Genomic DNA, 144,179 nt, shown 5'->3' with positions numbered 1-144,179 from the left:
TACAGCTTGGCATGTGCGCTGATCTCAGGTCAGAGAGACAGCAGCCATTCAGCCATTCAACCCTCCAGGATCAGGACCTTTGTTGTTGTTGTAAGGCAGCTGCTCCGACTTATTGATCTTCCAATTGATCTCCTTTGTAACGACCACCTTTCTTTTGGATTTGTACGCCGGTTGAACCCCCCCCACACCCCCCCCCCCCCCCCCCCCCCCCACATTATATAGCATAATATATCCACAATTTTCCCCGGGGGTTTACTGGAGACTATCAGGACCAAACTTCCGGGTTTAACAGCAGACATACAAGCTCACGTCGCGTCGCAGATGCAACCCGTTGTGAGCTTGTAAATCGGCGGCGGAAGATCGGTGCAAACGTCTGCGCAATGCACTATGGGGCGTAGGAAAATCGTGGATAAACGAGAGAGAGAGAGATTTAGGCCTGAACACAAATCTGTGTCGCTTTAGATTTGAGCCACTTTAACCATTATTTTATGCATTAACTATTAAAAAATTGCAGATATACAGACTTTAGATCTGCTATTTTTGAAAAAGTTGTGTAAGTCTTTGAATATTATTGACCCAATTCTATGTGTCTTCTAAATCGGTGGTTCTCAAACCTTTTCATATCAAGGACCCCCAAAAATTACGTGTATTTGGCCGCGGACCCCCATCTCAAAATATGTTGTTCCAGGGACCACCCAGAAGCAAATATTTGAGATACAAATGTTCGCTTTTAAAAAGATATATTCAAAGAAATCACGATTTCTCAAAAATAGCAGATCTACAAGCTTGCAGCGCGGCACTCGGTGCCGCGCTGTGAGCTTGTATATCTGGTATTTTTCAGTAGTTAAAGCATTCGATAATTCTAGGCCTAAATGGGTTAAAGCAAAATGAGCTTTAGAAAAAGAAAACCGCACAGCCTTGGTATAGCTCATTAGCAAGTTTCCAGAACGTTCCCCTTAACGTTTCCTAAGTGAGCCGCGGCCGACCCAGTTCTGTCCTTGGGTCTAATCTATTCATTAGCATTCGAACAGCAGCATCTTTATCAGCAATTAAGCCATCTGATAAATGGGGCTTGAAGACCTCCAGTCTTCACATCAATTCACCACTAAATAGTCTCGTACAATACCGAGCACTAATAACTAGATTACTCCGCACACGCTGCATGAGCGAGTTTTGTCACACAAAACCTCAAACCTTTGGCTGATCAATTAGTTGAATTAAGGATCAGTACTCATAGACAGGGGAGCCACGGGCCCCAGAAAACTGTGAAAGGTGATGACTCATCAAAGAAAGTGATGACTCATCACTTTTCACAGTTTTCTAGGGCCATTTTTAGCCCAAGGAATATTTTTTATGCAAAACAAATGCTTCCTACTGAGCACGCCGTCTAAAAGTGGTCTAATAGACGTATAGATTTGAAAGTTTTTTAGTTGTCTAAACTTAGACTAGACGACTAATAGACTTCTAATAGTCGTCTAAATATAGACGGTCTACATTTAGACGACTATTAGAAGTCTATTAGTCGTCTAGTCTAAGTTTAGACAACTAAAAAACTTTCAAATCTATACGTCTATTAGACCACTTTTAGACGGCGTGCTCAGTGGGTTGTAATGGATTCAGAATCATGAAGACCCCCTAGTTTGACCCCTCACATGCTACTTAAAGCAAATGTATTCTTTTTTTATAAATATTTTTCTTTTCCTGTATAGTGAAGTCGATGGGACAGTGAATATACAAATGGCCATAACTTTTTTTCGTAATGTTTCCGGCAGAGCAGGCCTCTCATTCTGTAATGACCAAATGAATAGAAAAAAAAAAAGAAAAAAAAAGTATGTCATGACGTCACAGGTTAAACCCTTTTCTTTGAGCTTTTTGGGCCTGTGGCTCCCTGACTATCAGTACTGCTGATGACATAGGCTGGTGTCTTACCATTGTTGTCTCCTGGATGGAGCCAAAGCTGTTGATAAAAATGTTCACTCTGTCTTCTACTGGAATTCCTGGAAAGAAGAAAGTAGTGTTAGAGGTTGTCTTCAAGCAGTGATCCTGAATCTGTGGGTCAACAGACCGAAACGTTGGTCATGACAGGTCCTTCTCCTGACTATGGATGGAGCTCGTTAATTTTGTATTGATAATGAGCACCTTATCGATCCTGCTTATTGAGCCGGCCTTTTATCGAGCCCACTATTGAGCGTTTTCCAATAGTTTGTGAGAAAACATGAAGATGATTTTCAGTTTTTTTTTATTGGCCAGTTATTATTGCCAGACCCATGAAATGGGTAGGCCTACATAAGCAAATGTCGGTCTGTCCGGGTTTTCTATATAAAGGGTATATATGATGATGACATGATGATGACATGCCTACAAAAGGCATGATGTCATAAATGATGATGACAGACAGGGGGTCTGGCACAACCAGGTTGACCTGGTCTAGTTTATTTATTTATTGGCTGAGTTTGTGGCTGACCACCGTCTATGAAGACGACATTTGACAAAAGTAAAAAATATTATCATTAATTATCACTGAAACAACACATTGTTAAATGGATTTATGAATGAATAGTACTGTAATGATCTTTTCTTGATCAGCTCTTGTCTGGATTGTTTAAACATGACGTCATGGGCCGCTATATGCTCGATAACAGGCTTGATAAGCCCAAAGCTTATTGATACAGGGTAGGCGAGTACTCAATACATTTGTTATCAAGTTTGTAGCAGGCTCAGGTTTCGAGCTCCATCCCTACTCCTGACAGGGTTGAACAACCTTAATGGAGCAGTTTTGTGAATTATTTAAAGAGTTAAGATTGTCATATTAAATTATATCTATATTTGATACACAGAAAAAGTATGACATTTAATTCAAATTCAGTTATTGTATTCATGAGAAAGAGGACTAAACAATACGCTACCAACGGATTATCTTCAAAATAATAAATAATAACTAGAAGTACTGTTCCTACGAAACAGTGTGGGCTCGCTCGTAAATAAATAATAATAAAAAAAATTGCCAACGTGACTATATTCTGCAGCGTGCTAACTGTCATGTGAAGCTCAACCAAAAATTGCATTCAAATGAATAAGGGCTTTGGATAATGAGCTTAGTTTGTGTATGCCACTTAAAAAGATCACATACAATCTGAAAGGTACCCCTCAATTATTTTGGAAACTTTGACAGCCATGGGTTGAATACAAGATAAATAGGAATAAGACATGCAGGATCTTTTTAAAGTGTATATGATTTTTGAGCGGTGCAAACCGCTCCTATAAGTGGCTGTGCGTGTGTCCGTAGCCTTTCTCCTCAGCGTTTTGCCATAGTAAAATGTGTGTGCGTAGCATCATGTTTGTCTAGTGACGTCATATGTCGTATGTCTGTAGCCTTTTTCCTCAGCGTTTTGCCATAGCAAAATGTGTGTGTGTCCGTAGCTGTGCGTGTGTCCGTAGCCTTTTTCCTCAGCGTTTTGCCATAGTAAAATGTGTGTGCATAGCATCATGTTTGTCTAGTGATGTCATATGTCGTATGTCTGTAGCCTTTTTCCTCAGCGTTTTGCCATAGCAAAATGTGTGTGTGTAGCATAGCCTGTACATCCTAGACTTAAATCCTAGTCTGAAGATGTTATGCAAGCACGACCACCGCTCACTTCACATTGGGTGTGATTTTTTAAAATGCATGGAAGGCATTTAGGTGCACCACATCTGTATCCCTCATCTGTATTTATCATAATGTATAAATATAAATATAACTAATACTTGCTTGTTTTGCTGTCATTACTTTGTATTTCTTGTTATTTTGATGTTTCTTGTATTTTGTGCTCTTGCCTGTCTTTTGCCATTTGTGCCATTATCCAAGGTGCTTTACAATGATTACCCATTTGCACATTCACACATACATTCATACTGTACACCGATCGCGGAGGAAACCATGCAAGGCAACCTGCTCATCGGGAGCAACTAGGGCTTCAGCGTCTTGCTCAAGGACACTTCGACAGTAACAACCCCATTGTTTCTCTTCGTTTTCTGTATCTCACATTGGCCACTCAGATATATAATGTTTCAATCATTAGTTATCTTGGACTGTAGACACTACTGAATGTAAATCATCAACCCTAAGTTCCAACAGAAATACAGTGTGTGTATATATATATATATGTACAGTATTGTGTCCCGGCCTAAACCTAAAGTGGGTTGAGTCGGAACCCAATTAAAGTGATGAGAACCATACAACGAACAAAGAACATCAGAAAATGACTGATTCCTGATAACCCATAAGTTACAAAGCACAATCACCATCCATGCAGCACCCCTGGTGTTGCTTTAAAACATTATCCTGTAAAAGCAGCTCATGGTTTAATGGGCCCTGGGCTCGAGTGATGTCCAAGGAACATCTTTGGATGTAATTTGGGAGATTATAACTGTGATGTTAATGCATGGTAGTGGCTTTCATCTCACCCTGATATGAATAGCAGATGTCTGGCTGCTGGTACCTAGCAGGGCAGTCAGCCACACGGCTGGTTCTACACAAACCACATCAAACACCGAATCTTGGACTGGAACCCAGTTTGCTTCCAGAGGATGGAGAAAGTCACAGGGTCTACCTTGTGCTGCTATGACCATCAGACAGGCTTAGTGCCCTGTGTGAAGGTCTGTTTTAGCTGTCGTCTCGCTGTGCTAAACAGATCCATGTGTGGAAACACTGTCACAGCTAACTACCACTGTTAGGATACTGGAATGTTTAACTTTCTGTTTATTTACTTGAAAGTTATTATATTGCAATAACATATACAGTATTATCTTAAATCAATTCCTGGTTATATAGATAATATGATATACAATTCTACATAATGTTTGCCTTTTACCTGTGCTAGGTAACCATTTTCAACCTGGCATCCCTATTGGTTGAATTAAAGGACAACTTTGTTTTATTACAACAAGGGTTCATATTTTAGATTGTAATTAGAGAAAAGAAAAAGTGAGTGTTAAAATGTTTTCATTTGCTTCGTTCTATTGTTTTGCCGCATTTACTGTGCTAAAATGTGGGGCATGCGTACGCATGGGGGCATGCGTACAAGTGGCTAAATATGTCTTTTTAGACACAATAAGCCAGCAGTTTCATTATTGCTATTTACAGTAACACTTCTAGCCCCCATAAGTCACATCCAACCATGAAAGGTTGCGTTGGGGGGAATGGGCTTATTCTGGGTAAAATAACATATTTAGCCACTTGTACGCATGCCCCAACCACTGAAATAAGAATCTCTAAAACCATAGAAAGAAGTAAATGAAATAATTTTTAACACTCATCTTTTATATTCTTTAATTACAATGTAAAATATGAACCCTTGTTGTAAAAAACTAAAGTTGTCCTTTAATATCTCTTTCATATCTACAATGTAGATCTAAAATGTGCGCAATTTGCTGATCCATTAATTAACGTCTTGCACTTATTCTGGGATGCTTTTTGTTCTCAATTGTAGCAGTTAATAACTGTATCCAACTTTGAAACTAGGGTGGTCCAAATAAAGTCCATAATTCCTTTCAAGGTAACTATGGGCTGCCAAGGCACAACCGTGTTAGGCACACCAGTGTGCACAGCCTCCCCACATTATAAGTAATAACTTGCTCAGGTAGGCAAAAGACAGCGGAACCTGTAACGCGCCGGTGAGGCATGTCGTTCATGAATAGTTCTATTTCCAGACAGCCCAATTTCATAGCCTCTGCATAACAAGAGGCTGCATAACCAATTGGCCTACCAGGCAGGTAAAATAAAAGAAGAGCGTCAAAAAGTAATTTATGTCCAATAATATGTCTCCCCTGACTGGCAAAGTAGTACCATTTACTGCTGATTTCATGAACCATAAACATTGCATAATATTTGTGGATGGAAACTCGCGTAAATTCGCATTTAGTTTTTGCGACTTTCTGAAACTTTTCATCTGATTCCTTTTAATGGCAAACCTATTTGGTGGAATATTTATGATATGAACTAAATTGAATTGATATGGCGACAGAAACCAGAAGCACAGACAGAGGCAGACGAACAGAGAGACTTGCCTTTGAAGTTGGGTCTGATTCTGGGGTCATAGGTGACCAGTAACTTGTTCAATATGTTACTGGTTGTATTGGCAGGAACCTTAGCCAGATCCTCTTCTGACATCTGTCTGCAGAGAAAAGAGAGAGAGAGAGAGAGAGAGAGAACATGAGAAAGGGAGATGGAGAGAAAGAAATATACACAGACAGGGAGGAGAGAAAGGGAAAGAGAGTCGAGAAAGAAAGAAAGAAAGAAAGAAACAGAAGACATCATTACATTGGCCAGTAACATTCCTGGCAGGTCCCAGAGAAACAGATGTACAGAACCTCCACTTCTCCTCTGTATACTGTGATTAAACTCTTAACCTGAGAGCTGATTGAGTTAGCTCTTGAGTTAAGACCACCCAGCCAGTGTTAGCATGCGAAACATTCACAGATGACACTTAGATATGTTCACAATATCATCATTGAGCTTAGCCACTTAAAAGCCTCTATTCTTAGTGTTACAACTGCAGTCAGACCGCTTTCTTTCTTGTACACCAACATTCTTTGCCTAAAATAGCCCAACTACAAGCTCACAACGAGTCGCAACGCAACGAATGTTCCCCCAAGACTATGGATGCTGGGATTCAAGTGGTTAAGGAATTCCCATAATAGGATAGAAAGAGAAACTCTGAGAGATCTGCTCGGACAGTTTACCCTGAAGTTCATTCAGATCTCCTATGTGAATGATCAACAGAAACACACACACACACACACACACACACACACACACACACACACACACACACACACACACACACACACACACACACACACACACACACACTACATAAACCAGTAAGACTCCCTAATCGGGAGATAAGTTGGTCGCTTATCTCCTGTCACACTGCTGACATCAGTATGACATCACACCGTACACAAATGACCCTTATATAAGACCGGCATTATCTACCGACAGATTAGTAACAAGATGTCAAAATCATTGAAGGTTTACCCTACTAACCAACTGTTTACCATAGCAACCATGTTTTTTACCTTAGCAACCAACTGTTTACCCTAGCAACCAACTGTTTACCACAGCAACCATGTTTTTTTTACCCTAGCAACCAACTGTTTACCCTAGCAACCAATTGTTTACCATAGCAACCATGTTTTCTTACCCTAGCAACCAACTGTTTGCCCTAGCAACCAACTGTTTACCATAGCAACCATGTTTTTTACAGGGCCTGGGATTGATGACATCAGAAATCTCCATATATGGGCATGAAAGGGATTTTGTTTCTGGAAATATGTCTGTGGGGTGCCACATTTGGAATATAACACTTACATCACACATCTGGATATCCATACAGCCCATCTAGTTTGCCTGTGTCCATTTATGCCCATATATCTGATGACATTGGGACAATGATCTCTGGGAATAGCAAATATAGTTATCCTAGAAAGTGAAAATCTTACATCAAAGGCCATAACTACCTACCTACCACCATACTGCATTCCTCATTAAACTACCTACCAGTAAGATGCCTAAGGGAGAAAAGCAAAGGGCGAGGTTGCACCATTTCTTGGTCTTCTGGCCAGTGATGTATATCGGACCATTTAACCATATATGGAGACATCTGGTACCCATAGATATTCACAGATATGGGCTTAATATTGATGACATAAGGGATCTCCATATATGGGCGTAAAAGGGATTTGGTTCCCCTGGCATCACAGGGATCTCCATATATGGGCATAAAATGGATTTGGTTACCCTGGCAACACGGGGATCTCCATATCTCCATATATGGGCATAAAAGGGATTTGGTTCCCCTGGCATCACAGGGATCTCCATATATGGGCATAAAAGGGATTTGGTTCCCCTGACATTACAGTGATGTCAGTGGCTGGTTCTACAGAGGGGATCTCCATTTATGGGCATAAAAGGGAATGTATGTATGATGATGTCAGATATAGACGTCATAGGACTTTCACACAACGAATAACTGAGTAAGCATGTAAACCCGTAAAATCTATATTTGGGCATGGCTGATTTATGACCTCATCATGATGACACGAGCAAACACAGCTGAATTGTATAAATGATCAGTGCAGAAACCAACAGAAGTATTTGACCAAGACTCTTGATCTTCAAGAACCCTGAGAACCTGTATTGTTTGGTATTTTACCATTTTTGGTGTTTGAAATGTTGAACTGGACTTTACATCGTGAAAGTGGATTCAATATATTGAGACTAGGGTAAAAAAACATGGTTGCTATGGTAAACAGTTGGTTGCTAGGGTAAACAGTTGGTTGCTAGGGTAAAACCATGGTTGCTAAGGTGGTTGCTAACGTACACAAACAGACCAGCAACAACAGACTGTTGCCACAGCAACGTACACAAAGGTTTGTGTACACATGTGGTGTGATGTCATACTGATGCGGAGATATGAGCAGGGCAAAGGTGTGGCGTGTGACGTGTGACCGACCGACCGACCGACCGACCGACGGACGGCCGGTGGAGGTTTTGATACTAAACTGCGACCTACGGCCGCAATAAAAGAGGATGTCTAATCTCCAATCAAAAAGCACTCACGAAACCTGATTAAATCCAACATGAAACAAACAAACCAACCATTCCTCCAGTCAGAACCACTACACAACACTCCTACTGAACCAGATATATAAAATAAAACATTAAACAGCAAAGACTTTCCACGGAACACTAAAGCAACAGCTTCTGTTTTGTGACAGGCTGACTGGTGAAATAATAACAGCATACAGAAAAGAGATAAAGAGAGAGAGAACAAGAGAGGGGAGGGGGGATGGGGGGGCACAGGATTTGGCAGGGAAGACAGGAAAATGAAGGGCTCTATGTGGGTGGCAGTGAATTCCCCCTCCCAGAGCACTTTTACATTACATACTGTAAACCTACCATGCACCCAGGATGACTTAAGTGCCCAGCAGGAACTGTGTGTACGTGCGTGTGCGCGCGTATGTGGAGTATGCGTATGTTTTGCGGTTTCCCTGATCAAAGTGAAAGCCATAACGTTCAGCTAAACCTATTTTTCTTCCTCTTTCAACTGAACATTCTGACAAGCCCTGTAGCTAAACTGGAACCAACTGGTTTTAGTGAATCCTCTCAGACACAGTTTAGTGCCCGATATAGACTGTCCATGCGAGTTTGCCTTTGCCAGTACTACATGAAAAGGCCTCCCCTGCAGATTGGAAAAGCCTCATTGTCAGGACATTTGTTGCTTTTTAAGATGTTTGGGTTGCGGGAAGTTAAAAAAACAGCATGTCTAATCAGGTTGAGGTGAGAGGGAGGATTACAAATGTTATTGGCGGACCTGATGAACGACTTCAATGTGACCAGCTCTTATCAAATAAGTCACACGCAGTATCACAAACTAAAACTAGAACTGCACTCTGTCGAGGTGCCAACTTGCGTCTTGTGCACAAGTAGGCCATATGGCGTGCCATGAGGTGTGCTCTGCTGGCCTCATTGGCTGTTAATGATGACATTACCAGGAATGCTCTTATATACGGTACCAAACTCTGCTGACATCACCAGTGGCATCACCAGGAATGCTGGTCCCTCATTGGCTGTTAATGATGACGTTGCCAGATTGGGCTACGGGCTTAAACACAGGCTTAAACACGGGCAGACACCGACATACGTACATACGTTGTACATATGTACATGCGCAGCCGAACACAGTACCTGCACGCTCTGTTGCCGCAAGTAATAATATGAAAGCTTAAACGTGTTTCTGTAAAATACAGTGGTAGCTCAAAATGTGTTTCATGAAATGCCTTCTGTATACAGTACTTTATGTTATGTCCTGATATGTCCTGTTAAATTATGTCCTGCTACGTCCTGTTATTTATGTCCAACCGTGTCCTGTTACGTTATGTCCTGTCCTGTCCTGTCCTGTCGTGTCGTGTACCGTTATATCCTGTTAGGTCCTGTTATTTCCTGTTAAGTCATGCTACAATATGTCCCGTTACATCCTGCTATGTCATGTTACGCACTCACTGCTATTTCTTGTTACGTACTGCTATAGTATGTTGTGTTGTGTTGTGTTATGTACTGTACTGCACTGCACTGCTATGGTCTGTTATGTCCTGCTATGTCCAGTTATGTTCTGTCTTAGGGACAGGGCGGTCAGAAGTCCAATACTTACGAGGGACAGAAAACCTGCAATTTGCCTTTCTTCCCCTTCCCTCTCCCTTTCTCTTTGGCAGTGCCTCCCTCTAAGCAGACCAACAAGATCAGGAGAAGGATGGATAGATTCCTGACAGTCATCTTCACACACGTTGAGACGTTTTCCTGAGGAAGAAGAGGACAAAATAAAATGAATAGCAATATTCCTTTCGTTTGAATAATCATAAATTAGCCTGTATAAGAGCATCAGCTAATATTACATAATAAATCTACTGTATAATTGACCTTGGGGTAACTGCAGCCCAGCAGGACATTAGATGGATGGATGACTGGATGCATGGACAGACAGACAGACTGACGGACGGATGGGTGGATGGATGGACAGAAGGATGGTGGATTGATGGATGGATGACTGGATGCATTGACAGATAGATTGATTGATGGATGGATGGATGGTAAATGTAGATGCCACCGTTGCTGTTCAGGTCAGCAATCAATCATATAGGCCAGGGGTTCTCAAACTTTTTGATGACAACTTATTATTAACAAACTTTTTTTGGACCAAAAATTAGACCAGAAAATAGACCTCAAAGTGTGCCTCTGGAACCAGGTGTCTCTGCTGGAACAGCCAAGAGACTTTCTTTAGAGCACTGGTTCCCAAACACTGGGTCGGGACCCATTTGTGGGTCGCGGACAGATTTGTATGGGTCCCTTAATTTTTTGTTTCCTACATTCTGTTTATTAGTTATTATTATTCAAAACATTCCCAAAAAAGACAAAACAAAATTATATGTTTTTTTTTTCCAGTAATTTCAAAGAGAAATCAAAGAAATTACATAAATTAGAACATAAATGTTTAAGAAGTAGTGAAAATAGCAGATCTACAAGCTTGATGCGTTGTGAGCTTGTAGATCTGCTGTTTTCACTAGTTTGGGTCCCTGGCAAACGTTTCTGTTTTGGGTCACGAGCTAAAAGGTTTGGGAACCACTGCTTTAGAGGTACTGTATGTGTAAATCCATATATTTGTGCATCATTTGGCTGAGGCAAAAATAGTTGTGGTGCTGGGAAATTCATCTGTGCCCGAACCACCAAGTACTGTAAAACAGTACTTAATACAGACCTACGAATGTGTGTTTACCATAAATCTCTCTGTTAGCAGATTCAAGGCTGGACTAATGGTAACACAGCCATAAGTGCGGTATACACACTTTCTACTCACAGGCTGTGTGTTTGCAGGGTTCCTTGATAGCGGCCATTAATCAGACAGCAATAGTAGTCGTGTAGTATCTGCCGTGATTCATTTCTCTGAGGTAAGAGGTGCCCTTTACCTCCCCTGGGATGAGGAGACCTACAGGCTGGTGGCTCTGCTGGCAGATATTAACTCCAGCCGTTTACTGTCTAGACAGTCTCTCTCTCTCTCTGTCTCTCTCTATCTGTCTGTCTCTATCTGTCTCCCTCTCAATTCAATTCATCCATTCATCCATCCATCTTCAACAGCTTATCCGGAATCGGGTCACGGGGCTAACAGTTCCAACTGAGATCTCCAGAGTTCCTTATCTAGAGCAACTTTCTCCACTCCCTCCGGGAGTATACAGAGGCGTTCCCAGGACAGTGTGGAGATATAATCCTTCCATCTGGTCTTTGGTCTGCCACAGGGTCTCCTCCCATCCGTACTAGATGCCCAAACCACCTAAGCGGACTCCTTTTCAAGTGTAGGAGCAGCAGTTCTACTCCAAGTCTCTCTTGGGTGACTGAACTTCTCACCCTATCTCTAAGGGAGATGCCAGTCACCCATCTGAGGAAACTAATTTCGGCCGCTTGTACCATTTGCGACATCCTTTTCCCCAGGATAGCCGGCGGAAGAGCCGGCCTGTGATTGGCTGAGACGGGGGAGGGAGCGCTCGTTTTGCTTCACTGGTTACTCAGACAGTGCACTTGGCCATTGGCTTCCAGCCATGGGCACTCGCTCACCTAATGAATCGCTCTGGGGCGTCTCAGGAATCTCAAGGCCACACTGTCGGCACAGCTGCCTTGTTAAGTATACTATCAAGTATTTATGGACGTTGAAGTAGCAAAAACAAGTGCTCCTCTTCCCCAGCCCTCCTGGAGAAAACAACACGGCTGCCTGTTGGAGGCTGATAGGAAGCGATTATCTTATCCGATGATCCTGTACTGAGGTTTAGATCAAAATCTTAAATGTCCAAATCTGTCTGCAGATGATCAGGCCGCCTTGATCATTTTCAAACATGTTTGACTTGAATCTAGATCAATAGTTCTCAACCTGTGGGTCGGGACCCCCAGGGGGTTCCCCAAATTATTTTGGGGGGTCCCCAGATGGTTAACTTAATGTGCAACATTGTTTTCTCACTCAACAGTAAACAAACCAACATACAGTTTAAGTATATAGACAGGGTATCTGCACATTTCTAAAGTGACATTTTAAGGACTTTTTAATTGTCAAATATTAGAGGCAGAAATTGTGAAAATATCCGGTCTACATGCTCACAACGCGTGTTTGCAGATCTGATATTTTCACAATAGAATCGTGTTATACAAAATGTAATGCCTCAACTCTTATAGTGCTCGTAGGGTGGGGGGTCCCCAGTTAAAATATATTATTTTGAGGGTCACAGCCTGAAAAGGTTGAGAACCACTGATCTAGATGATTATGTAACTACTGTCTAAGCGAGCCGGGCAGGCGGTGGTGAGCGAGTCACGGCTCCGAAGAGACAAGCCTACACAGAAGTGACTGAGAGGACTTTTGACATGGTGACCAGTCGAAGCAGCCTGTGGTTGTACGGCTACAGCTTGGAAAGAACACGCCTGTCTTCCCAGACATATCACAACCATTCATCGGTTGAGATTAAATCATCTGAGGTGCTGCTCTACTCCAGTCCAGAAGGCACTTAAACACTACAACCCCAGCATCCATATTTGGTGGCGGAATGGCAGATCTGCAAGTTCTACAACACATCACAATGCGATGTGAGCTTGTAGATCTACTATTTTTGGACAGAGTACAAGCCGAGGTCCAGTTTACTAAGTCTAAAGGGCTCAAGTGTTTAATAAAATCCTGTAATGTGTGATGCATTAAGAGAATCTGATAAGAATATCTTTGTAGTGTCTCTCTCTCTCTCTCTCTCCGTTTTCCCTTTCATTCTTTCTCTCTCTGTCCAGTAATAGTGTATCTTATCCTCTGTCTCATTGATTCCACAGATTAGGTTGTTGACCCACTATTCTACCCCTGGTCAACATTACTCCCATCTCTTCAGTCTTCAAACATTCTTCATTATTACTGTATGCTCTCATTGTAAACAATACACACACACACGCGCACGCACGCACGCACGCACGCACGCACGCACGCACGCACGCACGCACGCACGCACGCACACACACACACACACACACACACACACACACACACACACACACACACACACACACACACACACACACACACACACACACACAGATCAGATAGCCAGCCCCACAGCTGGAGTACAAGTGAAATATCTAACTTGGCATGCGACCAACTGTCTTCACAAACCGCTTCTTATCTGACCTACAATACTCCTGGGCCCCCAGCCCCCCACCACCGCACACACAACACACACACACACACACACACACACACACACACACCACACGCACGCACGCACGCACGCACGCACGCACGCACGCACGCACGCACGCACGCACGCACGCACGCACGCACGCACGCACGCACGCACGCACACACACACACACACACACACACACACACACACACACACACACACACACACACACACACACTTCTTCCACTCCACTCCCTCTCTCGGATGCAGGCAGCAGCTGGGAGTCATGTTGCTGTAGAGGTTAACAGTGATGTGTCACTCCATAGATAGTATCTCATAATGAAAATAATACCAGATAGGGGAATTATTAAACATAGATTATTATGGATTATTGGCAGTCTTGACGGCAGATTTCAAGACTTTCCTTTATGTTTACTGTGCTTTAATGCAGTGGTTCTCAACTTTTTCAGGCCGTGACCCCAAAAATAATCATGTTTTAACTGGGGGCCCCCCACCCTGACCAGCACTAAGAGTTGAGGCATTACATTTTGTATAACACGGTTCTATTGTGAAAATAGCAGATCTACATGCTCACAACGCCTCGCAACGCGAGACGTGAGCATGTAGATCAGCTATTTTCACCATTTCTGCCTTCCTTAAATTGACACTTTAGAAATGTGCAGATACCCTTTATACACTTGAATTTTATGTTGGTTTGTTTACTGTTGAGTGAAAAAACAATGTTTCACATCAAGTCAATCATCTGAGGACCCCCCCAAAATTATTTGGGGACCCCGAGTCCCGACCCACAGGTTGAGAACCACTGCTATAAATGAAACACAATGAAACAGTTGTATACACAGAGCCCTTGGAAGATGAACTTTCTTTCTTGACTGTACCGCGAGTCAGCCTCACCGTTGGCAATGTTACACGGAGGACACCGCTCCTCATGTTCTGACAGAGATGCTGGCTTCCATGGTGATAATGTACTGTCCATGGGCACAAAGCCAACAAGCTACACTGCTTTGTGGCCGTAAAGTACTAACCAAGACTCTACTTCCACTGAACTCATTCCAGTGTACTGCTGCTGTCGTGCAGAATCCTCATACAGGTATCTCCACATTTCAATGTTTATCGTAAATGTATGCCCTACTTCCGTGGTTCTAAACCTGTGGGTCTGGCTCGGGACCCCCAAATTATTTTGGGGGGTCCCCAGAGGATTAGCTTAATGTGCAACATTGTTTTCTCACTCAGCAGTAAACAAACCAACATAAAGTTTAAGTGTATAGAGGGTATCTAGTATCTACACATTTCTAATTGACAATTTAGGGACTTTTTGATACATGGCAAATTAAACATCGGCCAAATTGTCAAATATTAGAGGCAGAAATTGGGAAGATCTACATGCTCACAACGCCTCGCAACGGTGCCATGGCATTGGTCCGAAGGTAGATTAGTCCGAAGGTTCATTAGTCCGAATTTGTTAAGAATACTATGCCTGGACTTTCCAAGATGGCGGCTTGCTAGCAAGTCACGTTTGGTGTACCTCCGCTAGTGTTACTCAGAATACTGATATAACTTGGACAGTTCTTAATAAAAGTGAGCATTTTTGGTGTTAAATCGATGGCATTATCGACCAACAAGAAACCAGCAACTCGTCTACAATCTAGAGTAGCTTTTGATCGACTTTTCTCCCCGATGGAAACTCACGCTAAACAACCCGAGCAAGAGGGGGACAAACACGGCGACTCCAACATGCAGTCTGACGAAGCTATGGCTACCGCTACCCCCTCCACCGGGAGTGGAGATGATGGAAACAGGTCTGTTCTGGACGCTATTCGGGCTATGGAGACCTCATTTGACCGCAAATTTCAATGCCTAAACGGCAGATTCGACGGAGTGATGGCGGCGATTGATGGAATTAAGGCTGAGGTAGCTGGGTGCGTCACACGGGTTACTGCGACCGAGTCCCGTATCTCTGATACTGAAGATGCAGTCAATGGTCTCCAGGCTAAAGTGGCTTCTCTAGACAACGAGAACAAAGATTTAAAAGCAAAGGTTCTGGATCTTCAGACCAGATCCAGAAGGTCCAACTTGAAGCTTGCAAACGCCTGTGAGACAGAAGTACCAAATGGTAAATTATGCTCGTATCTGGAGGACTGGATTCCTAAGGCTCTGAATGTCAAACCTACTTCCAAGATATTTCTTGGGAGGGTTCATAGGCTGGGCCCGAGAAAGGATGCAAGAGCACACCCCAGAACCATTATCATGCAGTTTCTTAATGATCGGGACAAGGACATGGTTTGGGAAGCTGCCAGGAAGAAGAAGGAGATCAAGCTAGGCAACAGACGTGTGTGGTTCCAGACAGACGTACCACCAGAACTCTACCAGAAGAAGAAACGATTCGACTCGGTCGTAAAGAAGTTCCAGGATATGAACATCAGAGCCGGAGTCGTTTACCCTATGTGCCGGCTTCGGGTGACCTATTTGGGGAGAACGCACTCATTCGACAACCCGGAGGACGCAGAGGTTCTGGCCGGGACGATCAACAGAGAGACGAATGGCGAAGGGGTTCCACTATCTGAGACGCAGGACGAGGACAATGGGACGGGGTAATGTTCATCGATCGGCTGACTGTTTTCTAATTCACTAACTTTATTAATGCCGAGGACTATTCTTCATTGAACCTGATTCAACCCACCGATCGTATCCTTTTGCTGCTGAAATCAGCCTCTGCCCACAACTTTTCTTTGTTTTATAATTTATTTTTTTATTCTTATTAATATTGTTTATTGTATTCCCTTAGATTTTGTCTTTTTTCTTAGCTACGAAATGAGATGCGGACAGGACTAACGAACTGAGATATAACTCTTGTGGCTTTGCCCGAAATGATCGCAATATTTGATTGCTGGTTTTAAATCCGTAGTCTCATTTCTCCGATAACTACTAGGCTACTCATCTGAATTCTCACCCCCCTTTCGTTTTTTTTTTTTCTGATCGAGTACTGATGTGCTGTTTTCCTATTATTGTTACTATCATTTTGTCAAGGCTTGAAAATAACTAAGGGAACTATTTTTGTTACTTTATTGTATCTAGGGGAGGGGGGATTTTACAGCCTTCTCTTTTCTTGTTTATGTAGCTATAGTAGCCATATGAGAACTGGCGTTTAATTATTATTATTTTTTATTATTAGTGGCATGCACTACTACTATTCTATTCTGTTTGGGTTTGGGAGTGATCAAGGCAGCTACTGTTATTGTATTGGTTACGAAATGGGTTCGTTGGAATGATAACCCCCTTTTTTTGTGTGTTTTTTTTTTCTTTTCTTCCATGCTGACTTTATTACCACCCCCGTTTGTTGTTTTTGTATTGAAATGGAGGCACGGCGTCGTTTCTCTAAGCCGCGGTTCGCTGTGGATTGGAGGTGCCGACGTCGTAGCTATTATATTTTAGACTTCATTAATAACAACCGTGATTAAACATAGGTTCGGCAGCGTGGTCGTGCGCTAGCCGTTAGCTTTTCTGTTCAAAACTGCCACTCGCCCTACTTAAATGGTCTGCGCTCATTATACTATTTTTGTTTTTTAATTATTGCTCTATAATTTGTAACGTTAATGTTCAGACCTATTAGATCGCTGATTGTATTTTCTGACAATTGTTATATGCGAGTGAGCACAAGGGGGTGGTAGGATTTATGCTTTTGTGTTTACGTTCCTGAAACTACAATGCTTGCTAACGTGGCTATGATGCCATTGTGTACTGAACCTACAGAACCCTATATCCCACAATGCACTTCGCGGCAATACTTCTTTCACATCCGGGTCTAACGCGACCTACTTCCGGCTCATGCCGAAGTGACGTTGGTTGCTGTTTGGGTGACGCTGCATGTGTGGTGTAACCCTTGCAGTGCCTTGAGTTTTCCACAGAGTAGATTGGCATTGAACATAATGTGGATTGTGGTTAAGAGGCTGGGATCAAAGAGATTACTTATATGGGTTTACCCATTGTACTATAAGCAGTTGCACATCAATAATATCAATAACAAATCGGGAATAAATATATAAAAAAATATATATATATATATTTAAAAAAAAAAAAAAATGATAAAATGATAAAAATTGAGGGGGAAAAAAAAAGAAATGTTTTTCGATGAAAAAGCAAAAAAAGTAGAGAAAAGAACTAAATAAAGGGAAATGGGTTCTGTAGGCCCCCTTTTTTTTTCTTTTGTTTGTTTTCTGTTCTTCTTTCTTGCTGATCGTTGCTACATATTATATTGCTCATTATTCCATATTTAGGTCGATTAGAACTGTTTTCATATTTAGCTATAGGAGGGTCCACTTGGTTAGTCTGTATCTATAATGATACTCACGTCTGTGCTTCCAGGAGGACTTTCGCTGTTTTTGTTTTTGGCTTTTTATTTTTTGGATTGTTTTGGATTTGTGTGCTTGTGTGTGTGTACCCCTCCCCTCCCTCCCTTCTCCTCCCCACTCCCTCTCTCTCTGCTCAGATGCCGATATAATTTAGACGTTGGTGCCAATGACTGGTAGGAATATTAATTTCATTTCCTGGAATGTCAAAGGGCTAAATATTTCTTCCAAGATTGGAAAAGTACTTTCACACCTACAACAGTTGAAAGGGGATGTTTGTTTCTTACAAGAAACACATCTCCGCACAAAAGACATTTCTAGTCTTAAAAGATCTTGGATGGGCCACCTATTTCATTCTAGATACTCTGAAAAGGCAAGAGGGGCTGCTATAATTATACATAGAGATGTTGCCTTTGAACTGAACACAACGAAGATTGACCCCAATGGTAGATATGTAATAGTGTCGGGCAAATTGCAGGGCACTCCCGTGGTCCTGGCCTCTCTGTATGCCCCTACTTGGGACGATGAGGGATTTATTTCTAGGTTCTTCTCCTCGATACCTAATTTAAATGACCATCAGATTATAATTGGCGGAGATTGGAACCTTGTTTTGAATCCTAATCTTGATAGGTCATCTGCCGCTCAATCTACGCTATCTAAATCGGCCAAAGCAGTGACATTTCACGCCGACCAACTTGGCTTGTTAGACCCATGGAGGACCAAATCCCCTTCGGACAAAGTATTTTCCTTCTTTTCATATGTACACCGTTCGTACTCTCGTATTGACTTCTTTTTGTTGGATAAGAGACTACTGCATAGTGTCGAGGCATGTAAATACCACGCCATAGTTATTTCGGACCATGCCCCGACTTCCTTAGTACTCAAATTTCAGCAAGGCAGACCTCCATCCAAATTTTGGAAATTTAGCTCTCATCTGCTCTCGGAAATCATGTTCAAAGACTTCCTCGACATACAAATAAAACAGTATTTTGAGATTAATGATACCCCAGATGTGTGCAGTAGCACACTTTGGGAAGCATTTAAGGCTTATCTCCGGGGTCAGATAATTTCTTTTGTTGCTTATTTCAAAAGAACGGAAAAAAACAAATTAATTTCAATAGCGGACAAAATACGAGATCTGGATGCTCAATATTCAGTCAACCCTTCTCCGGCCCTTTATACGACTCGGGTCCAACTTCAAGCTGAATATGATATGTTATCCACGACGATTGTTCAAAGACAGCTCCTTCAGACTAGACAACGCTACTTTGAACACGGGGACAAAGCGGGGAAACTGCTTGCATACCAAGCAAGGGCGGCGGAAGCCTCGAGGCTGGTCCCTAGAATAAAAACACCCGCGGGAGAAACGATAACCGACCCTGCCAATATCAGTAATGTTTTTTCTGACTTTTACCTTAAGTTATATACATCAGAATCCAATATAAACGATTGGGAAGGACCCAACCCACTAGATAACTTGAATTATCCCCAGATTGGAGAAGGGCCTACAACTACACTTGGTGCCCCTTTAATGGTGTGGGAGATTATTGATGCTATAAAGTCTCTACAGAGCGGCAAATCTCCAGGACCTGATGGTTATACAACAGATTTCTATAAAGCATTTGCTGAAATACTTGCTCCCACTTTAGTGCGCGTTTACAATGACGCCTTTGAGAAAGGCCAGCTCCCCCCTACTTTGACAGAAGCCTCGATTTCGGTATTGCTTAAAAAAGATAAAGACCCGCTTTTGTGCAGTAGCTATAGACCAATTTCCCTTTTAAACGTGGACTTTAAGATTATGGCCAAGGTCTTGGCGACTCGCCTTCAAGGTGTGATGCCGGACCTTATTAATCCTGATCAAACAGGTTTCATCACCGGGAGGCATTCTTTTTTTAACACGAGAAGATTATTTAATATTCTTTACACTCCCGCCTCTGACTCACCTGAAATTGTGCTTTCTTTAGATGCCGAAAAAGCGTTTGATCGCGTGGAATGGGGGTACCTATTCTACGTTCTTGACAAATTTGGTTTCCCCCCAGAATTTATTAAATGGATCAAACTTATGTACACTTCCCCAGTATCTTCGGTTAATGTAAATGGAATGAAATCGGGTCGTTTCACGCTCTCCCGCGGGAATAGGCAAGGTTGCCCTTTGTCTCCGTCGTTGTTTGCCCTCGCCATCGAACCACTGGCCTTATGGCTGCGCGGAGAAGAGGGGTTCAAGGGCATCTCCCGTTTTGGGCACGTGCACAAATTGTCGCTTTATGCAGATGACCTTTTATTATACATTTCGGACCCAGTGACCTCTCTACCTATTATCTTGCGCATTATAGAACAATTCAAGGTGCTATCGGGCTATAAACTTAATCTCCAAAAGAGCGAGTACTTAGCGATTAATCCCTTGGCCGATCAAATTCCCCACTCTCGCTTTCCCTTTAGGAAAGTTACAGAAGGGTTTAAATATTTGGGTATCAATGTCACTAAATCATTCACTGGACTTTTTGCCAGGAACTTCAGCCCACTGGTAGATAAGTGTAAAGAGGAATTGGCTCGTTGGTCTACCCTGCCCCTTTCTTTATTGGGTAGGGTCAATCTGATTAAAATGATAATACTCCCCCGATTTTTGTACCCTTTTCAACACGTTCCTATTTTTATCAGTAAATCATTTTTCACCAATCTTGACCGGCTTATTAGAACCTTTCTATGGTGTAATAAAAAGGCACGTATTAGGCTAGAGATTCTCCAACTTTCCAAAGATGAGGGAGGCTTAGCACTTCCTAATATTCGCCACTATTACTGGTCCGCCAACATCAATAAGATCCTTTTTTGGAATACTGAACAAGCAACAGGTTCTATACCCCTATGGGCTGAAATGGAGGCTGCATCCTCGGAGTATTCTCTATGGTCTATGATTTGCTCCCATTTGCCGATTCAGTTTAAGGAAGCCTCTAATAATCCCTTGGTTGTAAATACATTGAAAATCTGGTCTCAACTGAGAAAACAACACGGTTTACATACAGCTTCCGGGCTTGCCCCTGTATATCGAAATCATCTCTTCCCTCTGTCATGCTCGGACCCGGGCTTCCGGATCTGGTCAGAAGGGGGTGCGCGATCTATCGGGGATCTCTTTTCAAATGGTATATTCTCCTCATTTGCTGAACTGAAAGTAAAATTCAATCTACCCAACAGTCACCATTTTCGCTTTCTCCAATTTAGAGACTTTGTCAGGAATATGTACCCTCATTACCCTAATCGCCCACCAGAGACTGCCTTTGATTCCTTTTTGAAGTTTAACCCTGGAGATAAAAAATTAATTTCAATGATATACGATGACATCTCCAAGTTGAATCATACTCATTTAAACTCATTAAGAGCTGCATGGGACCAGGACCTCGGAATTACTCTCTCAGACGAGCAGTGGGATGAAATATTAGAACTGGTACATACTACTTCTATTTGTGCTAGGCACAGGCTTATTCAGTGTAAGATTTTACATAGAGTTCACTTTACTAATGCCAAACTGGCTAGGATATACCCTGATAGATCAGATGCCTGCAATAGATGTAAACAATCCCCAGCGGACTACATGCACATGTTTTGGTCCTGTTCTAAATTGACAAGTTTTTGGACTGCTGTATTCGACACCCTAAGCAGAGCAATAGGTGTACGTATTGATCCAGATCCCCTTATTGCCATTTTCGGTCTCACCTCAATCCCCAATTCAACATCTGCCATTCAAAGAGTTATAGCTTTTACGACCCTACTAGCTAGGAGGTTAATTCTTTTAAATTGGATACATCCTTCTCCTCCTACTCACAATAGGTGGATCCAGGAAATTTTGTATTGTATAAAACTGGAAAGGCTCAGGGCCTCGCTGGGTGGCTCATTGGAGTCCTTCTATAAAAAATGGCAGCCCATGCTGGACCATATTGGCACCTTGACCATAATCGACGACCTCTCCTTCTAGGCTAAGAGCAGAGAAACCCCCCCTCTCCCCCTCCTATCCTCCTCCCCACCTTGGATGAATGTGTTTGTGTGGTTGCTTCTTCTTGTTTTCTTTTGTTCTTCTTTATTGGGAAAAAAAACAGATATGTAATTTTGTATGACTATTCCTTTATTCTGTTCATCTGCCAAAAAACAATAAAGAAATTTGTAAAAAAAAAAGAATACTATGCCTAACTCTAACTCTAAACCTTAACCTCAGTAACCCTAACTGAATTCGGACTAATGAACCTTCGGACTCGGGACTAATGGGCAGTCCCCCTCACAACGCGAGGCGTTGTGAGCATGTAGATCGATGCTGAGATCGATATGAGAAGAAGTCACTGCTGGAAGCGGTGGTGTAAAGTAACTAAGTACATTTACTCAAGTACTGTATGCATTTTTAGGTACATTTACTGTACTGGAGTTTTTCCAAATGTCAGTACTTTTACTTCTACTCCATTACATTTCAGAGACAAATATTGTACTTTTACTCCACTACAATCATTTGAAAACTTTAGTTACTAGTTACTTTGTAGATAATATTATTACAAAACGCACATTACCCACTTCATCCTATATATTTCAGCCATTTGAAAATAGACGATATACAAGCTCACAATGTACTGGATGTACTGTACATACATTAAGGCAGAGGTCTTCAACAGGGGGTCCGGGACCCCTAGGGGGTCCTTGTAGTTACTACAGGGGGTCCTCCAAATATTTGTGTGAACTTTTTTTTTCTCCTTTTTATATTAACCACTTGAACCGTAGTGTCCATATTGGGAGTACTTTGGCCAAAAATAGCAGATCTACAAGCTCACAACGCCTCGCGCTGTGGCTATCTGAAAACACAAATTGACATTAATCCAAAATCACTGATGACTGTGCTGTCAAACGACACTATATGGAATCTATGAAAAAAGGTTGCGGCGATCCCTGCTTCATCTCTCTCTCAATTAAGGGGTCCTTGGCCTGAAAATGTTGAAGACCCCTGCTTTAAAGGAGAAGACCACCCATTTTCAATATTGAACTATGACATTAATATACCTTAGATGAGTTGTGTGGAAATAGAAAAAAAGTTCCCCCATTTCTGTGTTGCCTAGAACTGGAGGATTGATTTTGGGGTTTGTATTGTAAAGTACAACTTGATGACATCACACCGTTGTACTTTACAATACAAACCCCCAAATCAATCCTCCAGTTCTAGGCAACACAGAAGGGGGGGGGGGGACTTTTTTCTATTTCCACACAACTCCTCTAAGTTATATTAATGACATAGTTCAATATTGAGTGGTCTTCCCCTTTAAGGGCTAGCACCATCTTCATGTCATGTTTTGCTGATGCAGGACAAAAGTACAGAGGGGCACACTTCAGCAAGAGCTCTATTCCCTTTGCCAAACAAACTCTGATCAGTTTCTTCTCATGAGGACAATAAACTAACCAAACGATGCCCCAGTGTGAGAAATACAACAGTATCAAAATGTGCCCTCATAAATATTAAAATCTTAAATCAGGGAGGGGGATAAAACTTGCCTACGGTGTTTTGCATTTTATGGTGTAATTATTTTAGATTTTCTAGTTTAGGGCAGGTTAATAGCATGCCATGAAACTATGTTTTATAAGGGCCTGTGTTAAAAAAAAAATCTAATTAAAAAAGTTGCATTCATAAATGCCCCTCGATTTATGTAAAACGCCCTTTACACAGACAGGCCGGATCTGACCCCCAGTCCCCACAAATGGGACAAAGTCCCATAGAGTACAATTCGTAACAAGCAGCCTGCCCTATACCGCTGGAATCAAAACGTTGCTGTTTTCTTTTTGTCAATACTAATCAATAAGAACACACAGTGGGCCCAGGTCCTGCATGTATACAGTAGCAACTGATTAGAGGGCTGATACAATAAGGGCTGCAGCAGCCATGCAAACAAACAACACAAATTATTTACAAGCTGTGGACCTGGCCATAGGCCTAGACTAGAGTATGTACTATACGGCGTGTTTACAGCAATGGTTCTCAACCAGTGGTCCATGAGGGGGTTCCAGGTGGTCCCCAGCTAAATGATGGAGAGTTGGTAACCAAATGGACCCTTATTAGATCTTGAGAGTGTAAAATGAAACCAAATGGACCTTCTCAAGAGCTAAATTATTGTTAAACAAGTGCATTACTTATTTTACAACAAGTGTAGACAATTATAATGTAGAAGAGTTGTTATTTTGATCAGTGTTGGCCTGTTATCTTGCCTATGGTACCAACCTCAATATTGATTTTGTTATCCATTGATAACAAAATATTCTAGGTTTTGGGTCTGCGAGGCTATACATCTCATCAAATTGTGGTCCGTGGCTCAAAAAGCAGAATGAATAATGGACCTTGATATGTGGCCTATAGCCTAGATCTGATTCTGATCTACAAGCTGTGGACCTGGCCACAGGCCTGAGAGTGAGACTATAGTATGTTTTCAGTATGGCTATAATATCAGTCCCTGCTCCCAACCTGTGGCTGCTGTCCACAGCATCAGGTCCTGTCTAGTCTGAGCATAAGGGAAGTGAGGCCAGATGTTGACATCTTGCCCGAAGACGCACACACAGGGATGGAGCTGAAGGTGAACAGGAGACAACAAACACACAGCGACCACCATGATTCTAAATCCATCCACGATGACACATGAACGCTGCGCGCGTTTCAGCAACAACACAGCGGATGTAAACATGCACAAGTCCGTGTTTTTTTCTGGGGGGGGGGAAAACAGAGTGGTATCACTTACCATTTGGTTTTGTAAGTGGTTATTTTCCTCACGGAAAACTAGAAAACAGTCAATCTGACAGATCGCTAGTCGTTATATGCCTTCACGACCGGTCGCTGTTTCTCCTCTTTTCCATTCTTATAATTATCCCCCTCCGTAACGTTAGCAGAAGCAGTTCATCGCCATTAATCAAAAGTTACATGTCGGCAAATTGCCAGTTTTTCCTCCTTTCCCCTCCCGTATCCAGTAGGCCTATATGTGATGTATTTTCAGTGATGAGTATAGTGTGTTATTTATATGTCTGCTGTCTTCTGTGTCGGGATGCAGGCAAGATGGAGGCAGGCTCGCATGCACCTGTCATACAACATACATGCCTGCAGTGGCGCTGCTGCTGGCTGCCTGCTGCACTGCACGGAGGGAGGCAGTCCACATCAGCATCACATCAGCATCAGTGGTGGGAAAAAGTACTCAAGTGTTTTACCTAAAGTAAAAGTATCAATACTGCAATGTAGAAATGCTCTGTAAAAGTCCGGAATTCAAAATGTACTTGAGTTAAAGTACAAAAGTCTAAGGCTACTTAAAGGAGTAGTTCACCACCAAAATGTATTTTTTTTTCTATTGATTGCTCATGCCATGGAGACTTGAGTTCAATAATATTTTTTTGTAGGCCTATTTGTTGCATTCCTAAGACAAAAATTGTGTTCGAGTAAATATACCCCCATTGATTCCGGATGGGGACCCAAATGCAATTGGGTCCCCATCCGGAATCAATGGGGGTAAATTTACTGTAATCAAAATATTGTCTTAGGAATGCGAAAAAGTATTATTGAACTCAAGTCTCCATGGCATGACTAATCAATAGGAAAAAAAAGACATATTTTGGGGGTGAACTACTCCTTTGATTTGATTTGATTTTGAGTATTTTATTAGACAAAAGTGGAGAACATTACAAGTATAGTCAATACATTAAAGAATGTAGTACAGTACAAGTACTGTTAAGCACCCTGCCTAAAAGGAACATCGCAAATAAGTCTTTTTACGGTCTGTTTTACGTCGCAAGTCCTAGGTATTCAACTAACAAATAACAAAAAACATACAAACATCATCACAGTTATACAAAACAGTATATTAAAGTAGTCATTAGGCAAAGTGTCCTATTTCATGTTTTCAAATGTTTGAAAATCTTTTGAAAATAGCAGATCTACAAGCTCACAATGCATTGTGAAGTGAGCTTGTAGATCGTCTATTTTCAAATGGCCAAAATGTAAAAATGGCATTAGTTGTTAATGTATGTTTTGTAATAATAATCAAAATCTACAAAGTAACTAGTAACTAAAGTGTTCAAATAAATGTAGTGGAGTAAAAGTACAATATATGAACTGAAGATGTAGTGGAGTAGAAGTAAAAGTATTGGAAATTGGTAAGTACAGATACCTCAGAATTGTACTTAAGTACAGTACTTAAGTAAATCTACTTAGTTACTTTACACTGCCTGCTGCACACGTGGATGGAAGCGGTCACATCAGCATCAGCAGCAGTGCGAGGATGGAGCAGATAAGATAACAGGACATTATTATGTAATGCCATGATGCATATAGATTGCACGTCAAGGGAGAGAGAAAACGCCCAACTATTTATGGGATGACAGTCTATTAAAGAAGACATTTATGGTACAGTCATAACACACATGAATTACATATCGTGTGAGTTGGCTTTGAATTGTGAAGGCCGTAAGTGGCTATATATAAAGCAGCATGTTAGAGACCCCACGCACTCTATCTCTTTCTCTAAAGCGTTTCACTCTCTGACTGATTGCTTTGCCCTATTAAATTGTGGAAGTGGGATGTGCTCACACACACACACACACACACACACACACACACACACACACACACACACACACACACACACACACACACACACAAACACACACACACACACACACACACACACACACACACACACACACACACACACACACACACACACACACACACACACACACACACAAACCCCATTACATTACTTACATGTTTTACATAATTATTTTACAACCAAACCGAACCATAATCCTTGTTATGGATCGGTCAGTGAAGCCTACTCAACCTGTATTTAATCTGTGGTTCGGTAGGGTGTAAAGAGACGCTTTAGGAGGGGCTGGATGTGACCTCAGGGGTTTGCAGTAAAGGTTTTGGACAAAGTCCCAGCACTGCCACATCATGCCATCTGTCTCCTCTGTTTTCTCCACTAACTGACTAAGAAAAAGAAAAACGAAACAAATCTAAAATTGAATATAAATAAATAAATACAAAAAAATTAAAAGGAAGATAGTGAGTCATAGTAGCCCACATTGTCTTTATAAGGTCTGTCTTGAGCACTAATGTATACTTCATCGCACATTGTTTTTTTATAATAAATGTTCAACTTACAGCAATTGTAAAACTAGTAGGCTATAGATTAAGCGAGCAGAATTCAGGCTTACACTAAACAAGTAGCCAAATAGAGCAGAAATATAAAGGATCTGAAGAAGTTTATGCAACCAAAATGCTGTTTCCTTCATCTACTGTACATTCAAATATTATAAAACATATGCCTGGGTGTTCCAGCAGGTTTCTCGGCGGCTCGCAGTAAAAAAGGACTAGGATGACTACCAATCTCCTATACACCCCCATTAACCACACCCAGGCCAGATTGTCACCCTCTGACTGCCGCCAGAAAGACAACAGGACCTCCACGTACCCCTGGTCCTGTGGTCACACTGGACTGCAGTTCAAGAGTCGCAACGTTGAACCCCAGCATCTCTTATGTTCGAGAGAGAGAGCTGCCGGACCCATGTGGACCTCGTGTTTGGGCCACTACCTGAGCTAGGAGGGGTAGACTGCATGATTACAATACAGCTGAGAGAGAGAGACTGCCAAAGGCAAGTTAACTGACAGGAACGGGGCTCACCAGAAATGGGCCTATGTGATGCAGAACGAGGTGTACAGTATGTGCCTCAGCATTCTGGGACTTTGTGTTGAGTGCGTGGGTCACTGAGGACAGCCCCTGACAGGGACGTGCTGGCCATTGGGAAAAGCGGGACAACTCCCGAACGGCTGGTTCATTCCCGGCCTGGACCAGGCCGGCCATTAGGAAAAAAAATTGGGGGCTGGGCGGCCAACAAAGTAAATCGTCACTGTCGGGCAGAAACCTTGTATCTCCAAGTTTCAAATTTGTACATTTCTTTTCGCAAAGCAAAGCCCTGTTTCATCATACAAGGGCAAGGCCGTTGCACAAAAGTAGTGAAAACAGACGATCTACAAGCACACAACGCCTCGCACCGCGAGGCGTTGTGTGCTTGTAGATCGGCTGTTTTCACTAGTTTAAATCATTTTTTAAATGATAAATACAAAACAAACGGTTTTGGACAAGGTTTCCAACCGACAACGACGAAATATAACTCATGTAATTGGCCCACTGGCTTGTCACTTGTCATGATCTGAAATGGCAAAGTAGCAGCAGCGCTATAGAGAGAGATCTCTCTATAGTGCGCAATGAGGGCCTCTCCAACTCTTTTTTCCCGGGCTGAATCAGGGGCCCAGCATGTCCCTGGCCCCTGACCCCTGAGCTGAAGGCAGTGCAGTGTCCCAGGGTGTGCATTGGACAGGGAAGGGACTTCCCAGCATGCCTCAGGGTGCACACACTTTGTGTATTGTTTTATTGTTGTGTTATTCTGTTCATGTTCGCTATGGGAATGTGTGGTGTGGGGGGGATTTATGTGTTTATTTTACTTGGGTTGTGTTCAGCTGCCATTTATTTTATGTGTGTAATTGTGGGTGACCGCGTTACTGACACCGGGTGACTGCTGTGAGTACCCACTCCCATTTCCCTATTTGTTGGGGTGTTTGGTGAGCCGTTTGCCACAATAAAGCATGTTCCTATGAAAAGTCGTTGTCATGACAACTCCTTTGGAACGGAAACCCACCGGTCATTACAGTATTAAAGAGAACACTTTGTACCACACACGCTTAAGCAGGGGGTCCATATTTACTCTTGTCAAAAAAGAAGACAGACTGTTCAAGAACACATACCGGTATAGCACTCTGATCCGAGAAACCTGATCCATATCTGCACAGTGAAATCCTCAGTTCTAATTTAACTCAGAAGAGTTTCCATTTCGATCCATTTAAGCAGTCTTTAGGGTTAAATTAACACTAAGGATTCGACCATGTTGCTTCACGTCAGACAACGTGGGCAGCCACTCACGTTAATCCCCCACAATATAATAATTTAGACTGACATGGCACGTCATTTGCATAATACACAAACGAATCCGCTCCACATGCATAAAGATTAATGATTTATGACCCCTTGCATGACTGCTGGAATTACAATGAAGCATCAAAACGACGGCACACAAGGAGCCTTTGTGTTGTCTACAGCAACTCTTGTGTACCTGGCAACGAGCCAGGTGTGTGAGGGACAACCTTCCGCCCTTCCAGAAACCTGTCAGGTTTGGTCTGAGCTGATCTCTGCTTGTGGTGTTATGCCTGGCATCGGCTGCACATTTCAGCTATCGGTGAAGGGAAAGAACCCTGCAATGACACGTTTCCCTGCGTGAATGAAAATAAAGCCCCCAATGGGGGATTGAAGAACCACTTTACTCTACTGATGTTTACCACCGGTATTTAACTTTTCTTTTTTTCAGAGGGGAATTTCAGGGTAGTCCTTGAGTTGCATGAAGACAGGCTGTGCACAGAAAGCGGCTTTAGGGATTGGGCAGAGATATGATAAATAGCTTGGGCGGACAGGAGTAGCCTACTTACCAGCACTCCTGGTGGAAAACTGCCAACGTGAAGGACACCCTGATGTGTACAGAGCTGTAAACAGATACAGATATATCTGTAAGTAACAGACAATAATGGTCTTCAGCTATCTCCACTGAATATATGTCTGAATAATGTGAATATACATGCCGTGCACAGACTAACAGTGAATAAGAGACTGGTACAGTGTCAACTAGCATACAACAGTGACAGTAACCGGATAATGTTATAACAGTACATCAATATGAGATTTATTTACAGTGTTTGTTTGTTTGTTTGTTTGATTGATTGATTGATTGATTGATTGATTGATTGATTGATTGATTGATCGATCGATCGATTGATTGATTGATTGATTGATTGATTGATTGATGGATTGATGGATTGATCGATTGGCATGTTTTTAATATGATAAAACCACCAAAAAGCTTGAGTGATTATTTCCATCGACCATGCACAAAATTGTTATAACAACAGTTACCCTTAACAGGCATCTGTCATGGTTACAATCAGAACACCATAAAGTGTTTTTAACTATTTCCTCAAAAGGCATAATGGAATTAGAGTAACAAAGAAAAGTGCTCTCTGAGTGACTCTTGGCAGCAGTCCTGTCCTGTGAGTCGGCCATTGACAGTTTAACAAACTGAGGTGAGGTGTTGGGTTTCTCTGGCTGCTGACTTCTGCTTTTAGTTATTGATCTCATTCCCCTCTCTACATCGTGCTCCTCACGTCTCCACTGGAGGTGGTTTCTGTCTTTGTCGTTTTTGTTTTTGTTTAGACAGAACAGTGCAGAGCAGTGTTTCTCAATCTTCTTTTTGAGCGATGCTCCTGGAACAGGAGCTATAGCTATAGCTCCGTCAAAAACCGAGGGGAAAATATGTTCAAAAATGTCCAGGGCTTAAGTAAACCGAAGGCCTAAATATGGCCTACATCCTGGCACAAATGCCAGGGTCCCATTGGCCAAGCTTCGCAGGATGCGGTGTGATGGCTAGCGGAACGCTATACTGCTACAGTATACTGCTATACTGCTATACTGTTTTCATTTGTATACTTTCATTTGTATTACATTCTTGTAAGGGTCAATTTAGACCTCCCAAAAGGAACCCAGAGTTATAATTAAGCATAAAAACCAACATGAAAAGGGGGGGGGGGGGGGGGGGGACTGAGTTACTAAGGCCCAAGGTGGAGGGGCCTGGAATTATTTTATACTTTAGCTATTGAAAAATAGCAGATATACAAGCTCACAGGTCCATGGAACCAAATATTTTGAGATGGGGGTCCGTGGCCAAATACATAACATTTTGGGGTTCCTTCACGTGAAAAGGTTTGAGCACCCCTGACAAGACATAGAAACATAGGTTTTTCAAAAAACCTTCAACAACGATTTTTCAAAAATAGCAGATCTACAAGCTTGCAGTGAGCTTGTATATCTGCTATTTTTCAATAGTTAAAGCACAAAATAACGCAGTGAATTCTTGTACCCAGGGCCCAGAATTTGGTGCGACACCCCGGTACACCACTTTGTAAACACCCTGGAATGGCAGTGCATTGCTGATGGAAAATATTACCCTAACGCGCATACACAGTATCCATACCAGCACATACACTGTATAGCATACAACCACCCAACCACATACCCACACACATGTATGCTATACATGTATAGTATTCGGCACATACTGTATATGCACGCATGCACGGTCAAGTGAATCTATTACAAATAGGCGATGTACAGTACAAGTTCACAACGTGTCATAATGTTGTGAGCTTGTAGGTCTGCTCTTTTTGATGAACGTTCATCCCAGAATAGGAATGCTAGGGTTCATGTGGTTTGAATCCTGGGTAAAGTCGACCATACCAGCCCTGAGAGAAATGGATAGTCATTTTGTATTTTAAAACAATTTGGGCCTTGATAGTGGCATGGACGAGGGCCCCTGGCCGATTTTTAGGGCCCCCCCACCCCCCACCATAACCCCTCCTCCCTCCCGACACTACTACCCAGCTTGGATTTTAAGCCATGATGATCATCTGTGGACCAAGAAAGCACCTGTAGACAACAGAGGAGGGGCCCACACATTGTCAATGACCACGCGGGCCAGTTCCCTCAAGGGCCCCTGAGAGCCAAGGGCCCCTGGCAACGGCCCCACCGGCCCAATGGTTAATACAGCCCTGGATAGTGGAGATAGACATGCAGGCCTATATGTGGTATGCACCAGTGTACTTCAAGTATAAAATGATACTAGTTATTTTTTATCTTTATATTTTTAATTCCAAATATTATCAAATTATCTCGCGGCACCCCCGGACTGCCATCATAGGTTCTATCCGGCACCACCTTGAAAACCCCTGCGCTAGGCAAATGAGTCTGTTCTGACAATGGATATGCCTCTACCTTCCACGTCAGCAATAACAACCCCAACCAACATTATGATGAAATGCTTTTTCCAGAGCTGTTATGGTGACCTGTTCTCATTGTGCCTGCACAATGGTCTGTTTTCTGGTCCGGCATGAGGAGTTGTGAAAAAAGTTTGAAATAAAAAGACACAACAGTTTCCTAAAAAGAAAAAGGATTGTGGTATGAATAAACTCACTGTGGATTTGTGTTGGAGACATGATGTAATGATGAAATAAAGAACATAGGTCCGTAATGGATTCAAGGAGTTTGCACACCAAGTTTAGTAGAACCACATACATTATCACATCATCATTGTAAAGGGAGAAACTATTACAATGAGCATGTATTCGTGGGAGAGAGGGCGAGCGACCCGGTCGGCAAATCTAGCGTCCTGGTCGGTAGATTTAGCAACCCAGTCGGTAGATTTAGTGACCCAGTCGGTAGATTTAGCAACCCAGTCGGTAGATTTAGCGACCCAGTCGGTAGATTAGCGACCCAGTCGGTAGATTTAGCGACCCAGTCGGTAGATTTAGCGACCCAGTCGGTAGATTAGCGACCCAGTCGGTATAGATTAGCGACCCAGTCGGTAGATTTAGCGACCCAGTCGGTAGATTTAGCGACCCAGTCGGTGAAAACTACCGACCAGGTTGCAACCCAGTTGTAGGTCGCTAAATGATCTCGCCCCTACTGATTCGTGGTTCCGTAGAAACCCTTCAGCTTGACTGACCACTAGACTATCATCTGTTCATAGACATACATTCACAGAATATCTATGAGCAGATGATTAATAATTATTGTGTGAGAATGAATTCCTCTTATTATTATTCCTCATGACTTTGAGCCAGTTTCTATGACAACTCACATCCGGTACGTACTGTATTTTTGGTATTTCTCATTCAGGTATTGATGATTAATATGATTTTTCTTAGGCCTACAGTTTGATGGGTATTTAATTATATTTGGTCTCCTCTGATCTAATTTCTGATCTCTGTTTAGAAAGGTAGCCTACAGTAGATGGCATGGAAACATGTTACATGGAAGTTAATGATTGATGTCACTTAATACATCATGAAATGTGGGTTCATGAAACAGATTATATCAAAGGGTCTCTCTATTACAGTATGTTGTAGCTGCTTCCCAGTGTTGTGTTCTATTTATCGCTCCGTCATAACAGTGTCCCCGTGCCAAACATAACAGATCTCAACAAAGCCGTACGGCGAAGAACAAATCAGGCTTTAGCCAGCCTGAAGCAAATCCATCCATGTGAACTAAACCAATGGGTTGTGTTGACCCAGAGGCCTTCATCAGATCTACCAACCAGAGTTGGGAACCATTGTGTTGTCTTCAGTGAATTGAGTACAAAGTACCCCAATGGAAACAAGCCACTTTCTTGGGTTTAAATCCTCTTAGCAGACCTTGTATTGAACTGTTCTTTTTTCTGCTTTTTTTCTGCAAACTGCTAATAAAGTATTCAATCAATCAATCAATCAATCAATCAATTGTATTGGACCAACACTAAACAGTAGTTCCATGGGGCACCACCAGGGGGCTCCAGTCTCAAAGCCAAACTTTGTCATTACAAGAAGGTCAATGGGGCAATTAGTCACTGTGAGGCTTTTACAGATCAGCTCTAAGGATAAACCCAGTGGCTGTTCTACCTAGCACAGATACAGCATGGGGATGAACATGTTTAAAGACTTTCTAGCAATACATTATCAGCTCCGGTTGAATTATCCATTCATCTCATGTTGGTGTATTGTTTGAATTAAGGAAAATGCACAAGTTTTTGCATCAGACATAACCCATCTATACAGACATACTCTTGTACCAGTGTCTGCAATAATGAACCACTCAGATGTAGTGATGATCCTTGTTCTCCTTACTATTGTTTGAATGTGATGTTGCTGATCTTGGATCTGATCTTATACTCCTTACTATTGGTTAATTGCAATGTTGCTGATGTAGGATCTGATGCTTTCTTGTCTGATCTAGGAGCAGAACATTTTTCTGTTGATGAACAAATAAATCACACTTGGATGGATTGTATTAGTTTATCGTGTCTGAAATGCTAGATGTTCTGAAATCTCAGTTGTCTCATTTAGTTTTGAACGTCTTTGATCTGCAAGGAAGACGGTGAACTTACAGGAGCATGTGTTCTGCTGCCACAGGATTTGTGTTACATTATAAATGAAGTCATCTACAGAGCCCAGTCAACTCCTTTCTTCACAAGGTGCAATAATCAACTGTGATGTCAATACAGCAAACATGTCTGCTCACTCCTGTTTCACAGCAATTCATCTGGGATCAAACCGGATCGTTTCTCAGACACTGTGATGAATGCGTGTTGTAATACAGGCTGACATTTGTTTGTTTGACACTGTGTGTGTCCACAAAGAGGCATGCAGGTCTAATGGGATTTTAGCCGGAGAAACGGCGACTGTGAATTTTCTATTGTATACAATTTCCATCTGAAGCTGCTCAATGCCCAGAAAGAGAGTCATCTCTCCCTGCTGGCCTGGCTGGCTGGCTGACTGACTGACTGAATTACTGGTTGGTTGAGTTTCAGGCTGACCTAATGACGGACTGACTGACTGACTGACTGACTGACTGACTTACTGACTTACTGGTTGGTTGATTTACAGGCTGACCTAATGACTGACTGACTGACTGACTGACTGACTGACTGACTGAATTACTGGTTGGTTGATTTACAGGCTGACCTAATGACTGACTGGATTGATTGGGTGGCTGGCTGGCTAGCTGACTGATTGGCTGGCTGACTGGTTGGCTTGCTGGCTGGCATGTCACTGTATGTTATCCGTGACCCAAAAGGTCTGCGTTGTTTCTAATTTCCTCTGTTTATTATATGTCGTTGCATCAGTCTGTGTGTTTCGCCGGACCACCGTGGAAGCAGCAATCAAACGTGGACAAAACGAGACAAAATACCCAGCTTTAACAGACAAAACCTCCAGGGGTGAACGAGTGTGTGCGTGCGTGCGTGCGTGCGTGTGTGCGTGTGCGTGCGTGCATGTCAGTGTGTGTGTGAGTAGAGAGACAGTGAGGGAGAAGGATGGAGGGTGAGAGCAGAGAAGGACGGGGTGAAAGAGAGAGGGAGGGAGTGAAAAAGAAAGAGCAGGCATGTGGGCACATAGACATCAAAGGGGGCTTGAGCCCCTGCCCTTTTATCCGTCTGTAAAAAGTGCCCTCTCCAGACCATGAATGATTTTACTATGGTGAAAGAAATGCAAATCCCCTCTTTCCATGCCATACCTGAAGGCAGCATTCAAGAGAATTGCCTTGTCCAAACTCTCCTGAACTTGAATGTTGAAAGAATTGCCCTAACTGTGTAGAAATCCATGCTGTTCGCCACATCTCCAGTATTGCCTTTTCTATGCTTAGTTTAGTGTGGTATCAAGTACTGAAAATAGCTGACCTCCAATCTCACAACGCATCGCAGCGTTGTGAGCTTGGAGGTCTGCTATTTTCAATATTTTCACCAAAAGGCCCTTTTAGAAATGGTAAATGGTGCATTTCTATAGCGCTTTTATCCAAGGCACTTTACATAGATTGTGCATTACATTCACCCATTCATTCATACACCGATGGCAGAGGAAACCATGCAAGGCACCAACCTGCTCACCGGGAGCAACTAGGGGTTCAGAGTCTTCCTCAAGGACTCTTCGACATTAACTCAGGGGGAGCCCGGATTCGAACTGGGAACCCTTCGTGCTCTAATGTCGGTTTCTCTACCCCTGAGCTGTATCAGCCCCTGCCTCTCTAGCATTCTCTGCACGTCCCTGAGAGAGAGGGTGAGGGTGAGAGAGAGAGATTCCGCTGTGTGAAGTGCTGACATCTGCTGCAGGCCTTTGCAGGGCTGGAATGTGATACCCTCCTTTACACAAAGGGCCCTGGCCCTCGCTGCAGACACAAGAGTACCTCTATAGTACCCCCTCCACTGCTGCATGGGGCAGCAGCGGCACACATGGAACAACTGTATCACTGCCCGCCATGCCTTCCTCCTCTCCCATGCGGTCATTAGCTCTGATTAAAAACATAAAGGCCCATACTCTCTCATTCTCATACCTCTGTCCGGCAGCCAGGCATCTCTGGTCGAGTCTCTCTCTCTCCCTCTCTCTCTCTCTCTCTCTCTCTCTCTGCAGTTGATGTGAGATCAGGGGGGTGGGGGGTAAATTGCTCGGCCATTGCATCATGTGTCTGGCTCAATGGATTCAATATGTCTGCACTCTGCAGCAGCTCTTGATTGTTGTGTCTGTGAGATGTTGTAGACTAGAGAGACACATGTGTGTCTGTGTGTGCGTGCGTGCGTGTGTGCATGTGTGCATGCGTGTGTGCATGCGTGTGTGTGTGCATGTACGTGTACGTGTACGTGTGTGTGTGTGTGCGTGTACGTGTACGTGTGTGTGCGTGTGCAGGGTGGGGTGGGTTGGGGTGGGGTAATACACCAGTGGATTTCCACAACAATAGGAGGAGGAAGACCCACATGAAAGACTGCAGAAGAGGTAGTCCTGGGAGGGAGGGAGGGGGGGGGGGGCTTAATTGAGACCAGGAGGGTTTTTGTTCCAGCCAATGTCTCTGCTTTGATAATAACAAATTGAAAAGCTGTTGAGCGTTTCCTCGCTGAGAGACACCGAAGTGCAACAGAAACAAACACTTTTATGTCCCGACGTGGGCTGTCCATTTCTATTCCCCATCTCCCTGTGAATAAGGGGAAAGGAATAATAGGCTGTGTGTAGGTGCATGCATGCGCGCTGTGTGCATGTGCGTGTGCGTGCGTGTGTGTGTGTGTGTAATACACACATTAATACTTATACAACTATATAGTTTAGACTTTAGAGTCTAAACTAACTATATTAAAGGAGTAGTTCACTCCCAAAATGCTTTTTTCCCCTATTGATTATTAATGCCATGGAGACTTGAGTTCAATAATATGTTTTGGTTTTTGTCACATTCCTAAGACATCTATGCTTCCCCATCCAGTGCCATGAATTTGGGTCCTCATCCAGGGCCATGTATTAAATCAGGTCCCCATCCGGAATCAATGGGGGTAAATTTACTATTATCACATTTTTGTCTGAGGAATGCGAAAAGTACAAAAACATATTATTAAATTTGAACTCAAGTCTCTATATGGCATGAGTAATCAATAGCAAAAAAGGCATTTTGGGGGTGAACTACTCCTTTAAGCTTTACAGTAACATATCATGTGTATTAGTATACAGTGCACTTTTGCACTATCATGTTTTGCACTATAGCCTACAATAGGATACATAATATTTGTGTTGTAGGTAGGTATGCATACATTTCGTGTGTGTCTGTCTGTCTGTCTGTCTGTCTGTCTGTCTGTCTGTCTGTCTGCGTGCGTGCGTGCGTGCTCGCCACAGCACAGGAGCAGGAGGAGGAGGACAGCAGTGGAATGGTTAATAACTTCGCTGGGAGTTTTCCCTGCGCCGCCGGTACGAAGTTTGACTTTATGTCCAGCACCTGTTGGAGCAGTCAGTCAGTCCGTCTCTCACAGACAGACAACTCGGCTCAGACCTCCGCACACGAACAGGACTCGTACTTGTGCAGCGCATTATTTCTCCCTATCGCGTTTCTGTTTTTATTGAGGTTCTATTAAGGTTTCATTGTGGTCTGGAGGAGTTCGGCGGGGATTTGTCAGACGAGGAATTCCGAGGACGCGCTTTTATAACCGTGGACGCATACTTTAACCAAAGTGAGCGCGCGCGCGCATATGTATTCAGATGATTTCGTATCACATGTGGGTATGATGACTGCACTGCACAGGACAAGTTTGCCATTTAAACGCGGATTGGTTGCCTAAAACCCAACTCCCACCAACTATCTTGAACATTTACTTCTCCAATCAACCCAACAGGTGCGGTCTGGAGTCCACTCCATTCCAGAGGCGCAGACTCTGAAGTTTTCTGGGGGGGGACTCGACTGAAATTTGGAAGCACCCTAAATGAAACATTTTTTTCTTTTTCTTATTTTTGTTGTTGAAAAAGGACAAGGCTTCTGGTGTTAAGATTATGTGGGTTCTACTCTACGTTTACCGCCTACAAATGTGTCCAAAGCAGCCTCGGAGTCTCCTGACCGGCGGCGCACAGCGTGCGTGGTGATCCCGTCCATCCCCGTGTCTCTGCAGCCCTGTGTGTGTGTGTAGTGTGTGTGTGTGATCTCCACTGAATCCAAATGATCCTGCCGCTATTCTTCCTCGTTGCGTCGCTTCTCCAACAGTATGAAGCGGAGTCAAGTCACATGAGCAAGTTTCACCATCCCAGTATAAAGGAGCAGAACGGTGAGTTCAAGCATGGGGTTTTCATTGATTATGTGCCAAAGATGCAGCGAGGGTTAGCCGTGGAGTGAGTGGTTCCGAAAGGAGCTAAGAGACGGTCAAACTTTATTGTAGCCTAAAGAATAAAGAATGAATCAGTGTACCTACTGTATGTATAATAGCCTTCACCAGTGCTTCTCAAACTTTTTCATGTCAAAGACCCCCAAATTGATACTTATTAGCCCGCGGACCCCCATTTGAAAAGAAATGCCAGGGACCCCCATAAGAGAAGATGTGTATGGCTCTTATAGCAACCATTTACTGTAGCAACGCTCAACCACTTTAAGGACCCCTAGTTTGATGCATTAGGCTACGGACCCCCATTTAATGGTATTTCTATCTCTGAGACCCCAATTTATATAGTAAAATCAATGTTAATTTAACTCCGAGTGTACAAATGGAATCAAATGGACCCGTTAGGGTTCATTTGGTAGGGTTCATTTGGTTCCATTTGTACACTTTCTGAGTTACATACCCAATAAGGGTCCATTTGGTTCCTACAGTAACTATTGTACACTTTCTGAGTTACTTACCCAATAAGGGTCCATTTGGTTCATACAGTAACTATCATTTAGCTGGGGACCCTCTGGAACTCCCCCAAGGACCCCTGGGGGTCCCCGGACCACACTTTGAGAACCATTGGCATATAGTGTCTGTAGCTCAAGTAGCCTACTCTTAAAATGATAGGCCTATATCATTTTAATTGACAAAAACAAGAGTAGGCTAAATTAGACTAAACTAAAACAAGTGCACATCTAATCTGTCACATCTGCTTTATTTTTCCAGAGGCATAAGACCTTCTAGGCCTACTTCTAAATAATAAAAGCACATCTTGCTTGAGTTATAAACAGGGGATGAATGGAGGCGTTTTATTCCGCTGCTCAAACAGCATTATCCAGACTAGGAAGTGGAAATTACCCTTTCCCCCCTTTCTTGTTCTTCTTTTACCTTTCATGTGTACCCTATATGTTTTAAGGGGGGGAAACCCTCTGAAATTTCACTTCTCCCAGGAGGAGAAGTTTCCTCACTCGTCATAAAAAGGTTCCATTCATAACAGCATAGGCGCTCCGGGCCATGTAATTTGCGTTACCCTCTGAACTCCTATCGAATTGTTTAAAAAAAAGTCCCTTTTAATGTTGGTGTTCACTGTTCAGTGACAAAGTGTCTGTTGCTGGAAAGATGACATTAGTGTCTCCAACGTAACTAGCAAGTAATTCATAAATATACACCCTTAAACGCTTTATTGCTATAGAGGGCAATTTTGCAATGAGACTTGTTTGTTGTTCTTGCGTGAGTTCGTGCGCGCGAGTTTTTTGGTTTTGATAGGCGTGTGTTTGTGTGCATAAGTGCGAGTCTGTGGCACAAGTTGTACAATGTACATTGTGAGAGTAAATGAAAACATTTTAACACTCATCTTTTCTTTTCTCTAATGACTATCTAAAATATGAACCCTTGTTGTAAAAAAACAAAGTTGTCCTTTAACCAGACCTCTTGAGTCTCAAGGTGTATGCATATTAAAACAATACTCACCTGAGGCTGTACAAGTTTGCAGCGCATGCTGTGAGCTTGTAGATCTGCTATTTTTGCATAGCCATAATAGCCAACGCTAAAATCTAAAATGACATGCGGTTTTAATGAGTTTAATGTCTTATAATACACACGCAGCCTACTCTACATACACAGTATAGAGCAGTGGTTCTCAAAGTGGATTCCAGTTCCAGAGACTGTGGGTTCCTTTAGGGGCGTCTAAATTGAGCCATACACGTCTGTAACTCTAACAGCTTACAAATGGAACCAAATAGACCCTAACGGGTCCCTTTGGTTCCATTTGTATACTGTCAGAGTTAAGGGGAGGCCTTGAAATTGAAAAGTTTGATGGCTCTGGTGGCTGGTGCAGAGACCTTTCGACAACCTACAGAGTCGAATCCTCAGTGTTAATGTAACATATCTATGTTAGCGCATTGTAAAAATGGATCCAAAAAGGGTCAATTTGGGTCACCTTTTAACACTCAGGATTTTACAGTGTACACTGTACAGCATGAACAGACTATACAAATCACTCCACTGTATGTAGAAGAGTGTACAAACACATACACCAGTAAGACTCCCTAATCGCTTATCTCTTATCTTTTCGTGATTTTAGGGCAAAATCTGTAGGAGCAGTGTCCAAAAATGTGTTTTTAAAAATCGGCCTGAAGGTGGCGCTATATGGGACAGATTCATGTTGATGGGATGAGTGTAGACATACTGTGTAGCGATGTGCGTGATTTTAGGGCAAAAACTGTAGGAGCAGTGTCCAAAAATGTGTTTTAAAAATCGGCCTGAAGGTGGCGCTATATGGGACAGATTCATGTTGATGGGATGAGTGTAGACATACTGTGTAGCGATGTGCGTGATTTTAGGGCAAAAACTGTAGGAGCAGTGTCCAAAAATGTGTTTTAAAAATCGGCCTGAAGGTGGCGCTAGAAGAGGGCCATGTGAGAAATGAGGGGTGGGGTCTCCGCGTTGCCTTGGCGGACGAATAGGTACCGGCCCCGGCTCTCCCGGACGCTCCTAGCCCGAGTTACGGCATTTTATGTGAGCTGCAGTGGAGGGGGTCCTCCACTGGGGGCGCCACCACTTTTGCATCCGTTCTGGAGCACCAGGAGTGGGTGGTCCCCTGGAATTCCCCGTGAGCAGCCCCGTTGGGGTGGTCATTTGGTCATTTTTGCACATTTGGTCATTTTTTACACCTGGGGGTCCCCCAGGGACCTGGGGGTCCCTGAAGCTCCGGGGGTCCTTGGAGGTTGTAGTTTGGCAGGTAAGGAGTGTGTGTGCAAAATTTGGCATGGATGGGGCAACGGTTGTGGAGATATGAGCAGGGCAAAAGTGTGACGTGTGACGTGTGACAGACGGACGGAGAGACAGACAGACAGACAGCCGGTGGAGGTTTTGGTAGTAAATATGTACTGTACATATTGTTGCTGTCGGGCAGGAACCTTGTATCTCCATATTTCAACTCTTAGATTTTTCACATACTGTAGGTAGGCTATTAATGCCCTACTTTGTCATACATGAGCGTCATACAAAAGTGTAGTGAAAATAGCAGATCCTCAAGCCCACTTGTAGATCGGCTATCTTCACTATTTCATATTTATTTTTAATAATAAAAAGGAACTGTTTTGGACATGGTTTCCACCCGACTGCGGCGAATATACTCTACATTGGCGTGTGTGGGGCTCTGTGAGGAGACATGCAGCACTGACTTCACCCCAGGAACCACAGAGGAACCGGACGACTTCACAGCTTCCCTTCTAGAAGTCCAGCTTCAGTGAGGAAGCAAAGCAACACGAGCAGTGAGCCAGGGATGGAAGGAAGGGATGGAGGTGGGGTGGGTTGAAGTTCAGTCAAAGTACCAGCGGCTGTAATTTGGGGTCCCAGCCAGGGATGGCAGCTGCCACCACCTGGCGTTCACATTTAACCTCGCATTGAGTTCTTTTAATGCATATTTTCTCCACCTCAGATTTTTTGCAGATCTTATTTCAGATCGGTGCTGAGTGAATCTCAATCCATGTCTGTTCATCTACATGTGACACATAGGCAAACATGTTTTCCCCTTCTAAAACCAGTAAGACTCCCTAATCGGGAGATAAGCGACCGTCAGGTCACATGTATAGTTGTATTTTTTACCTATTTAATAGGTAAAAAAAATGTTTGAAAAGGCATAGACATACTGTATACCGCTTTGCGTGATATGTGACAGTGTCCAAAAATGTAAAGAAAGTAATTTTGCAAGAATCGGCCTCATGGTGGCGCTAGCAGAGCACCATGTGAGAAATGAGGGGTGGAGGTTGTGGTTTGGCAGCCAAGGAGTGTGTGTGAAAAGTTTGGCATGGATAGGGACAACGCAACGGTGGCGGAGATATGAGTAGGGGAAAAGTGTGACGTGACTGACTGACAGACTGACAGCCGGTGGAGGTTTTGATAGTAACTGCGACCTGACGGTCGCAATAAAGAAAATAGCAGATCTACAAGCTGACAACATGTCATGATGTGACACGTTGAGCGTATAGAATAGATGACTTTGTATTTGCTACTTTTGAAATAAAGCTTAACTGGTAACCTTTTTTTTTTTTCATTCTGAAATGACACCTCTGCAAAGAGCTCTTTAAAGTGGTGTCAGTTCATACGTGCGATGAGAGCAGCTGAGCGAGCAGCCGTGGTGGTCGGACGTAACCTTCTGACGCCCGCCACCTCTATAGTTGTGTCTCACACTCGATGGCTGATGCCCCGAGATGATGGGGGAGAAGGGGAGAGAGAGCTGTCTGGCAGGCATGCTCGCTTAGCGAGTGGTTGCTCGGAGAGTTATGGTCCCTGGTTGTATTAAACTTGGCAGGAGGTGTCTGATGACTCTATAGAGCTGGCCGTGTGAGTGTGGGTGTATGGGGACTTGTTCGCTGCTGTTCCGTGTGTGTGTGTGTGTGTGTGTGTGTGTGTGTGTGAGAGAGAGGGAGAGAGAGAGTGTGGGTGGGGGGGATTTGTCTGCTGCTGTGCCCTGTGTGTGATGTGTTTCTCACAATCCTCTGGTGCTGTAAGTGATCTGGGAGGACCATGCCACATACATGCAAACGTTTTACAGCGCTTTAATTGCTGTGAAACCCAGTACGCAGGAGACTTGCAGTGATTTGATTTGCTCATTTCCAGATCTGCCAGGTTCGTAATGTGTTTGATGTGAGCTCAACGCGATAGTGCTTCCATCATCGGTGTATTTAATCAGTGCAATCGATACACCATGCACAGTGACAGTCCTCGGGCTGATGAAATGACATGTAAATTAATTAGCACACTTCTAGTTGCTTCTCATGCATTAGTCTGTAGGCATGCTTGTCTCTGCACTGGCATTTACACAAGCTGCCATGTTTAGTGTCTTTTTCCATTAGGCTGTGAGTCACAATAACACCCAATCTACCACTGAATACAACTCTGTTCCACAATCAAACAGAGCATCTCACAGTGCAACACTTGAAATCACTACTGAGTGAGAGGAGATTGCCCTGATTCTCTCTGCCATAGAAGGTCATGTTCTCAGCAGCAGGCTTGGCCCACCCAAACAGCCCCGGCCCTCCAGGCTCTATATTAAAGCTATCTGTCTGTAGATATTTGCAGAAGATACAGATTACCTGTGGATATTCCCACGCAGCAGCCAGCCATGCAGGGAAGGCACGGAACGCAGTGAACCTGCCAGTGATCACAGAACGCCGTTCAGACGCGGATTAGGAGATTAGACGAGAGGATAGAGTTGATGGGGCTCGCAGGCCATCAGGGAGATGTGCAGTTATTCATGCACACCGTACAGTACATACATGGAGGTATGGATGTACTGAGCTGAACTGTGCATTCACGAGGTGATGTGCGGAAAAAATATGATATTGTCAGGTTAAACCGTTGCAGCTGGGTGGACACTGAAGCCTGTGGGAGCTCTCATGCATGTACAGTAAATCACACATTCACATGACCGTCAGGGCACACTGCAGTCATTCACATAATGCATAACTATACAAGCTCAGTTAATATATCAAACTACTATTTTCCTTCAAGCTATGCACTGTGAGGTGTGTATACAGTACACAATCGTGCACACACACACACACACACACACACACACACACACACACACACACACACACACACACACACACACACACACACACACACACACACACACACACACACACACACTTTCCCCCCCACCTGAAGGTCCAGAGTGGCACACATCCTTCCACTCTGTTGGAAACTGTCAACATGTTTTCATGTTTCACTCTGCTGAGGAATCATCGTCTCCACTTCTGGTCCAGTTTATTACTCAGTCTCTCCTCGGATGGTTTATGCCTCTGCCAGCCCCTGCAGTTGGCAGCCACCAGGCCGGCCAGCTGGCATTCACATCACCACTTATGTTGTGTTAAGTGGTTTCCATAGTAGTTAACTTTATGTTTTTTAATTTGAATTTACGTTGCGACCGTAAAACCGGTGGAACCTAAAACCAGCAGGGTTTGGAATCTGGATTCATTCTTTAATATGGCTCCGATACCCTCACCCACCCCGGCCCACTAACGCCTGGTTCCTGGGAAAGACTGATCCCAGTGTACTGTGTGATGGATGTGTTGCAGCAGAACTGCAGTTGATCAGTGTAAGCAGGCAGGGCAGTAGTGACCACTATATGCGTTGCTGATGTAAGCCCATGAAAGCAAATAGATGAGTTGAGTGCAGGAGGAAAATTACTGCTGTCAAAAGAGCGGAACGTCTTATATTTTTTAGGGGGGGCAGCCGGGGCACACACAAAAAGAAGACTTACCATTACATCTTTGGCTGTGTATTTGAGATAGATTTGAGTTGCAACATGTCTCAAGTGCTGCGAAACTCACTCAACACATAACGGAAAGGGGGGGGGGACATTGTGGTTACGTGGCTCTTCGATGGTGGCAGAAACGTGAACCTTCCAGCGAAGTTCACCCTCACCTCACCTGAACACAGGCCGCTCTATGAGTCCTGGCACGGCCTAGTGTTTGCCTCTCACCATCTCTCTCTGCAGAGCTTCGGGAGACCCCTGGATAACAGTGTCTAGCAGTGTCTATGTGCTGGCTGTCAGCGCCATGTGAACGCGGAGTGCTGTATTTGGCAAGCAGAGCATGCCACCGCCTGCCTGCCTGCCTGCTGCTCGTCATGTCGGCCAGCGAGTGTTGGTTCATTCTCCCCGAAGCAGGGAGTTTCTCTGACGATCTGGGTCACAAGTTTACGCTCCACTGAAGGAGAAACAACTCTGTTCACAGACACCATGTCGTGCCCTCCATAACCCGGACGGACTGTCCTCTTGTCTGCTCTCTGCTCTCCTGTTATGGCAATTCTTTCTTGCAAGTTAATTCGATGATCACTATATTAACTTGGACCAGAGCAATGCACTCATTACTATTGTTTGCTACAATATATACAGTATACTGTTGGACCTCTATGGAGGTGATCATTTTAGACTAAGTGTTTGACTGTACTTGTGCTGTTTTGCATTCCTGTCTAATAAAAATATGCAATCAATCATTCAATGCTTATCAAGCTGTTGATCAATGTACTGAGGCTTTTTGGCTTGTGTTATACTTATGGTATTGTGGATCACTCTGGATGATGGCCTCAGGTTAAATCTTTTCAACCATATACATGATTCAGACTAGTTGAGTGAAAACAGGCTGTGTGTGTGTGTGTGTGTGTGTGTGTGTGTGTGTGTGTGTGTGTGTGTGTGTGTGTGTGTGTGTGTGTGTGTGTGTGTGTGTGTGTGTGTGTGTGTGTGTGTGTGTGTGTGTGTGTGTGTGTGTGTGTGTGTGTGTGTGTGTGTGTGTGTGTGTGTGTGTGTGTGTGTGGTGCTACAAATTAACTTGGATATTAATAAACATCTAAGCATATACTACTGCTTACATGACATTTATCTACAGTAAATGGCATAACTAAATAATCAACTCGCAAGAAGTGCAAACACAACTATACAGTTAGATAATGACCAAACTGCATAATCTTTAATGGCCATTCAAATTCAATCCTTAGACCAGCTCAGAAATGCTGAACTGAAACAAGCAATATGCCTCCATCTGTGAGCAATCCATCCTGAGCTGCCATTGAGCAAGGCACTTAATAACAACTTAAGCCTTGCACACATCGTCTTATGACGGAAATAGCCAATCTGCAAGCTCACAGCACCTCGCATCACGAGGTGTTTTGAGCTTGTAGGTTTTGTAATTTTTTCAACGACATGCACTGATGCCCAAAATAAGGAAGCCAGGTGATTAGGGCTGTCACAATTATTACATGATCGTCTAATCGCAATTATTTGACATAATCGTGATTATTTTTCATAATCGTGTCCATGTTGAAAAATGTTCTTATATATGTTTTAAAGTAAAAAATAGTGGAAATAGCAGATCTACAAGCTCACAACATGTCGCATCGCGACGCGTTGTGAGCTTGTAGATCGGCTATTTCCACTATCAATGTTCTTTTTTAAGTATAAAGTTGTCAAATATGTCAGTAATTTCATTGTATATTTAGGTTATGTATCATATCTACCATGTGCAATCTCAAAGCCTAAAAGCCAAACATAAATGTAATTGTCAACGACAAAAACACAATTAAATCGTTAATCGCAATTATTCGAGTGACAATTAATCGTCATGTAAAATGTCATAATCGTGACAGCCCTACAGGTGATTAACCCCAAGCTGCTCGGTGGCCAAGAGCAGCCTGCTGTGGCTGCACTGGGCATAGCCTATATGCATTTCTGTGTGCATGCAAGTGTAGCAGGGTATCGCTGTAGAAACCGTATGTACGCTCGGGAAAACATCTCCAGGATAAACAAATGTTTTAAAAAAAGACAGCATCCATCTTTGTTCACATGTTGTTTATTTCTCTTTATTCCGTTTTCCCATCAGTTCAGCCTCTCTGGCGGTTAGAGTGTCCCGCCTCCCTCTGCTGTTCTCCTCCAATGACAAACCCACTTCCTGAACTATTTCCAGACTGTGGATGAGAAATGTCATCGAGTCGCAGCCTTTGCGATAATATTTTGAATGGCAACGGCAGGGGTTGGTGTCAGGCTTTGTCTCTGTCAACCTTCCATTATATATAAACGTCGTCCCCTTTGAAGAGCTGTTATTGCATCACGAGATCTTAAAGATTTTATATGAACGCTTTCCATTCAAAACAAAATGCGTGCCAATTAAAACGCAATGTGTCATTTCGTTCGGCATTGTTTCCCTATCTGGAGGGCAAAATTACGCTTCTATTGAAGCTGTTCAGCGGAAGAGAGGATTGAGTGTTATCAGCAGCACAATAACTGACTCCCTGGCAGGCAGCACAGAGCCCAGCTCCCCATATGAAGGCCTTTGAAAAGCAAAAAGAAGAAAATAAACTGAGCCATTTTGAGCCCCAGCTTGGAGCCAGGTCTGTAATATTCCTGCATAAATGTATGGTCTCGTAAACACACAGACCTGTAAACAGCCCTTGTGGAGAAATGGACTTCACTTTGACGGAGTAAAGAGAGAGTGTCTGCATGCTGCAGTCTAGACAACATGGGTGGGGTACGTCTTCACAAGTTCACATCTGCCTAAAAGTAGTCAAGATTTACCTGTCGGGACAAATACTACCTGTCATTCACTAGGACGTACACTTAGCATCGTTTCCTCTGCAACCTCCTCCACTTAACAGATACTCACATTCATATGTCACTATGTTTGGCAGACAATTTTGTATGTATGCACAAAGAGTAAGAATTGAGGAATGTTTAGTTACTTCCCACATATAGGCCTATATTGGAAATCAAACAACTTATATACAGTATTTAGCAGATTTGACCAGTAGAGCTTCTCTCTTCTAATGTGTCTCTCTTACCCTCATAGTTTATACTTTATTTAAATTACAACCTTCACTGAGGATTGTAGGTACTTTATTCATCCCAGAGGGGTAATTAAGGTCTTAAAGCAGCTCTCATAATCACAAACGGACAAGAAAAAGAGACAACATTAAAACCATTATAATAAAAACATGTAACATTATAGTCAACCTACAATATTGAAAGACAGACCAAACACTACTAAAAGTCCAGTCCAGTTAAAAGTCTTATTGCTGCATGCAGAAAAGATCTCTAATAGCTCATATACAGTAGGTATATAGATCTCCTAACAGGCTAAAGGAGCTTCTCTGTCCTGCCACAGTGTCATGTACAGTGGGGCAGTGGTTCTCAAAGTATATTCCAGGGACTCTGTGGGTTCCTTTAGGTGGGGTCTAAATTGACCCATACAAGTCTGAAACTGGACCTTGTTACAGACTTGTAACAGTGTAACAAACTAGTGTTCGCACATAAATCCTTAGTCTAGTTGTGGGAAGAAAAGGATATCATCATCATGGCCCCAAATAACTTTTAAATATCTTGCAATGGCGACGAGTCTCGACTCTTAATAAATCGGCAAGAGTGCCTCTCATTTTCAATACAAAGGCTAATCTATATAAGCTCTCCATCATCAGCAATAGTAGTCAGTGGTGCGTGTTCCCCACACTCCCAAGCCCCCACCGTTGCGCTTAGGTTCACCGGGAAAAACTCGGTCGCGAGAGGCGACATGGGTTCTGAAGGCAAAGGTGGAGTCAGTGACGTAGCGGCGGCTCCGGCAGAGAAGTATAGGTTCCACTTGCGCAAAGGCACGTCGCATCCGCATACGTCAGGGACGTTTACTTGAGAGACACGGAAGAAGGAGAGACTGTAAAGGATAAGTGATTGTCGTCTCAGGAAGAAGGACAGACCTTTCAGGAAGAATGATATGTGACGTAGCACCGTTCGCGGCTGAGGCAGAAAAGCGGGGCAAAGAAGGTAAAAGAATGCATAAAGAGACAATAAATAGCGACGGTCCAAAAGCGAGAGGTATGATTGTGCTGTTGGTTAAATGGTTTTGGGAATTGGGCCGTGGGTCTGTGCTAACATAGCTGCAGTGTAGCAGCGGGATACAGTACACGGGGCGTGATTAACTTCTCAGGGAGTGGCTAACTTCTAAATTGTATATAAGGATGGTACCAAATTAACCCTAAGAGGTTCATTTGGTTCCATTTGGGGGCGGCAGTGGCTCAGGGGTAGAGAAACTGCCATTAGAACACGGAGGGTTCCCGAAGGGTTCCCAGTTCGATCCCGGGCTCCCCAGAGTTAGTGTCGAAGAGTCCTTGAGCAAGACTCTGAACCTCTCTGTAAAGCGCCTTGGATAAAGGCGCTATATAAATGCACCATTTACCATTTTTGTACACTGTCAGAGTTAAGGGGAGACCTTGAAATTTGAAAGTTTGAGAAACACTGATGTAGGGGGTGAGAGGGATTGTCCATAATGGCCAGGAGGAGATTATCAAAGCTTGCTTTGTAAGTCAAAAGGTCATTTTCGTGGCATGCGTGTCAAGGCAAGCAAAGAAACCTTTTAAGCTTTTGAACTGTGAACAGAAGTACTAAGAGTTCTGAAAACTAGAAGTAGACATTAAAATATTTAAGTTGGTGCTGGGTCAATTCATGGGGAGATTATATTCCTTGAGGCTATATAAATCACAGCTCAAAGTGATACACTACCGAGATGAATAATATATCGGGATCAAGTGTGCCTCTCGCAGATTACAACATTCTCAGCAGCAATCTGCTTTGTATCTGAGCTCTGAGGTTGAAGTGAATGACATGCCCCCCAACAACTATAATGTGCCTTCGAGCATGGCAACTAACCCCAAACTGCTGTGGGTTGGCATGAGCTGCCCAGTGTCCAACTGCGGAGGCCTGTGGTCATACTGGCCAGCTCCCATGTGCAAAGTGAGTAACTACAAAGTGTGTAACTTTATGAAAACCCAGCATCCATGCTCAGACAAGCCATATGGATGGATAAATATGAAAAGATGGCCTTATAGGTGTTAATGTTTTAAGGCAAAAGGAATTCCTTTGGACTTGAACGTTTGGGAGTATGATGAGTTGACCTTGGTAACGCCCCTAGAGGGCATGTCTGCATAGTTTGGCAGATGTCATCGCTCCCTGTCAGACAAGTATTTCAGAGTGTCCTGTAACAGCTCTCCTATCACTTCACCCGCCAGTTGACTGACAAGCAACTTGACCCAGAACCAGAACTGAAGAGTCAGTGCAGCTGTGACTTCTCTGATAGAGCCACCGTCTACTACTGAACACATTGGTTCTGAAGAGATCAGTTAGAGTGGAAATGGGGGTTTGATTCCCACTCTGGCATCTTCTGAATGTGCCGTACTTCTGGAAAGCAAGTCTGAGATGAAAAGTTTGTCTGTGTATAAGAAATAGGCCACATCCATGACAATGCGGTCCAAAAACGCCTCACCGAGCTCACTCCAGAACTCCACTCCTCTGTCATGATTTACAGCCTCACTGATGTGTGAAACAGAGCAGCACGATGGCTTGATGCGCCGGAGCCGTTTCACACTTATTAGGCACATTCATTAGCCGTGCAGGTTTAGAAAACCAATGATGGGAGTTACTGATCCATCGTCTGCCTGATAGGAGATGAATTGAGGTTTTACTGTAGGTGTGACTCAGCTTTCAACAGATGTAAATTGTACATCGGTATCACAATCACTTTGGTAGCTATTGACTTAAAATCTGTTTATTCTCAAACAGGATTTTAAACAGTAGGTTAACTTGGGAGTGTGGATCCATTGGGTAGCAGACAGGAAGCCTGTATAATTACCCATTTTATAATGTTAACCATACAGCATGTGGCTTTGCTACGTGTTGTGAACTTGTAGATTTTCAGCCAAGAGATTTGGTATAGACCCCTGGTGGTGGAGGACTCTGGTCAGCGAAGTACAGCGGATTTAAGTGGTTAATATTCTGTCCTGACATTCGGCTTCAAGTGTGAAATTAACTGACAGACTTTGATCTAAATGACTAGTTTCTCTGTGTGTTTTTAGATATGAAACTTTAGTTTTTTTGCTGATACTGTGAATGTACTACAGTCACTTTAAAGGCCACTTTTAACCGCACAGATTCGTCGACGATTCGGCAGCGGAAGGCGGCGGATAGCGTCGGTTGCCGAACGGGAGCTCATCGTCAGGTTTTCGGCAGCGGGTCGGGAACGTTATCGACCGAAAACTGGAAAACTGGACTTGCCCGGTTTTGTTGAGTCGGTCCCTTGCCCGTCGGCAGTGAAATGAGCCAACGAGAGCGGATAAAAGACAACACACAATCCGCTGATAGCTATCTGTTTGGCATACATACTGTTTCCACACAGTCACAGAGGACACCGAGACAACACACTACACACAACTGAATAAAGTGGGTGCGAGTGAACTGCTTGCCTAGCGCGATGTAGTAGTTGCCCAATTGCTGCGCTCAGAAAGGTGCTTGATTGTATAATATCCACGTTTTCTTATCGTCAACTGGGTTAGATTACCTCCTCTTTCAGCTGTGAAAAGCTGGATGTGTGCTTCAGCGTATGACGGTGCGTGTCGAGCATAGCAGACATACAAGCTCACAACGCTTCAAGTTCCGACATGTTGTGAGCTTGTAGCTCTGATATTTTCAATGCGCGACGTCACACGGAGGCAGAACGCTGAAGCAGCAACAAGCTGTTGTGAAAGTGTCAGATCATGATACAATTTTAAATGATTATGATTGGTTTTAAAGGTTGTTCTACTTTATCCAAATAATAATATAAATAATAGGCTAATAACAGCATTTTCCGACAGCGACGGCATGCAGGGACGATCAACTATGGAGTGAAAATAGCCTTTCAGACTACTGCCACCTCCTGGTTTGGAATGGTATTTCATGCAATCTCTCCGCGCATGCGCACAATTGCATACAGTAAGTACAGTCGGCATACAGTCGGCAGACGAAGTTCTGTGCAGTTCTTTGCAGTCCTTTGCAAGTTCTTTGCAGTTCTTTGCAGTCCTTTGCAAGTTCTTTGCAGTCCTTTGCAGACTTTTTGGTGTGGAGAGGCCTTAAGGTACATTGACCTAAAACATCACCATTATACTGCGGAAGAATGGTTTGAGCCAGTGTACCATGGAACATTACAGCTCTGTGGAGCAAACTCAGCTGAGCCTTTGGCCAAGCCTTATTCCAGTCATTCCTGGATATATTTGACGCAGTTAAACAGTAAGTAATGTTGGCATGTCATTTTTGTTTCTGCATCTATGCCAAACTGTAATGTAGCACTGAAACATCAGAGGAAGAGGAACTCACATATGGCTGCACTGGAAAACAAATCATTTAGCATCAGCACTTAAATATTATGTTCCTTCAAAGGAGTGAAAAGAAAAGTCAGTGGATGGTTATGCCCTTTTCTAGTTCAAAGGAACTTGTTTCCGGAACATTCTTGAATCAGCACGTCAACTTGATACCCAGAATGTGATCTGCCTCATTTCAAGTTGTTACCATTAACCTTTTGTTTTGTCAAGTTCAACCTCATGTGTTTTGCTAGTAGCCTACTTCTCAACTAGTTTCACATTGGAACCTACTTTTTTGCATTGGCCATGAAATTACACAATTTTCCTCCATTAAAGTGATTCTTTGTCCATGACCCTGCATCTCACGGTCCACTTTTGAGTCACTCTCTCTCTCTCCCTCTCTCACACAAGCACACACGCGCACACACACACGCACATGCACACACGCACACGCACACGCACACACACACACACACACACACACACACACACACACACACACACACACACACACACACACACACACACACACACACCCAAGCCTTCACTCCCCCGACACACATGCAAGCTCACACAAAGTCACAAACGGTCAAACATTCACACGGTGACATTCTTACTTTTCTGTTCCCTCGGCCCGCCTGAACCCGTAATTCATGTGTGGAAATCAGACCCCCACTGTGTCGGCCCGCATGTGCCATCTGAGCCCAGTGAGAAAACCCCCAAGAAATTATTGAATGGAGATGTGAAATGTCCCTGCTCTAATGCATTTAAGAGGGGGGGGAAGGGAATAAAACGCCCACCTGTCTCACTAATCAGTGGCGCTGCTCCGTCCCATGCTAGCTGGATTATGTCACCTCGCTGATATACAACGCTATGCCCCTGGCACGCCGGAGCCGTAACCCAATCACACTGACTATTTTGAGAATGTACGGCTTTTCCCGAATGCACAAGCAGGCGTTTGGGGTGCAGCGTAGCCCGCGTTCGCTGAGTGTTTTACGCTCGACTCCCCCAGGGACAGATCCGTTACCACAACCCCAGATGGAATGAAAATGCACATGAGCTGTAAGGACTTATGACGGACTAGAATGACTCCAGCAACTGTGTGTGTGTGTGTGTGTGTGTGTGTGTGTGTGTGTGTGTGCGTGTGCGTGTGCGTTTGTGTGTGTTCCTGAAACGGGACACATTTTGGCCATCAGACCGGTTGATTAGGGACACATGTCTAATTGGGAACAAAATTGGTTTCCCCAGTTTGATTTCAAAGCTGTTTCATAAGGTTAGGGTAGGCATGCATCTGTTGGGGTTAAGGTTGGGGTAAGGGGATATGGAATGAATGTAAAGTCTCCAAAAGCTCTGCATCGAACTCTGTGAACAAAATGGATTTCCCTGGTTCTAATTACTACACTTTGCACACGTCAATCACATATGCGCTCCTTTTAATAGTTGCCTTTTGTGATGGTGATTTCTAAAGCCTCACCTATTGTAATTTAGGTGAGAGTAATAGCTCAGTGTGTCACTTTTTATTTATTTATTATTATTAACTACTCACAGACACACACAGACTTCGGATGTCTGGCCTGGTGGAGGAGACATAGATTACTTTGAGTATTGTCAAGACTGCATTCCCCCCTGAATGAGTAATTATGTATTTTCAACTTGATCTTGATCCTGACTTTGACCTTTGACCTTCTCAACCCAAAAGTGTATGATCTTTTTGGGGCAGCCCACCAAGTTTCAGGAAAATCCGGCCATCTTTTCTCGAGTTATTTTGTTAAGAGACAGATCTTGTCAGTGACGTGACCTTGACCTTTGAAACTCAAAAGTTAATCATCTCTTGGGGGTAGCCTACTGATCATTCCCACCAAGTTTCATGAATCTGTTCTTGAGTTATATAGCTATCATGCGGGATGGGTTGGAAAAAAAAATAACACCCATCCATCTCTGTGGGTGGAGGTAATAAGGGTACAATGTTTGAGTAATACATAATGTCAGGAGTTCACTGTTAGGTTAAGGATACAGTACATTTGTCTTTTATTCAGAATAATTACATTATTGGACCTGTCATGTTAAATATGTATCATTTGTGTGATGGATACAGTGTATACTGGGCCATGGGTCTTGCAATTGTCAGTGCATGTGTTGAACTTCTGTATGTTTTTTGTTAGAATGTCTGATAACCCTTTTGGGGTTCCTGGCCCACATACAGTATATTTAGTTGACCAGGGTCCGTTCCTCCTTTTGTCCAATGTACAAGCTCAAAATACCGGTACTTCAATGCTTAGTGAGCTTGTACATCTGCTATTTTCGCCAAAATCTTTACCCCCAGAAATAGGGACGCTAGGGTTCATGGGGAAACCTTGATTGTTTGGACATAACATGGGAACCAGACAAATCTGCAAGCTCATGTTTTATTTGCTCTGGCAGATGCATCAGGCTAACCCCTCCCACTCAGACAGATTCCAGCTGACCTGAGGACAGGCTCAACATACCCAGGATGTAATTTTGTTATCTGGCTTCATTAAACCTACCTAACAACTGCAATCTCTCTTAAGTGGTCAAATGTCGGGTGGTTATCAACTTGATAAGTCAACCCAGGTCTTCCCTATCTACAGTAGCTGGTCACATAAAAGAGGTGGTGTTGGCAGCATGTTAATCACAAACATGGATTATTCTACTGGCAGCAGCCAGATGATCATATTTCACAAGCAAAAGTATATATTACCAGTAAGATGCCCTAAGGTCGAGGTCGCGCACATGCATAGGCGATTCTAGCCTCTTCTATCAGGGGGTGCAAGACAGACCGAGTACTTCTATTACCTCATGCACGCGCGCGCCAGCGCGTGCGGGGAAAAAAATGTTTTTTAGTAGTTTTGTCCTGTTGTTTTAACGGGTTTCTGCAGTTTATTTTTTACCCAAATGTAACACAATATAAACAAAAAAAAGTGCAAAACAGGTGCTTCTTTTTCTAGACACCATGAGCAATTTAATTTACTTATATTTTGCAGGCAGAGGCAGCACAGGACATATAAATCCAAACATCAAGTTAATCATCAAGCAATCAAGCAATCATCCTTATTACACAATGAACTGCAGCCTCCGGTTTTTGGCACTTGCATACTGATCAATTATTTGCTGCAGCTTAATTTCGTGTTCTTTCTCAATCTGTAAAATGCCTATGGTGTTAATCTCACAGACCACCCATAGTGCCTGCCAAGTCTGCCAAGTTAACAACAGAAATACTTGCCCCTCCTCTCTTTTTGCGCACATTGTACAAACCACGATCACTGTTTTATTTAATAATTATAAAATAAAGTTACACTACAAAAAAAAAGTAAAAAATAAATAAAAAAATGGCCGCCTGGTGGCCAGGGGGTGCAAGTGCACCCAAGGACACCCCTTAAAATCGCCTATGCGCACAGGGGTGCGTGCACATGGGCGCTTTGGCATATATACCCTTCTGCTGAGCTGGTCGAGTCATCACTGTAATGTCAGAACAGGCCAGCTATATCCATATATGGAGTCTGTGAGGTTAAATGTAGAGGTATAATTTGACCAGCTCCATATATGGAGATCTAGCTGATGATCCAGTCGTCTCCATGTATGGATATCCAAGGTTTGATGAGTTAATTCTCGTGATCTTCATATATGGAGATCCAGGTGATGATAGTCAGCAGTCTTGATTTTCAATTTAATTCTGTCTTGGCCATATGGGCATTGCCCATATATCAGGGATCTCCATATATGATTGCCAGAACAGGCTGTCTTGGTCATTCAGTCAACAATGTGATGTCACAACAGGTCAGCTATAGACATTGAGGCGTCACAGATGGATGGACAGGATGTGCCGGGTTTCATAGTAAACTGCGACCTATGGTCGCAATGATATAATATTAGACAAATACAAACAATTCAAAACATAATCCAGGCTAAAAAGCAATACAGTTGCAGCTGCCAAATGCCAGAAGGACAGCTGGTAACAAATAGCTGACTGTGTTACTGTGTAAATGAATAGGCTAATCACAAGTAGATCTCAATATAATTAACTGTTAGTGAATTCAGTTAAATGAATGTGTTCATACAGTAGGTGTACAATCTGTGCACCAAGCTCTGCCGGAATCCAAAATAATGTACTGTATTGGTCATTAGGCGGTGCATTTATATGTGTCTCAAAGTTACCATGCTGATGTCAGCTACCCCATAGCAAACCATCGCCGTTGCCCTGGAATCCCAAGATTAAACCTGAAGTTACCTCACTAACCACAAGGCCTTAGAATAGGCCTATTGCCCATGTTGGGCCAATCACTACTGTTTATCTAATATGGTGTGGGTTTGATGTGAGGACTTAATAGAGGAGTGCTGTTGAGGCATTTTCATAAACGATCTAGATGGCTGCTGCTGATACAATACGTGTTGAATCCGATATTGTGACAAACGTATTAAACCAACTGGATGGTATATTTTCTCTGAAAATGAAATCAAGCAACTGCACTTAAAGGGGAAAACCATGTTCAACATTGAACCATGTCATAATAGAGCTGTTTTGTGGAAATAAGAAAAAGGTCCACCGACCATATGTCACCAATCACATGACCTCAACAATCAATTCCAGTTCTATAGGCAACACAGAAGGAGCGTGGGGGAGACTTTTTTCTTATTTCCTCACAAACGTTCTAAGGTATTTAATCACATGGTTCAATATTGAAAATGGGTGGTTTTCCCCTTTAAGCTTTTCTTATTTCCTCACAACCGTTCTAAGGTATTTAATCGCATGGTTCAATATTGCAAATGGGTGGTTTTCCCCATTAACCTTTTGTTGAAAAGAAAGATGTGTTTGCTGTACTTCCAACAGGATTTGGTAAACGTTTAATTTGCCAACTGGCCGCACTTGTCACCAAAAAGATGAGGCACAAATTGAAAACCCACTGGCTGTTGTTAATCTGTTGGCCACTCGCATGGTGGAACAGAAGTGACCAAACTGGGAATTTATGATGAAAAAGTGTCTGTGTTTTTCAGAGCTCTTGGCATCTTACGCTTCCGATTCCCTTTATCTGCTGGTGTTGATGTGTCTTCATTCCAATTAGCTTGTTTTTCTCCTTCTTCCCATCTACTGAAAACGGATAAATCACATTTGAGTGTAGTAGTAGTATTCTTTGATTCTTAACTAGGTTGATACACGATTTCTATAGATTTTTCTGGATGAAAATATGTTTTTGGCCTTTCCTTTTTTCCTTTCCTGTTTTTCTCCAAATAATTTAGTGACTAAGGGAGGGGTCGTTTTTTATTGAGGGGTGTTACTGGAGAAAATGTATAAGCCCTTTTATAAAATGCCATGACCCTCCCTCTCAATTGGGGAAAAAATCAGTGACCCTCCCCAAGCATTAAAATAAAAAAGATTGACCCTCCCCTACAACATGGCATTTACCACAGTAAAAGTATGCCTATAAAACCTATATTATTATATTCCTAACCAGTGGTGAGAACAGAACAGATATTTTTTTCTTTCTTTCTTTTTTTACTGTAAATAATTAGGATTTTTTTTTTTTTGGTTAAAAACGGGTGCGGGCGGCAGCAGCAATGAACAATAATGAATAGGCTAATATAATGCATTGAGATCCCAGCTGCACTTCATCCCAAAAACACATTTCCAAATATAAACTAACACACCCTCCAAACTAAAGTAACACACAGTGAGTAGCCTATAGTGCTGCTAGTGTAAAAGTCAACGTGGACATCACATAAAAGGTGAGAAGTTCTCACAGGTTGAGAACAGGTTATTTGACATCTAGGTTACAGATTAAACAGTTGACACATGTGCACAACACAGAGAAGGCTTGTAACTGCTGCCATTCATTTTGTGCTGTTGATTGCCTGTCGTCAAATCTGGGTCAAATGCGCATTTTCAACGAGCGGTCGTTAATTCTTTTTAGCACCTTTTCACTTTTTACTTTAGGGAGGGGGGATACAGTTCTGACAACCATTGTTGCTGCCTTACACAGCTCTCCATTGTTTTAGGAAAATACATTGTAGTATAAACACAGCCACTTCAGTTCATTCACACTAACTGCAGTGACTGTGGGGCATTTCCAGGGATGGCACCCAGGGTTTGTCATTAAATGAAGCAGAAGGCTGTTGACAATGGTTGCATAAGTGCCTGTACCTCTGGAGCCATTGTTTGCTTTTGAAAAATTGCATGACCCTCCCTTGAATTCAAAGTGAAATCAGCAGACCCTCCCTAGGACTGAAATTGAAATAGCATGACCCTCCCCTATTTTCCTCCAGTAACACCCCTCAATAAAAAACGACCCCTCCCTAATAACACCTTATTTTTCACATACTTACGGCAGGCATTCACGGATATATTGATGCTACACCATCACAGAGGATCTCTGCATGTTGCTGTCTGTTAAACATTTTCCATCTTTCAGCACTGTGTCACAACTTACATTGCTCTGACTGGTTGTAGGTTTATCCAATTGCTTTGAATTACATGTGGTCTGTGCCTGTTGATAACTGAGAGGTTCCAGAATAATTCCCATTTGCGAATTGGTCTGCAGATGCCGTGCTATAGTTTGGATGATGAGTGAGCGGAGAATGCACTTTTTATGCAAAGTGAGTGCATGATGGAGAAAACCCTTCTTTGGCACAAGGAGTCCCCATGGGAAATAATCCTCCAACTCTGGCAGTGTTGCAGTGCTGCAATCTACTTTGCTATGCAGCCAGGCACCATGAATACCACACGATCAAAAGACGTGATTTACCTCACATGGATGAAAAAGGCCGGACCAGATTGTGGAAAACCCTCTGCGAATGAATCACACCTCAGGTATGCCTCTGCAGGACGCCTTCAAATCTTTCTTGCCTTCACGGGGGAAGCATTAGTGATGACAGGACTCAATGGGAGGCTTGGGGAGGCTGAATGCAGACTCCCTAACAGGTGTGTGACTGTGCGTGTGTGTGTGTGTGTGTGTGTGTGTGCGTGCGCACGGGGGACACAGGTCAACTGGTAAGAAACAAAGGTGTCGAGGCCCCTTCCCTTCCTCTTCGGCCCTCCCTCCTCTGCAGCTAACATCTGTCGGACTGTTTTTAATTAGCCCTAGTGCAGATGACACAGCAGTAGAAGCACCTGGGAACTTCGCCAGGCTAACGAGACGCCATCGTTGAGGCAGATCCATCGCACGCCTCTCCGTCTGTCAGGCCGTCTTTCACTTTCCATGCCTGGCAGCCAAAGTTTGTTCTATACTTTGTCTCCCTCCTTACCTGTTGACAGGCGGTCGTCCGGCGTTCCAGCTCTAGTTCTCCTGAGCGTGCGTGCATGTTCTTGGCGTGTGTCGCCGGTGGTGACGGACCTTGTCCCGTATGACAAACCGCATAGAGACACTTCTCATCGTGAGGAATCACTCAGCGAACTACTGGTGCCAACTTTTCCATTACATGGAGTTAATGCGATTTGTATTCACTGACGTTTTCCATTTTTTCCATTTTTATGAGATTTAAGATTTAAACTAGTTTAATCCAGCTGCAAATATTTAGAAAAGATTAGAGGTTTGACTTGTCAGTGCTATTCAAGAAGAAGCTTTGAGGCTTAATTATGAAACGCTTAATTCCTTAAACAAGCAAATATTGTCTGAATGTATTCCCCTAAAAATCCCATAATCTTTTGACGTGTACTTGTTGGATAAAAATGAGGTCCCAATTCACTAAAGCAATGGAGAATATAGAATAGTAATTTGACTCCTCAATAATTGCGACCGAAGGTCGCAGTTTACTATGAGAAATGTTACAGCGTCTCCGTGTCCGTCCGGACGTGTAGACGTGTACACATTTTTGCGGTCTATGGGTTTGCGGTTTTGACATCACACTCTGGCTTGACTGTGATGTCACACTAACAGAATCCCTTTTATGACCATATATGGAGTTCCCTGATGTCATCAATATTAATGATGCCCTGTTAGAGAGATCCCTGTGATGCCAGGGGGAACAAATCCCTTTTATGCCCATATATGAAGATATGGAGATCCCTGTGATGCCAGGGGAACAAATGAAATCCCTTTTATGCCCATATATGGAGATCCCTGATGTCCACAGCCCTGATGTCCACACTGTGGCGATGAGGCCACAGTTTATTACTTACTAGTTTATTATTATTATTATTCTCTAACCCAGTGTTTCTCAACCGCTGTGCCCCGGCACTTTAGTGTGCCGAATGAAATGATTTGGTGTGCCGCGAACGAACGCCCGCCGCCTGGCATTTTTCTTGTAGTTTCCATGTAGAGCACTTCCGTGTTCACTTTCCCTGTCAGTCACTGTGATTGGTTGAGATGGCCGTCCATCCCACCCCCAATTGCTGTGATTGGTTTAGATGCACAGAGGGAGTGTTCAGATCGGTTCAGATCAGGAAGCCAAGCCACACAGAGAATGGACCTATGGATGTTTCAAACGGTCAAACAGTCCATTTCTTTTCGACGATGCCATTAAAGATATCAACGCTGTTAATTTGGTCATGTGTTAGCGCGTTACATTGACAGCATTCATTTTTATTATGTGTGTGTGCTAATTTCTTTATTCGTATTACATCTTGTGTACATGAGAGTCCATGTTTGATTGTGTTTTTTGGGTTTAGTACCAAAGACGTTTCACTCTGGGAAGGTGGGAAACGCTGATCTAACCTGTAAAGAAGAAGAACCACTTTCACACAACTTAGCTCATCCCTTCCATATTAAAAGGTGTCTACTTCCAGTGTTCCGGTGTGTCATCAGGTGTACAACACAACATTTTTTAGTTTTTTTTAGATTTTCAAGCTCTTCTTATTTAAAACACAAACTTATATTCTAAACACATTTTAAACATCTGTTTCTTACCTTCAAATATGACCAAATTCTACCTCATCTCCCATGACATAGCAAAGAACAGGACAGAGTGTAAACACTTTGCTACTGTAGTAACCCCTCCTGCTGTTCCTTCCACGTAACTGGACATTGGCTCTAGACATTGATGCTAGAGGAAAAGCCTCAGGATTACCAAAATCAGTACTTCGAATCTGCCGGTTAAATTATGACTAATCTTGTGTGAAAAGTTGATATTTTGGCCTGAGGGTGGCAATAAAGGATAGATAATGGGGGTCACTCAAATAATTGGGGTTAATCTTCCAGGGACCATGAATGTGCTTAAGACTTTTCATGGAAATCTGCCTATCAGATTTTTAGATACATTTTGTGCAAGTGGAAAAGTTTGGCCTACGTGTGGATTTGGTCACCAGAATCAGTAGGATTAATCCTTGCTTAGTGCAAAACGTTTCATGGCAATCTGGTGTATGCTAGAGGAGAGGCCATTGGGTCAGCGATATCAGTAGTTCCTTCAATTTGGGAGCATTGAAAGTGCACCGCAATCAGTCCAATAGCTTTTGACATTATGACGTTTGGGAGTAAAGTGGTGGATGGATGGACATACTGTAGCCATCAATGAGTTCAAAAGTATCTGTGTGAAGTTTGCATGTTCTCCCAGTGTCCCCTAGGGTAGATACCCATACCCTCACTAATTTGAACAAGCATGGCAGAAATATTAGAGCGTATATGGTTTTGAAAAAAATTGACTTAAGATGCCAATGCTGTTTGGAAACTTTTCATGTTTCCCTCACCTTGAAAACAGAAAAGATGATTTTCTTAAAAACAAGAACTGTTTTAGAGGGGGAGACGAGGCAGTGTAGGAGAGACAGAGAGTTGGAAAGCTGAGAGGGATACAGCTTAGGGGAGAGAGAAGAGATAATCTACAGACATGATCTTTCTCATGTCCCTCTTTATGCACTATTATCCATCTCTTCATTGTAGGAGGGTTCACTCAGGATCAGGGTCCTCATTTACCTCTTAACAAATAATCGCAGCTTTCACCCACTCACACACACACCATCATCCACTTCCTGAGTGCCGCAGTTTCATAGCCGTTCATCTTGGGACACAATTAGACTATCTATTGTTCCTTTAAAGTGCGGCATCATGAATATTCACGTTTGCCAAAGATCATATCAGAGCTTTTAGCAGCTGGCAGGGACACTTCTACATGCTAAATGATACAATTGTTTTCCTCTGATATTGTTTGCCTCCAGCGGTAGGGGGGATGTTTGGAGGGGAACAAACAGATGATGGAAGAGCTGTTTTATGAGCAAGTGAGAGGAGAGGAGAGGAAGTGGAGGTCTGGGACTGGGAGACCTTTTGACAAATGAGAGATGGATGGAAACCTAATGACCTGTGGAGACAGTTTTACTTTTTTTTATGTTCCAGTGTTTGGTGTTTATTCACTTGTTCTCCAAACAAGCGGAAATAGCATTTAGTCAGTTGGGTGGCATCCAGCCATAGCAAGACTTCAGTTTATGATGAATAATGTGCATATCATCGTTGTTGGGCAGAAACATTAATCTCCATATTGCATACTGTATATTTTTTTCTCATACACGAATGCCTTCGTTTATACTTTGTTGCATGACACTGCTGCGCAAAAGTAGCAATTGTGGGCAATCTACAAGCTCACAATGCGATGCATTTTGTGAGCTTTGTTTGTGCAGATGCATGGATTATGTGTCACACATTGCTAAAAATAAGTTTAAATGTAGCACCAGATCCTGTGGGTGTCAGCAGCTCTACTCTTGGATTCAAGATAGATTATGTTCTGACCACCTTATCGTTCTAAGCTAAGGTCACCTGTGAAATATGCAGAGATGTTATGGCATTACAATGTAGTCACATGCATTTGGACTTAATTAACCTTCAGACAGTAAGGCTCTGCCCCCACCCTCAGATATTTACTGTCGAAAACGTATATTTAACCATTTTTTCAAATTCACAAATTACTGTTTGTGTCAGTTCTGCAGAGCCAGGTAAAAACCTGCTTGGTTTACCAAAGTAAAGCCTGTGGCAAGTTGTTGCAATGGTGTGTGTGCAGTCTGGAGGGTTTGGGTTCAGCATCCAAGAAGGAATGTGGTGAACAGATTTAGTTTGGAGGCACGAGGTTTGTCTGATGATTAGACAAACAAGCCTGTGGCCTCAGGGAGGTGGCAGGTCCAAATCCCACCTGGTCTCACATCAAAGCCAACAGAATTTAATATTTGTCTAAGCCTGAAAGAAATACATCAATATTTATATATAAATATTGATATAAAAACGTAATTTTGACACCTGCAGGTGACGTCTCATGTCAAACTCGTCAGTGTTTTATGTTTATCGAAAGACAGACAAATATCATATATGGACATATGGACGCAAGGCCTGCATTTATATGGCCAATATGGACATCACTGATGTTGGCGCAAATAGGCTATATGCACAGCAGCCATTCTCACTTCCTTTCACAAGCGTACTAATGAAGGCTCTGTTCCATTCTGGTCAAACAGTCAGGGTGCTCATATTGTGAATGTTGGCTCACTGGAAACACTGATACACTAGTGGGTCTCAAAGTCTGGTCCAGAGACCCTCATAGTTCCTTGGGGGTTTCAAATTACCCCTTAAAGCTTAAAAGATGTATAACTGAGAGTTTACAAATGGAACCTTAGGGTCCATTTGGTTCCATTTGTACACTCAGAGTTATGGGGGTCCTTGAAATAAAAGGTTTGATAACCACTGTGCTACATGAAATGGAACGGAGCCTTCATTAGTATCATTGGTAACACCTTTGAAGGAAGTGAGAAACTTCTGTCCAATATGGCTGTTGTGCGACGGTTTCCTCTCTGGACATCTAGAATCAGTGTGCCCTTGAGCAGGGCATGACGTATTATATTAACGGTGGAGGTCTCAGCTTGGGTTTGAACGTCTTTTCACATGCATGAGCCTGAAGGGGCGGCATTGCTGCAAAGGAGCACAGATGCTCTGCAAATGATCCCTGAGTAAATTAAGGTTAAAGGAAAAAAGAAGAGAGAATTTCATTACGGAGGGGTCTGTAAGGCCAACGCTACTCCCCAGGGGCGTCACAAGGGGGGTAAAGTGGGACTGAGTTACTAGGGCCCAAGGTGGAGGGGCCTTAATTATTTTATACTTTAGCTATTGAAAAATAGCAGATATACAAGCTCACAGAGTGGCGCTGCAAGCTTGTAGATCAGCTTTTTTTTTTTTAAGTCGTGAAAATGTGTGCAAATCTTGGAATATTTGTATTTTCTAAGCGAACATTTCCAAGTCAAATTTTGCTTCTGGGGGGTGCCTGGAACTAAATGTTTTGAGATGGGGGTCTGTCGCCAAATACCGGTACTTATCATTTTGGGGGTCCTTCACATAAAAAAGTTTGAGCACCACTGACAGAAACAGGTTTTTCAAGAAACCATAGAAGGATTTGAAATATTCAAATCCAAATTTTCACGATTTTTCTAAAATAATGAAAAATAACAGATATACAAGCTCGCAGCTCGGCACTCGGTGCCGCGCTGTGAGCTTGTATATCTGCTATTTTTCAATAGTTAAAGCACAAAATAAAGCGTAATAATGCGTTAAACCCCCTTCTCCCTATGAAGAACATTCATGGGGGAAGGGGCCCGCAGTGTATCCTTGTACACAGGGCCCAGAATTTGGTGTGACACCCCTGCTAGACAGTCAGGTCAGGAGGTTAGAGGAGGGCTTGGCAGGGCAACTGGTAATTAAAGAAGCTTAAAGCCCTGCCTTCTCTTCGAGAAATCGATCAGCATCTCTTAGAGGCTCTCCGAAGAAGGAAAGCAGCAGAGCCACTGTATATTATTCTTTAAATGATACGATTAAAACGTACAACTATACTTGTCTCCTCCTTTAATGCTTCAGATTAATCATTCGCTTTAACTGCAGCTGAGAATCCCATTAAACCTTCTAAAGTGCAGCCCAGGTTCACATGCTTAGATCCAAGAATCAAGGGCCGCTGAGAATTGCCATTTTGTTTTATTCTGAAGGTTGATTTAACTAAATCACCTAAAAGTTCTAATTGAGGCTCCTGGTATGACTGCACATGCCATTTAGTTAATAGCTATAATTTATGTTTGTCCACTCAGTGCCAAAAGTTCTCCTTATCTTATCTATCATTTAAGTTGTGATTACGGTTAATAATTAGCCTAATGTGAAAATGGGAGGAGTTAGGGTGTGGATGTTGGCCATTACTTCATTTACAACCAAGCATTTACTGAGATGCCAACACACATTCATGCCATTCCAGACAGATCTAGTTTATTTAAATGTACAATGAGTAGGATTTTCCTTTTTTTTTCCTTCCTAAAAAATGTATAAACTGCTAAAGTAATCCCACTCAGTCATTATGATCCTCTAGCTGTGTGTGGTGGTGTCTGTATCTGCACAGACCCTTCCTTCTGCCCGTATTGTTTTATTTTACTTTGTTTGGGATTTCTGGACATCCACACTTGGGCAGTAGTTATGCTATTGCTTGTGCTATTGTGGTCGTTGAGCCGGGGAAGTGTGGGCCAACTTTGAATATTGTCTTTACAAACCACGGCCGACAAATGCTCCTCGTTAAAAGGCCGTAACTATTCTAAACGCTTCATCTAGACCTCGAGGCATCTACAAATTCGACTGCGTCGACCAAACTGGGATCTCCATGGAACAAACCTTTATCTCTAATGAGCCTCAATACATTTCTGAATATGGGTCTGGGAAAGGCAACGCTGTCATCCACTCTGGCTCTCACCAGATCAAACTGTACGGTAATTTGCTCCAAAACTTCCAGCTGTCCAGCTCACAGATGGGACTACAAAGGGAGTCGTGGATCCTGCCATCCACAGCTGTGGACACAGGAGTTTCTTTTTTTTAAAAGGCGTGGTTTTGTTTGTCAGTGTGTGTGATGGCAGGCTCGTCCCAGAGGTCAGGCCGGTCTCACTGCTGTTTGAAAGAAAGTCTCCAAAGCCCTTTATCTTTCTGCCAAACTATTTTAAGGGCTTTTACTGCATATAACAGGAGATTCTGGTTTTGACAGTTGTGGTGTAAATGGTAGCGATTGGCCACCTGACTGCAACATTGACAGGGAAAGACCTTTTGCTTTTTGATCTGTACTGGTTTAACACAGGGTCTGTTCTGTTTTTCTTTGCTGGGAGGAACGTAGTGACTGGTAGCTCAAATATGGGGTTCAACTCTGTGCAACACAAATAAAAATAGACTTTCTTCCCGCCTTCAGACTGGTGCATTCAGTCCAGGCTCCAGGAGGAGACGCGACGTCCCAGAGGGTCAACACACTCTACCCGAACACAAATAGACTTCCATAGTGGTGGAAGCATCGGCCGTGGGCCAACAGAACAAAGCGGACACACAATCTTCCTTTTTTTCTGGATGCCAAACACCAGCATAGGCACTAATTAGGGGCTGAGGCTAAAGCGCTGAGGGACGAAGGAAGCTTTGTAACCCGAGGACGGCCTCTACCGCTGCGATGACAAGACTTAGTCGCTGGAAAGAAACGGCCCGAAAGCCCAAGTGTCGAAAGAGTTCAATTTCATTTTGTCACGTATGTTTTGTTTTGTCCACTAGCAGCACATGCACTGGCTCTATTGGGCTGATGGGTGCTAACAGATGTCTGGGATGCTTTTTTAGTAAACACTGTCCAGTTTTTGTCTGGTAATGTCAGTAATTCAGACCGTTTCTGGGCTTTGTGTTTGCACCTAATTCAGTGCAGAGGTTTTCCAGTCAGTACGTATTCATTGTAAAACGAGCAGGATTTGAACAGACTTTTTAGCTTTTAATTGAATGTCACAAAACCAGAACCCCAACGTATCGAATAACACAGCATTGCTCCGATAAAGTGGTTGTTTATTTGTGACCCAGAACATGTCATGACCCACTTCTGTGTTCCGACTGAGAAACATAAACTGAAGTAAGTCTCACGGTTTCTCTTCTCACTTTCACTCTCCTCACACAGGCATGTGTGCACGCACCCACATAAGCCGCGAGCATATGCAACACGCACAACACATACGTGCACTCATTACAGCCCCTCGCTGTGGTGTTGTGGTGTCAAGTTGGGTCATCTGATCCGAGCTGCAGATGTTTTGGCGGAGCGTTCGCAGGATAAGCTAGCAGACAGCCCCTCCTGTCACCGTGTTGGTTTAGTCGGGAGTCTGGAGAGGGCGACGGGCCCCTTTAGTGCCTGTTCTGAGGTTACGACTCCCCCCGACCTCTGGCCCCATTAGTTAAAGGTTATTTAAGGGGTTGCGATCAGCCACCTGTCGCTGAGAGGGACCGTAGCTCAGGTGTTCTGAGCACTGTGCTGTCTCTGATAATCAGTAGGGGCTCGATCATCCTACAACCTACAACTTGGTTGAAACCTGGTTGTTAAATCCAACAACCAGATTGGTAAAACAGCGACCTGGTTGGTATCTTGCCCTCTCTCTTAATGTCATCAAGGACATCAGCAGCTATCAGTGGTTTTCAATCAGAATCGGCTTTATTGTCACATCACGAGTCTGCAGAAGTAAAGAAGTGGGTGAAATTTGTTTTTGTACATGGTTCCCATCGCATCATTATTTCCATAGAAGAGGGGGAAGAAGAAGAGAGAGGGGGGGGGGGGCAAGGGGGGAAAGGAGCTCAAATAAGAAAAAAGCAAGAAAAAAAGAGATCTACATCTTTACACATGGTACCTGATATAAAGGTGTGTGAGCATAGAGCAGCAGATGTATACTGTGCATGATATACTGTGGACGTTAATTAAGGTGCTAAATAAAACACACAAAAAAAGACGAAAAGTCAGTGCGTTGTGCATCGGATTAAGGTGCAAAATGTCTGTGCGTGTCAACCACATAATCCACATAAGGTATACTGACACTGATATAATCCGTAATTGGGGCCGTGAGGAAGAGTAAGGAAAAAGAAAACGTCTATGTTCTCTGTCTCTTTGCGGCATGGCGCCTAAGGGACGAGCTGTCTATAAGAGTTTATGTCCCCCGTATGCCCATGTGTGTGTGTGGGGGGGGGGGGGGCTACATGTACTGTAGGCCATGTACACATCACGGTATCTGTGTTCCCCAAATTTTGAGTCTGTCCATGGCTAATCTTGCAAACCACCGATCAGCGCTACATTTCTAGCAGGCCAAAGGACTTAAATCTCAGATTGTTGAATGTTGAATTGTGAGTTTATAATCTCAGACCCACCGTCCCTCCAGGCTTTGACCAATTTTACAAGTATCTGTCATTTACTTGAGTATTTGTTTTGAGATAGTTGAGATACTTTTTAGATACTGTACTCCAGTACTTAAACCCAAGTACACATTTGACTGTGCGACTTTGACTTGTAGTTGAGTAATATTTGACCAGGACTATCTACAGTATACTGTATACACTGTGATTCAAGTACTGATGTTGAGTACTTTGTCCACCACTGGTTGTTATCCCATAGTTGCACATTTCTCCGGGAAGCCACGTACCATTATTATACCCTGACTCTTTTTTTTCTCCTTCTCACACACTGTCACACTCCCAATCTATCTCTTTCTCCCCTTGTTTCTCTCCGTGTCCATTAAAGTTAAATATCTCCTCCAGGCTGGAACAGGGCCGGTGTTCCCCTGTCTGTGTGTCTGTGTGTGACTGTTAGCAGACCGATTGGTCCAGCAGTGCCTCATCGCCCTCATGGTGGTGCTGTTGTGGCTGCTTCACCTTTTGGCATACAACTTCTGAACTGTTGTTTCAGTACAATCATTTCCGCCTGACTAGATTCATCGAAACACATATTCCTACAGATTTTGTCCAAGACTCTCACAAATTGGCACCCATTATGTCTGTGACCAAGATGTATCAGTCAGATTCCATTCCAATTGGCTACGACTGGGTTCCAAAGTTTGCGGGAAGGGCCCATTTAGCAATAAGTGCCACAAATGAATGCAGTGTCCTTGCTGCCCCAAATTTGAATCACACATTGAGGGGCCTCTAAATACCCCAGACCCAAAAGCATTTGGAATCATGCAATACAAATGTCATTGTTGCCAAAACATGAACAAACAAATCGATCCTTACAGGCACTGCTTTCACTCGCTGAAATATAGCTGATGTACAAGCTCACAATGCGTCTTCTATGCAACACGCTGTGAGCTTGTTGATTGTCTGTTTTTAGCAAGCGTTACTGTCATACGAACGAGTATAAAGTAAGCTTTAATAATCACGCCTATGCATGTCGTACGTTGCATGGTTACCACAGCAGCCAGTGCAGATAAGTCAACAATTTCTGAATACACGTATCTGATCTGATCACTTGCAAATAACCGTGTGCCAGTCGGTCCTAAAGATAAGATTTGAGTAACAAATCGGTTCGACTGCAGTCTGAGCAAAGCGCATGTGGGCTGGCCGCCTTAATAAAATCATTACGCTGAAAAAGCCTGATTAATCCTTTCTTGACAGAAGTCAGGGCCATGGGGGATGAGTCATTCTGCCATTCAAACTGTCTTTGGTGTTAAATTGGCTTTCATTTAATATCTTTAATATTAGCCCTCTGGTCTTTTATTGTCAAACAACTCCAAGCAATCTCCAAGCTTTTAAGGGAGAACACTGCCTTGCCTATTTGGAAAACCTGCCTAAGCAGCTGTGTCTTAGCTTAGGTTGCAACTAGATAGGCACGCTGTGTACAGTACACAGCGTACTGCTTAATAAATGAACAGCCAATTTGTCTTGTTGGCAGACTATACATTAGACACAACACCAACATCGAGACAGTAGATTATATTAGACAGCAGACATCGTTTGAAGCTTTAATGCGTGTGTCAGACTCATCACGTCTTGTTTGGTACTGGATAACATGTCTGGCAGACTGAACCACCACTCAACAGCCCCCAGTGGTCTCATGAAGCCAGATTGTTTTTTTTTAACGGCATGAAAGATTCCCGTGGTGAGTTTCAGACCCTCACTATTTTTTTCTTTTCTGCCCACATCGACTGTAAAAAGCCCTACGGCAGTAAATATCCTAAGCAGGGCCGGGAATTTACTGCACCTGTACTCACGCTGCACACACAGCCTAACAAGCCACAGATGTGATTGCATCCCATCTTAAGGGGGGGGGGGGGGGGGGACTCATTGTTGGGTCTCAGTTTCATCAACTTGATGGGAGCCTGGTGTAGCTCTGCCCCTCGGGGGTTTCTGATGCCCCCTGATCATGAGGGACAGAATTAAAAACAATTTGGGTTTTAGTCTCACTGTCACAGCAGCCGGGCTGGACGTTTACAGGAGAGGAAATGTCTGTCACGACTGGTTACAGATGATATGTGACGCGTTTTGAGGTCAACGGTGTGGCGCTGGGATCCGTCTTTAGACCCTATCTGTAATGTGTGGGAAATGATAATTCACCACCTAAAGGAAACACATAGCCACATGATAGGAACTCTGAGACCACTGGTGTTAAGTAATGCACTTGGGTACAATTTTGAGATATTTGTATTTTACTTGAATATTTTCAATTTCCAATACGTTTTTGAAAACGTTAGTTACTACAGTAGTTACTTTGTAGATTTTGATCATTATTACAAAACTTAAATTAACAACTTCAGACATATATACATTTTGGTCATTTGAATGGTATCAGCCGCTTGCTGAAACATTGCCCAAATTTGGAGATAAGCATGCTGACATCACTGATACTAAACAGTGTCGCCACCATGGTAACAGCCGCATGCTGAAACGATGCCCAAATTTGGAGGTTGCACAACTGGACGTCAATCTTGATTGTTCTGCCCGACGGGCACCGGTCTGGGTTCTCCAAAATTACTTCTGAGACTCCTACATTCAATCCCTCATTTACTGTGCACACACCCTGGGCACAGGACTATTGCTTTTGTACTTTTATTCAAGTACATTTTGAATTCCGTATTTCCCGCATTGCAATATTGATTCTTTTACTCAAGTAACAAATGTGAGTACTTTTTTCCACCACTGCACGATGGTAACCCTGAGACTTACCTTGAAGTAAGGGGTTGGCGTGGAGAATGCAGGCTGACTCTCTCCCCTCCTAGCATTCTGATGTGAGCTCATGTTTAAAGCAGCTAGACCTTTGCTCCGGGAACTGCTGTGGCCTGTATTTAAATGATCCTTAAGCCAAGGTTCTGTCTGCTCTATCACAGAATATGAGCAGCAGATAAACCGGCAGACCCCAGGCCTGGTTGTAATGGGACAAGGTCATGATTTAATGGGAATATAACAGTCAGGGTTATTGTAGATCTCCTCCTGACACAATGCTGGACAAGACTCTCGGCTCTTGGATGAGAAACATGCAGAATATAATTTTTGCTTTTACTGTGTGTGTGTGTGTGTGTGTGTGTGTGTGTGTGTGTGTGTGTGTGTGTGTGTGTGTGTGTGTGTGTGTGTGTGTGTGTGTGTGTGTGTGTGTGTGTGTGTGTGTGTGTGTGTGTGTGTGTGTGTGTGTGTGTGTGTGTGTGTGTGTGTGTGTGTGCGCGCGCGCGCGTGCGTACAGGCACCTATATTTAGTTTTGTTAAGAACCGTGTAATACTGATATTATTAACCACTTCTGCCCCGGCATCCCTATTTTGGGTACATCGCTATACTGTAGGTTGGTTGGTTAGTTACTTTATTTATTTCGGTCAAGATTTAACAAAACTGTTTAACAAACAGAATAAAGGCAAACAAGATGACTATTGACCGAAAAGGTGTGGGCTGAAGCCGAGGCGTATTATGCCCATCTTATTAATATTTAAATTGATTTTCACAATAGATAAAAAAAGACCAAGTATTAACGATGCTGCAAGTCTTAGATATCAGAACACATGAAACGAATGAATAAATAAGGTGAAAATGTTCACAATATTTAAAAATAGTTAAACACGTTTTTTGAAAATACCAGATGTAACGCTTGTGACATGTTGTGAGCGTGAGCTAAAGCATAAAATAGGGCTTTTAAGTGGTTAAATGTAATATTCTTACGAGTCCCTGGAGGAGTGTGCAGACATTATTGTAGCAGAAGTCTTTGTGTGTGCTCCTACTGTACCAGTGTGTGCATCTCTCTCTCTCTCCCTTCCTCTCTCTCTCTCTCTCTCTCTCTCTTCTCAGTGTGTCTCTCTCTCTCTCCAGAGACCCCTGCGTGCACACTGTTCTCTGTTCTCAGTTGTGGGGAAGTTAATGTTTAACAGCATGAATGGTTCACCCACCAACGTGTGAACAAAGCACAATGGCAGCTCTGTACAGCTCTGCCTCCTATTTATTCAGACTCACTTCCTCTCCTAATAGCCGGCTCTACTTTCCTCACAGAAAAAAAAGAAAAGTGGGTCAAGGAGAAGTCATGTTTGAGGTGATGCAGCATGGAGGGGAGCGCTGTCTGATCACAGAACAACACTGGTTAACCCTGAGAGTGAGGTCATTTTCAACTCTGACTTTCAAGGCCTGCAATTGGATCCGACTGTTAAAGGACAACTTTGTTTTTTTACAACAAGGGTTCATATTTTAGATTGTAATTAGAGAAAAGACAAAGTGAGTGTTAAAATGTTTTCATTTGCTTCGTTCTATTGTTTTATCGCGTTTACCGTGCTAAAATGAGGGGCATGCGTACGCATGGGGGCATGCGTACAAGTGGCTAAATATGTCTTTTTAGACACAATAAGCCAGCAGTTTCTTTATTGATATTTACAGTAACACTTCTAGCCCCCATAAGTCACATCCAACCATGAAAGGTTGCGTTGTATCTTGGGAATGGGCTTATTCTGTGTAAAATGACATATTTAGCCACTTGTACGCATGCCCCCAACCACTGGAATAAGAATCTCTAAAACAATAGAAAGAAGTAAATGAAATAATTTTAACACTCATCTTTTATATTCTTTAATTACAATCTAAAATATGAACCCTTTTTGTAAAAAACTAAAGTTGTCCTTTAAGAGTGTGTGTTAGCACAGCGGCCGAACACGAGGTTTTATATTAACGGAGGGAAAGTTAAAAAGGAAACAACAAAAGAAGCAAAACAAAAAAAAACAGTAGCAGTTCAAAAGAGAGAGTTAAAAAGGAAACAAGAACACTAAACAAAATAGCAGTAGCGGTTCAATAGGAGGGTGTGTGTGCATGTGTAAGTGACGGTGTGTGTGTGGTTTGCTGCCTCGTGGGTCTTGTGTTGATCACAAACGGGCATTCAGGGAGAGGCATTTACCTTAAGTGTGTAAACGGTCGCCGCTCGGAAAACAAAAGAAACCACATGCAGAATCACTCAGCTCTTTCTTGTCCTACAAGGAGTTCTGTTCTGCAGAGGAATGCGGCGACATTGTTCACCCACCTCTTGCAATTACACTTGATGAGTGCTTCAGGATTAAACAGGATACTCCCAGACTTTTAGGATTAAGTATGATTTCATGCAGGTCTGTGGACTATACCTTTTCATCTGAGTCTAACTTTCTTTTCATTCATCTCTGGGGTTTTTTTCTCTCTCTTTCTCTCTTCTCTTTTTCACCACTGCAGCAAACCTCAGATTTTCCTTTCACATTTCTTCCCCCCTTTAATTACAACCTTAATAACAAAGCATTCCATTCAACGTTTAACTGATTTTTTCCCAAGGCAGTATATGCTCAGGAGTGGGTCCCCAAAAACCATGTGTCTACGTAGAATTGCCCCGGTATGTTGGGGGGATTTTCTTTCCTGTTGGAGCGCTTACATTAAAACCATATGTTATACTTACTGTTCCACTCACTGTACAGTACATCTGGGGTCATATATTCAACCATCACATATATTCTTTACATTAATCATTATGTATTTTATGGGGTCTATATGTTGGAGCTCCCCTGTAATAGGGATGTAATTAAAAACATGTTGTGATGGAAGGCCAGACTCTAATAATATAAAAGCTATCAGCTTATTGCCTCCCGAGCAGGAATACAGAAGTGAGAGGAACCCGCAGTCAATCAAACCGGTGCTCTGTAGCTACTTGCAGCTCCGATTAAAGAGCAATAAAACCATTTTTTCTTTCTTTCAATCAATTCTGCAAAGACATCAAAAGAATGTTTGGCTGCAGAGAGAGAGAGAGAGAGAGAGAGAGAGAGAGAGAGAGAGAGAGAGAGAGAGAGAGAAGCCTGGTGGATGACTTTGAATGGGATCATGGAGGGGTTTGTCTTGTCAAACACCGGATCCTGAGGCGCACTCTGGCCACGGAAACCCCTCGCGTCTTTGTCAATACCGCACAAAACATCCATTCGCTACCTGTGAGGAGTGCAAGAAAGAAAGAATGGCTCTGCAAGAGTTTGCTTTGCCCAAACAAGGTGTGTATTATTTGAGGAAGGCACAGTTTGTTTTGGGTGCCAGAGCTCCTGGCTGTTGTGAAAGAGTCTGTTCATTGAGAAGTCTTGCCGGGGTTTTGTTTTTCTTTACGTCGGCTCTTCTGTCAATCAGGCTGGTCCCGCCTGGCGTGCACCCAGCTCTAAATGAAAACATCAAAGTAACGCTTGCAATCTGATGTAATCAGAAAAAAACTTGTCATGTCTGTTTTATACCTTTTAATATTTCTGATAGGCGGCATTGGAGTCTATGCCAGGTGAAGAGAATGGGCTTTCATCAAGTTGGATCTTGATATGAAAGCTGGTGTAAAGGAAGGATTAGTAAGGAGCTGGATCGTAGCCTATAGCTATATCCAACATTGATAAGTCGATGCTGACATTTTAGATTTAATTTAAGACCTCACAAAATGTAAACCAATGCTGCAAAATGTAAGACAGTAACATCATTCTCTTTGCTCACTGTAATCAATAGTGTGGTTTATACTTAAAGTACCAAAAGTAAAATGACTAAAATAACATTTAAAAAAAAATCATATTTTTATTAAAAAGAAAAATTATACTACTATACTAGATTTAGATGCTCAAAATGTCACAATGTTAAATGTTTATTTGGTTAATATGTCTTGTAATAACAAAATCTTCAAAGTAACTAGTAACAAAGATATCAAATAAATTGTAGCGGAGTAAAACCGTACAATATTTGCCTCAGAGATGTAGTGGAGTAGAAGTACAAAGTCTAAAAAATGGAAATACTCAAGTAGAGTAGAAGTAGCTCCTAATTGCACTTCAGTACATGTACAGTACTTGAGTAAATGTACTTGGTTACAGAGGCGTCAATTGGGTATGGTAGCTGCCATACCTTGACTACAGGGGGAAAAAAATGTACTTCTTAAAATAAATTCATCTTGTCTGTTGCTATAAGGTATGGCAACATGACTGAAGGCGCGCGTGCAATTAAGACACCAGTCATGTTGCCATACCTTAGCTTTTGTTGAACTGACGCCACTGCTTGGTTACCGTGCTTTTACGCCACTGGACAGACCACTTCCCAGGTCAGAAATATTGTTTTAAAAACGGTTTAATAGTGAAAACTACTTTCACTACTTTTGTGCGACACTTTTGTATGATGAAACAGGGCTTTTTTTTTGTTGATAGATTTTTGGGGCTTTTATGCCTTTATTGATAGGACAGTAGACTGACAGGAAAAGCGGGTAGAGATATGGTGTGACACGCGACAAAGGTCGTCCGGATCGGGAATCGAACTGGCGCCGGCGCCAGGTATCCATACCTATGTAGCAATGCCTAAGTGGTAGGCGCCTGGACCAGTAGGCCAGCGGGCGCCCCCATGAAGCAGGGCTTTAATTTATGAAAAAGAAAAACATACAAATTTGAAACTTGGAGATACAAGGTTTCTGCCCGACAGCGACGACATACGTATGCAAACCGCGATGCATGATGTCGAGACGTTGGATGTATACAGGATAATAACAGATTACAGAGTCTCCCTGGGTGGATCCTAACTGTTGTTTCTCGGCCAGGCGTTCAGGACTCCCACCAGGAGAAGATCTTAACGGTGTCTGGAGAGGGAGTGGTGCAGAGTCCAGAGTACCCACACACCTACCCCAGGAACACTGCGCTGGTCTGGAGGCTGGTCGCCAACAGCAACATGAGGATACAACTGGCCTTCGACGAGCGCTTTGGACTGGAGGACCCTGAAGATGGGATCTGCAAGTATGTACATATAGGATGGATGGATGGATGGATGCAGTGGTGGAAAAAGTACAAAATGATGTTACTTAAGTAAAAGTATCAATATTGCAATGTAAAAATACTCTGTTACAAGTATAAGTCCGGAATTCAAAATGCACTTGAGTAAATCAAAATACTTCAAAATTTACTATTTGGCTCAATGATGTTGTGGAATAGAAGTAAAAGTATTGGGAAATTGGAACTACTTAAGTACAAACACCTCAGAATTGTACTCAAGTACATTACTTAAGTAAATGTACTTTAAAGTTACTTTACACCACTGGATGGATGGATGGATGGATGGATGGATGGATGGATGGCTGGATGGATGGCTGGATGGACTGACATCGGGTCATCGCCATGCTGGATTGTGGTGGACATTTTTGTCAAAAGTAAATTTTTGCCACAGACCAGAAACACATAAAGAGCTATCCCTGGATGACCATTACAGGTCTGTAACTCTGAGAGTGTACAAACATTTCTACACACTCAGAGTTAATCAAATAAAACATTTGTGAACCACTAGTATTAGTTGGTTGGACAATATGCCATAGTGTCGTAGTAAATCAGTGTCCTACATATTCTGAAGACAACCTGGAGACTTGGCGTCCAGTAATTGGGTCTTGTGATCAAAATGATGTGTTTAAAAAAGACAATCTAAAACTTTCCACGGACACATTTGTCCATGTACGGACATATTGGTGACCCCTGACTGACATGCATATACAGACAGAGAGAGAGAGAGAGAGAGAGAGAGAGAGAGAGAAAGATGGAAAGACAAATGAACTGATGGGTTGAGAGATCCATACAATAAGCAGGTATAGGTAAAAGAGAGATACCTGCTTCTAATCTCAGGGGGCTTCCCCTGACATGCTGCACGCGTGTTCCGTGTGATCTCAAAGACATATGCCCTGCCGTGTTGTATTCCATTTTCAAAGATTTAGAGTGGGAGCGAGGCCATTTGTGAGATTGCCTGGCCCGGACCGTAGCAGCTGGTTAATATTGAAGCCCCTCGGCAGCCCCGTGATTTGTTTGGCGACCGGGCAAAGCAGGACAGCATTTAGTTGATGTAGTCGATATTTTTCCGACGTGGCCGTGTGATTTCTCCAAAGTCACACAGGATTTCCCTGCTGAACGTCTACACACGCTTATTTTTTTTATCATGAAAATCTTTTTGGGTCTTTTTTAATGGGTCCTCCTGGGAACCAGTGCTGTGGAGCCCCCTATTGGCTGTCTAGGGGGAAAGCAGCTGTGTGTGTCCCCAGGGACCAGACAGGGTGTCGATGGACGTCATGACCTGGCTCACTGCTGCTCCTAAATCAACAGCCGCTCCTGACAGGTTGACACTGTTTAAGCTGTTGCAGCAGGTGACAGGTGGACCAGGCCGTGTGCCGTTAACAGCTACCTGTGTTACTATGTTTAGTTCACTCGTGTCTGATTTCCAGGCACATATCGTTGTTGTCGGGTGGAAACCTTGCATGTCCGAAACTGTATTTAAAAAAAGTTTAAAGTAGTGAAAATAGCCGATCCACAAGCACACAACGCCTCGCGCCATGAAGCGCTGTGTGCTTGTAGATCTGCTGTTTATTGTCATACCTCCAGACAAGGTCCCCCTATGGGATAACCAGCGCCATCTGGCGCTGCAACAGAGTAAAACTCATAAGCTCCCGTACGAGAAATATCATTTGTCGGTAGGGCTGTCAATCACAAACGAGGGCACCGCCCCCGAGTGTATATAAGCCCTGCGGGCTATCATAACTTCCTCTTCCGCACCTCTGCTTACCTGCAACTAGAGTGTCGCGAACTCAGCCATATAAGTATAATTTTCTGTAAAGTTTAGCCTAAGCGTTGACTAGGAAGTCGGCCACTGGCCTTTATAGATTATTCTCCTGTACGTTTCTACTTCTATTCTTCCTAACAGTTCGGTCTTTTTCTTCACTTTCGCTTTGAGTCTTTACTTCTTCTCTGTACGTTCTGCCACGTGTCTCCCTGCCTTAGCTTAGCTTCGCTTAGCTTCGGTTAGCTCACGATGGCAGCTCGTCGGCCCACAGTTAGCAACCTGCTAGCTAGGGTACCGAAGAAGTGCGGCCTTCCCAGCTGCAAAGGCCTCATCGCCAATGAAGATACTCATCCGTTCTGCATTGTCTGCATGGGGGTAGGACACGCCTTGGCCTCTCTGTCCCCTCCGGCCCCGGCCATGGGGGTGAACTGTACTGACTGCCTCCAGTATGATGTTCCAGCCCTCGAGGCCCGCTGTGAGATCGCTGGCGCTGGTTACGGCCTTCACACCACGGTCTCCGCCGGATCCCTCCCAGACACCTCTCCTCGTGTGCCGGACAGCGCTGCACGCCACAGCGCTGCTTCTCGCCACGTGGTTAGGCCTCCAGCGGCCTCGCCCTCAGCTAGCTTCGGTAGCCCCGTTGCTAGCGGGTCTGCGGCCCCTGTTTCCACTGCTGTTTCTCCGACGGGCTCGACTGGTGCCGTGCCCAAGAAGAGAACATGCAAGACCGCCCACGTTGCTCCTCCGCCAGCTGCAACCTGGACCGTCCCCCCCAAAGAATTCCACCCTCTAGTCGTCGGTGACATTCCTCTCTCCTTCTCCGTCCCCCAGCTACGGGCTATGCGGCCACCTAGCCCCGTCTCCTGGCATGCTAGCGACGGAGACGAACCGGAGCTAGAGGACTACGACATGGAGGAGGTGGACACGGAGGGTGAGTACTCGGAGGAGGACGAGTCCTCTTTCCCCTCCGGACAGGGCGGAGGCGCGGCCAGGGTGGTTCCTCATGCCGAGGCTTCCATCTCCGCCGCGTCCTCCCAAGCCCCTTCTGCCTCTCTCCCCCCTTCCATGCCGGCTGGGGCGAGAGGGGCAGCGGCACAAGACCCAGACTCCATCCCCATGGACGAGCTCTCGGTGCTGGAACGTGCCACCATCCGTTGTGGCCTGGAGCTGCCACTCGGAGACGCGCCACTCGGACCACGGGCTAGGATTCCCCTCCTTGGCCAGGATGTGGATTTCTCTCCCCCGCTTCGGATGGAAAAGCTCCCACTGGTCCCAGGCTTTGCAGAGGCCCTGCATTCAACCTGGACTACACACAAGGACCCCCCCAAGCTCCCCTTCCTGGTCGATTGCCGCGACGCAGAGAAGGCGGGAATCCCCTTGTGCCCTCCCATGGACAAGCTGATGGCCCAGTCCCTGGTAGGGAGCCTCAAGCCAGGTCATGAGCGGACCGGTCCTGGAGGCCGCCCTCCCCTCAATCTGGCCGTGGGTAAGAAGCCTCCTGGGTTTGCCATCCCCTTTGACGACAAGCAGTCTTCCAGGGTTAGGAACTCTTACAGAGCATCCGCGCTGGCAGCCAGGACGATGAACGCCACCCAGCTGCTGCTTTTCTCCACCAGGCGCCTCCTCAGCGAGATGCGGGAGGTGCCTGACGTGTTGGTGGAGGAAATGGACAAGTCGCTGCGCATGCTGATGGACCTGAATGTCCACGCAATCGAGTGGCTTGGATACGGCATGGATTATTGCATCCAGGCGGAACGTGCCAGGTGGCTGGATAAGGTAAAGTGTCCTGGCAGTTCCGGAGAGGAGACCGAGAAGGTCCTGCAAGACCTCCCCGGCCACCCTTCCTCCCTCATGGGCGGTGGACTGGAGCTTCTCCGCCAGGAGGTGGCGGATAAGAAGATCACTCTGGAGCTCCTGGGGGCCACGACGGACCCCCAGGTACCCAGAAAGGAAAAGAGAGAGGGACGGAGCAAGGCCCCTGGTCAGGCTGACAGGGGGCGCTCTTCCTCCAAACAGGGGAAACAGAACAATCCCCCTAGGACCCCCTCTTCTTCCTCCGCGGGACCCCCTCGCACTGCAGCGGGGGCTCAGGCCCGCTCTCAATCCCGCCACCCTCCCAGGCACGGGATACCGGCCAGCTCCCACAAAGCCCGTGGGAAGCCGCCGCGAAAGTGACACTGGACTCTGGCGGGGTCCCCCTGAAAATTCAGGGGACCCCCCCCTTGCAAGCGCAGACGTTTGGACAATACGAACAATTTTTCTTATGCCAAGAAATTAATGTTTATTCCTCCTCTGTGCTCTCCTCCAGTGCCTGTAATAAAAAGTGTGTTGATAAAACAATGCCTGTTTATTTCAAACCCACCTGCTTTAGTACAGACGACCCCATTTTGCATGAATTTAACCAGTGTAGAGAAGTCCAGGCTGGAATTTCTTTCCACTCAGAAAATATCGCTTCCTCCAGTCACGCAGACAGGTTACAAGCAGAATATTTCTCTTTGCAAAATGTTCCCAGACAAGCTAATTCCTATTCACAATGGTATGGTCTCACTACTGTGCAATACCCCTCTGTCTCCACCGAGCGGCACTGTTATGCCGACTCTAGTTCAGGACAGGAGTTTGGTCTTAGCGTCAGGGAAGAAGCCAACACATATCACCCAGGGTCGGCCTCGTCTTCCCGCAAGGAAGCATATAAAGGCCTTAGCACAGGTTATAAACGTAAATACAATTCCCCGAGCCGGGGATTATGTTACTTATGCGATGAACCCTGTCCCCCGGGCTCCACGTTATGTATCGCCTGTATTATTAACAAGCGAGGCTTCTTGGAGGTCACGTGTCCGTCTCCCACCGGATACGGAAATAAGCGTACCGGAAACGGAAACGCTCTTTCCGCCGGTGTCTCCGCGCCTTCCGGCCCGGCGTCTAGCGGATACGGATACGTGCCCGGATACGGAACCTCTCCTTCCCGGCCCAGTAGTTCCGCTCAGGCGGTACAACCCCAAGGCTTCTCCGTTGCTCAGCAACACGTTAGCACAGTGTGCAGAGCAATGGAAGCGTTGCAATCCGAATCACTGGGTGTTTCGGACGGTGACACGGGGTTACAGACTACAGTTCGCGAAAAAACCCTCCCTATCCAGCAAGGTTATTTATACTCGAGCCCGCGGCTTGAAGGCGGATGCCTTGAGGGAGGAGATAAGCTCACTATTGCGCAAGGGCGCTATAGTGGAGTTATCACGCGACCAGAGCCGTTTAGGCTTCTGGAGCCGTTATTTTCTGGTTCAGAAAAAAGGAGGGGGGCTGCGTCCGATTATGGACTTACGTGCTCTGAACAAGCACTTGAAAAAGTTCAAATTCAGGATGCTGACGTCAGAGTCACTGATGAAATCAGTGAGACAGGGGGATTTCCACTGTTCAGTGGATCTGAAGGACGCTTATCAGCACATCCTCATTTATCCCCCACACAGGAAGTTCCTGCGGTTCGCCTTCGAGGGGCGCCTGTACGAGTACGCGGTCCTCCCTTTCGGTCTTTCCCTGAGCCCTCGGGTTTTCGTGAAAGTGACCGAGGCAGCCATTGCTCCACTGAGGCATCAGGGAGTCAGGCTGGCGAACTACATAGACGATTGGATGATTTCCGCCGCCTCCTGCTCAGAAGCGGCGCGCCATACCAATCTGGTGTTGTCACACCTGAAGGCCTTGGGTTTCAACGTCAATTTTGGCAAAAGCATGTTGTCACCCTCCCAGCAGATTTCCTTTATAGGAATATCTCTGGACTCGGCCACCATGTCCGCTCGCCTCTCCCCGGAGAGGGTGGACAGGTTTCTGACTTGTCTCGGCTCCTTCCGACTGAACCAGGTGGTCAGGTACAAGGAGTGCATGAAGTTGACTGGGCTGATGGCGTCAGCGGTGCAACTTCTGCGTCTGGGCAGGTTTTATATGAGACCTTTCCAGTGGTGGTCACTGGCGCTCAGGATTCCTTCCCTGCAAGGGTACAGGAAGGTGACAGTCAGCCAGGTCTGCATGGACGCTCTGGTCCCATGGAGGGACCAGGCGTTGTTGACAAGTGGGGTTTCCATGGGCGAAGTGGTGTCACGCAAGGTGATCACCACAGACGCCAGCCGCTCAGGGTGGGGCGCCACCCACGAGGGGCGCTCAGCCAGGGGCCTGTGGACCCAGGCCATATTGGAGTACCACATCAACTATCTGGAGTTAATGGCGATCTACTTGGCGCTCAAGCATTTCGAACCATTTCTCCGGGGTTGCCATGTCCTGGTCAGGACGGACAACACGGCGGCCCTGTATTATCTCAACAAACAGGGCGGCCTCTCCTCGCGTACGCTGGATCAGCTGGCGCGCGAGATGACCCTCTGGTGTTTGCCTCGGTTGAGGTCCATCAGAGCCTCCCATGTCCCGGGCCTTCAGAACGGCGGCGCCGATCTGTTGTCCAGGGGGGAGCCTCGTTACGAGGATTGGTCTCTCCACCCTGCGGTGGTGAGGCAGATTTTCTCCAGGTTCGGTCGACCTCGAGTCGATCTCTTTGCCTCCCAGGAGAACGCGAAGTGTCCCCTTTACTTCTCAGTGAGGGGACCTTCTCCTCTGGGGATGGACGCGTTTGCTTACGAATGGCCACAAGGTCTTCTCTACGCGTTTCCACCCCTGGAACTGATCCTTCCCACTCTGGAGAGGATCAGATGTTCCAACCAGGAGGTTCTTCTGGTGACACCATCCAGGGGAGTGTGGAGGTCTCTGATCACCCCACTGCTCTCTCGACCCCCTTGGCGGCTTCCCTTGCACAGGGATCTGCTGCGCCAGGCAGGGGACGAGATCTTCCATCCAGACCCACGGGGCCTAGACCTGTGGGTTTGGCCCGTGAGAGGGAGAACCTGCTCGCAGCAGGCTTCTCACCGACGGTTGTAGCCACTATTCAGAGTGCTAGAGCCCCCTCTACTAGGGCTGTGTATGATGGAAGGTGGAATGCCTTTTTGGACTGGTGTGAGCTACAGGAGCCACCTGTGGTGGCTCATATAGCTTCGGCCCAGAGGGTGTTAGATTTCCTGCAGGACCGCCTGGACCTTGGTCTGGCGTTCTCTACACTGAGGGGTTATTTAGCGGCTATTGATGCCTGCCACCTGGGGGTGGCAGGTAAAGGCCTTTCTAAAATCCCTGAGGTGGTCCAGTTCATGCATGGTGTTGACCATTTGAGACCTGTGACAAGAGCCTTGTTTCCTGTTTGGGATCTACAAGTGGTTCTTGAGGGCCTTTGCAAGGCACCCTTTGAACCGATTGGGAGGACCTCTTTGAAACATTTAAGTTTCAAAACAGCTCTTTTGCTTGCCTTGTCTACGGCTAAGCGTGTGAGCGACCTTCGTGCGCTCTCTGTGAGCCCTGATTGTATGAGGTTTCTCAATAATGACTCCAAGGTTCTTCTTAAACCTCATTTGAGTTTTATTCCTAAGGACCGGGTGGTCCCGAAGGAACCTGTTGTTTTGGCGGCTTTCCATCCTCCTCCGTTTGCATCAGAGGAGGATAGGCGTCTTCATTGTCTTTGTCCAGTTAGGGCCCTGAAGGCCTACTGTGATAGGACGGTGGACAGCAGGTCTACTTCTCAGCTTTTCGTGGTCATGAATGCCCGTCAACGGAAAGCGGTGTCCAAGCCCACTCTGTCGAGATGGCTTGTGGATGCGATTAGGTTGGCTTACACCCGGTCTGGGTTTGAAGTGCCGGAAGCACTTAAGGCCCACAGTACTAGGGGTGTGTCTACCTCTTGGGCTTTGTCCAAAGGTGTCTCCATTGAGGAGATTTGTGCAGCGGCGAATTGGTCTTCGCCGTCCACCTTTGCGACCTACTATCACCTGGACGTTGCGCCTTCTGCTATGGCGCATACGGTTCTGGGTGCTGCTGCCTTTCCTACTACGTAGTGGGGCGGCTCTCTCTCCCCTTCCGGAGATCGCATGCTGCTGTCTCTAGGATACGTGGGGGGGGACCCTGAGTTTTTCCCTTATTTTATTGCAATTTTATAAGGTGGACCTGTGTCTGCCCTTAGTGCATAAGGCAGGCCTCGGTCTGTCAGGGTCTTTTTTCTGTCTGAACACGCCCAGGCCCTGTGGGTCTGGGTCGGATCAGTCCTGAAAGGGGTCACGTCGGTTGACGGGACCTCCTTCTGGGTGTGGTCGGTGTGCACGACAGTCTTGTCGGTTCATGGCTTCTCGGGGAGTATATGAGTCCCATAGGGGGACCTTGTCTGGAGGTATGACAATAAACGTATAGGTTCCGGACGGAACCATGTTTATTTAATACCGGAGGACAAGGTCCCCCGAACAAAGCCCCTCGGTTCGCTAGTTGCGGGCGCAGAGGTGCGGCTTTAGAGGAAGTTATGATAGCCCGCAGGGCTTATATACACTCGGGGGCGGTGCCCTCGTTTGTGATTGACAGCCCTACCGACAAATGATATTTCTCGTACGGGAGCTTATGAGTTTTACTCTGTTGCAGCGCCAGATGGCGCTGGTTATCCCATAGGGGGACCTTGTCCTCCGGTATTAAATAAACATGGTTCCGTCCGGAACCTATACGTTTTCACTCGTTTGGTTGTGACAGCCTTGTATGATGAAGCAGGGTTTTACTTTACGAAAAAACATACACATTTGAAACTAGGAGATACAAGGTTTCTGCCCGACAGTAACAACATGATACTGGGCTTAAGCCCGCTTCTGTCAGCGTGTCTTCCTCGCAGGATTCTGCATAAATAATTTAGCATAACTTTTCGTAAGATATATCATACGAACCGTCGTATGAGGACACACTGGATTACAGATCTGTACAATGCTTTATTGCTAGTCGCCATGGCGGGAGCATAGCGTTATTACGACGTTCGATAGTTCAAAGTCACATTAATCCGACGCTGGTGAATGCTAACCTGGTGGATGTTAACCTGGTGAATCCTACTATGCCTAAACCTAACCCAAGCCCTTACCCTAACCTCAGTAAAGCTATGCCTAAACCTAACCCTAACCCTTAGTCGGACTAATGGGACGTCGAAATATCGTGATTTTACCGCTGTGGCCTGGGTTATGTGGTTCTCAACCTGTGGGTCGGTCCCCAAATTATTTTGGGGGGTCCCCAGACATTTCTAAAGTGACAATTTAAGGACTTTAAAGGCCTTTTTAGTGCCTCTGGTAAAACATTGGTCAAATTGTCAAATATTAGAGGCTGAAATTGTGAGAATAGCAGATATACATGCTCACTTGCGAGGCGTTGTGAGCATGTAGATCGGCTATTTTCACAATGGAATAGATCGAGTCAAACTAAATGTAATACCAACTCCTACAATTCCAAGTGCTTGTGCAGGGTGGGGGGGTCCCCAGTTCAAATATGATTATTGTGGGGGTCGCGGCCTGAAAAGGTTGAGAACCACAGGGTTACTGAACTGTTTCTCAACACGCGGGTCGGGGACTAAACCACAAGTCGCCAGATGTTCTGACAGGGTCGTACAGGAAGAACTTTAATAGAGGAACACTTACAACGTCCTGTTTCCAGGGTCACGGGAGTCCTTGCCACGTCTACTACCACTCCAGAAACCACATTTTTACTGTTTCTTTTTTTTCTTGGTCCGAGGCTCAGCGTTTTGAACAGGTCCCAAAACACACAGCTGGCAGAGCAACGTGCGCACACATGTCTACAGTATCGACATCTCCACTATTTGTCTCTCTCTTCTCTTCTTCTCTCTTCTCTCTCTCTCTGTCTCTTCCTCTCTTTTCATACCCCCCCTCTCTCTTTCTCTTACACACACACACACACACACACACACACACACACACACACACACACACACACACACACACACACACACACATCTTCATTCTTCTGTTCTATCTATTCTGTCTATGAATTTGCATTGGATAAGAGTGTCTGTACTGCTGAATGCCTGAATTGTAAAAGTAATCTCAGAGTCTTTATCTCTCTCACTTCAGTTTGAGTCTCTCTCACTTAACTTTCATTCTTCTCCTGTCTCAGTCTCTCACTTCTCTTTCTCTCTCTCTCCCACACACGCACGCACGCGCGCACACACTCTTTCTCTCCATTCACACACATACTTATCTGTTCTCCTGGCCTCTGTTACATTGTACTTTATATTTCAGTCCGATCACTTTAGAGCACCCAATTCACATTTTTAGAGTTCCCGCCGATCTTCCCTGGCTCGCAGTGTTACTGCCTCCACAAAACCATATCCGTTTATTTTATCAAAATGAATTCGACGACATATTCGTCAGTCAACAAACCCGGCAACCCATTATGTTGTTGTTGAGTTGGGCTTTCGTACATGCCGCGGTCCGTAGACAACCGCTCTCTGACCTGCTGTCCCATGAGTGATTGACAGTACAACCCACAGACCAACTCTGCATCATGGGAAAGGCCAGAGCATGCTATCCGCGATGAGCTGCGACCAGCTCTCGGTTTGCACTTGGACATTTTGGCCCGACTGACTGACCGACAGAGTGACTCGTAGCGGATGAACGGTCGCAGCTAAAAACGGTCTGCATTAACCCATTTAGACCTGAGGCCGAATTCTACAAACACCTTCTAAATACTCCTTTTTAAAAAAATTTTTAAAGAATCGCACCCAGTGTGAAATGAGCGGTGCTTTATGTGTTCATTTCATTAAGCACCTGGGCAAAGCTTGGCCATTGTGGGACAAATATGGTTCCACCCAGAATATTTTCAGGGTCCACTCATGAAGTGAGCTTTTTGAAATAATACCTTTGTGTGTCTGTTTGAAATAAACATACATATTTGGTGGGAGACAGCTGTTTCTTGGTGTGTCTGTTTGAAATAAACATACATATTTGGTGGGAGACAGCTGTTTTTTGCTGCTGTGGGTGTACAACATGCTGTATACAGGGGCCACACGCACACACACACACACACACACACACACACACACACACACACACACACACACACACACACACACACACACACACACACACAATGTCAACTGCAGCCACTCTTACAGTACACCTCAGCTGTATGCGTGGGATGAGCAGAGATTTTGTCTGTCTGCTGGTTGGCATGGCAGCAACAGGAGAGTTTTGGCATGTACAGCTAGGACTGCAGTGTTCTCGGTTCAGATTTGATTGTCTACGCTCTACGGTCTAGAATTCAATGCAATACAATGTGGAGATCAACACTTTTGAAACAGTACGTTGCAATAGTACACTGTGTTCATCAACTACAACAGCTGTCTGTCTGTCTGTCTGTCTGTCTGTCTGTCTGTCTGTCTGTCTGTCTGTCTGTCTGTCTGTCTGTCTGTCTGTCTGTCTGTCTTTCCATCAGTCTTTCTCTCCCACCATCCCTCATTTTCTTTCTTGTTACCTCTTTATACCTAGCCTGGGATCCCTTCACTTTTCGGGGTTTGATCCGGTCGGGAGCGGAAACCATTCTACGTCATGTTGTAGTCCTCAAGGACTACAATTTGGCCGGAAAGATCAAACCGGATTCAGTTTTAACCCAAAATATTTCCCCTGTGCTCAAGGACATACCTTTAGGGCCTACCTAATCAACCCCTTGATACGGCGTAGTTTTGCTTTTGGAAAATGTGTTTGGTATGCATCTTTTAGTCCAACTCGTAGCGACTGGCAAGACTACACTAGGCTAATCGAGCATTTTAATAGCGATTGGGGAAACAAAAACAAACAAAGCCACGCCGCTTCTTCTGCTTGTGGTTTCCACCTAGACCGGATCAAACGGCCCGTTGTAAACGAATACCAGGCTTTCTTCCAAGAAAGCCTGGTGACGTGAGGTTACTTTATACCTCACACTATCTCTGTCTAGTTGTCTCACTCTGCCCCCTTCCCCCTTCTCTGTCTCTCCCTCCTATCCATGTGATTGCGTTCTCCAGGTAGCTGTATATATTTCATGTAAACATGCAGTAGAACACTGAGGATCTGAGACACGTGTCTGTGTGTGACAACTGACAATGTGTCCCTCCTACATTATTAATGGAACATATGTCAGGATGTGTCTGGAAGCTGATCACAGAGACTCACTGCTGCTGACTCCTCCTGAAGCGTAACAGCAGAAACTAAAAACTCAACTAATGTAATCCTTTATATTGGAATGGGTAGTTCCATCCCAGCGTTTTGATAGGTCGAAATGGGCTCTCCAGCCATGCTCAAAACGACGATAAAGCAGACCTATGCTCAAATGAAAAATACATCACTATCAATATTACTCCACCAGTGATAAGAAATATAGCATCTGTTTGGCCTTGATGTTACTAGAGGCTGACTCCATCCTCCATCAGCTGTGCCGGCTGTGTGATTTTTATTTATTTATTCTTTAACACATTCATACACCGATGGCGGAGGAAACCATGTAAGGCACCAACCTGCTCATCGTTGAGCAATTAGGGGTTCAGAGTCTTGCTCAAGGACACTTCAACACCAACTCTGGGGGAGCCCAGGATCGAACTGGGAACCTTCCGGTTGCCCATCGGCTACTCTACCCCTGAGCCACTGCCGTGTCTGTGAAAGTTCACACACCTGTTTTAGTGCCACTGTAGAAGCAGATTTTTTGCAACCTAACCTGGCAGAGACCTAGTGCTCCGAGGAGCACTTTTTCTAGTTTCAATTCTTAGTTGAACTAGTTCCATGATGGGTGCACAGAGAACACTTTAGTGTTTTTTACTTGTGATGCACATCCATTCACTATTTGTCCACTGATCAGGAAATTCCAAATAAATGGCTTTTATCTAAAGACAGGGCAACGTAAAAAATAAATAATGTGTGTAGTGCACATGTTCTTAAAGACTAACCCAAATGAATATATAGTGAAATATTTAGCCGTGGGAAGTGCTGCTACATGTCTGATTTGTGATCTGTATTAGTAGTCCATAAAAATAAAATAAAAAAGCATATGCACTACGTGGCCCTGTGTTGGGGGTGGTTGTACAATTTTGTGGAGAAACATGAACAGTATACCCAATGATCATTAACAAAGACTAAATAGTCCTGTGGTAATGTGTCTTTAAATGGTTTGGATAAGAGCTCTGTTCATTTGGTGAATGTTTATTTGAAAGGAAACGTCTTTTTATCTCTGTAGCCTTAGCCTACACAGAACAGTGTGGACATTTGCCCTCTCTCCTAAAAGTTTGTTTTGTTCTTCGCAGTGACTCCCTGCGTAACCTTTTCCAAATCAAAGGCAGCCATGATGTCAGGAAGTCCCAACCCCACCCAGTTTATTTAACATCACAGCAGCTGCAGTCTGTGCTGCACTTGTGCTGCTTTTATCTTGAAACCAGTCTGAACCAATTTAGTGAAGTGTAAACAAAGCCACGTATCTGAACTGGGTGAATGGGTTAGCTGAATGACAGGCTGTGTGACAGTCTGAATGAGAGGGTGAATGAGCGGGTGAATGATGGATGGGTTGAATGAGAGGATGAATGATGGAGGGATTGAATGAGAGGATGAATGATGGAGGGATTGAATGAGAGACTGCAGGCACGCGTGCACACACAGACATCAAAGGGGGCTTGAGACCCTGCCCTTTTATCCGTCTGAAGTGCCCTTTCCAGACCATTAATGCAGTTTTTACTATGGTGAAAGAAATGCAAATGCCCTCTTTCCATGCCATATACCTGAAGGCAGCATTCAATAGAATTGCCTTGTCCAAACTCTCCTGAACTTGAATGCGGCATCTTACTGTATGTTGAAAGAATTGCCCTCTCTGTGTAGTACGTAATCCATGCCGTACGCCACATCTCCAGTATTGACTTGATTATGCTTAGTTCAGCGGGGTATCAAGCACCGAAAATAGCCGACCTCCAAGGTCACAGCACGGCACGTTGTGATTGATTGATTGAAGACTTTATTAGAAGTTTGCATAGGAAAAGGTACAGTTTCATGACACTAAAGTTCACTGGTACAAGGTCAACTAAAAGGAGATCCTAGTAAGCTTTTCGGCTTATTTACACAGGAAACCTTCATGTATCTCATATAACATTGAATGACAGACGGATAGAACACAGTACTATGCAGTAGATATCGTTAGAAGGTCTTGAGCTTGAAGGTCTGCTATTTTCGATATTTTCACCAAAAGGCCCTTTTAGAAATGTCAGCCCCCGCCTCTCTATCATTCTCAACACCCTGAGATACTGAGAGGATGGATGAAAAGGCTGGTGTTTGAACATCTGTTCTCCAGCAGCCAGTAACCCAGTGAAGTAAGCTAATAGCTTTGTGGTGAGGAGAGAAGGCTTGTCAGGGTTTAACTGGGACAAAACTGACCTCATCATTATGAGCCAAGCTTTGGGAACTTTCACCATCACATGAGGTCATGCCACATATGGCTGTGTGTGACAAAAACACACCTTGGGTACATGTCATCTACTTTAATTAGCAGGATGTTGTGTTATGGATGCACAGCTCACTCGTTAGGATAAATGACTAACATATAAAAACCTGGATGTAAACATGTTATCTTGAACTCTCTAGTGACGGACAGACAGGCATGCACAGCACGCGCATCGAACCACATAAAAAGCCTTTTACAGTAATCTCTCTGGTAGAGTGCATTGGGTAAGACATCTACAGACATTTAATTGAAAGTAAATTAATTTTATGTCATATCAACGCAACAGGAATGTACAGTAAAGATAAATGTTAGTGTTCTCTTATATTTCTGAAATCTCTCCATGTCTCTCTCTCTCTCTCTCTCTCTCTCTCTCTCTCTCTCTCTCTCTCTCTCTCTCTACCAGGTATGACTTTGTGGAGATTGAGGACCCGACTGAGAACACCATCCTGGGTCGTTGGTGTGGATCCCAGTCGGCCCCAGCGGGTCACACGTCTAAAGGCAGTCAGATCAGGATCCGCTTCATCTCAGACGAGTACTTCCCGTCAGAACCTGGCTTCTGTATTCGCTACTCACTTCTCCCTGTGGTGAGTGCTGCTGCTGGGTGGATGCTGGGTGTAGTACAGGGTAGATTTATGGGGGTGGGGGTCATTCATTTTGATCACAGGTGGCGACGTGTTTTATCCCTGCTTCTGATGCTGTATACAAGTTTAAATCATTGAAACACAAGCACATACATTTCATTTCAATTTCAATTACATTTTCAATTCAATTCAATTCAAAGGAGCTTTATTGGCATGAGAAAACATATGTTTATATTGCCAAAGCAAGTGTCAAAATATAAATGGGGAACATATATACAGTACAGTTGGAGGGGGTACAGCATTGTGTAAACGGAGCCATGTCGCATTGTGTTGTTACATTACATAATTATGTACAGGGTATAAAGCTTTTGGAACTAATAGCAGCATTTCTTTTTTCTCAATACAATACGATTTAAATAGTGTACAAAAAAAGCCTCAGATTTAAAATGCATTAAAAGGTAGCAGCTCTGTTTGTACTGTATGTCAGGTAGGTCTAGATGTCAATCAATGGTTTGTAGTCCTTAGGGTGGTTGTGTTCCAGTCTCTGGCCTTTATCGCAACAGTTCACAAATCTTGCTGCTGTGTTCGCACATTGTTATATTTCTCCCAGTAGGTATGGGAGTTTTTTGTCGTTGGTCATGTTTTCAAACTCACTTTGGGTGTGTGTATTCTGTGGCAAGCATGTGTCTCTGATGTCTTGGTAGTAGTGGACAGGTGGTTATAACGTGTAGCTCTGTTTCTACCACATTTTGTGTGCAATTTCAATCTATAAGCAGTGCTTGTGTTGACTTTTGGATCCCATTCAGGACAGTTTGTAGAATTTGCATCCCATTGGTGAGGTGGCGTGTGTCTTGTTGAGCGTTCACGCTTGACTTCATTTCAGTTCAGGGAGGCGGAGCATCATTTGAACCAAACTTTTTATGAACGGATTTGAATGAGTCGGTTCACTCAGAGTCATGTAAAGAGTCTGCGTCTGAGCTCCACGGGTAATGGCCAGTTGGCCACCATCTATATACTGTAGTGCTTGACTGTGTGCTCGTGACATCACACTGATGTCACGATATGTCCATCCATCCATCCATCCATCTTCGCGGGGGTAACAGTTCCAACTGAGACTTCCAGATTTCCTTATCCTGAGCAACTTCCTCCACTCCCTCTGGGAGTATACAGCGGCGTTCCCAACTTCCCAGGCCAGTTTGGAGATATAATCCTTCCATCTGGTCTTAGGTCTGCCACGGGGTCTCCTCCCAGTGGGACGTGCATCGAGGACCTTCCTAGGAAGGCGCTCGGGGGGCATCCGTACTAGATGCCCGAACCACCTAAGCTGACTCCTTTCCAAGTGAAGGAGCAGCGGTTCTACTCCGATGTCATATATGGAGTTCTACATTAGACTGATGCCAAAACTAGATGTCTTTGCCAGCTCCATATATGGAGCTATAGATCGTCTTGGTCCAAATATGGAGTCCATGAAGTCAGACCCAGATAAGTCAGTAGGATGTGTCGGCTAGCTAGATCTCCATATATGGACCATAAATGGACTGCTGAGCTGAGTCTGACCTCTCTCTCTCTCTCTCCATATGTGGAGCTGACTATCATCACCTGGATCTCCATATATGAAGATCACCACACTGACCTCATCAAACCCTGGATAGCCATACAGTACATGGAGATGACTGGATATATATATTATATATATATATCTATATATATATTATATATGGGGCTATGTTTCCATATATGGGGCTATATCCTATATCCTTCTGCTGAGTTGGTGATGATATTGGTGACATCAGGGATCTCCATATATTTGGCTATAGGGATCTCCATATATTTGGCTGTATCCTTCTGCTGAATGATATTGATGACATCAGGGATCTCCATATATGGGGCTATAACCTATAGTCTGCACGCGGCCCATGTGCGCGACCTTGCCCTAAATGCCCTTAGTGCGTCTTACTGGTTTTGTATAGTCTAGTATGCAGAGACTTGACTTTGCCTGGCACAGAAATACTTGTAATAACTATTTTCCGTTTTTATTTACCCAAGTTAGAAACCCAAGTCGATGCCCGTGGCTGAGAACAGTACAAGAAATAATAATTCCGTAAAACAAACAACCCATAGTAGATAGTAGGCTGCAATGATCAGAATGCCCCAACTCCTTGGTGGTAGTTCAGCAAATGAACACATTTAATGGACTAATAATACTACACAAAGAAACAAGAGCCAGTTTATCCATCTGCCCTTGTCTTCACCCGCTTCCTTAATCTCATCTCTCCTTCTCCTCATCTTTCTTGCCTCTCTTTTCATCATTCTTAAGACCACACACACACACACACACACACACACACACACACACACACACACACACACACACACACACACACACACACACACACACACACACACACACACAGCTCTCTGTCCTGCTACGCTCCCTGACAAAAGCCCTGAGATAAACCAAAGTGACGAGTGCCATGTTTTAACCTGTCATGTTACACTTCTGTTGGCAGGCTCTCAATAAACAACCGGAGCCCCTCAGTTATCTGTTGAGTATTGTTACTTAAGTACATTTGGGGATTTATCTGTACTTACTTACTAAGTATTTGTATTAATGGATACCTTTGTTGTTGTTGAAAATGTCTAAATTTCAATACCATTAAAGTGTATTACCCCATCAGGCCAGGAACACATTTTTGTGTATTACAGTACATGTAGAGTATCTAGTACAGTAATCTTTTCAGATTTTTCTTTTCTTTTTCCTATGAAAAGTCAAAGGTGTAAGCTATCAAATAGTTTTGGGATTTTGTTTCTAGCTGGTAATGCATTTTCCAGTAAAACAGTTGGTAATTTTAAAATCGGACTTAGGTCTTTAAGGCTTTTTTCAAATCGAACTTAGGCCTAAATGGGTTAAAAAGAAACGTTTGTGTTACTTTGTAACTTTTGAATACTTACGTATTTAAAAAAAACATGTACCTTTGAATACTTAAAACCAAGTGCTCCGGTACTTTAACCCAAGTACAAATTTGACCGAGCAACTTTCACTTTTAGTTGAGTGATATTTGACCAGGAATATCTGTATTTTGATGGAACTATTTAACCAAGCAAGAAAATCCCCCTCTTAGTGTGAATAATACTATTACCAGATTAGCGCTGTTACTGTCATATCCCAAGTCATTCCATTGTGAGGAGGCCATGTGAAATGCTGATTTAACACTGATATAACCCAGCGTGTTCTTGAGAGCTCATGCTGGAAAATCGCTGCCAGCCTGAGCCTACAAAAGACTCATTTTGTATGCTAGTAACGATTTTCCAGCACAAGCTCTAGATCAGGGCTCTTCAACGTTTTCAGGCCAAGGACCCCTTAGTTGAGAGAGAGATGAAGCAGGGACCCCCACTACCTTATCATAGAATCCATTTAGTGTCATTGTTTGACAGCAATATTGTCAGTGTGTTTTGGATTCATGTACATTTTTGTTTTCAGATATTTAACCACTTTAACCGCCAATACTTAATAAACTTTACCTTTCACTCTGTACTTAGTCTGCTCTTTTCCCCCTCCACACCAAAGCTCATTGCCAAAAATAGATCTACAAGCTCACAACGCCTCGCAACGCGAGGCGTTGTGAGCTTGTAGATCTGCTATTTTTGGCTAAAGTTCTCAGAATATGGACACTAGGGTTCAAGTGGTTAATATAAAAAAGAAGAAAAAAAAAGTTTCTATCACTCAAAGATTTGGAGGACCCCCTGTAGTAACTCTGAGGACCCCCAGGGGTCCCGGACCCCCTGTTGAAGACCCATGCTCTAGATGCAGAACACTGGAAGTGTTCTTTCTTCCCACAACATGGGATGATAGAATTCCTGCCTTTTAATTCCCACTGTAATGATGATCTCAAACTCACTAATCTGTTGGACAAATGCCTCATGTACTACACAGTATACGGTTTCAGTCATCAGACCTGCTCCACTACAGCCATAAGGTCATGAAAATACAATAACAGACGGTAAAGGAATGAAACAAAAGGGTTTATTTTAAGACCGCACTGTTTTAGAGGAGTACGATTTATAAAACAAGGGGATGTGATGATTTAAGGAGGACAAGAAGGGAGGCGAGAGGGGGCGGAATGTGTTATACTTTTCTACAGGATATCACAGACTTCTGCCTCAACCCAAACAACCTTCCAGTTTAAGAGATCTGGGCAGCTAGCATGGCTCAGTAAGAATGAGCGCTCATGCTTTCATTGTCAACAAACTCACAGCAAGTCATGGCAGAACCTTACTGACGGAGTCGTCAACTCAAGAAGATGTATGTTTTCAATGAGGCAGTGAGTGTTTCAACAGGTTTATAGATACAGTATAGCCCTGGGGTAGCCTATCATGGAAGCCTGGATGTGGTCTCTTCTCTCTTGTTTTTTTTTATTTTTTTTATACTTTATTGTCAAAAAACATGTAACACATTTTCACAAAATAATTAAATTTTTGACACATTCTTTTTTTTTTTTTGTGTGAAAACCCTCGACCCCACACAAAAAACCTGAAAACAAAAACATTTACAAAGAAAAAACAAAAAATACACCAGAAAAAAAAGGGAAAAGGGGGAGGCTTCTCTCTTGTTAAAACACTATTCTTATCTTAACATAAAAGCTGCAATCTGGAACTTACAGTATTTGAGTGAATAACACTTTATTTTAACCAATCTGTGTGTATATGTTAATGCATAACTAGCACATCTGAAGTGGTTGGAGGTGGTCTTTCACTTCCATTGAGAATTTTAGACCCTGGTGTTGCGTAGGACACCTACTGGTACAGTAGGTGGCAGTATGTAGTACTGCCTGCATGTCATAGTGAATCTCCCCTGATCAAGCAGGGATGGCTTCTTGGAAGAGTGGTAGAAATGTGGTCTCATGAGGGAGTTAGGTTTGAATCCATCCTGGGTAGCACATGAAAGCTACGGACCGCATTGAAATAACGCTGTCTCCCTTCTTTGTCTCTTCTTTGTCTTTTATGTACGACCACAGCATTTATATTGGGTCACAGTCATTGTGAGAGGCAGCATCTTTGGCCTCAGCACTCAGTTTTTGCTTTATTTTCGATAAGAGACAGGAAATCGAGGCAGAGTTGGAAGGAAATGCAAGACAGATTTCCAGCAGGAATCAAACGCGATTGGGTGGGCGACCCGGTGGCACACACCATAAGGCTTTGAAAGATACTAATTAGCTACCTGCAAGCGTCACTTGTTCTTGCCACACTTTGACTTCTCAGACATGGTCAGAGACAGACAAAGAGATCATGACATGGATAGAGAGGCACACAGAGTGAGAGACAGAGAGAGAGAGAGATAAACGAAAAGGGGAGATTATGGGGCCATAAAGGGATGCTTTGGCCTCTGTGGGTTCAGGCTGGCTTCCTGTTCTTACCGGTACTGGAGCATGCTACACAGCGTGCTACCGGCAGTCACTGCAGGCCCATGCCATGCAGGGGTTTAAATATAAACCCTACAATAATTCCTCCTCTTCACCACTTGACTTCCATTGAAACTGGGCCAGTAGGGAGTGGGGGCTGTGTATGTGTGTGTGTGTGTGTGTGTGTGTGTGCGTGTGTGGCTGGGGTGGAAGAGCTGGTCTGTAATTCACAGCAAAGAGATTTTGAAAGGAAAAGGCTACAGTAAACAGCTGAAGCAAAGAGGTTGTTAAAACACTCAGCGAGAAGAGATGAGGTCTGTCGGAATGGGGACTGTGGGCACAACACAAGCTGAACAAATGTCACTGTCTCTGGCAGCTGGCCCCAGTAACCCTGCCACCCCCTCCACACACGCACACACACACGCACGCGCGCATGCAGCACATTAGCAGCCCCGTCAGTGTTCATTTTATACAGTCTCAAATTGCAAGTTGCTTATTGTAACTGGATTCTGTGCCATTTTTACTCTTTGAGGTTTTTTTTTAGAGCAGTTGGGCCAGTGTTAGTCAAGGACATGTAACACGCAGGTCTCCCCTGCCTGAACTGACCCCCTGGGAAGTCTGGGTCAGCTACTGGCATACCCCAAATCTGTCAAATTCACTCAAAGTCACTCATCATAGGCAATCAGCCTCAATGTCTTAAATGTGAGCAGAGAGGATGTGATGCAGCCTGTTAGTCAGGGCAATGAAGGAAAGGGGGGAGAGCAGATGGCAGCACCCCGGCAGAGCCTCGCAGCGCCCCTAACGAGTCTCAAAGCTGGCATGGTGAAACGGAGGCCTGTTTTTATACATCGACCTCAATTACAGCGTGTGGGTTTCTGTGAACAAAAAAAAAGGTCTTTTCACGCACGGCGGACCTCGTCGCTTCCTCGAGGTTTTTTCTGGTGCAAGGAGGGAAGTGGTTTTCGAGCTCCGTGTGAAGCTAGTGGATATTGTTTCGCAGACAGGCTCCCAGCACGCTATTTTGGAGCTGTCATCTCAACACAGTCAGATGAACCGTCCATTTCGGTCCCCATAAATACATCTGTGTGGTCGCAGCCTTTGAGAGAATAAAGGCAATGGACAGCGAGGTAATCACAGCTTGTAAACTAGGTCCATATGGGGGGCCGAAGGTGGGGAGATGATGGTGATGTGACACTATTTTATCCAGGTTCTCCAGGCCTTCTGGCCTGTGAGGAATAAATAAGCGGTCTACAATTTCTCTTTGGATACTCTTCTTTAATCAACACCAATACAGCAAGACATTGCTGTATTGCCTTCCCGTCATTGTAAATCTCTTTATCACATACTGTATACTTCCTCCACAATGCACAGCCACTGCTCACAAGTTGGAGGGTTTGCATGGCTGCTAGCAGCACCTTGACTAGATACATGTCTTCTCTATGTGTGTTTTCCTGCGTCAAGTTCCCTAGATACAGCGCCACACTTGTTTTCGGTATTTCGTATTTCAGTATCTCCTTTATTACTGACCATATATCATCAAAATAGCCTATTTGTCCATTTTTGGGCAATTCCAAAATACAGTGTATGTGTTCGTGGTCAGCATCCACGTACATTATCCACATAATCTCCCGCATGATTGTTTCTCTGCTGTAAAATGTCCTCTGATCTTTGGAGTTATGACATATCTGATAGCGTTCTTCCAGCAAATCGGTACACCCTTTCAAACTTTATTTTACTGCCTTGTGGACTGTAATGAAAGCCCTTTACTTCTGTATTATGGTAACCATCAAAACAATATGGTAGAAACAAAAGGCTACTCATTTCTGATAGCAAATACCTCAGTTGCATATTGTGCAGGCCCTTCAATTACTCCTGAGTAGAAACACCTCTTGGTTTTGCTTTGATAACAGCGGCGAGCCTGTTTGGAAAACGTTCTACCAACTGTATTGCATCTGGATTTAGGAGTTTTCGCCCATTCTTATTTGCCTCAAGAGTTTCATGCTCAATTTCACTGGAACCTCAGATGCACCTTCCTGTCTAGGTCAATCCACAGATTTTCGAATGGACTGTTGTCTGAGCTCTAACCGGGCCATTCCAGGACTCTCATCTGAGCACTGAATGTCTCACCACTACGGTCTCCTGGCTACGCTTTCCTCTTTTCCCTAATAAAAGACCCACACAGCCTGCATCCAATTGGAAATACCTTTCAGTGATGCTCTGGGGAATAGAACAAAGTCTGTTTTAGTTTTCAAGGGGTTAAAGATGAGATGAATGTCCACTCATCTTGAATGTCCAGATGAAAGTCTATTGAAGATGGCTAGGTTGCAATGTAAAAAAAAAAATACTAACTTCATTTCAGTCAGGACATCTCGTGTCTGTTGTAGTGGCATCATAGGCTGGCCTGGCTGTGAATGACTGAACTGAATATATGAGCATAAAAGGGCCACCGACAGACAGACAGACAGACAGGCAGACACAGACCGACAGATACAGAAATCTCTGGGCATAAAAGGGAGACAGACAGATACAGAAATCTCCTCATGAGCATAGAAGGGACAGAAAGATGGACGGGTACAACAGCTACTCTGACAATGTGTACAACGGATACGGACAACTGGGTGGGGCATGCATTTCCTACTTGCATCGGGGTCCGTGTCAATATGCCGACGGGCCGGTATGCCGACGACCTAAACCTAACTTTAACCCTAACCTCAGTCATCCTACTTAGACCAACAGACCTGCGGAACAATGAGTTCTTCCCCTTGCATTGTTCCCGACTTGCATCGTTTCCATAGTCCAGTGTCCACCGTTACTTGACTTCATTCACTACTTCAATTACTGTATAACATTTTTAACCGGTACTTAAACAATAAACGACTTTTGCACACCTACAAGAAGAAGACTGGGATCGATCAACATCAAAGGCCTATGTTATTATATATACAGAGAGAGACACATGGAAACTGTTTTCTCGACACAAGAGTTAAACGAGACAACTCAAGCCATTTAGAAATATACAGTAATGGCCTTGTCACTATCACAGCTGCCATGCTGGGTGTTTTAGCGGACACATGGTTATGTGCCTGATGAACATCTGCAGTTTAATGCCCCCTGATGAAATTCTGACTCCCCTCAACCGGCTTTGTTGACAAAGTAATCTGACGGATTAAAAAAAGTCTTTATTCAGCCAGAGAAAATAAAACAAAAAATTGCTTCGAACCCATCACTGATCTCCAGTTGTCTTTCTTCTCCATAGTTATGTGTCGCGTCCGTCATCTTTCTGTCAAAACTTACAATTTCACTGACTCCAGGGCCAGTGGTTAGACACGGTGGTCCAACTTTTAAGTGCATTGTTCCTAAATAGCTTATGTGGGAGCTCCCTTCTCCTACTTACAGCGTTATGGACAGCATTTTGATCTGTCTCCAAATGGCCGCTTGGCTGCCGCATCTGAAGCTCTAGAAAGCAGGCCTGCAGTGCTGTCCCGTCAACGTTTTCAAGCTGTTAACGGTCTCCAGGCCTCTCTGTCGGACTCTGCCAAGACTTTCGTCTAATAGGAATCACAGTGCGCTACTCACAGCTCTGCCCCTGGAGGAGATCCTGTAACTTCTTCTCAGCTTTATTTTTCGAATGGTATATGTTCAATCATAGAGTACAGTCAGGTTGGCAATATCTTCTATTAATATTGCAATATCAAGCAATTTGGGTCTTTTTATGTCAGTAGATGGCGTGCAAAACGAGCCCTGACACTTGCAGAGTGGTTTGTATGTGGCAGCAGCATCATCAGAGTTGGTCAGAGAGCTTTGTTCCAACATGCTGCTGTCACGAACTGTCGTTTTCTGGCCCGTGGTGTAGCCGGGTCTGTTCTTTTCTTCGCATGTCTTATTATTCGGTGCCAGCTCTGAGGTGAGGTTTGGAGTGGGAAGGAGTGCTGACTGTAATTTCCGAATGTAGCCTATTGCATGGAATTATGTTGTCACAGAGTGTGAACGTTAAGTTCCTGTTTGGTGGCAATTATTTGCAGTGACAATGCCAGTTCACAGGAACATACAGTAATAACTCTGATTACTTAACCCCATCTGTCCCTCCCCTGAGTCAGATTGAGCTGAAATATCTTGTGGTTTTCCATTCGCTTCCTCCTCATGAAAATAAACATCCTTCCTGAGTAACAAGCCACAGGAGTTCCATCATCCACAAAAATTACTAGATATCTGCTTTAATGGAACATCTTAATGATTTGAACATCAATGTATGTGTTCCAGGTGTAACATACTGTGGGTGGACCCAGGGGAGTCACAAGGGGTAGGAAAGTGGGACTGAGTTACCAGGGCCCAAGGTGGAGGGGCCCTAGTAACTTTAGCTATTGAAAAATAGCAGATATACAAGCTCACAGTGCGAGCTTGTAGATCTGCTATTTTTGAAAAGTCGTGAAAATGTGCGCAAATCTTTGAATATATCTATTTTTTAAGTGAACATTTGTAACTCAAATTTTGCTTCTGGGGGGTCCCTGGAACTAAATATTTTGAGATGGGGGTCCTTCACATGAAAAAGTTTGAGCATCACTGACATGGAAACATAGGTTTCTTGGCACACATTTTCACGATTTTTCAAAAATAGCAGATCTACAAGCTCGCAGCGCGGCACTCGGTGCCGCGCTGTGAGCTTGTATATCTGCTATTTTTCAATAGTTAACATTCATGGGGGGCCCGCAGTGAATCCTTGTACCCAGGGCCCAGAATTTGGTGTGACGCCCCTGGGTGGACCCAGAGAGAATCAAATGGCTAAAGTTATATAGCAGAAATAGTTACATGCTCTACATATTGAGCTACACAGGGAATGGAACCTCAAACTCTGACAATGGTAATGCCTTGCTCTACACATGTTTGTTATTTGTTATTCCTTTTTTACTTTTTGGTTGATGTTGAATGGAGTCGTAATAGTTTCCTAGACATACTGTAACCTTCCAGGAATCTGTTTCTCTTCAATGCAATTGTATTTGTTCCTCTAAAAGGCTTCCGGGCCCGGCTGAAGTGCGTCATATTTCCGATGATCAAAGAACCTGCCTTCCCTCTGCTTGTGCTCCCATGACGCCTTGTACCTGTCAATCAAAGGACATTAGTTCTATCAAAGAAAAGAGTCACTCGGTCAATTTAGCAACATTTACTCATGCAAACAACCCTGACTGAGGGTTCGACATGGAGTGTGTCCTCCTCAGTGAAAACAATGGATGGATTATTTCTGTCTCTCCCTAAAGGTGACCGGATAGATGGAGACATGTTGACATCTGGGACTCACTGGGCATCGCTGAAAGGTGCAGCGGATTAGGGCTCTCTATCCCCTTGTTAATACAGTAATCTCCCCCAGGTGTATACAGTAGTCTGTGATGGCTGCCGTGGCTGGAAAGGTCAGCTGGTACAACAGAACAGAGCAACCTCACAGGGGACGTTGCTTGCTCACATTTCAAGTTTTCTTATTAAAACATTTTATCCCGCGATTTTGCAAACCATTTTTCACCCATTGCCAATTATCTAATGTAATCCTGGGCGCTACACTCCCTCTGCCAACCTGGGGGGAGCAACGGACTGACCTCATGCTTCCTTCTATGCATGGTGCTTTGTTACTTTACACCAGTGGTTCTCAACCTGTGGGTCGGGACCCCCAGGGGGGTCCCCAAATTATTTTGGGGGGTCAACAACAACAATGTTGCACATTAACTCACTTAGCGCCGAGCGACTTTCGGGGCGACTAACTAATGATGGCGTTTAGTGCCGAGCGACTCGGAGCGACTTTTATATAAAAGCATTGTTTAAGCTTTTAATTTGGGTTGATAGACGGAGCGGAACGGTTAGCTTACCTTCGACTAGCATACAGATGAAAACCGTGAAAAAAAAGGATACGATTATGACGTCACCTTTAAGCCATAGCTTCCTGTTTACGTAGGCCTCTGTTAGCCGCTAGGCTCAATGCAAACCATCCGACCCTCACGTAGCTTCACTAGGTCGGATTTTGATTCGGAAACTTTCTGTGTGGCATCTATATACGTTCCGATGCCCATACCAATGGTGGTTTGAGACGATCAAGCACGAATTGAGCAGTATTGAGCTCAAATGGCGGCCCGCGGCCTGTCCATTGAATGTCAATGGAGAGCATGTCATTGTACCATCCTGTTATGTCATGAACCTTGTTTTTTATTCTGACTTAACATGGGACCATGGAAAGTCTATGAGCTATGGCTCACTCTAGTGGTCATCTTGTGGCATCTGCAGGCACGTGTACCTGTTTATGTAATGTGATTTTGGGGATTCAATATAGCTATTTCCTGGCGTTATAAGCGCAGATTCATATTGAAATCTGGCTCGCTCGGCGCTAAGTGAGTTACTTAATGTGCAACATTGTTTTCTCACTCAACAGTAAACAAACTAACATAAAGTTTAAGTGTATATATCTATTTGCACATTTCTAAAGTGACAATTTATGGACTTTTTAATATCTCTGAAATGACAAATTAAACATTGGCCAAATTGTCAAATATTAGAGGCAGAAATTGTGAAAATAGCCGATCTACATGCTCACAACGCCTCGCGTTCGCGAGGCGTTGTGAGCATGTAGATCTGCTATTTTCACAATAGAACCGTGTTATACAAAATGTAATGCCTCAACCCTCTGTGCTCGTCAGGGTGAGAAGGTCCCCAGTTCAAATATGTTTATTTTGGGGGTCGTGGCCTGAAAAGGTTGAGAACCACTGCTTTACACCACTGATGGCCATTCTCCTCTCTCTCTCTCTCTCTCTCTCTCTCTCTCTCTCTCTCTCTCTCTCTCTCTCTCTCTCTCTCTCTCTGGTGTGTTGTGCAGAGTATGTCAGAGCCGGAGGTCCCGGCGGTGCTCCCTTCATCCCAGAAGAACGTGGAGGACCTGTCGGAGGCCGTGGCAGGTCTGGGCACGGTGGAAGAGGTCCTCAAGTACCTGGAGCCAGAGAGGTGGCAGCTGGATATGGAGGAGCTGTACAAGCCCAGCTGGCACGTCCTGGGAAAGTCATTCATCCACAACAAGAAAGCCAGAGGTATTGGGATGGGACGATACGCGATATTATCGTTTATCGTGATAAAAAACACTCATGATAATCGTATCGTGGAGATTACATTTATCGTGATATCGTCCTCCGTCATGCACTGGGATCAATTCACCTTTTATTTGCCAAGCTGCATATCCGGTACCATTTAAACCCTCTATAATTGGTAAAAGGTACTTATAATATACGTACTTGATACAGTCTTTTTTTCACTATCTATCAAATGTCTTTGCCAAAAAATAGCCAATCGGGGCGCCCGCTAGCCTACTGGTCCAGGCGCATACTAGCCTCGCAACAGCCAGACTCTCCCAGGGGAGAGTCTGGGAGTCCTCCGTAGACAATGCATTACGCAATGACGTAGTTACTCACTTTGACTGACAGGTCCAGTCAGTAGTCATCAGCGCATCAAAACATCGTCGGGAGAACATCAAATACGTCTTTTCCAGACAGAAATTCCAAATGTGCAAACTGTTGTTCGTTTTTAAGTTATGAGATGCCGTTGATTTCAGATAAAACTTCGCTTAATGCAGCTTTTATTTGCGATTTGTGAACTCGCATCGGACATGGGGTCCGCCATGTTTGTTGTCAAAATGCGAGAGCTGTAGCAGCCGCTCGACCAATCAGGAGCGGTGTGAGGCGGGTTCGCTCGAAATGCAGCCTTTTGATTGGAAATTGAGAAACCTATTTCTCATAAAGAGACTCGATGGGAGGAGTACCAGACCGAGAAAGGAAGCACATTGGTGATGACGTAACTCGGGATGGCTTGCGAGGCTAGGCGCATACCACATAGGCATTACCACATAGGCATTGATGCCTGACAGCATCGCCGGTTCAATTCCTGATCCGGTCGACCTTTGCCCGCATGTCACTCCCCATCTCTCCCCCCATTTCCTGTCAGTCTACTGTCCTATCAAATAAAGGCATAAAAGTCCCCAAAAAATAAAATCTTTAATAAATAGCCGATCTACAAGCTCACAACGCATCGCGTTGTGACGTGTTGTGAGCTTGTAGATCTGCTATTTTTTGGCAAATGTTCAGCCCCAGGATAATAGATTTTGATTATAGCGATAATATCGTAAATCGCGATTTCTTTTGTCACAATAATTGTGATATGAAATTTTCATAGAGTCCCATCCCTAGTAGGACATAATATCGTTGTCGGGTGGAAACCTTGTATGTCCAAAACCTTTCGTTTTGTATTTATCACTTTAAAATAGTGAAAATAGCCGATCTACAAGCACACAGCGCCTCGCACCGCATAACTTGTTTTGTATGAAGCACCGTTTCACGAAAAAACATATGTATTTGAAACTTGGAGATACGATGTTTCTGCCTGACAGTGACGATATACCTGATAGTTGACAGATTGCATATGCCCATACAGAATAGAAACATGTTTTATAATATATTATAAAATATATAAACAAAATGTACAGAATTTTCCCGGAAGTTGTCTTTTTTTCACAGTGCGGTGTTCCTGCAAACATATTCCCGGGTGGGGAAAAAAATCTGTTCTACGTCTCCCGCTCCATCGGTTGTGCTCGCAATAAAAAATACAAAAGCATGGATTCTGACAAAGTTACACCTATTAAGAGTTAAGAGCTACAATACATTTTTGTTTGTTTCGCTACAAGTACAGTAATTATGATGGAATGGTGAATTCTGTGAACAAGATTCCAGGTGATTTGAATGATTTCTTTCTCCTGGTGTATTTGAGGAGGAGCTGACCTCAACCTGTTGAGAGAGGAGGTGCGACTCTACAGCTGCACTCCGCGCAACTTCTCCGTCTCCCTGCGCGAGGAGCTCAAAAGAACTGACGTCATCTTCTGGCCGAGCTGTCTCCTGGTGAAGCGCTGTGGAGGCAACTGCGCCTGCTGCGCCCATCGCTGCTTTGACTGCCAGTGTGTCCCCACCAGGGTCACCAAGAAATACCACGAGGTAGGAGCAACTTCCTCCAAATTCTGGCAGTCCTTGAAAAGGAGATGACATCAGCTCTTATGAAGTGATTCATGAACATAAACATTGAATTAATTTGAAAAAAGCATTTAGTTGTGAGAATTTCTTTAAAGATCTTTTTTTTACTAGGGCTGTCATCTCTCATAAACGTAATGCTTGAGGATTATCTTTGATGTTTGACATTCACATTTTGTGACTGCAAACCAGATTTACCAATTTGGACAGAATAAGACTGAAGTAAAGTGAAGTAATGCTTTACACTCCATCACATGAAGTCTGTCCCATGAAATAGCCTATCTACAATGTGTAGATCACCCTGGGGTGCAGCCAGATAATTCGATAATATTTGGAATTTACTTTGATAATGATAATTTAGTATGAATTTAAACTTGTAGTACAAAGTTGTTTTCAGTCAGTTCTAACCAAAATGGCTATTATCTCAATGTTTTCCTCACAACATAATCACTAAAATATGCTATAAATCTAAGGTGCTGGGAGTGAAAATTATGAATATCGTCACTGTCAGGCAAAAACCTTGTATCTCCAAGTTTCAAATGTGTATGTTTTTTGGTAAAATAAAAGCCCTACTTCATCATACAAAAGTGTCACACAAGTAGTGAAAATAGCAGATCTACAAGCACACAGCTTGTAGATCGGCTATTTTCACTATTTTATATCATTTTAAAAATAATAACACAAAAAAGAGAAGGTTTTGGACATACATGGTTTCCACCCGACAATGACGATATAATGTAAGGGTGCCTCGGAAGTAAAGTGAAGTAATGCTTTACACTTCATCACATGAAGTCTGTCCCATAAAATAGCCTATCTACAATGTGTAGATCACCCTGGGGTGCCGCCAGATAATTTGATAATATTTGAAATTTACTTTATAATGATAATTTATATGAATTTAAACTTGAAGTACAAAGTTGTTTTCAGTCAGTTCTAACCAAAATGGCTATTATCTCAATCTTTTCCTCACAACATAATCACTAAAATATGCTATAAATACAGTATAAGGTGCTGGGAGTGAAAATTATGAATATCGTCACTGTCAGGCAAAAACCTTGTATCTCCAAGTTTCAAATGTGTATGTTTTTTTGGTAAAATAAAAGCCCTACTTCATACAAAAGTGTCACACAAGTAGTGAAAATAGCAGATCTACAAGCACACAGCTTGTAGATCGGCTATTTTCACTATTTTAAATCATTTTTAAAATAATAACACAAAAAAGAGAAGGTTTTGGACATAGATGGTTTCCACCCGACAATGACGATATAATGTAAGGGTGCCTCGGATGAAAAAATATATTCATGGGGTGCCCTGAGACAAAAAGGTTTGGGAACCCCTGGTGTAGATCAAGTGTTTTCGACGCATCGTGTGACTTAAGTTGACTCAAACTTTTGACTATTGCCTCTGTTTGTGACAGGTTCTGCTGCTGAAGCACAGGAGTGGGGTACGAGGCCTGCAGAAGACCATGACTGACGTGGCCTTGGAGCACCACGAGGAGTGCGACTGTGTCTGCAAAGACGACTGGGACTGATCTCAAAAAACGTACAAGCCGGTTCCAAACCGGAATCCCAGGAGGCGGTGAGAAACGAAGCTCGGCACCCACCCCCCCACCGCCAACCCCAACCGCCCCCAGCCCGTTTCCTGTCCGCTTCCATCGGGAATTAATGAGATCAGGCTGAGCCTCCTGTTGTCCTTTCACTAATTGGATGATAGAAAAACAGAAGTGAATAAATCTTCCTGATGGATCAGGCTGCTGTGGGTTTACCTGTAGTCCACTCTGAGTGCCTTCAACAGACAGACATATGGCCCCCTGGAGTGACTAAAACAGTGTTATCTAAGAACTCTCTTCAGCCTGGCAAAGGCAATTCTTCTATCCCATCCTCTGAGAGGTATGAGAGTATCTGGAATAACAGCGTCTGTTCTATTCAAGGACCCTTTTTTTGGATGAACCACGGACCAGTCCTATAAGTGGGATGTGTTGCTGGCTGACTAAATGACTGACTGTCTGACAGGTTGAATCTGTCAATGAGTGAGGAAGTTACAGCATTGGCTTGGCCGAAAAACGAACAAGCCAGTCGCAGAGCATTCATCCCTCCAGGCTATGGGATATAGTCTGTCCTTGATGGACCTATCAAACTAGCAAATTGCAGATCAGTCGTCCCTCCAGACTATGGGACCAAAAAAGCTTGCGCTGAAAGAATATGGCGGATTGTCTAGAAACGATCGCTATTTCACAGTCCAACAACAAACATTGTCTGATTGAATTGAGAAACATGCAATGTTTCTCTACAATGGCTGGTTTAAAAGTGTAATAATATTTGAGAGGGAAACAGTTGCTACTGTACGTGGCTGCAACTCTGTCACATAAAACAATCTGATTGGCCATTTCAAATGAAAAGCTTTCCCGCATTTCAGACATGGTTTTGTATTTTGAATTTTTTATATGATTTATTTCACTCTCTCTTTCTCTCTCTCTCTCTCTCTCTCTCTCTCACACACACACACACACACACACACACACACACACACACACACACACACACACACACACACACACACACACACACACACACACACACACACACACACACACACACACACACACACATCTCACACACACACACACACACACACACTAACTTATTTCCATTAGTCAGCCATACTGCACTAGGTCTTGACCTAGTTTTGTCCCGGCCCTTCTCCTCAGGAGAAGGAAAGCCTATTTTATTGCTAGTTCCAACCCCTGTTCTCCCCAATGGATGGATCTGTGGAGTAAAACACTTGCAGTGCACCGCTGAACTGCTCGCTTAACGTGACTGTATGAAGTGTAAATATTGTCATTTGGTTTATTTTCTTTATAGCTAATTCCTTCTACCAAAGATTCTTGTGAAGAGACGAAACCTGCAGGCGCACATCAGTTGGACTCTGTGTTCATGGAGTCTTCAACGCCGATCAATCAACCACCTAACCCAAGCACATTGGACATTGTGGATAGCCTATTGGATATTTATTTTGTGTAATGAAAGGGAAGAACATGTCCAAAGATGTGTCCGTTGTACAGTAGTTTTAGTTTCGCATTTTTCATTGTTTTCATTTTATGTTGCCACCATGTGATGGACATGCTTTTGTTTGTTTTTTATTTCAATTTTTATTTCCAATTACTGTATACCACAGTTATTTAACTTTACCTTTGTGACAACTTTTTTTTATGTGTTTCTTAAAATAAAAAATAAAGAAATGTCTGTTTTTAATTGGGTATTTGTAACTGCAAGGAAAGAGACACCCTGTACAAAGTATTGCACCAAAACACACATAATTATGAATATCAGCCACACAGCCTACTACTGTATGAGTAATCTATTTCAAAATGTTCTTTTGGCAGAAGAATCCACTGATATTGGCTCTGTTTAGAGATTAGATGAAAACCACTGAAAGAATAATGAGCTTGAAAGAGTAGCTCCATGTACCTGAATACTAAATCCATGATGAACCACCATGGGACAGAGTGTGTTGGGGAGTAGTACTATTACAGGAGTAATAGTTCACTCAAAAAGGTTCACGCCATGAAGCCCTGAATTCATGAAGAACATTTAGTTTTTGTCACATTCCTTAGCCAATAATTTGATGACGAGTCATCGGTCAATAGGAGACTCGGTAGGAAACTTGATAGTGGTGTAAAGTAACGGTATTTACTTCTTAAGTACTGTACTTAAGTACAATTTTCCTTTAAACTGAGTATTTCTACATTTCTATTGATACTTTAAAGGACAACTCCTCCCTAAAACACTTCTAGGCTCATTTTCCTACTCATATTGATCCCAAAAGACTGTCCATGGGGTCTATTAGGCACAAATGCCCCTGTTGTCCAGTTTCCCCTGCAGAACACAGCAGCTCTCATAGCATAGAGTGGAGCCTATAAGCCTATCGCTTTTACACTATTTGTTGTGTTCAAAAGTGATTTTGTTTTTCATGAATGTGTTACCAGTTGTCATTACGAAAACATCCATGCCTTGGTTGTCCAATACAAGCCACCACACTCTCATAAATAATGTTTTGGGGGGAGCATTTGGCAGTGGCACAGGTGCCAATCAAAGTGACTGTACTGGCCAATCACAGGGCATCTTTCCCGGGACTTGGCAAAACACATAAGAGAATAACATCTGTTTGGCAGAGTGTGAGGGCTTGTGTGGGACAACGATGACATGGATGTGTTTGTAATGACAACTAGTAACATTCATGAAAAATAAAAACACTTTTGACCACAACAAATAGTGTAAAAGCGATAGGCTTATAAGCTCCACTCTATGCTATGACAGCTGGTGTGTTCTGCTGGGGAAACTGGACAACAGGGGCATTTCTGCCTAATAGACCCCATGGACAGTCTTTTTGGATCAATATAAGTAGGAAAATGAGCCTAGAAGTGATTTAGGGAGGAGTTGTCCTTTAACTTAAGTAAAATATTTGAGTACTTTTTCCACCACTGCTATTGACAGATGACCCGATACTCCCCGGTCATCACATGACAAATTATTGGCTTAGGAATGCGACAAAAACTTAAAAAATCCCCATGAATTCAAGGAGTCGTGGGGTGTGTAATTGATAGAAAATAAGTGGTTTAATTCATTTCAAATCAATGTTTGCACATTGGAAATTGTGAAGCGGAGTTAGCCTACGTTGAAGTAGGGTTGGAGTTTGAAAGGATGTTTAGTCAATGTTGTGTCTACCTGGTCCGCATTCCCTTACAGTTACCCATCAGGGCAGTGATGATGTGCAGGCACTTCATCTGTCTGTGTCCTGCTGTTGTCCTGCAGTGTTGCGACAGTTATTCTGATGTAATGTCCACCCTGCCAGGCAACCGTGGAGATGCCAGATGCTCCTGTAGGAAAGCAGGTCCCTCCTGCTGTGGTTTTATAATATTAAACACAGAGTTCTTCAGCAGAGGAAACTTCATTAAGCTAACACAACAACAGCATGGACAAAGAGTGTGTGTGTGTGTGTGTGTGTGTGTGTGTGTGTGTGTGTGTGTGTGTGTGTGTGTGTGTGTGTGTGTGTGTGTGTGAGTGTGGTGTGTGTGTGTGTGTGTGTGTGTGTGTGTGTGTGTGTGTGTGCGTGCGTGCGTGCGTGCGTGCGTGCGTGCGTGCGTGCGTGCGTGCGTGTGTGACTGACTGACTGACTGAAGTCCAGTGACACCCCCTGCTTACTGTCCAGATGTCCAGAGCATCCGTGATTCATTGATTAATTTCATTCTGTCATGTAAAATAGAAGACGTCGGGCGCCCGCTGGCCTACTGGTCCAGGCGCACACCAATTAAGTCTTAGGCATTGCCACATAGGCAGTGCCTGGTTCAATTCCCGATCCAGACGACCTTTGCCACGTGTCACTCCCCATCTCTCCCCCCATTTCCTATCAGTCTACTGTCCTATCAATAAAGGCATAAAACTCCCCGAAAAAACGAATCTTTAAAAAATAGAAGACCTCATTGTGTACACATGAATCAAATCTGCTTCTCCTGTAGCACAATGAGTTCCACCCACCTTGTTTGTTAACTGTCTGCAAAGACAGTCAGACTAAACGCTTTCGCTGAAAATAATGCCATTTTCCCCAAGCGACAGAGTATGAAGGCCAACGGTGAGCAACAATTTCGCCTCTTCTCTAAATAATTATCCATTGCTTTCCCTGCAGAGGGAAGGCAATGTTAGCTGTATTGTCTTTACACTGAACTCCCACTCAGCATATCAACTGCCATGTGGACAAAGGCTTGTTTGTGAGGAATGGGGAGAGAAAACTAAAAAAAACTATAGCTCAAAAGGAATCTAAGTTCCTGCTACTTTCGAAAAGGTAAAACCCAGATTGTTAAATTAATCACTTTCAACATGGCATCCCTGTTTTGGTATGTACATTTTTTTAACAACCCTTTTTTTTTTTTTTTACAACAATGGTTCATATTTTAGATTGTAATTAGAGAAAAGAAGAGATGAGTGTTAAAATGTTTTAATTTACTGCTTTCTATTGTTTTAGCGATTTTAGTATTTTGATTTCAGAGGGTGGGGGCATGCATACAACACAAGTGGCTAAATATGTCTTTTTAGACACAATAAGCCGGCAATTTCTTTGTTACTATTTACACCAGCCCCCATAAGTCACATCTGCCCATGAAAGATTGCGTTGCATCTTGGGAATGGGCTTATTGTGTCTAAAAAGACATATTTAGCCACGCATGCCCCCACCCTGGGGGCATGCATGCAAATCAAAATCTTTATAATCACTAAAACGATAAAGAAGTAAATGAAAACATTTTAACAATCATCTTGTCTTTTCTCTAATGACTATCTAAAATATGAACCCTTGTTGTAAAAAAAACAAAGTTGTCCTTTAAAATGAATTCAAAATCGTCGTCTTGTGTGTGTATAGATGGGCTGCTTGTGCTATCCCTCATTATGACAAAGTAGGACTGTAGGACAATCGATTTATTAAATTATAGATTGTCGATTAATTTGATAACAGATTAAATTGATTAGTTCAATTATCTGTCGCACCCAAAATATATAGGTGTGATCTGGAGAATGAACCAGAAGGGGCAGAGTCCAGAGCTGGTGTTTCCCTGTAAGCATGGCCTAGTATTTACTACGAGGAAACCCAGAAGATTCACTGCAACCATCCCATCAGCCCTTGCAGCAGCACCAGTCCATCTTCCTTAAGTGGCAAATAACTATAAATTTCAACATGCATGCCGGCAGGAGAATCGATTCCAATCCCCGGGTCGTTTATAACCACGATGGAGGAAATACAGCAGGCTTCTCCAGATGACATCTCCGGCATCAGTCTAATTGGTGCGGGGGTTATGGAAGGAAAGGCTAAATTGTTTGGGGCCCATGTTATGTTTTGATAATTACAGGGTAGTGGAGATGCGGTCTGAGAGCGGGCCCAGCTGTGTCGCTGGGAACGAACGGTACGAGCTGATTTGGGTTTGGTATTAATCATACTGTAGGTTCGGGAAGCGTCTCAGCCGTGCGGTTCGGGGCCGAGGGCCTCGTACTAAGTACAGGTTAAAGCGTTTGACAGATGTGTCCCATTCAGCTCTGGATGATGGCCTCTCGTTCCTCTCACCTCCTCATTATGTGCAACGTTAAACCACTTCATTTAACCACACCGAGATGAAAGGTCTTCACGTCCCCTATGAACTTCAGAACGTGCAGGAAAGGGCCAAACGTAAATCACATAAATAAACATGCAATCATATATCAACCTCCATCCAGAAGCTGATATTTATTTAAATCGCCTTCTGCGCATTTGTGTTGAATTGTTGACCTGTAACATGCGAGGTGCATGCTGCAGTGTGGGAGGAAAATCATCATTTAATATCTCTTAACTAACAAAGGTTCAATCTAGAAAGGTGCTAGCTAATATACTGTAGCCTACCATGTATATACCATGTGTATGTGTATATATTAGGGATGCCCCGATCGAGTTTTTTGCTCCCGATCCGGATCCCGATCAAATTTCATTGCTCCCGATTCGATCCTGATCTTTCCCAATCCGATCTTTCGCCAACGCCAAGAAAAGAAAAAAAAGTTGTCCTTTAAGTTTTTTTTAATTTTTTTATTCGATTCATTCCATCACTTAGTGCAGCATTGAATCAACAAATTAAAAACAAATCTTATGAGTAGTACAGCACCAAATAAGCATGCAAACTAAATCAAATTAGGAGCAGAATAGTGCAATAAGAACATAATTCTATTGTTTTTTAACCAAACAAAAACAAAACTAAATATTACATTTAAATATCCTGTGTTGAACAAACAAAAATATGTCTAAAACCTCAGTAGATGTCCTCTCAGTAAACTTTCCTTTGCCAGGCATATATATATATATATATATATATCCTTTCCAAACCATGTTAGTCATCATAGCATAATACTTTTTTGTTATCATTCATTTTCTCAGAGAGCGGCTGCCACCCTGCCCTATGAACGTGTCACTTTGACGAGGAGAACGGTTTCTTATTCATGGGTTTAATTTGTAGTCCTAAATGGCCATGTTGAGGACCAACAAACATAGGTGTTTCAATTTGTCTGACTGGCATAGAACGAATGTTCTGTCACTCAGAACACCTGTGTTGGTCCTCAACATGGCCAGTGTAGGACTGCAAATGAAACCCATGATTTTTTGTTTAAACTAGCCTTAGCCACAAAAGACAGGTTGCTGGCACTACAGTGCTGTACAAAACGCCAAGCCTTAAACGCATAGTTCATAGACATCTCTTGACCACCCCTCACAGTCACACTGACTGTTGAGTTGCAGTGAAGCATATGATTGGCTAATGGATACATATTATCTGACTATAAAAATAACATAACATAAAGGAAACTGGACTAGTGTCAGACTTGCATATCTATTCACAGAGAATAATGTCTATATACTGAGTTATAGCAATTACTAGTCCCCAGAGTCCGAGCAGGCTGCTGATGGCACTTTGTGGGCTCTCATCATGGGCAGTGTACTGTCCATGATACAAACACACCTTACAAAGCTGATTAGGTCTGACAGGGAGCGCTCACACAGCTGATGCTCTGTGTCACATAAACAACACACACACACACACACACACACACACACACACACACACACACACACACACACACACACACACACACACACACACACACACACACACACACACACACACTCTCTCTCACACACACACACACACACACACACACACACACACACACACACACACACACACACACACACAAATATTAAAGGTGCAGTAAGGTTACAGTATCACAAAATCATACTGTATGTACTGTATCATGATACAATAAGCCTATCACTCAGTACTCTGTGGGTGTAAGTACTGTAACAGCGTCTCTGTCATAGGCAGCCGCCAATTACAGCAGAGACAGCACAATACCTTTTGCCCTCCACGTTGACAAAGAACATGATTGAAAAAGAACGCACCAAGTACAAGTGGTTAAACTGAAATGATATTGATAAATTCCAAATATTATCAAAGTATCCCGCAGCACCTCTGGACTTGCATCCGGGCAGCCCTATAATAACTCAGCTATACCATCATCCACCCATGTTAAAACAAGGAGGGGATGCAGATACTGCAGGTAGCTAGCTGCATTAGTATCTTGGCTGGTTATAGGCTAGGGCAGCCCACCCACTTTGAGAAACTCCTACTCTGACAAACAGTCCTGGCCTAGGCTGGCAAATCCCTCCCCCCCCCCTTCCTCAAGCCATGAGAGGAAAGCAGCATTAATGAAGAAGTAAAGGTCAGAGGTCATTTACTCATAGTCATTTACTGTTTGATCCAGTTGCCATGGAACTCAATGCTTCCCACAAATGTGCAAGCATGCACACACGCGCGCGCGCGCACGCACACACACACACACACACACACACACACACACACACACACACACACACACACACACACACACACACACACACAGAGAGAGCTGTTGACATCCACGTGAAGTTCATTTCTCTCTGTCTGCCTCTATAGTGGAACCAAAGGCCAGGTTCCTTCCTGCCCCGGTGACGTGCACGGACCTCCGACTTTAAACTTCAAACTTTTAAAGCCCAAAACAAACACAACCCGGGTGATTTCCTTGTTTTCATCACCCAATTAGGACACGAGGCTCAGAGCGGGCCGGCTGTGCTCCACACTTCATGCAGGGCTTCGCACAGAGGCTCTCTGTCACATGCTAGACAGAGACTAATGGCCTCTAATGCCATTTGTTATTCTTTCCAAAGGAAAACTCCCCCTGAACCGTATTTAAACTGGACTTTTCTATAGTACGTAGTGTTATTTCAGTAGCGAGGGGAAAAAGAAGCCTCACTATTTCAAGATGCTTTCCCCACGCTACAGAGGTCACGGCTTTACAGGAGGAAGTTGAGTGGGAGTTTGGGGGGAAACGTTGGTCAAAATGATCAAAGAACATCGCTGTCCTTCTCTGTGTGCCTCGGCTTTTTGGATTTCTTCAGGGTTCGAATGGTTCCTTGTGAAAAGAAAAAAGAAATGAAAGAGAAAAACCATAAGAAAATTACACGGCTCCTTAAAATGTTAAATGTTTCATTCAAACACTTACTTTCTGAGTAGTTAAGACATTCAAAATGTTAAAAGCGAATAGGCCTATATATAGAATGTTCATGTTTCTGTTATCTACAAAGCTGTCAAGAAATGCCCTGCAGTCCAAACGGTATCACTGAGAATTACTAGAAATTAACTGAATTAAGTTTATAAGCACCGGAAAGGAGAATTTAAAAGATTGTTATGCATTTTACACACAGCTGGTTCCAGTGGAAATATTTGAATTATGTTTTGGGTTAATTCACAGTGCAGGTTACAGTACAAAGCTGGCTTTGCATTTCAAAGAGGGAATGTTATGAATAAACATGATGCCTAGATATTCAGTTATTTTTGGTAACTTGATACAATATGACAACAGCCTTATTCCAGATTATAAAAAAAAAAAAAAAAAAAAAAACACTTATTCCACTTTTAAATTATGTAATTGCAAGCTTTATTTGGAAGTGCATAATGTAGGACTACAGAGATAATAACGTATTTTTGTATCCTTTGTTCACAGTAAGACATCTTCCCAGGTCAACACACCGGTCAATGTTCTGCAATGAGGCCATTGTAAAAATCCAAACATTGCCCTTATTTTTTTTCACCTACATGTCCGGGCTTGCCCACCGCGTTACAAAACACCAAATCGCCTCACTTTCAGTCACGCGCACACCGGGTCCAAGTCAAACGGTTTACACGTCCTGTTTTCTTTTCAGCCCCTGTTTGAAAACTGGGGTCATAGACCACATGTAAGACCAACACAGATCCTAGTCAGCACTTCAGTAAAGGTCCCCATTCATGTTGGAGCACTGCCGGGCCAGTCCTTAAAGCATGCTTCACTGATGTGGTCAGTGACACACACACACACACACACACACACACACACACACGCACGCACGCACGCACACACACACACACGCACGCACGCACGCACGCACGCACACACACACACACACACACAAACACACGCGCACACACACACACACACACACACACACACACACACACACACACACACACACACACACACACACACACACACACACACGCAGCTGGGGTCAGTTTACACTCTGCCAGCCAAGGTGTACAGATTTAGGAAAACCAACTCTGTTTTGATGAAACGAAGGGGGCAGCTTCATCTCTCTCCTCCCTGGGCTCTGACTTTTTCCAGTCATTTTCAAAATCAGCTCCTGGAAAACGTCAACAAAACGTCCCTCATAATTACGCCGACTGCAGTGGAACGCCCATCTTTGGTAGCCGCCGATAGCATCGTCACCGCGGTAATCGGAAGCAAATGTCTGTTTATGTTGGCATGAAATCTGTCCCCTCCACATCAAACAAACTAGGATTTAAAGACTAAACCCTGAAATATCCTCTTTGTTTTCAGATGACAAACGCACCAAAGCAAGAGGTCCGGACACTGATAAATTCAACTCCTTTCCTATGTGTCTTTCCCCCCGTTCCGCAAAGAGGACAAGCATTTCAACTTATGCCCCAAGGGAGAGGCGAAAATAAACTCTTACCATCACATAACCTGATGAAGAACTCAGACCAGCCAAAGGCTCTTTTTCTTTGAAAAGCGGAGAGCGAATGTTTGTTTGAGCATACCAGCGTCTATGAAACATGATGGCGGTGGGCAACGGGAAGTTTTGAAGGGGGGCCAAAGAAAACACGGACGCCAAGCGTTTGTCCTCGCCGCCAATGTCTTTAATCGACTCAGCGCCTTTCCATGCCCGCACATAAATATGTCTTTTACTTTTTTTCTTTTTTTTTTTTTTTACTCTTTTTCTCTTTTATATTTTGGCATTCAGATGATGCTCGGTGGTTTCTCTGTACGGAGAGGCCTGTCTGGCTGTGTTTACTTTGATGTGCGTCAACCCAACAGCTGGGTTCCTCTCCGGGGAGAGAGGAGCTCCCAGAACCATGTGGGTCTGAGGTGTTGACTCTATGAGAGATGAGATTGAGATGGAGAAAGACTGACAGAGTGTTTCTGTTGTTAACTCTCCCTTCTCTGGCATTTCTAAATGATATTCCCGCACCTCTTGCTCCATACAAGCGGTTCGTTGGAATCTTGTCTGTCTTGGACACTGGTTCCAAATGTGGGGTCCAGGCACCCCAGGGGTCCTTGAGGGGGTTCCTAGACATTTCTTATTTTGTGTGTGTTATTTCTTCTGGTCGTTGGGATTGGAAATCGAACCTGTGACACGCTGTCAGGCTGCAATGGAGCCTAGGTTCCCGGACCGCTAGGCTCGCTAGGCCTATAAGGAGAGGCTTATTGTCGATATCAGTCGAGAACGCGGTGGTCTATCCCTGTTTCACTGCGCTAGAACCATATGGGAGATGGATTGCTGAGGTGGAGCGCAACAAACACCTACCATCAGCTCCCAGTACTTACCACACGAGTTGCGGCACCAAAGCTGTGCTACTCTTGCGCCGAGTTGGCGGTGCGTGGGATCAAACCAATGACCTTGTGGTCCAAAGGCGACACCTAATACCTACTGTACACCAAAATATCAATGTTGCCTAAAGGAGTGGAAATGTGAATAAAGTATGTGGAAATGTGCTTGTGTGCTTGTAGCGCATCCTGCAATGCAGTGTTTGTGTGCGGGCTCTGACATGAAGCTCTGTCGAGATCTCATCTCGTCCATCATCCAGCTCTTTCCTCAATTATCCTGTTGTCAGCTGTATATTGAATTCCTCCCTCAGAGAAGAATGACACATTCTGGGGTGCATGCAGATGGAAACACACCCATTCACACACATGCACGCACACAAGAAAAGTTACGTAGGTAGACCAAGCACCTATTCAGTAAAAACTTCATATAAAACCTAAAAAAAATGCTAGGTGGAGTCGAAGAGGTGAGTCTTCATTCCATGGCGATAGCCAGGGAATGAGTCTGCAGTTCTAAGTGTACGACAGGGAGTTTATTCCACAGTTTGGGGGCCAGGAGGGCGAATTGTCTAGGACAAGTGGATTTTTGTCCTGGGGTTTTTACGCAAGTGATTGTTGCGTCAGATTGATGGTAGAGATGAACCTCAATCTGTGCATGGTAATTTATTGTTCCAGGCCCTCCGCTCCTCTCCTGATGAAATGCTTTCTCACACAACCTGCTCCCACGTTTTCATTCTACATTGTAATAAAACAACCTTTGATCTTCAAAATCTTCCAAACACATCGCTCCATATAAAAATGCAGCACGTAGTTTTCCACTCTTTTTCTCTCCCGAATCGTAGCGGTGTCTCGAGGAATGGGTGGGTTTTATTGCGTATCAGGCCTGATGTGGTCTTCCTCATAAAACCTGTTTCTTTGAAGTCTGGCTCACATCGTACACATCAAAAGTCCAATATAAAACTGTTATGGAATCATCCAAATATGAAGCGTATCAGATACTTTAGCCGGTCCCTCAGCAAAGCCTCAAAGCCCCCGACCTTGTGTGTGTGTGTGTGTGTGTGTGTGTGTGTGTGTGTGTGTGTGTGTGTGTGTGTGTGTGTGTGTGTGTGTGTGTGTGTGTGTGTGTGTGTGTGTGTGTGTGTGTGTGTGTGTTCTGGATCAGTACAGTATGATTGCTGTCAGATGAAAGCCGCGCATCAACAGAGAGACTTCAGCTTCTCTGGAATGAGGAACGGCATGTTTATCTGCGTCAACAAGGGATTTAGATGAGAAATTAATAGAAATTCAGTCATTTCAGGAGACAACGGTAGATCAAGTAAGAGAAAAGGGATATCATAATAGATGAGTACAGTATTGAGTTTGACTCTCAGAGCAGTATAGGGCATGTCCTGTCACCAGCACAGGAGATTTTTTGAGCGGTGGTCACAACGCTCCTATACATGGCCGTGTGTGTGGGTCTGTCTGTCTGTCTGTCTGTATGTCTGTATGTCTGTCTCCGTGTCCGTAGCCTGCAGTAACCTTTTCTGACCACACATGTTAAGGGAGGGGCGCTGTTGCACACACACACACACACACACACACACACACACACACACACACACACACACACACACACACACACACACACACACACTCACACACACACACACACACACACACACACACACACACACACACACACACACACCACCGCTCAGTTCACACGAGTGTGATTTTTTACTTCTTTTACTTCTACTCTACTACATCTCAGAGGCAAATATTGTACTTTTACTCCACTATTTGAAAACTTTAGTTACTAGTTACTTTGCAGATATAAATGATCATATTATAAAACATACATTAACCACTTTAGCCACTATTTTATACCTACGGTTTTGAAAGTTTTACGTGTTGTAAGCTTGTAGATATGCTACTTATACTTTAAGTACATTTTGACGCCAATACTTTCGTACATTATGAATTCCAGAGTAACAGAGTCATTTTTCATTGTAGCATTGATACTTAAGTGAAGAATGTGAGTACTTTTTATGAAGGTACATTTCAGAGTAAGTGAAACAGTGCACAAGAGTGTTGTGTTTTTGTGTGTGCGTCTGCTGCGTCACAGCAGCAGCGTGTCCAGACTGACCCAGCTGTCCACTGAGACATTCTGCAGAGGATTATATTGTCAGCAGGTCCTGGATCAGCGCATGGCAAATGAAAAATGAATCATTGTGCCAGTTTGTGGTTTGTGAAGGGGTCATGCTTCTCTGGCAGCTGCTCTGCATTTTGACTGTGCACTGACTAACTGTTCTGCCTAAATATGTTTCGGAGCCTGGACATATTGCGGGAAAGCATTTAAGAAAACCTATTGTTCTCGAGGATATACTTTTCTTTTGCCTGCTTTTGTATATTCTGAAATGTGATATACGGAGAGAAGCAAAGGTTAAACCCTGAGCACTACAGGTGTTTTCTGTTACCCTGATTATACTCCTCGGGGTTGTGTGGGCCTGCACAAGCTACGTTTGATTGACGGCTCCTTTGTTGCACCTCTAAGGGCGGGCCAATTTACCTTGTTATCGTTCTTTTTGGCACACAGGTTTTTGTGACATCATGACATTGTTAGCATAGCGACACCCAGCTTCAACCTGTCTAGTCTAGAGGTGTAATCAGCGAGAGTAACTGAAAGCACCTGTATGTGTGTTCAGAGCCTTTGAAGGTTGATTGGGATGTGGAATCAAGTGCTGGTGGTTATGTGGGTTGTGTGATTGTGTGTTTGAGGGGGTCATTAAATAGCGGTGGATTCATGTGGGCCGGCGACCTATGGTCATACACTCGGGGATAGAATGGAGCATCTCTTGTAATGAGTCTGCTGTTGTTGTTGTGGTGGATGTGCCAGTCAAATTTCTGGCTTTTCGTTGCCAGGGCGAGAGTAGCAGCCTCCAGCCAGAGCGGAGGCCGGCTGGGGCAAGACTGGCAGGTGGAACACGGGTGGGCTTCAGGCAGCCAGCTATGGTCCAGAGCAGTGTTTCTCAAATATTAAAATTTCAAGGTCTCCCCTTAACTCTGACAGTGTACAAATGGAACCAAATGAACCCGTTAGGGTTCATTTGGTTCCATTTGTACACTGTCAGAGTTATAGACTTGTAAGGGTCAATTTACACCCCCATAAAGGAACCCATAGAGTCCCTGGAAGCCACTTTGAGAAACACTGGTCCTGACAGAAGGTGCTCCATTGTAGAGGCAGCGGCTAGGAGCAGTGAGGTCTTCTGTGCCTTGGCTGTCCCAATGGCAACCTCAGAACCTGCTGGTGTACACCAGCAGTGAAAAAAAAAAAAGAAACCATCAAGCTCAAGAAAGGGTCTTCTGAAATGAGAGCAGATGGAGAGCAGATTATGCACTTGGCCATGCATCCAGTCTACATGTGATTTGTGGCTAGTTTGTCCATGAGATTTATGAAATTATCTCAAGGCCCAGCCAAGGGGAGGAGAGTGTCTGTCCAGTTTGAGGATGGTGCAGATTTTAATTATTTTTTATTTTGAAATGTAAGCCCCTTGAGATGCAGCATCACATTTTCAAGGGGGTCCTCAGATGAAGTGGTTGTGTTGGCTTCATCAGGCTGCGAGTGTGACGTCCGGGATGCACTGGTGTTGGTTTGCGGTGGAGCATGAAGTGGACGGGATGAGTGTCACTGTCAGCACCTTCAAGTCTGAGGCCATGGTAGATTGCTCCCTTTCGGGTTGGGATTAGGTTGCTGCTCCAAGCGAAGGATTTCAATTATCTTCGGGTAAAATGGAGCGAACAGTAATGCAGGCATTGTACCGGACCATTGTGTCGAAGAGGGGACTGAGCTGGAAGGCAACGATTTTGATTTACCTGGTTGGACGGATGGAACTGTAAAACAGACAGTTAAGCTGGTTGCACACTGCTGCGTTTTTGTTTAGGTTTTTCAGGGCAATGTACACCATGTATGTTTTCTCATGCCAATTAAGCCAATTTGAATTGAATTGATAGAGAGAGCAAGGTACCCAGTGGTCCGAAGAAAAAAAAACACACCCGTGTGAACTGAGCGGTGGTTTACCCATTCCCCCCCCCGTGTGTGTGTGTGTGTGACTGTGTGTGCGTGTGTGTGTGTGCCTGGCCTGGCCTGAAAACAGCGCCCCTCCCTTAACATGTGTGGTCATAAAAGGTACTACACCACAGGCAGGCTACATACAGACAGACACACACCAGAGGCTACATACAGACAGACACACACACACACACACACGGCCACGCTATGGAGACGGTGTGACCACCGCTCAAAAAACGAAACGGGCAGCAGTGTGCAAACGTGATTGACATAAGGTGAGGTTGATGTCTCTATTTACGTGCTCTGATATTCGCTCCTATATTCGGCCGAAAAAACGCAGCAGTGTGCAACGACCTTTACTCATGCCCTATCTAGAATATACTGTGGTGTGCCACACACACACTACAAAATAGTTCCCACTGTCCTCGTAGGCCAGTAGATGCATCTGAAGGTGTTGTGGTGAGCTACTTGCAGCTAATTACACTTTAAATAAGCCTGTTTTTTATTGGGCTCTTAATGTTTTGGCTCCCAGTGAGTTTTAGTGAACTGTTTGGCCCCTGAGGTCCTGGCTCTGCTTTCAATCCACCAATAAAAGGAGGCGGTTTGTAATTATGTTAACAGCCATACAATTATTTTCATTCCATCTAATTGATTAAGCTCACCTCCGTGTGGATCTGAGGTTTTCGCGTCAGCGTATATGACGTATGAGAATGACTGCATCGCTCAACTCAACAACACAGCGGTAAAAGTTATGGGTCTTGTACTATTTACAAGGTTAAGTTGATTCCAGGTCTGTGGGCTACAGTAGCTGCAATTTCCTTTTTTTCCCCCCACAGTGTTTCATTAGAAAATGGCATCGAGAGAGAAAAAAGTTATAAGCCATTACTTTCATGCACCAACTGCATGAAATTGTTCATTTACGTTCAGTCTCATTGGCACTGATGTGAGATAACAAACACAGGACAAAATACAAGACAGGGGGATCAAACTGATAAGCTGTGTGTTACAGATCATTAAGGTTATACTTGCCATTAACCACATTAACTCTGGCATCTCTGTTTTGGGCATGGCATAGGCAAAACAACAACGGTTTTGAGTGCTTTTTTAAGTAAAAATATGATTCATTGAGTTGAGTTATGTGGTCGGCTTATCTTCACAAATCTCTTGTATGACAAAGTATAGGGATGAACCACTGAAAGCCTCTAGACTTAGTAAACCTTAATTGGTCCTGGACCAATTTTTTCTGAGGGTGCAAGTGGTTAAGGCCAATGTGTCATTGCAGCACTTTTGTAGCTCATTTACTCTACAGCTGGGTGAATCATTGAGTCGTCTCATATTGAACGTGAACTCTGATTCCGTTACTGTACATATCTGGACTGTGGCAGGAAGCACGCGGTGTGCTGCTGGACTGGAGTCAGATACAGTTGGCAACCCGGTGGCTGCGGATTTCCACCTTGAGACCGCCAAACCAGTCACTGTGGCAATGCCAAGGCAGAGATCAAGATGGATGGAGTGGAGGCAACGTGCCACTGCACTCCCTCCCGCATCTCTGATCGACAGAAGGTACGCTCCGCAGAGGGGGAGGCTGGGAAAAGCCTCTCTCTCTTACTTGTGTTCTTTCTGTCTATCTCTTTTTTTCCTTTTTTCTTTTTTGAAGCGGTGAAAACCGCTTCCTATGAGTGGATTTGTGTGTATCACGCCCATTTCAGTCCAGAATGAACAGGCTTTTTCAAAAACAGAATGTCTGTTTAATTACCATATATGGTGATCTCAGTCCAGAATGAACAGGGTTTTTCAAAAAACACAATGTATGTCACCTCATGTCCATATATGGTCACTCCAGTCCAGAATGAACAGGTTTTTTCTGTCCCGTACGTCCAGAATATCAGTCCAGAATGAATAGGCTTTTTCAAAAAGTCCCATGTCCATATATGGCCATTTCAGTTCAGAATGAACAGGTTTTATCTGTCCTGTACGCCCAGAATATGTGTGTAGTGTCCCTCCCGGTCTGATGAATGGATACTTTGAGGATTGATCAAGCTTCACATGATAATTTGGCCCTCCATTCTTTATATATTCATTCAGAATATATTAAGAATGTAGAATTCAGAATATATAAGAATATACAAAGAATGAACAGATCACAGAGTCCATAACTGTATAGATGTATAGATCACAGAGTTCATTACTCTAGTCTAAACACATAGAATAAAAGTTCACCGCTTCACTTCGAACCAAGGTTTGATTTTTTAGGATTGTTTTGGGCGTTTATGCCTTTATTGATAGGACAGTAAACTGACAGGAAATGGGTAGAGAGATGGGGAGAGACATGCGGCAAAGGTCATCCGGACTGGGAATCGAACCGGCGATGCCAGCAGGCATCATAGCCTATGTGATGTTTACATTTTGTCTAATCATCATCAGCCTATCTCTTTCTATCACTCTCACTCACTGTCTCACTATCTCACTATCTATCTCTATATCTATCCATCCATCCATCCATCCATCCATCCATCCATCTGTTGTGTTTTATTATTCTGATCTGTCTGTCTGTGAGTAGGCCTACAGCTTAAAAGCGCTCTCCGGAAGCATCGCTTGGATAAGGTGTAATGTAATGGTCATTCATGATGACATATAGGAATGTGTTATTTTTAAAGCCTTTATATGCTTTTGATTGATAGATTTTGATACCAGAGAGTGACAGCAGCGAGAGATTTGAGCGACAGTTTTATGGAGAGCTTTCCATGCAACACGGCTATGATGTCATGTACCATAGGTCTCTCTGTGTCTGCATGTGATATATGTATACTCTAGCTAGCTGCCTGAGCCTCCGGTGTTTTCATTTAGATCAAAAGGACCCAACCCCTGGTTCTGAGCGCAGGGGTGTCGCACCAAATTCTGGGCCCTGGGTACAAGGATTCACTGCGGGCCCCCATGAATGTTCTTCATAGGGGGAGGGGTTTAGCCCATTTAGACTGGGAACGCATTATTACGTATTATTTTGTGCTTTAACTATTGAAAAATAGCAGATATACAAGTTCACAGCGCGGCACGGATTGCCACGCTGCGAGCTTGTAGATCTGCTATTTTTGAAAAACTGAACATTTGTGCAAGTCTTTGAATATTTTTGTCCCCATTCAATAAATGTTTCTATGTCAGTGGTGCCCAAACTTTTTCATGTGAAGGACCCCCAAAATTATATGTATTTGGCCACGGACCCCCATCTCAAAATATTTAGTTCCAGGGACCCCCCAGAAGCAAAATTTCAGTTGAGTTACAAAAAAAAAAGAAAGAAAATACATACTGTATATTCAAAGATTTGCACAAATTTTCACGACTTTTAAAAAATAGCTTTAGCAATTTTTCTTTAGCTAAAGTATAAAATAATTCCAGACCCCTCCACCTTGGGCCCTAGTAACTCAGTCCCACTCCCCCCTTGTGACGCCCCTGGTTCTGAGCGTGCGAACGCACAGTGAGCCATCTGCTGTTGGACCCCTGATATTTCCTCAGAGGGAATTCCAGAGTGGAGATATTAAAACAAAACTAGTCCTCCACGCCCCCGACCGCTGAGAGCTTCAAGCATTCAAGGTCCACAGAAAGGCTCTATCCGTTGTTTTTCCAAAAGAAAAGCAGCCAAATATGGGTTTTCTCCCTCATGAGAAATTCACTGTCAACATTTTAAGCGGTGTGTGTATTCCAAATCTACTGCTGTGTGTTTTTTTTTTTTTTTTTTTAGCTTATTACTTGAGAGGGAGACTGTAGGAAAGACTGTAGGAAGCTAAGTGGTAGGCAGACAGACAGACAGACAGACAGACAGACAGACAGACAGACAGACAGACAGACATACAGTAGGAAAGCTAAGGGGGATACAGTGTAGGAGAGACATACAGTAGGAGAGACACAGGGGAATGTCACTAGTGGGATCTGATCCAGCAGGGCTACATGCGGGTTCTGAGATATGGATATGGTTGGTTCTTGTTCACTGATTATACAACAGGTTCCGACAAAAAGCAATCTGATTGGTTGAAATGTCTCTCTACCCGTGCAAATAATGAGCACTAATGCACGGTCTCATCAAAGTTATCAGCTGTGCTGGTTGTGAAAGAGCTGAAGCGCTCCCTCTCCTCACACTAGGCTAGCAGTTTTCATGTGAAGTTCAGGGACATAGTAGCTAAATGTGGCCTTCGGCTCGTTCCTGCAGCAAGGCTGGGGCGTGCAAATAACCAGGATAATGCACACCCTCTCGTGTAATATTGCTTAATTCTCTAACACCGATTGCAAATGTATTTATATATATATATATATATATATATATATATATATATATATATATATATATATATATAGATCTACCCAAGATGTTCTAGTCAGTCCCAGGGACAACACCTCACCACCTGTGAAATATATCTTTTCACTGTGGGATTTACTGGGAAATGGAAGAGGTTAGTCTCTACTGCCCCCTGCTGTACACTGAAGGCTGTGCATGCAGCTCAGTGTAGATGGCCTGCATGTCACAGTAGAATTCAAAACCACTTTATGGGGGTTTAATTGGATTGCACTCTCGCTATAAAGGCAAATGTTTTGTTGTGTTGTGTTTTGTATTTATTAGTGTTTGCCAATTTACTTATTTATTCATATTTTCATGAATGTACTGTTTTTTATTTGTTTTTGTTAGTACATTTGTTTTGTTGCTATGTGATATAAATTGCCTCTCAATGAACTATGAATGGCAATAAAAAAAGTTAAATAAAATAAAATAAATCACATTACAAGGTCATTAGGCTACTACAGCTCTTAGCACTGCCAACATTGTGGGTTCATCAAATGGACAGGGACACAAACTAATCAGTTTAATTGACGATACATTGATAATCGATCATTTTGGGCATGTCGTTATAGGAGAAGAGTTTCAAAAATGTTCACACGATGTCAAAAGACACCATTGTAGATCTACAGCGAAGTATGCAATAGCGCTTAAGTGGTTACTCGATTCGTTGGTATATAGAAAATATAACATATGAAGAAAAATAATCGGTAGGAATAGCTGATAATGTAGCCTGACACTCAGCCATGAATTTTCATTTGGTTTCAAACTATATTGCTAATGTGCGTGGCTAGCGATTCAGGGGCTGGAGCCAGACTAGCCATAATGGGGACCAGGGCATCAATCCATCCGTCCATCCATCTTCAACCGCTTATCTAGAATCGGGTCGCGGGGGTAACAGTTCCAACTGACATTTCCAGCATTCCTTCTCCTGAGCAAACTTATCCACTTCATCCGGGGGGATCCCCAGGCGTTCCCAGGCCAGTGTGGAGATATACTTCCTCCGTCTGGTCTTTGGTCTGCCACGGAGTCTCCTCCCAGTGGGAAGTGCATCGAGGACCTCCCTAGGGAGACAGTGGTTCTCAAACCTTTTCATATCAAGGACCCCCAAATTAATATGCATTTGGCTGCGGACCCCTATCTGAGAATATCTTAGGTTAAAAGTTTTGCAGGGGACCCCGGACCCCATTTTGAGAACCACTGTTACAGTGGCTCTGCGTGGTGTTGTGGACGGTGTTGGTGCTGCGTATGATTCAGACATGTTTATGATAAAAGGCCCTTTCGGATCAAACGGCGACAGCGGAGAGCCTTGCCGTTCTTGCGTTCAAAGACACACTCCAGCAGCCTCTGAGATACGGTTGCCATGGAAATAAGCATGGCGGGGGAGAGGCTATGCAAACGTCTTCCTCTGGCTAACAGGATAGATGACACCCACAGGGGTCATTGTTATCATAGCACACACAAGTGGCCAACACAAAGCTCCTCCATTAGACACACAAGATAAATATCTTGTCTAGTATACTAAGCTGTTGTTTAGTATTGTGAATGCTTCAGTTCATGTTGCTCTACTGTTTTATACTCTATACTTTTTACTGTACTATTTACATTATTTGAGTAACTTGTGGCTGCACTTTAATAATAATAATACTTATTATAAATCAGTTATTAATCAAGTTCTTATTTATTCCTAGATTTGTTTTATTGCGCATTGGTATTGAATCGATACTCAGAATAGACCAATATGCAAGTTGCGGGTATCGGAATCTACTGTATATCGTAAAGGAAAATGTGTTAATCTCCAGTATACACCCATGCACATGTAGACACAGTACACACACAAGCACGCGCACGCACACACACACACACACACACACACACACACACACACACACACACACACACACACACACACACACACACACACACCTGTCATCATCTCACATGAACACTCAACTCAGAATATGTCTGCAGTTGCTGGGCAACAACACTGTGAGAGCTACTGGAGTGTAAGCTAACACAGCACATTACGCAACACAACACAACACAACACAACACAACACAACACAACACAACACAACACAACTCTAAGCACAGCACAACACAACACAACAGAACACAACACAACACAACACATGTTTTTACCAGTTTGCAAAACTGGTCTCTAGGAACTCACGTCCATGACTTCGACCTTTTCGATTTTGCCATGGTAACGGTTAGCCAATGACATAGGTTACGCTCGTCCAGGCTATGAGATCAATGGTAACGGTTAGCCAATGATATAGGTTACGCTTGTCCAGGCTATGGGAGCCGAGCCGAGGGTTTCCGAATGGAAGCGAAAAAAGACGAACGACGGCCATTGTTATTTTCACCGCTGTATTCTTTACCTTCTTAAACACTCTGAAACTTCTTTTTTTGTGGCACGGAATTTACTTTCAACTATTTTAGGATAGTATTTAGTTGTTTGAAAGTCATATGTGTGGTCAATTCACCGTGACAGAGACTATTTGAAAATATCGCCACAAGGTTCGGGCCAGAACCGGCGGCCTACAGGGATACACTTATGTGGCCGGCTAAAGGAGCCTGATGGACGGATACATGCGTATCCCGGGACGATACACACCGGTTATATTAATTCTCCGACAACTTGTACAGGCCTCAGGAAGACTCATGTGTCTCTAAAGCGCCTTTCAGGCGGGGCGCGGTTGCCACGTCCTAGTAATTCATTTTCAATGAGAGGCGGGTAATTATTTTGTACGCCCGTAGAAGTTGAGGAGCGGCGATGCGAGCGGGCACGGCCCTGTGAAATTCCCATGCACGTGTTCGTTCGTGCATGCGCTTGTGGGCTGCAAGAGCTGGATTGTGGTCAGCTTTTTTTCAACGCTTGGCAGCTGGTACGCAGGAGGACTGAGGACAACAACAATGTCTGCTAGGCGTAATATCGCCCGGCGTTTACTCGCGGAGCGATTGTGTTTGTGTCCCCACATGCATGAGAAACCGCTTGGATCCCTGCTGATCCAAGCGGGAACGTCCACGCCAACGGCTGTCCGTCTGTAGGGCGCTTAATGGGGATCCTTTAATAAACATAAACAATAAATCAATGGGGGAGGGGTTGATTGTAGTTGATGGCCAAAGTGTGAAGCACAGAGTTATAACGCTACCGTGAGTCCGATTCGAAACATTTGGGCTGGAGGTCACACTCCTTTGCCTACTGGGAGTGTGCATGCAAAGATTCATACCAATCAGTGCCAGAGATTAGCTGCTCACAGACACACTGACACACACATGGATGGACAGGAGCGATAACATGGTGTCCGGCATACATACTGTGTACAGACTGTACACCTACATTATTTATAGAGCACATTCCAATCTTCTGTTTCTATCTCTCATCACATTCCTATTATCGCCTTTTCCAGATCCCAGACAGTGATTGACCCTTTCTTTGACATCTACACAGGATGTGAGATAACTGTCCACACCATGCTATTACTAGATACTATAGGGTCAATACCAGTTTGGACTGATTGTCAGAAAATGTGTATGAGAGTGAGTATGTCACGGGGCTTTATAATTGTAAAGGTTTCCTTCAAAAGAGTTAGTAATCTTAGAAGCACTAAAAAAGTGCTTATATTCAAATCATTCCTTATTAAAACATCCTAATAACCAGAAAACTGCAAAGTCGAGTGGGGTGGGCAACAACACAGCTGCCTTCTCATATGGTTTCATGTTGTAAATCTAAATACCAAAAAAAATCAATCAGACAGGGATGTTTTGATATTTCTGAAATTGAATAAGCATTAGCAGCGGTTACAGTCAGACACAGAAAGATCACTAGTTCTTCTGGCCACATTTATATTAATACTACCCGGAAACTGCCTCCTGTCAGGATGGTCAGACTCTTATTATCACCCTGTCCAGCTCCCAGGCCTGTGCTTGACCCTTCCTAGTGATATATGGATCTAATCAATTATTCCATTTGCACCGAGAAAATATGTGCTAAGACTAATGCACTTTTTTATAGAGCTCCTCCATAACCCTGTTTGACAAATGGTATGCTTCCTACATGCAGTGAGCTGACAAACAGCAGAATGGATCCCACTGTTGGAATAATAGAATAGAAATAGGAATGAATGAGTGCTTGAATTATTCTGATGTCCGGACAGTAAGACTCTGGCAGGGAGTTATTTGCTGTTTATAGCTAGGGGGTTTGCAACAGTCAGAATTACAAAATCGTATCATACTTTCTTATGAGAAAAGACAGAAGACTCTCAGAATGCAATGGTCTTGGACTAAAGCAAATCCCTTGTGGTAATTCTAGATAGCCTACATCATAATTTTATGCTTTCCTATTTTTCCAGTTCGGATTTTCAGCCATGGTAGAGCTTCAGGGTCAGACGTAAAATATCCCTGTAATGAATTTCAAATGACTTTCTGGTTGAGGAGAAGTATGAGGTATACATTTTTGATTGCACTACCAACGAAATACATCTGTTCTGCATATCTTACAGTTTCAAACTGTTCTTTGTCAGGGAACGGTCGCGCCAAACAGTTGTTCATCTTATAACGTTTCACGGTGACAGACGACCCCGGCTGACTTCAGACCTGGCGCAGACTTGATCACCACCACCAATGGGGATCCTGTCTGTCTGTCTGTCTGTCTGTCTGTCTGTCTGTCTGTCTGACCAGCTCAGTGGCCTTGTGGTTAGAGTGTCCGCCCTGAGACTGGGAGGTCGGGGGTTCAATTCCCCGGCCGGGTCATACCAAAGACTATAAAAATGGGACCCAATGCCTCCCTGCTTGGCACTCAGCATCAAGGGTTGGATTGGGGGGGTTGATCACCACCAATGGGGGTCCAGGGACTACAGATGAAAATTAGCCCACGGCGGGCTAACTCTGGCTCATTTACATTGAAGTGAAAACTGACATGTCCATTAATGAGCACGGTCCCTGTCAAATAAACAGATCTTAACTCTTAGACTCTGCCTCACGTTTTTCCTCTAAATCCATCAGGGGTTGTTTCTATGATGATATTAGACTATATCGCAGAGATAATGACAACAGTTTCTGATGTATGAGTGACTGTTGCATTACAGTGTTTGTGCCTGAGGAGACTTGAAGAATGTGCCCAGTAAAGTCTGGAAATAAATTTGGAGTTATTCCCACAAAGACTCAGAATGTTGAAAACCCACCGCCCTTCTCTCTCTGTCTCTCTATGCCATTCGCTCTCTCTGTCTTTTTTTGGATTGATTGAATACTTTATTAGTCAGAATGTAAACAGCCCGTGGTACAATAAGAGACTGTTTGTGTGACGTTATTTCCATTGTGGTCCTATGTATTCAATTCATCTCCCTCTCTGTCTCTTTCTCTCTCTGTCTCTCTCTGTGTCCAGGTAGCTCTTTGAATTGACAAGGTTCTGCGTTTGAACCTCGACACTGACAACAAGAGCATGAGGAGTGTGATTGGGGAAACATTTGTGCTTACTGCATTCATTGTGACCAAATACCACCGGAAGAACAATGAGTGACCTTTACGATCATTTCAATTTGATACAAAGGGCCCTATTCTCGTCCATGCTAAACCCTAAACCCCTAAACTTCAAATAGCCGATCTACATCGACACGTTGTGAGCTTGTAGATCAGCTATTTGAACTATTTAACCTGTTTAAAAAGGCAAAGAAGTTTAGGGGTTTACGGTTTAGCATGGACGAAAACAGGGGCTCAAATCTCTGCATTTGGGAGCATTAGGACCTAACTAAATTAATAGATATTTAGGGGGCACAAATTTGGAATTGGTGTTCCATATCACATGCGAATATCTATTAATCTTATGTCCTAAACGCTCCCACATGCAGATATCGAGGTTTATTTCATCTTTATTTATTTCATTTATGGTTTTTACATGATTACATTACACAGCAGGCAGAAGATTAATCTTTATGCATTTATCCACAACTTTGTCCTCTCTATATCCCGGGATCAAACCCAGAACCTTGCCATTCAGACACTAGTCCTGACTCACCTGGCACAAAAAACAGACCTGAACATTTCACCTTCTGCCAAAGTGTGCACGCAAGCACTCAAGGCCTGTCCATAGTACATACTCTCTCCGAAACCGAACTTTCTGTCAGAAAGGTCCGCTTCAACTACAAAATGACGTGCACTCGGAACTTCTGAAAAGCATTACACGTCGTAAAGTCGGAACTCTCGTATGGACTGGCCTTCGCGCACTCACGCACCCACACACACCAGAGAGTGAATTCTAGTATGATGCAATGAAAGGAAGGTGAACTTTTTTTTTAATTCAAAAGAAAAGCCTTTATGTCTCAAGTCATATACATGTACACATTTTTAAACTATAGTAAGATGTGGTATCTAGTCGTTACTCACTTTCTGAACACAGAACGTGAAAAAAAAGCATTGAATGGCCTGCTTTCTTTGCTTTTCCCCCCTGCATCGTATCCATCTTTCCATCCATCCATCTTTTTTTAAGATATGTATTTGGCTTTTCTGCCGTTTATTGATAGTGTTGTGAGATGGACAGGAAAGAGGGGGAGAGACACTCTGCCAGGCTGCATTCGAGCAAAAGTGCCCCGACTGCATCACTGTGGCGCGCTTGTCGCCCTGAGGCGTCTTACTAGTATCTACAGAGCAAGAGTATGAGAAGCAGAGAGAGATGGAGGAAGTGATCTGATCTTACATGAGGAAGGGAAGGAGAATGTTAGAGGGAGAGTACAAGGTGAGGGAGTGGAGTGAGAACATGAAAGAGTGGAGGAGGATGAAGTGCAGCTTCATTTGAACAAGTAGAGAGAGAGAGGAGGGTTGGCGAGGGAAGGCAGAGCAAGAGGAGCGGAGAGAGGGAGGCAGATGATATTTGGTATAATAATGAGTATAATTTATGAGAATAAAGATAGAAGGTCAGTAACATTTCTTAATTAACTGATTATTTCTCAGGTCAGTGTTGACATTCATGTTAGAGATGCATGATGGGTATTTATAAGACCGCTGGCGTCATTCATCACGTCACACTCTCATCCTGAAGGACACGCCACATGCAACCAAGCACGCACACACACGCACACACACACACACGCAATGTAGCCTTTTTAATAAGCTGTGTGTTTCTAATACAGTAGGTTGTTTCCTTATTTTTTTTATTATTTTTTTGTCTCATCCTTTTCCTTTTGATTTTATTTAGATTTTAGTCTACAGTGTCCTGTTATTGTTGACCACTTTCACCACTGTCTTTTGTGTAAACTTAAAAAAACACTTTGTTGGATAAATAAAGAATACATAATCTATGTGTTTTGAAACGCATGCATTTCTTTTTAGTTTGGGTCACATTCTACAGAAAACAACTGAATACTGGACAAAATTACATCTGATTTACCCCACAGGGATTGCAAAAAACAAAACATTTATTATCTTATCTTATAAAAATGAAAGAGACGAGACACTGAGCTCCAAATGCTCCTTTGAAATATTCCAGATTTCCTTTGTGGGATTGCTTTTGAAATACTTAATTCACAGAGGGCATTAAAGGTCAGGAGCAAGACAGTGCTTCAATGAGCCGTCACTCAAAGAGGTCAAATCGTACTTCATTAAACTGAGTCGTATTGGTCAGAGGGAATTGATGGCCAATCCACAATATGTGAAACCGTCTTATGTTGAATATTATATTCGCATTCTGTACAGTATGCTGTTGGTAGATTAGTGAGGATTTAAGGGGTTGTTTAGATGGGTTGAATGGTATTGTGGTGATGGTACTAGTAAGACACCTGAGGGTGGAATGCGACCTCAGGGTGACATGCGACCCGCCAATTCTTGACTATCTGGCCAACCACAGCGTTTCTCTGACGATTCTAGTTGTTATCATTCTGGGGGGAGTTTGTTCATATTTTTGTGAGGGTATCAACCCTAGGAGACATGGGGAGAGCATGCAAACTCCACACAGAAAGGCCCTATCGCCAACCCCACCTAGGTTGTGAGCGATAGGGCCTAAACATGGAGATGTGGAGAACACTATATATGGAGATAGTCCAGTCCATCATGTCATATGGGACTACCGTCATAGACAGTAGCCATTGTTAGGCCGGAGTCAATGGCTGTCTGTACAGGAAGTGATGTCACATGACATACTTTTTATGCCCATATATGAGTCATTCTGTACCACATCTCCATGTTTAGGCCAAACAGGTTCGCTCCATTTCTCCATGTATAGGTCCAAATGACCAACGTCGAGCTTGACAAGGAGGATACCGCACATTGTACCTCATCCACCCTTTCTTCTCTCTCCTTTTGGTATCTTTATCCTCCTCCTCCTTTTTTTCTTTTTTATGCTTCTCTTTTTTTCACAGCCGCCCCCATATATCTATCTATAAATGCGAGAAGTCTCTGCGTGTGTGTTTGTAATCCGTGTATCTCGAGAACCGTTCGTCCCACCGGCTTCAGATTCGGCACGCGCGCTCCCCGCCGCGGCACGGAGTGCAGTGCCGGGCCTCGACCCGTCCCGACGCGCGGTTTTCCCTAACCGGCGCGAAACGTTCGGAATCTCCTTATGCGGGGCTGATTGTTGACATCAGGCTGTTCCGGAGGAAATCGGCGCAAAATCGGTCATTGTGACATCACTGCAGTGCCGGGCGCAAGCGCTGACTCATTGTGACATCACTGCAGTGCCGGGCCTTGCCTCGACCCGACAGATATCTCCGTATATGGTCTATCTATAAATGCGAGAAGTCTCTGCGTGTGTGTTTGTAATCCGTGTATCTCGAGAACCGTTCGTCCCACCGGCTTCAGATTCGGCACGCGCGCTCCCCGCCGCGGCACGGAGTGCAGTGCCGGGCCTTGACCCGTCCCGACGCGCGGTTTTCCCTAACCGGCGCGAAACGTTCGGAATCTCCTTATGCGGGGCTGATTGTTGACATCAGGCTGTTCCGGAGGAAATCGGCGCAAAATCGGTCATTGTGACATCACTGCAGTGCCGGGCGCAAGCGCTGACTCATTGTGACATCACTGCAGTGCCGGGCCTTGCCTCGACCCGACAGATATCTCCGTATATGGGCATAAGACTGAGAACTCCATATATGGGCATATGGGCAGATACAGAGATCTCCATACAGTATATGGGCATACATAGACAGATATCTCCGTATATAGGCATAAAAGGGACACATACCCTAGACCCGACAGATATCTCCGTATACTGAGAACTCCATATATGGGCATCTTGCCTCGACCCGACAGATATCTCCGTATATGGGCATAAGACTGAGAACTGAAATCGGTGCAAGCGCTGACTCATTGTGAGATTTGTGACATCACCTCATAAAAGGCTCTGACATCACGTACGCCACATGAGTCAACAAAAAATCTCTGTGAGTGTGTATGTATGTATGTAATCCGCGTATCTCGAGAACCGTTCGTCCCACCGGCACGCGCGTTCTCCATATATGGGAATAAAATGAATGCCCGTATGCGGAGCTGATGTCTGACATCAGAGTTTTCCACAACCGGTACTGTGTGTCCAGAGATCTTCATATATGGGCATAAGTGGACAAAGACAAACAGATGGTCAAAACGGGTCCTATGACAACAGGTATATTGGGGTTTGCATTAAAGGGTGGGGCATTCATGGGGTTTGCATTAAAGGGTGGGGCATTCATTCCCTATTTCAAATTCGGCACGCGCGTTCCCCACCGCAGCAGGTAGTGCAGTGCTCGGCCTCGACCCGACCCGATACACGATTTTCTGTAACCAGCACGAAAGGTTCGGATTCTGATGTCTGACATCAGGATTTTCCGGAACTGACACTGTGTCTGCATAGATCTCCATATATGGGCATAAAATGGATGCAGACAGACAGATACAGATCTTGCCTCGACCCGACAGATATCTCCGTATATGGGCATAAGACTGAGAACTGAAATCGGTGCAAGCGCTGACTCATTGTGAGATTTGTGACATCACCTCATAAAAGGCTCTGACATCACGTACGCCACATGAGTCAACAAAAAATCTCTGTGAGTGTGTATGTATGTATGTAATCCGCGTATCTCGAGAACCGTTCGTCCCACCGGCACGCGCGTTCTCCATATATGGGAATAAAATGAATGCCCGTATGCGGAGCTGATGTCTGACATCAGAGTTTTCCACAACCGGTACTGTGTGTCCAGAGATCTTCATATATGGGCATAAGTGGACAAAGACAAACAGATGGTCAAAACGGGTCCTATGACAACAGGTATATTGGGGTTTGCATTAAAGGGTGGGGCATTCATGGGGTTTGCATTAAAGGGTGGGGCATTCATTCCCTATTTCAAATTCGGCACGCGCGTTCCCCACCGCAGCAGGTAGTGCAGTGCTCGGCCTCGACCCGACCCGATACACGATTTTCTGTAACCAGCACGAAAGGTTCGGATTCTGATGTCTGACATCAGGATTTTCCGGAACTGACACTGTGTCTGCATAGATCTCCATATATGGGCATAAAATGGATGCAGACAGACAGATACAGATATCTCCATAAATGGGCATAAATGGACACAGGCAAACAGATGGTCAAAGATCTCCATATATGGGCATAAAGTGGACGCAGACAGACAGATACAGATATCTCCATATATGGCATAAATGGACACAGGCAAACAGATGGTCAAAACGGGTCCTATGACAACAGGTATAATGGGGTTTGCATTAAGTTTGTCTCCTCCTCCATCTGTTTGTCTGTGTCCCTTTATTCCCATTATGGAGATCTCTGTATCTGTCTGTGCCTCCGACTGTGTTGCAGACACAGTGCCGGTTCCCCCTTTAATGCAAACCCCATTATACCTATTGTCATAGGACCCGTTTTGACCATCTGTTTGAAAAAGCGACAGAGATCTCATATATGGGCATAAAATGGACGCAGATAAACAGATATCTCCATATATGGCATATATGGGCATACAATGGACGCAGAATCACAAAGTTCTCCATATACGGGCATAAAAGGGACACAGACAGACAGATACAGAGATCTCCATATATGGGCATAAATGGACACAGGCAGACAGATGGTCAAAACAGGTCCTATGAAAACAGGTATAATGGGGTTTGCATTAAAGGGCGGGGCATTCATTCCCTATTTACATTGTTCCGAGTTGGCCAGGTCGCCGACTAGACGCTGGGCCGCCCGAAGGGCGGCCCAGCTTCTAGTATATTAAATTCTAAGAACGTTTCGAGTACCAGTTTGATACAAGAGCGAATAAGCGCTACACTTCTGGAATCCTGTGCGTCAACTTAAAGTCGGATCCAGGCCTAATAACTTTATCTAGCCGCCCCGTCTATGACGGTAGTCCCATATGACATGATGGACTGGACTATCTCCATGTATAGTGTTATCCACATTTCGTGTACACTGTAGCCGCCCCGTACAGGAAGTGATGTCACAACTCGCTGACATCACACTGACATCACAGAGGTTACGGAAGGAAGGAAGGACACTCAAGCGACACGGTTTTTCAGAGTATATGCGACCGAAAATATTATATTTTGAAATAATTATGGATGGACTCTGGGGAAATCATACTATGGGAAAAAATATAAATGATGAGACCATTCGTAGATATCCTGCTGAATTAACATTTACAAGCCAAGTCAGTTGTTAATGAAACTGCTTAATCAGCAAGCAGACACATTCTTTGCTAAAGGCTTTGTTTTCCCCCAGATTTTTTGTCTACAAGGCAGACAACATCCCTGTGTCTCCTAGCTAACAATGTGTCTTCTGATAATTCAGATGATAAATCATGTTGATTTGTTTAAGTTGATATTTACTTGCGCCAGCAGAGCGCGCAAGTACTGCATTCGGTGCCGTCTGTTTCCGGCCGTCTGAGACAGTACAAAGGCAGGGCCTTTAGCCAATGAGGGAGCAGCGTTCTCAGTGATGTCACCACCAACAAGTGTGACCTAAAGTGCAACATAAATAACAATTCGCAAGTTGGTACCTCGACAGAGTGCCAACTTGCCCACCCACATACATTCAGCCAGCGCTCTGCTGGCGCACAAGTTACTTGTGCACAAGACGTAAGTTGGCACCTCGACAGAGTGCAGTTCCTAATTGTATCTGTGGCCATGATGGTGCCATCATATTATATAACCACCAGAACTTCTTACTGTGCCGCTGAATCATCTGACAACCTTATTGGGGGCAGCTGACAAGAAGGCTACATCTGGGTTCATCATAATTTGCATTGCATTGTATGATTATTTGGGATGTAATAGATGTTAGATGGCACTCCTCGTCCCCTGAATATTTCCTCTAACAGGAGATCATGTTTCAGAAGATGTTTTAAATTCAGGAGGCTCTGCCAATCCCTTTTGACAGGTTGCTGTGTTATGATTTCATCTGGGAAGGTGCATCTCAAATCGTGAAGGAAATACTGCCACCTACAGGAGACATGGGTGAATATCTAGCTGCTTCCTTGCAGCAATTTTGTCCTGTATCTCTTATTACATGACACCAGCATGTATCAGCCGTAGTAGTAGCTTGCTGTGGAAACAGCTCAGGGACATGTTGTGTACAGCACATAATCTATATTGCATGTAGTTATAAGCTAATAGACCTACAGGCAACATGGCACATTGTGAACTAGAGAGACTAGTTTGCAGGTGCGTGCATGCATGTGTACATCTGTGCATGCGTATGTGTAGTGTGTGCATGTTTTTGTCTATTTTGTATTTTATTTTATTTTAGAACAATAGACGTCAAAAGTCAGAGTGTCGTCAGCACTTTAAGACTTATTTTTAGGTAACTAGTCTAGGGTTTTTCTTCAGGAACATAATGTTGGCAGGCTTCACTTCCAGGGTAACAGATTGGCCTACAGTCTTTAAAATGTGACCTTGCTGCTGCTGCTGCTGCATGTGCTTTTGAAATCCCAGTTGCATAGCAACGCATCTCCAAGTGCAGTTCCACCACCTCTACTCAGAAACAACTGACATTTTATTTAGCTTCACAACTCCTCCTCAACTTCTCCCATCATGAACGCTAGTGTTCTGGGCAAGCATGCAGGGAGATGGAGTATTGGATTTCAGTCACATTCATGACGTTGCTACGCTCCTGCAATGTGTACAAAATGCTCTCCCTACTCACTATTAGTCTGGTAGACCATCCAGGTCGTAGAATTCACATGTGACCATGCAGGATGGTCTAACAAGCTTCAGGAAGAGAGAAGAGGAGCACTCGTCAGCAACGTGGTTCATATAAACATTCGTCTAGGGTGCACGGCTCAGGCAAACATTGAGTTTAAACTGAGTTTACACGCTGAGGAAGGCCTGCTGGCCGAAACGTCCGCATGTTCTGACGGCTGCTGGGGGTAATACCCTTTAATAAACAAGAAGAATTCTTTCTAAAGTGAGTGCTGGCGTCCTTCTATGGTCTAACAAGCTAACTTACTATAAACTATTACTTTTGAGGCCATGACCCCCCACAATAATCATATAACTGTGGGCCCCCCACCCACAAGCACTTGGAATTAGGAGTTGAGGGGTTACATTTGTTTTTACTCGGTTCCATGGATAAGAAGTTTAAAAATAGCCGCTGGGTTAGGGTTAGGCGTTGTGAGCTTGTAGATCTGCTATTTTAAAAATGTTTGCCCCTTTCTTTCTTTGTCAATTTGGCTTTTTCGTTTTCTTTTTTTGTTTTTTTTAAGATTTGTTTTTGGGCTTTTTATGCCTTTATTTAATAGGATAGTAGACTGACAGGAAATGGGGAGAGAGATGGGGAATGACATGTGAAATCGGACCGGTGGAATGACATGTGGAATCGAACCGGCGACGCCTGCAGGCATCACAGCCTAGTATATGGTATGCGCCTTGACCACTAGGCCAGCGGGCGCCCCAATTTGGCAATGTTTTTATAGTATAGATTGTTAGTTACTTTTGACACCATTAGGGCGTCTAACACAGTGTAGTGGAGTGTTCTGGGATAGCGTGCAGTGATGAGTAGCAGGGACTGTCAGTGATACCAGCTCACCAGCAGACTGCGGTGGTATGATGTCTCCCTGGGGGCCTGTGGCTCTATATCAGATATCTTCCCTGGCTGTTACAGTGTCACAATAAACAGATGCTCAGCTGGGTTATGGAGTCTGGGGGATACACCGTAAACAACTTAAGATTAGTGATGGAGTGAGGAGGACAACACAGTACTCCTCATTCCTCAGCTTTCAGAGAGGCCATTTTGACAGGTAATAAGGGCTGACGTAGGCTGGCACCCACACAAACACCTAAATGGAACACATCCCAACAATTGATGGTATATACCATCAGCTGAAAATGGCAGCTGTGAAAAGGATCTACTGCGAGTTGAGAGAATGACTGACAGAACGAAAGACACATGTATTCATCACACATTTCATGTTTCAGTTGAGTAATCATTAGTATTATCAATTAATTGATATCCAATTAGTACTTAATGTTTATTGTCTTTTTACTGTTTGTCACTTTGAACTATAGCCAAAGAAATTCCATGAGATGAAGTGGCAGCTAATTGGTTTGTGCATTGTAACATTGAACGTTGCTGTGCAGTAGCGCAGGTGCAGATGACTATAGCAGCAAGCTTTTGTCACACTCAAGCCAAGGTTTTGACCCACGATGGTGAGACGTACGGCCGTCCGACAGGGTGATACCGTGGCCCCCCTTTCTGTTTACCGTGAACCATGCCCTTAAAATCAATGGCAGGAAGATGACAATGGGTTTCAAGCTGGTTCCATGAAAGGCTCGAGTACATCATGATCACTGGCCTCGACTATGCAGATGACATTGCCCTAGTTTTGGAAACAGCAGAGAAAGGAAGAGTTAGGAAGATCGGCCTCAAGCTCAATGCCAAGAAAACAAAGGTAATGGCATTCAAAACAGAGGACAGAAGAATTTATTTACTACTGCCAGTGGGGTGGTGCTCGGGATAGTCGAGGATTTCAAATATCTCTGTGCCTTGACTGTTGGACAGAACAAATAGAGAGTGAAAATCTGAGATGGGAGATTACCTCAAGAGGTGGCTGTTCGTGGCTACAGTAAAATCAGTACTGCTGTACAGGGCGAGAGACATGGATGCTCGCAGTGCAGCCAGAAATGTGGACCATACAGAGGCCACCCGAGGGTAATGGACAAGGTCAGGGAGAGCAGGACGAGGCTGGTTGGGCACTGTGTCCGGCAACCGGAACTGATAGTGAGTAAACTGACACTGTGGGAGGACAGCTACAGTAGTGATATGTCTTGCAGAACATGCTACACTAACATTTCACTGCTTGTACCTGTATGAATGAATAACAAACTAGGCCTTTTCAGTTGCTATGAAAAAAAAGATGTATACTTTTTGCCTGCGGGTGTCTCTATTGAGGGATTTTACCTGTCAATCATCGCCTTGTACTCCCCCAGTGACCCCCCCCCCCCACTGGGCGAGTACGAGAGGGGAGGGGCTGGGAGGAGAGGGGTGGGATTAAGGGACTGCGACATCAGTCTGAGCCTAATTATTTGTTTTCTTTAGGTGTAATTGAGTTCAGTAAACCTAAAGAAGTCATGAGACCTTTAAACACACACACGCACGCACGCACGCACGCCGGCACACACAACCATGCAATGGCGATGTTTTCTAAACAAATTCAGGATGACCCGGGAATCGAACTGGAAATCTTCTGGTTCCCAGGCGGTTCCTCGGTTTACAATGTACGCACACACAGTTGTGTTGGCATAGATAAATGTGCTGAAAGCCACAGTGGGAATGTGTCTCAGCTGGTTGAACTGTTTCCACCCGATGGTTCCATGTGCTTATCTTGACACTTTTACAACCATCTCTCATCTGTTTGCTGGGCTCGCATGGATGCTCATCTGGGCTCCTGAATACTCCTGTGGCTGCAGGATGTTTCCAGAAAACTCTACCTTTAAGAGTCTGTATGTGTTGTTCATGTTCTATAATTGTATCTTGTTGCCCCTTCTAAACATGGCCAAACCCCAGAATATAACCCAGTAGAGAGCTCTGTGTCTTCATTAATGACTCAGAAACTGGATCAGAAACATTTAAGCCGCTAAGAAGAAATTAAATAGGTTTTACACAGCATTAACTTGCTGAGAAATTATATTAAATAAATACAATGTGTGTGTGTGTGTGTGTGTGTGTGTGTGTGTGTGTGTGTGTGTGTGTGTGTGTGTGTGTGTGTGTGTGTGTCGTGCGTGCGTGCGTGCGTGCGTGTGTGTGTCCAGACTTTGAACAAATGGACATGCCTGATGTAGAGCCCATGAGATAAGAGTTGTTTGAGAATGGTGTCACAGCGCCCTCAAGTGGATGTTTGCTAAATTGTTTTCCAACCTCCAGTCTGCTCCATGGAGCAGATAAGAAGATGAACTCATTGAGGTAGAATGCAACTGATATTGTCTTTGTTTAAAGTTACATTTTAGCCACTTTTTGCTGTAGAGTGACATGATGGTGAGTGGAGAGAAACAGTGGCAGTGCCATAATAGTAATAATGATAATAATTATTATTATTATTACATGTGACAGGTGTTAAATGAACTGTGGAGAGAATAGGCCTAGTGACATATAGGTAGGCTACAATGGAATTTGGGTGCATGCTTTTGGATGTTACACAACATTTCTCAAAGCTCCTATCCCAAGACTACAGTGACTGATAGTAACACATTACATACAATAGGTTAGTAGTCCTAGGCTATTTAATGATTTTAGGTTTCCTCTGTTGATGCAACAAATCACTTACCGGTATATTCAAATGATAAATGTTAGATTATAATAAGGAGGAGATAATAGTATCACATGTAAATAAGTAATGTTCTACACTTTCCTGTTTCACTATGAAGGTCCTGATATCCATTCCATGTGTTTAATTGGCAGTACTTTTATCATTGTTTTAATGTTGGGTGTTAAAATATAATTATAGCCTGAACCTTATGCATACAGTGACCTGTGCTGGTTATCTGATACTCAAGCCACTGTTACAGTAAGTAATGTGCTCTCTATACCCTTTTACCAAATTGTTTGTTGTATATCAGTGGTTCTCAAACATTTTGTCAAGAACACCCAAATAATATGTAGGCCTATTCCCTTATCAGAAAATAAATTGTGCCAGGAAACGATTATAGCAGATTAACATTTCACATACACATGGCAACACTATGTTAGCTTTATGTCAGGTATTTGGTTAAACTGATTTTGATGCTAAATTAACTAATTGGGGGGGCCCCAATCAGGTCACCCAGTCAGAAACCACTGTTGCATAGCTCTCCTATGGGAAGTAGCCATAGATGTCCAGCAGGGAGAAGCATTGTACAATATTTTAGAGGCAATTCCAACAGTGAAGCCTGCACGAGAAAATTGTGCAAGATCTGTAATGGTGCTATAGAGCTTTAAATGTTGATTTAAACATAACTGAGAGCAGCTGTGGTTTAACTTTTTAAAACTTTACTTTTTTTTAGCAGCATATTGGTTTGCCAATAACGTCTTGTTTAATTTGTTGAAGGAGACATACTTGATGGATGATGTACGAATCAGGTAAATTCTGCTGAACTAAGCACAGGTGGTGCATGGTTGATAAAACATTGTTTTCATTATTAATGTAGATCGAAGTTTGTCCCAGACTGTCACACCCCAGATTGTCCAACAGTGTAATAATCTAATATGTAGCTACAGTGGCAGGGAGAGGCAGCCTGCGTTTTTCTTTTCCTCTTCTGGGTGGCAGATCTTCAAAATATGTAGGCATATTAACTCCAACATTAACTTAGTGTTCAACCGTTTTATATCATGCATAAAATTAGGCTATTATATACACCCAATCAATCATGTGTTAAAGAATTATAGCCAAGCATGGCTAATAATCACCAGTCCAGATTTGATTAAGGATGATCTTTATTTGTTTTGTGTTCAGTGGTGTAAAGTAACTAAGTAGCCTACATTTAGTCAAGTAGCCTACTGTAGCCTACTTAAGTACAGTTTTGAGGTATTTTTATTTGTATTTTACTGGAGTATTTCCAATTTTCAATACTTTTACTTCTACTCCACTACATCTCTGAAGAAAATATTGTACTTTTATTCCACTATACCATGATACTTTTACTTGAGTACATTTTACACCATCTGCTACAATAAAATAAAGATTCATAATACATCTACAAGGGGACCAATCATA

General features: G+C 43.8%; 2 protein-coding genes across 2 annotated transcripts in view; one reads left to right on the top strand and one right to left on the bottom strand.

Moving 5' to 3' along the window:
* Window positions 1–24,955, bottom strand: part of glrbb (glycine receptor, beta b) — a gene marked incomplete at its 3' end in the record, with an annotated part of 47,767 nt that extends 22,812 nt beyond the window's left edge. The window contains exons 1-4 of the mRNA XM_080746712.1: window positions 24,851–24,955; window positions 10,194–10,339; window positions 6,046–6,152; window positions 1,930–1,997 (exon numbers count right to left, since the gene is read on the bottom strand). Coding sequence (XP_080602838.1) covers window positions 1,930–1,997; window positions 6,046–6,152; window positions 10,194–10,339; window positions 24,851–24,853 — 324 coding nt within the window. The 5' untranslated portion in view covers window positions 24,854–24,955. The remainder of the gene's footprint in view (window positions 1–1,929; window positions 1,998–6,045; window positions 6,153–10,193; window positions 10,340–24,850) is intronic.
* Window positions 24,956–37,674: 12,719 nt separating this feature from the next.
* pdgfc (platelet derived growth factor c) lies at window positions 37,675–107,103 on the top strand. Its single transcript, XM_080746292.1, has 6 exons — window positions 37,675–38,348; window positions 75,820–76,012; window positions 90,553–90,733; window positions 102,980–103,187; window positions 104,914–105,134; window positions 106,585–107,103. Exons 1-6 carry the CDS (start codon window positions 38,243–38,245, stop codon window positions 106,696–106,698), a joined length of 1,023 nt encoding a protein of 340 aa, XP_080602418.1. The 5' UTR covers window positions 37,675–38,242; the 3' UTR covers window positions 106,699–107,103.
* The last annotated feature ends 37,076 nt before the right edge of the window (window positions 107,104–144,179 follow it).

This window comes from Nannobrachium achirus, assembly GCF_963921795.1.
Source record: "Nannobrachium achirus genome assembly, chromosome: 17".
Taxonomy (NCBI): Eukaryota; Metazoa; Chordata; class Actinopteri; order Myctophiformes; family Myctophidae; genus Nannobrachium; species Nannobrachium achirus.
Note: the sequence above shows the minus strand (reverse complement) of the source record. Positions and strands in the feature narration are given on the sequence as shown.

Bases quoted from the DNA above. Each gene is read 5' to 3' on its own strand.
- pdgfc (XM_080746292.1), top strand. From the start codon at position 38,243: ATGATCCTGCCGCTATTCTTCCTCGTTGCGTCGCTTCTCCAACAGTAT. The intron at 76,013-90,552 runs GTATGTACATAT...TCTCTCTACCAG, and splicing joins CCTGAAGATGGGATCTGCAA to GTATGACTTTGTGGAGATTG. The intron at 103,188-104,913 runs GTATTGGGATGG...GGTGTATTTGAG, and splicing joins CCACAACAAGAAAGCCAGAG to GAGGAGCTGACCTCAACCTG.